Source organism: Chelon labrosus (assembly GCF_963514085.1).
Source record: "Chelon labrosus genome assembly, chromosome: 15".
Lineage (NCBI taxonomy): Eukaryota > Metazoa > Chordata > Actinopteri > Mugiliformes > Mugilidae > Chelon > Chelon labrosus.
In genome coordinates this window covers 9,866,066-10,010,244 of record NC_140348.1, presented here as the reverse complement: position 1 = coordinate 10,010,244, position 144,179 = coordinate 9,866,066, and the positions used below count along the sequence as shown (strand labels likewise).

At 41.0% G+C, this 144,179-nt stretch overlaps 4 protein-coding genes across 7 annotated transcripts; 2 read left to right on the top strand and 2 right to left on the bottom strand.

Annotated features, from left to right (window-relative positions):
* Positions 1-51,352: 51,352 nt before the first annotated feature.
* On the top strand, positions 51,353-67,161 carry atl2 (atlastin GTPase 2; the record flags this gene model as incomplete). 4 transcript variants are annotated; one of them, XM_084561553.1, is made up of 15 exons in its annotated part: positions 51,353-51,452; positions 56,077-56,243; positions 57,570-57,782; positions 60,722-60,856; positions 60,944-61,048; positions 61,139-61,189; positions 61,281-61,337; positions 61,726-61,818; positions 61,967-62,105; positions 62,208-62,335; positions 62,537-62,593; positions 62,701-62,772; positions 62,924-63,355; positions 64,302-64,316; positions 64,535-65,059. In XM_084561553.1, the coding sequence occupies 15 exons, from the start codon at positions 51,380-51,382 to the stop codon at positions 64,670-64,672; spliced, it is 1,875 nt and encodes a 624-aa protein (XP_084417679.1). In that variant the 3' UTR covers positions 64,673-65,059. The 4 variants fall into 4 exon arrangements, with proteins under 4 accessions (XP_084417679.1, XP_084417677.1, XP_084417676.1 ...); XM_084561551.1 differs by lacking the exons at positions 64,302-64,316; positions 64,535-65,059 and adding an exon at positions 65,090-67,161 and having other exon boundaries at positions 60,719-60,856; XM_084561550.1 differs by lacking the exons at positions 64,302-64,316; positions 64,535-65,059 and adding an exon at positions 65,090-67,161 and having other exon boundaries at positions 51,380-51,452.
* Positions 67,162-69,292: 2,131 nt separating this feature from the next.
* LOC311499967 (equilibrative nucleoside transporter 1-like) lies at positions 69,293-91,474 on the bottom strand. Its single transcript, XM_084561119.1, has 13 exons — positions 91,433-91,474; positions 82,385-82,473; positions 82,102-82,183; positions 81,120-81,301; positions 79,903-80,042; positions 78,889-79,023; positions 76,794-76,891; positions 76,485-76,566; positions 75,548-75,633; positions 75,208-75,313; positions 74,475-74,560; positions 72,366-72,565; positions 69,293-71,027 (listed from the first exon to the last, which is right to left on the bottom strand). The coding sequence occupies exons 2-13, from the start codon at positions 82,411-82,413 to the stop codon at positions 70,916-70,918; spliced, it is 1,338 nt and encodes a 445-aa protein (XP_084417245.1). The 5' UTR covers positions 82,414-82,473; positions 91,433-91,474; the 3' UTR covers positions 69,293-70,915.
* Positions 91,475-109,949: 18,475 nt separating this feature from the next.
* LOC311500237 (uncharacterized protein) lies at positions 109,950-113,083 on the bottom strand. Its single transcript, XM_084561501.1, has 2 exons — positions 112,722-113,083; positions 109,950-112,441 (listed from the first exon to the last, which is right to left on the bottom strand). Exons 1-2 carry the CDS (start codon positions 112,900-112,902, stop codon positions 111,480-111,482), a joined length of 1,143 nt encoding a protein of 380 aa, XP_084417627.1. The 5' UTR covers positions 112,903-113,083; the 3' UTR covers positions 109,950-111,479.
* Positions 113,084-114,400: 1,317 nt separating this feature from the next.
* On the top strand, positions 114,401-135,911 carry adss2 (adenylosuccinate synthase 2). Its single transcript, XM_084562317.1, has 13 exons — positions 114,401-114,630; positions 121,974-122,076; positions 125,302-125,370; positions 125,478-125,528; positions 125,706-125,772; positions 129,107-129,214; positions 129,636-129,717; positions 129,805-129,931; positions 131,137-131,291; positions 131,730-131,854; positions 132,516-132,613; positions 132,867-133,016; positions 134,342-135,911. Exons 1-13 carry the CDS (start codon positions 114,442-114,444, stop codon positions 134,392-134,394), a joined length of 1,377 nt encoding a protein of 458 aa, XP_084418443.1. The 5' UTR covers positions 114,401-114,441; the 3' UTR covers positions 134,395-135,911.
* Positions 135,912-144,179: the final 8,268 nt, after the last annotated feature.

Here is a 144,179-nt window from a genome sequence, read left to right as displayed (position 1 = left end):
CGCCGGGTCCCTTGGGTGTTTCCTCGTCTCATCTCTGCAGCGACAGAATGTATGTTTGTGGAGATTACAAGTTAATTGTTCATGTGGGACCGAGAGGAGAAAATCACATCACAGAAAAGCGTCGGGATTACAGGCTACTAAACGTAGAAGATTATACATTCAGACTCCCCCCTTACCCGGACACATGCAAATGAGTGTGTGGATTAAAAAAGAAAAAGAAAGAAAGACAGAAAAAGAAAAGGAGAAGAAGCCCTTTTGTAACTTATTCGGATGGATGAAAACACAAGTTCTGTGGTTAAGTTGAGAAAGAGTGAAAGAGTTCATTTTACACTTTTTTTTTTTGTCTTTAGGAATGAGTACAGCCTGTCTGTCTCCTCGCAGGCTGCCAGATGGGATGTAAATAGCTGGGTAGCTGCAATGGCCTTTTAACCACACAACACTGAGGAGGATGTTGTCAAGGGAAGCTGGCGGTTTGTGAGTTAATAGTCATGAGTTGGGGTAATTACTTAAGGTTTATTATGCTCTGGTTTCAAAGGAAATGGACTCTTCAATGGGCCGAGAAATACTTCTTAATTCTGGCTAATTAGGAGCTGAGGCTGCTGCTGCTGCTGCTGCTATCAGGCACTGGTTCATTCAGACAGGGAGATCATTTGTAAGTAAGCCACAAAACAATCATGCACATGCAAATAGCATGCACAAGACAAATGCAAATCACTGTATGTTCCCCTTTGTCTTTGTGAATCTTGGTCTGATACGAGGATCATATGATAACAGGAGTATTTAATTGCACTCTGGAATGTGGGATTTTTCTCTTAATTCTTTTAAAAGCTTAAATGGAAAAAGTAGCTGCGAACTTGCAAGCTATGAGGAAATGATATGCTTTCTGTGTTTTCAGGCTTATCTTGTTGGCAGGGTTCACAAAAATAATCCTCATTAGGATTTATTTTCTTTTTAATCATGCAAATCCCACAGAGATGGAACGTTGGAGACAACTGTGTGTAGAAAGAAATCTATGTGCTGTTTATTCACAGGTATTTCAGCAACTTTTTATAATCTGCCGAAGCTCTTGTCGCTTTTCTTTTCACTTGTTCTGCATTAATCATGAGCAAAACACACACATATGTACCAAGATGTTAAAATAACTAAAGCAACATGAATACAATATATGTCAAAGTGTGCAATCGAGATGTGAAAATGTGCAAAATGATTACAAGACAACTATAAAAAATGTTTATTTGACACGTGTGAATACAACTGACAGACAGATAAAAGCTCTGATTTCCACAGAAGTCATCTGTGTTTTTGTTTGCCGGCCGGTCAGTGACGCCTGAATGGACTTGTGGCCATCGGCTCCTCTTTTCACGTTGCTTGACAAACGACTGGTCCTTTACAGAGCGCACACCTGTTACTGCGAGCCACTCGAGGTTTATCACTTAAAGCAACGCTGCTTTGTTCACCCCGTCCTCACACACACTAACAGGACCTTTTTTTTAACACTCTGGGACACAGATGCTAACAAGACAGCGAACCCTGTCAGCCTCACTCGGTCGGTGGCCCTGTGACCGAACTACCTTCCACAAAACACAGCCTCTGAATCCAAAATCTGCAAAGTTCTTTTAATTAAAACACAACGACAGCCCCCTGCCAGCTCTGTGAGTTTTACAAAGCTGCAAATGTAAGGCTTTTTAGTCTGACATGCACAAACAGGAGGGGCATTTAAGGCTATTATATCTCCAGAGTTTGTACAAACATCTCATTTGGCAATCACAGACTGTAGCTGCATTTGCTCTGAAGGGTCCTGCCCGTGTGTTAGCGTGTGAATGTGAAGTGGTCTGCTGGTTTGTTTGCTTGCTCGGTCAGTGAGCTTGCCGCGGGGCCGGAGCCTGAGGGCAGCAATTGAAAATAAATTTCAGTTGAATAAGGGGCAGCGGCCGCATCAGCCGAGCTGCTGCTAGAACAAAAGCAGTTGAGGGGATAAGTTATTGACCGGGCTGACAGCCTGAACGAGGTTGATTATAACCGCCTGGTCGCTGTGTGTCTGTGTGTGTGTGTGTGTGTGTGTGTGTGTCATAGTCATAGTGAAGCAGGTGCAAAGGCCATTCCCTCTCTGAGTCCACCTCTCTTTCTCTCTCTCTCTCTCTCTCTGCCCTCGGGGAAGCCTCGGGGCCCTCTGCCCTCCTGTCCTCAGCTGATTCCATAGACTAATGTTTAACCCGTACTGCCAAAACAGAAAGCATATTTCCATCATAAGAGCACTTTGCCATCGCCATTAGCGACTGAGCTCATTTGCATGTTAATTGTGCAGTTAGAGAAGTGGTGTTGACACTTCCCTTTGTCCACGGCAGGGTCGAGGGAAGTGAGAGGACGGGGCTGCGGAATGACGTCCATGTGCTTTATTGTTTCAGGCTGGTCGTATCATCTGTTATCACGAGACGCTCCAACACAATGGAAGATAGATCAAGTTAATTTAATAAGGAGTTATTTATTAAGCAGCACTGAAATAAAGCTCTCATCTGTAGCATTTGTTATATGAATTACAAGGCCAGTTAAAATCAAGTCATTTCCCAGATGTAAATTGGTTACCGTGTTAAAAAAATACCACACATTTATTTAAGTACTATACTTAAGTACGATTCTGATGTACTTTTGCTGCTGTATAATTTGCTGCTGTATAGACCATTTTATGACAGCTTTAATATCCTCGATAATTACTCTTTTAAACATAAAACATGTGAAGTATTGATGCAAATTAAATGATCTAACAGCAGCTATGGAGGAAGTGTTCAGGTAAGTAAAAAAGACAAAGTATCAAAATGCTTTATTGGTCTAATAATAGTATTATTAACAAAACAGTGCTTTAAGAAATTCTGTTTTGCTCCTAAAACGTGTCTCACTTCAAACTAGTGGAAGAAAACATTCATAATGCACATTTTGATTTATTTTACTGCACAATGTCTATCGGATACTTGTGCAAATCAGCACATATTTAATTGGATAATAGCTCATTCACACTGATATCATTTTCTCCGTGATGTTATTTATTAGATTAAAAAAATAGGACATTTAATTCTGAAATGTGGTAGCATAAGTATAAAGTAGGAAATGCATTCAAAATGTTGTACAGTAATTTAGGAAAATTAGCTAAAATGACCTCTGATTGTCTAGTTGCAACATTTAAATGCAGCATTTCAACAATAATAATCATCAGTTAATACGATTAATTACGAGTTTCAGTCATTTTCATCCTGGTATTGGTGAAATATTCCACCACTGATCAACCACGTGAGCAGGATCGTCGTCGATATTATTAATTACAGGCTGTAACATAAAGAAACTACAACCTTCCTGACAAAACGGACATGCTGTGTTTACACAAACACACACTCTTTCACTTTTCTGCATACAAGCCAGTTTTGGTGTGAATTTTGTGGGATAAATACGGATTCAGCCAGACAGAAAGAATTTGTGTGTGTGTGTGTGTCAGCAGTAATATTCTCCTACAGTGACTGACAGATGGCGTTCAGTGTTTGGCCATAAATGTGCTCTCTGAGTGTTTGTCGCTGTGCCAGTCGCCTGTAGTTTGGAGACTCCCCGTGAGAGTCTAACTGTCCTGACACTGCTCAAAACCAACTGTCCTTGATTGTCAACCGCGGACGAACGGCTGCGTACGTGTGTGCACGCGAACGTGTGTGGTGGCCTTCTGGAAAGAAGAGCGGGAGCAGGCCAGGGGAGCAGATGTTAATGGGAGAGATATATCTATCTAAATCTCTGGCCACCACATGCTTCAAATCTGCCCAGAGGGACGAGGCTCACAGCACGGTGACATGGGGAAAAACTGAGCAGGAGGTGTTTTCTGCCTGAAATACGGGAGACGGGGAGAGGATTGCACGTGGTTGTGTGTGTCTTCCAGCTCCGGGCCTGGCACAGTGCTGTATGACAGTCCCCTCTCAGCGGGGGGGAGTCGGGCGACAAAGTGAAACATGGTCGTGAAGAGCGCGAGCCACGACTGAAGCCAAGAACAGACAACACAAATAGAGAGATCAGACCACCTCTTTGTGCGGTCCAGTCCAAAATGAAATAAAAATGTGTTTGATGATGTTTCTCAGCTGAACTAAATGAAAAGTTTTAAAATAAAGGGAGCTGGAATGTGGACCAAGTTTGAAGCCAGCGTGACGTCCGTCTGTAATTGATGCAGTCAATGTTTTTAGTTGTTTACGGTCATTAAAGCTGACAGAGCTCACTTTGGCTTTGCCAGCTGTGAAATTTTTTCATTGTGGATACATTCAAATTGACTGTGACTGAAAAGGAGAGTTAATCTAACAGATAAAGTGAAGAAGACAAGCTCAAAACCAGCTACAAAAGCTCCACTCAAATCACGCTTACATTTCAGAGATTCAGGGGAATGAGATGATAACTGTCGTGATCGCCCTGCAGCTTTCCAAAATAACTTTTAAATAGCTTTAAAAAACAGTCCCGTCCTGGAGAAGGTGTTTCACCCGCCCAAAATTAAATGGAAGAAAAACCGAACGATCATCTCTTTTGAATAATACCACTTTCAGTATTAATTGCTAAAGATCTGGAAAAGGAGTCTAGAGACATGACTGGTTGGGGCTCAGGTGGTACAGCAAGATGTCCACTAATGGCAGGACTGGCACTTCAGAGTAAGGCTGGGCAAGGCACTGAACCCAAGGTTGCTCCCGATGGCAATCTGATCTCCTCAGTGACTGAATGGGTCAATGAGAAACACTCAAAAAGTTTTTTCAGTACCACTAAGTTAAAAAACGATGATAAAGTACTCCTGGGCAAGCCATGTTACATTAATTGGAGGTAAATCTTAAGTAATGCCTGTAATGTTTAGCATCTGCAACTAAGGCAGACTCTTCCTGGTCAATGTTGAACCAGACTGTCAGTCTAACAAGTTTGTGATTTCTCTGGTTAGGTTGACATGAAACAAATGTGACAGTCTGGAAAATGCCCTAGTTTGATTTCTTTCTGTGACTTAAAGAATAAATTCCACGGTATTTCTGAAGTTACGGCCACAGGACTTTTAGTTTGTAGTATAAAAACAGAAGCATTTAATTGATGTACGGACAACATGTGATGTTTACAGGAGAGGAATTCTTAAAGCGAGATGAAATCAGACGTATTTCCAGGGAATTCTGTCTCATAAAGGTTTAAATGAGTTAAAGTCCCGTCTTAGTCAGAGAAATCTAGTCTCCTCCACCTCAGTCTGTATCTTCTTCTGCACAGGTTTCAAGACAACATACATGGATTTAATTGCACATTAAAATCATTATTGGAGCCGTACAGTAAGTATTGTTTTAACCACTTTTGTCACTTAGATAAGAAGACAGATTAGTTTGACATATCTGCACAATAAATATGTAGCTATAGAGAGGTAATGGTTAGCTTAGCATAGAGCCTGGACGCAGGGGAAACGGCCACCTCCCTCTGGCTATTCTTCATGCTAAACTCAGTTTATTGCTTACTGGCTCTGAAATCTTAAGATTTCTATAAATAAATCAGTTTTCGTTCACAGCTAGTGAAATCCTGTATCCTCTAAACTATAATAAAACTGTAAATATATAGCAAATGTTTTATTTGAAGGTGTGTGATGTCTTAGACTGAAGTGACCTTTGTTTCAGCTTTTCATTTCCTCTAAACCAAACTCAAAGAACAAGGATTCAAACAGGCCTTTGGGGATTGCTCTAACATCTCTGTTGGCAGCATTGTAAAGACAGACATTACACCCCTCCAACTGGAGGTACGTGGCTTGGCATCATCCCATGTTTACACCCTTCAGCCAGTCCAGCCTTCGTGTCTATCACCTATCAGTTGGCAGCAGAAGTAAACTATATATTACACCTCTTGCCTCTACCCTCTTTCTCTCTGACCAGGTGTTTATTAAATCTGAGAAGGTCTTCGGCAAAGAAGCTTAATCACCTTTAAGCTTTCTGTGAAGATTTCATTACATTTCTTCAGGTCTGTCTCTGACCATGAGATCTGGCAGTGCTCTCAACCCAGGCGTTAGCCCGCTACCTAACCCTCCATGTGAGCTGGCGGTGATGTTAAAGCAGACATTAGCCTCCTCCCTCTGGCCTGGATTCAGCTGGCACTTTCGGACCTCATTGATGGCGCTGCCAGGCGGACTCCGTCACAGTTGGTGATTTTGATCAATATCAACGTTAACAACACCCAGACAGCTTGTCGGAGAACAAACAAACATGTAAATAATGCGTCAACACGCTCTGACGTTCTGGGCGAGGTGGTTACTGGTGGACAGAGACACATGAAGATCAGTGTGTGCTTTGCTTATTTAGCGTATTTGTTTCCAGTGTCACCTCATTTTATTGACTTGACAAAAGAAACTCACATTTTAAAAGCTGTTGCACAGTTAATTCTGTATGTAAATGCATAAAATATATATAACAGGAAACCCTTTCATTTGACTCAAATGCATTGATTTTACGATCATTCTTGCATTTTCTCAGCCTTTTGATTTACTTAAATCTGGAGCCTCTCTCTGCTGGACATCATGTAAGGGTAAAATACAATATAACCGTGCTGCGGGTAATTGTGCTAATTAATCCGATGGCATTTGCGCTACTCAGAAGCAGAAATTTATTGATCACTGATTAAAAATCATCTCACCATGAGGATGTGAACAGAGCAAGTCTGGTGCGAGGAAACGTACATGGAAGGCACAACTCTAATTATAAACAGACATTATCATGGGTGTGAAACCAGAAGTGACAGCAGCAGTGGACACACACACACTTGAGCACACACACACAAACAACGGCTGTATGGGCCAGAGTCATCATATGGACAAATCACAACTGCTCTGGCTCAGTAATGTTTGGCAGATGTTAACGCTTTGTACTTAATGACTCCCCCGAGACCTCACCCAATCAGACAGGACACAGTGATACGCCGGGGGACGTGTGCGCATGTGTGTGTGTGTGTGTGTGTGTGTACTGCAGCAGTGAGTGGTGTGGTGAAAACAATGATCTTGAAATTCATACATGTCATTAAACCTCGTTGAACGTCTGAAATATTTGAGTCCTGTGTGTCTCAGTTTAATCTGAGGTTTCAGGCAAAGCGTTTAAAATGTCTCACTGTGTGTGTGTGTGTGTGTGTGTGTGTGTGTGTGTGTGTGTGTGTGTGTGTGTGTGTGAGAGAGAGAGAGAGAGAGGGCGAGAGAGGAACCCTTCTGTTACCAGAGAGTCATTTCATGCTTGACTACTGCATATTTTAAAGAATAACTAGATTTATGTTGTACATCGCAGTAAAGTTCTGCAAAATAAAATGAAGCAAGGCTTTCTTTAACAAAATGTTATTTTCTTTTAACACATCTACTCAACTACACTAAAGTTTCATTCATTCATTCATCTTCTGTAGCCGCTTATTCCTGTTAAGGGTCGCGGGGGTGTGCTGGAGCCTATCCCAGGTGTCATCAGGCGAGAAGCGGGGGTACACCCTGGACAGGTCGCCAGTCTATCACAGCGCACACTAAAGTTTCATTACTACTATTTTTATGTTGTTTGCTACTTTTGAACAGGTGAAGAAAGATTCTCACATTATAGCATATGTCGCTTTTTTATCTTATAGTTAATGGTACATTTTTTCCTCTCAGTGATGATAATAAGACTAGTAATGGAAATAATTAGGATTTTTGTTATTATTTTGGTGTAAAGTTGTTATTTTAAGTGATAGGTTTTGGGGTTTGACTATTGACATTAATCATAATTAGGTTCTGTATTGTTCCTTTGATGCAGTCCTTGGCACATTTTTAATTCGGTTTTTAATGGAAAGATAATAATAAATAATATGGCAATCTCTTTTTCATTATTAAGAGAGATAAGCTTACTTTACTTTTATAGATAAACATTAGACACCTTTATTGAATTTACCTCACAACATCATCTCATCTCAAGTTCAGTCTCTAAGAGCGCACACAATCATTTACAAACTAACAAATATACGGTGACACTGTGGAAAGAAGTTGATGTAGCTTTGTGCTGCTGTCTTTCTCTCTTGCACGTAGTGTCATAAGAGCAGCAGTGCTCTGATTTGCTATATTGAAAATGTCAGCAGCAGCAGATGTTGTGCTAATAGCCACTGGATGCAGCGCTGGAATCTAGCAGCTGGTAACCATGACACTAACTACCACCAGGGAGAAACACGAAGCCATCCACAACCCTGTTGCGGTCGGGCCGCAGCACGCAACGCTTCATCAGAGTTTTTCGGGCAGTGCAATAAATTAGCAGCAGTTCATACTTGCTGAGTATAGAGAAGTGTTTTTACACAATCCAGCAGAGCCAGATATAACACATTCATCTTCTTTGAGCATCAACGTTACCCATAATGCAGTTTGATCATGACGGTTTATTTGGAGTTTTGGGTATATTAGAGTAGATCTTTATATCCTTTACACTCAGATTACTTTCAGTTTCAAATTTGATGCCCTAAACCCAGCCTCTGACGCAGAAAGATGAAGCCGACAACAAAAGTGTCAAAAGCTGTAGTTCCTCAAATGGCCACTTGAGCCTGGCACAAAAAGACAATCTCCGTAGACCTCAGTGTCCAAACTTCACAGATGATATAGACTTGTTTACAGGCCTGATACACAGATATGTTGGGTCTCTCCAAATAATTTATGAATTTTTATGTAACTCACCTGTTTATGTCAAATTATGTCAAAGCTTTAGGACATGGCTGCTTTGGATGACTTTGTGGCTTTGTGAGTTGGCCGCCTTCACAACTTCACCACCTCAGCCCCGTTCACGTTCGACCTCTTTGCCCATTTTTAAATTGATTTGTTAGAAGGAGTCAGGTACTGACAAGATGGCAACAGTCAGAGCCACCACGCTGAGCTCTGAGTGACATCACACAGGGTCTGTTCATCTTTATATGTAATCAGACCTCGCAGGCCGGTTGCAATAACCCAGATATGTTATAGATGACCAGAATCAGCTCAGGTACACTGGCAAGAGTCTTGGTGCTGAAAGTGAACCAGGTCTGTTCCCTGCTAAATTCAGATCACCACACATTCCAGGTAGTTGGTCCAAATGCAGCTAAATGACCAATTCTCTTCCTAAACCAGTCCAAATTATAGACTGTTTATAAATACCAACACTAAAAACTAGGGATGTCTCGACTGGTCGACACTCAACACTGCTTTTGAAAGTTTCCTAGAGACAGCATCATGGTGAAAATGAGAGGTTTCCAGAGTTTATGGCATTGGACGACAAGTCCAATTCTGTAGTAGAGAACAGTCTGTTGGAGCTTCTGGAGCCAAGGTACGAGCTACCGTCTCCACACTACATTAACTTTGACAGCCCCATTTGTTGTAGTTAATGCAGTCACACGGCGCACACATGATCTAGAAGACTACAAGCGGATGAAAGCCTTTATGAATCTCCAGGAGAGACAATTAAGTTTATTTTAGAGAATATTAAATGATCAGGATCTTGTCAGGGCCAAAATTTGATCAGAACATCCCTGCTCAAAACCTACCTCAAAAGGGAGTTGGCTCTGGCCCTATTAACAGGAGATGAAACACAGTTAGTCTCAATCAATGCAATTCAGCCTGGAGCCACAAAAGTTTTCACCGCATACAACTTCTTGTACTCAGTAGACCGTAAAGGAACCAGAGAGAGAACATGAACACAAACAGTATGACAAAGTTTGGATGTTTCTAGTTTGGACAAGAACCACTTCAGCTATGAACTAATGCTGCAAAGTGGAAACCATTCCCTCAACAACACCAATACATGAGCACTGTCGCTTTCCGGTGCCTCACCAAGAGCTGTCACTCAACCCCTCTCCGCCTCCTGCTCATCCCCACCTTTCTCCGTCTGTCTGTCAAGCAGGAAGAGCGCCTATTCCCCCCTCCATCTGTTATCATCTCCCCTTCTCCACAAGTGCTGGGGGGTCGGTGGGGGCCGTCCGCGGGCTGGTCATCCCGTTAGAGGCCTATTAACAGTCCCTGGGCTCTCTGCTGGGGCCTACTGGAGAGAAATCCATATCAATACCTGTCTGTTTTGCCTCCAGCCGCTAGACACAGCCAGGCTGCCTGCCTGGCACAGACAGCCCTGCATGGGCCTCCTGTCAGGACACAGAGAGAATGGGGTTTCAATGCGAGCGCGGCGCTTGAGTGCGGACCTCCTGTCAGTCCTCCTGTTGCACTGATGGACCATAGTAGACAATGCAGAGCTTGAAAAGGCACACTTCCTACTGCTGTTGGTGACTTTAATTCCATCAGTTGTCTCTTTGGATCACATCTGGCCTGCAGAGCTTACAGCATGCCGCTTCCTCCAACAAGCTGAGAGAAAGGAGGCTGGAGGTGAGGAGAAAGTGGTGGAGTTGCAGTATTATTACATTTAGTCACAGGACAACAGGTAAACAAAGACACAGCATGTGTCACATTTGGCCACTTTTACTATTTTCTATCCAAATCTCTTGATTCACTGAGCCCTTTTTGATGTTTTTAATCTATAACATCTGGATTGTACGGTCACATGATAGGTCATGGTCAGGAACATGGGAGCTATCCTGAAGCATCATAGATCACTGATGCCTGAACTGACAGATTTCTATTTGTCTGCATACTCAAGGTAATGTTGTGTTCGCTTTCAGTTTACTAGCTTTTGTGGAGCTTTTTGTCAGGTGACAGGTCATTTTTTTTACCAACATATTATGAATTTACCTTCGATTTCTATTTATTTTTCAGGAATAAATTTAATAATCTTCAACTCCTTGAGAACCGAGCATAGTAAAGGTGCTACCAATGATATTGTCATATGATTAAAAGGCCCAACAACTGCTTCTAAATGGACCGTTTGTTAACAGTTGCATGTGTGATTAGAGCGCTGAGTTTTAACAAAGCAAACTGTTGCACTCAGAAAAATCTAATCTAACATTTTAGTCTGTTTACATTTGTAATTTTCTGCACAAGCATACACACTAATATATTATATATATTATAAAGTAAAGAAAACATGTGCTCATAAACGTTTTCTCCTAGTTTCTCCTGAAAGAACGGGTTCTATTTTGCAGTGAAAATAAATAAACAAAAGAGTTGTTTCATTTTTAAAAGGACAGTGTTATGAAGGACATTTTAATAATATCTAATAAACTTTGGTATGACATAGAAATCACTTTCTAATGACTTCAAATGGAGCCACCAGGACCAATCAGAGCCTTTCTCCTTCTAATCCATCATATCAGTAGGAAGTTTAAAACAAACATGTCGTGTGCGTCCATCTGTCTTGATGTTAGCAGAGAATAGAGGTCTGTTTCCTCATTAGCAGCTTATTAAGAACCTCAGCTCAGCAGAGAGCACTCTCCCTGGAGGACAGGGGCCAGGGGGGAGAGCATTCGAATGGCAGAGATGGCTTTGTTTCTGGGTCTGGCCTCCCAGACCAGCCCCCTGTCTAGGCCTGCCCAGGGGAGGTTGTGTTATGCATGGAGGGAATAAGGAGAGCCAGAGGAGAGGGATGGAGAGAGGTGGAGAAGGAAGGACTGAGAGGGGAGGAGATGGAGAAGGAGAGTTGACCGGAGGTCATCCATCAAACCTGCTGTCAATTTTCTCACCTCCTGCAGAGTCACAGTGAGAAGGAAAGAGAGGGAGAGATAAATACTGTTGGGATAAAACTATAGAGCTGTTTTTGCTTTAACTTGAGATTTAAACAAAGATCATCAAGTATTTATTTGAAACCACAGTAAAAACTTTGAGAACCTTATTAAAAAATACATAGAGTTGTGAAAGCCTATCTCAAATAGTGTATTTGTGCGTGTGTGAAAGATTCATCTCCCTCGTCCAGACACACCAAAGCGTGTCTGGGACAAAATATTTGTGTATCTGAATATTCAAATTGGATAAATATGTAAAATTAGAAGAGCCTTCTAGAGTACGGCCTCCTGACTTGGTTGTTTTTTTCTCTTTGGTCACTTCCGTTTCTCTTCTCCTGCCCTGGTTCTCTAAGCTGAACAGCCAGTCAGAATGATCTCTCTGTCACTGATGCGCTCTGCTGGCAATTCAACATGCTGACTCAGCTTAAAAACCACAGACTGGTGGGAACCGTGCAGGAAGCACCGCAATAGATAGCCTCACCGAAGACTGGACACCAACAAACGGACGTTAACTTGGTGTCACTGCCCTTAAATAAGGACAAGGAAGGTAAGAGTTAAGTTGCACATCAAATACATTAGATGCTCTGCTAACTACATGCAGATGTATACAGGACTTAGGACATGTAATACTAAAAATAGACAATTAACACAAGGACAGACAATTAGAGCTTTAAATTAGCTTATAGCTTAGCTTATAGCTCTGAGTGAGGACAATTTAAAATTTTAAACAATACATTTAACATATTCCTTCTCATCTAATTTTACCTGTTGGAAGCAGCGACGCCACTTTCACATCAGAACGAAGCACATCTCCGAGCAGATATTTGTCTCGGGGTTTGAATAACACATCTGTTCATTGTGTGTGTTTGTGCCAGAACAGACATGTGCTGACCCCAGACCAGAGCTGGACCGTGCGGGTCTCAAGGTATTTGCTGGGTTGGCGCAGGCAATCAGGACCACCGGGTTCAGGTCTCTGTTGATCACACCCAGGCATCGACCATCTGTCCAGCGAGCGACATATACATGCACACGTAAGGACACTGACGAATGCATAAAGCGCGACAACAGACAAGCACGCAGGAGCGCATATGTTCGTACACACAAACAGATTTGAGTTTAGAGACACACGCGGGCAGCTTCCCAAGGCACACACGTTTTAACAAGGAAAACACCATATTCCACTAGTTAACCATCTAATTATACAGTCGTCCTCGTATTTACAGTATTGTAGAAGTGAAAGGCAGATGACACAAGCTGGCAGTTCCTCACCATGCTTTACTGAGCTCTGCGAGGCAGCTGGTTAGCAGAGGGCCTGAGTAGGAGGAGGGAACTGGCAACAGCTGTTGGAATGAATGTGAGTAGTTAAACACGAGTCCTCCAGAGGCTCCATGTTTGGAATGATCACCTGAAGCTTTATGTTGCTGCACGATGAAGAAAAGGGGAGATGTGGTGAAAGATTCTGCGAGGTAGTTTCAAAAACAACAAGTCATCCAAATTAAAAGACAAAAAGAACTTCACTTTCAGGAAACAGACAGAACTCTTTCTGTACTGATGGAAACAGAACGATGCTTGTGCCTCTGAAAGCCACTGCAGACAAAAACAACTCACTGTGGTTTAGTTTAATCAAAACAGTACTTAGTGTGAAAGTCATTTTATAAAAGATAGAGATTATTTTATACTTTATGTTGTTTTTCCTGCTTGATACAGATGTCCTACTCCTCTCTGTAACCACTCTCCCTTTTCTCCTCCTCCTCCTCCTCCTCCACCACGCTCCTGCAGGCCGCCCTTTCCTTCCCAGCCTGCTTTGCGGTCCCGGAGGCGCCAGCCGCACCCTGTCCCGTGCAGTCCCCCGCCGTCCCGCTGAAGACCGTGAAATCGGCATGATTAATAATTATAATTATTGGCAAACGTGCCAGCTGCTCTGTGGCAATGGGCACCTCTGATTTATGGTTCTGTAAACGCAAACAGTCATTGTCCATATTCAGAGAAGAAAGGAGGGAAGGCAGGAGGGGAGAAGGAGGCAGACGGGGAGTTTTGGACGCCTGCCCTCAAAATATGATTTTATCTTCGGAAGTCAGCGGCCCTGTCCTGCAGGCTTTGTCCTGCGTCCCTCCCTCCTTGCTTCCAACCATTCGTCTCTTGTTCTGCCCGTATTCCTCACCTAGTCTGTGCTCCATGGAGCAATGCTTTTTGATCTCAGTGGGCTTCAAAGGAGTCTGGGGCCACAGGGTTTCAAGCATTGTGCATGCAGACTGTGGCTTTATGGACAGCCTAACGTTAGCATTGTACTACCACGGTCTTAACCCACAGTGTTGAGGTGTATGTCTACTAAACTGTGCACACTGATTAGAGACACTTACTGACTTAGAAGAAAAGTAAACCAAGCTGGCTAAGGTGAGTCATCAATTGTCTGTGCATAATTAGATTTTTCTGAACCGATAACAAACTGGAAAACGACCAAGAGTCTGTCACAAAGTAAACAACAGTTTTTCCACTTTCTTTGTGTTACCTGCGTGTGTGTATGCGCTCTGACTGACGGAGCTGCACAGTCTGTTCATCAGGCTCTGGGGGTCTGCTGATGTGTCTATCATTGACAGAACGAGACTATGGATTACCTCGCTCATTAATCACCATCAACGTGGCAGCTTGCACACACTCGCTCACTCACTCACATAGATTTGTGTAGGACATGCAGTAATGCAAGTATGCCTTGACGCAAACGCACACACACAAATCTCTCCGCACTCAGACAGAGTAGTTGTGACAGGTACTGGCCACCAACCTGTCCACAGCCTAATCTCATTAGGGTCCTTCTGGCATCTGGGCCTGTTCTGGTGAGGGATGGCCCATGATGGAGTGAAGAAGACAAGGCGTTCAAGCGTATAATAGATGTCTAAATCATCTGGACTCAGCCAACGAGTCCTTTTGCTCTTTAGTGTGATGCTTTTGAAGCTATCTAGAACACGTAAGATAAAGCAAAAACGAACCGGTAACAGATAAATGAGTTTAAATTCAAGTGGGTAAAACAAAGCGGTCTTGGCAACACTTGGCAGCAGTAATACACTACACGTATCAGTGGTTGGTAGTGGTACAGTGACACTCATCACACCTGTCTGCCACTCTCCAGTCTGCTGCAGGCCTGTCCTGTCCTGTCTGGTCCTGGAGTGCAGTGTTGTACCTGTCAGTGTTGTGCAGATGGGCTCCAGCTCCCCCAGGTACCTGGGCTAAATACCCGTCATTAATCACCACATAAAGCCTCCCCAGCGGGAGATGCCCCAGGTTAGACCACATCAAGAAATAAATTGGCTGAAAAATGGCTCTGGATGAAGGCTCGGTCCCTGGAGAGGTAGAGGAGGAAAGGAGAGGAGAAGAGAGGGGTCTGAAGCTAGCCTTGTGAAGCCCACTAAGTGATCTGTCAGCGAACTAAGCGACATTATCATTCACTTGGCCCCTATCGTGTTCCCGCGGTGCTGACAATCTCGGCTGTTTGCTTTCAGATTTGTACACATTCATCTTCTTTATTTGCCAAAGTGGCTTTATGCGTAGAAGGTTGAGCTTCAACACTTCGCTCCATCAGATTTTGAATAAACACTCGACGGACTGAACGAAGAATGGAGAAGAAACAGCAGCCTCTCTTCAGCTTTCTTCATTTTCCTCTGACATGGGTGCCTTTTGACAAATTAAAAACTGTTCTATACAATAGTTTCTGATACCCCCCCTCCAAAAATAAATCCATATTAATCTTGCTGTGACCCACCTTGAGGTTATGACCTAATCTTGGAACAACATTGCTTTAGGGCTGACACTGATTTGGGGGTCAATAACAACTCAAAAGCTAAATTGGGACACTGCCCTCTGCTATACAGGGTCCTATCAGCGGGAGAACGAACTGTCCTCTATAAGCAGTTAATCAATCAATCAATCAATCAATCAGTCAAAATGTATCCATGAAAAACGTTTCATCAAAGGAAACGCAACCAAATGCAAGAGATACCTACCGTAATTAATGTTAAAAGCAGGTGAATAAAATCTCTGAGATAAGGTTGATAAAAGCGCAGATAAGGTCAAGGACATGTTGTAGTCCAGTGGCCCAGACCTGTCCACCTCAGAGTAGCATGTCTGTGGTTGTCCGGTCCTATGATTAATGACCGAAGGGATTCTCCTGGCCAGCCAACAAACCTCTGCTCCATTGACACTTGTCCACCTTTCACTATATTCTGCAGCACCTCAGGGCCTCGCTGAGCCTTCAGATATCATCAGACATCCCAATTAAGTATGTGATGATAGACATTAGACCTGTGCTATAATAACTAAAAAAAAACTGATTTCCTAAGGTTTTCAGTACAGTGGAAGGATGTCAAATGTCCACCCGTTTTGTCCCATTAAGCATAGTACTCCAAAGAATCCAAATCTAATCCAGTGACTTCTGGGTCTATCCCTGTGTCTTCTCTCAGCTGACCATGTCATGCCTGGTAAACCTCTAAGGGGACCAAAAAAAGATGAAAACTAGCCAGCTGGATTTGCAAAGTTTCTTGAAAATGTTTAATCCGAGTACCTTCTTCCATTCTAAGGGGTCCAGGAGACTTCCTCACCAGATGCCCAGATGACCTCACCAGGCTTGTTTCAATACAAAGCAGCAGCATTGGAACATCAGAGCTCCTTACACCATCTCTAAGGCTGAGCTCAGCTACCCGGAGGAAACTGATTTCTGACGCCTGTATCTGTGATGCCATTCCTTTGCTCGCTGCCCAGACTTCATGATCATAGGTGAGAGCTGGAACGTAGATGTACTGGTAAATCAGAAGCTTTGCCTCTTCATTACAATGCATCTGCATTTCTGCTGCCGCCGCGCCATGCTGCCTCTGCATGTCTGGCTCCATTGAACTTCATCTATCTATCTATCTATCCATCTATCTATCTATCTATCTATCTATCTCTTCCCTCTTTTTGCTTATTCCATGATACATGCGACTTTAAGGTGACCCACTCTTGTGACATTCACAACCTCGTACTTTACAAAGAAAAAAAAATCTTCGTGAGTTGATGATGTTTTATTTCAGAGATAGTGGAGGTGGATGGTATTTGAATATTGTATAATGTACTAGTATAGAGTTTGCTTAGTAATTTTCGAATGTGTCTGAGGAAAACACTGAAGTTTCCAAAAGGCACATCCTTTCCTTTCACTGTACCTTTGCATTTCCAACATTAAGTTAACTGTTCGCCATCTTACTAAACTGTTCTAGATACCAAATGTTGCGTAACTGTCTAAAACACTTGTTTAACAATTTAAATTAAGCTGAAGAGGGTCAGTTCTGCAGAATGAGCACTTATATTTTAAGTTCAAATATGGAAAAGACTTTAATGTAATAAGAAGATATGTGTATATTTATATGTGTTTATATGTGCTTACTCTAATATTTGTGCAGGCGTACTTAAACTGAACATTGCACAGAGGAACAGGCAAAATTACTGCACAAATAGATTTAATGTAATGAGCCTAAACTGCTGGGATATCTGAATAGTTAACTTAACATATGTCAGAGCCGACTTTGAGTCGAAACACGGCCTTTACCTCAGCATCTTAACACAACACACACTTAAAAGGCATAGCAGAGGACTACGGGCCATTATGTATTTTAAAAAGAGGGGCATGGTGAGCGGCCAGGTTATGCTCCTCTATTCTTCTTATTCTTCGCTCCGCAGAGCGGTCGGTGTCAGTAGGAGATGGCAGGACAATGGAGGTGATCTCTCTGATCTCAGTGCTTCTATTGTGGCTCGTCATATTATTAATGTTCATCTCTGAGAAAAGCCACGGCCTCTGGCTCGCCGCTTCTGCATCGCTCTGTCATTTTCTCTCTGCTGGACTTCCTCTCTTCTCTCTGTTTTACTTTAACTCCATGCCGCTCTGCCAACTCCGTGCTGTGTTCTCTCTTTTAAACATACACATGTGCAAAGAAAATTTTATTTGTTGCATTTATTTCAATTTCATTATCAGCATCGGTTCTCTTTGGCTCTTTCTTTCAAGCCACATAAATGGCTATAATAACACAAGATCTACTGATTATTTTAAGAACTGTGATTCTTCAGAAGTGAAATTATATTAAATTACTTCCCAGCATGCCTTCACATCAAAATTAAATGTTCCAACTCTTTTCTAAAGTCTTTATATGCCTTCAATTGTGCTAAAAACAAACAGAAAAAAAGCCTTTGAAAGTATGTTGCCCACTCCCCTTTCAAAATAAGAGAAGTTGTCACTCATTTATCAGTGATGCCACGGGTTGCCCGTGCCTTGCTGTGCTGTGCTTGGGGTCAGGCTACTTTCAATGTGGACTCGGAGTAATTATTAACCTACTGGGATTGTCCAGCATATCTCTGGTCATCTGGGACTGCTGAGTGTCATTTGGCAAAGGTCATGACAAGGCAACACTGAGAGTAAAAACAGACAAGATGAGATTGACGGATGAATTGAATCCAAAGTGGAAAATAACTAGATGCCATTTCTTCTTGCATTTAAAAGATGATCTTAGTTAAATTCTATTTATTTTCTTCTTCAGAGTTGTATTATTGATATGTGGCCAGCGCTGGCCACTGATACACCTGCACAAAGCAGAACTGACTGAGACTATAGTTGGCAGATATTCAGACAGAATAACACACATTCAGAGAGGACAGGGACCTGGTGTCGTTGAAGGTACCAGTGACACATACAATCCAGGAATGTGACACCCCAAGCTGATGGTCGGCCATTGGTCAGTGCCACTGCGTAGATGAGTGTCTAGTTTAGTTTCCCACACTGTTGCCCCTGCTGGCAGCTTTTCAGCCGGTGCAGCATTTTGAATCTGTGAAGGAGCCTGTCAGTGAGAGGGAACGATCTGATTGGCTGATCATCTTAGCACACCATTAGCAAAAGATTAAGAGGGCACAGAGAGAGTTCGCCTTGATCTCACTTGAATACAAATATTTTTATTGATTTTCACATTATACACTCACAGTAGAACTCAATACCCCAGACAAAAGGGAAAGCAAAAATAAGTAAATACATGAAATAAAGTATATAAATGACAATAATGCAATATTCATAGTAATACTGATAGTCGAAAATAAATGAAAAAACAGGAGAATAAACATCCGTTACTCAGTATCAACAAAGTAGTCAAATAAACACGCATATATATTTATTTTCTTTTAACATAAAAAAAAAAAAAAAAAAAAAAAAAAAGGGGGGGGGGGGGGGGGGTTGCTACACTATGTTAAGGGGAATTCATCTTCAAAGTACGATAGGAATGGTTGCCAGACTTTATAATATCTTTGTGTAGTGCCCCGGGCAGTGTATTTAAGTTGTTCAAGTTTGAGGTGGGACATCACGTCCTCCACCCAACGCCTATGAGAGGGGGGCATGACCTTCTTCCAACTAAGGAGTATCAGACGTCGAGCTAGCAGAGTGGAGAACGCTATAGCCTCAGCCTGGTGCCTAGATATTGGTGTCTCCTGAGGAACGACCCCAAATAATGCAGTCAATGGGTTGGGACTGATAACTTTATTACACATGTATGAAAATGTATCAAATATATTTGTCCAAAATATCTCTAGTTTCGGGCAAAACCAAAACATATGACTGAGGCTAGCTGGGTCTTGCCTGCATCTGATGCAAGTTGGGTCTAAGCCAGGGTAGAGTTTGGCTAGTTTACTCGCAGATAAATGCAGCCTGTGTAGAACCTTAAATTGCAGCAGCCCATGCCGGATACAAATTGAGGAAGAGTGTATCAATGAAATTGCTGTCTGCCAATTTACGTCTGAAATGGTGGTTCTTAATTCCACCTCCCACTGCCTTGCTAAACGGTTAAGTGATACGACTGCAACCCTCTGGATATTATCGTACAACCCAGACACCAGACCTCTGTCAACTGGATCTATGGTCAAACATTCATCTATCCATGTCCTCTGAGGGGTTGTCAAAGAGAAGTGTTTTTTAACATAACTCCGCACCTGTAGATATCTAAAGAAATGTGACTGAGGGATGCTGAAGTCTTTCTTTAACTGTTCAAAGGAAATGAAGTGCCCTTCCTTAAAAAGGTCCATCACACATTTAATCCCTCTCCTATGCCACAATTGAAAAGATGGATCTGTGAGAGATGGGGCAAAATTGATGTTCGCTAGAATAGGGGAAGTGACAAGAGCTTGTTTATGCTTAAAATGAATCCTAAACTGCGACCATATCTTCAGGCAGCCAGAAATTATTGGGTTGTTCGTCCAACAACGTTTACTTAAAGGTAGTGGGGAACAAATTAAAGAGCGGAGCGAAACTGGACTGCTCGAATGCTGTTCCATCTGACACCATACTGGAGACTCATCCTCTGATGCATCAGAGACCCAGAATATAAGTTTGTGGATATTGGCTGCCCAGTAATAATACAGAAAACTGGGTAGGGACAGCCCACCATCTCCCTTCTGTCTTTCCAAATATTCCTTCCGTATTCTGGGTACTTTTTTATTCCAAATAAAAGTTGATATGAGCTTATTTAAGTCCTTAAAAAAGGATTTAGGTATAAAGACTGGTATTGCTTGGAACAGAAATAAAAATCTGGGCATGATAGTCATTTTAACTGAGTTAATCCTTCCGGCAAGTGACAAAGGGAGGGTTGACCATCTCTCCATGTCCTGTTTAGCTTTGTTAAACGCTGTTTTAAAATTGCTGTCAAATAGATCCCTATACTTTTGAGTGACACAAACCCCCAGGTAAGTAAAACTATCGTTATTGACAGAGAAAGGGAAGTCCTGGAATGACATCTGGCGTGCTTTGTCATTTATGGGAAATAAAACGCTTTTAGTTAAATTTAATTTATAACCTGAAATTTGACCAAATATTGTGATAAGCTCCAGAGCAATAGGGATAGTAGTACATGGGTCCGAGAGAAAGAGGATAAGGTCATCTGCATAAAGAGATACTTTATGTGAATACCCTGACCTTTGTATTCCAACCAGGTTAGTGGTCTTCCTTAACATTATTGCCAGGGGCTCGATGGCAATATCAAATATCTGGGGGCTCAAGGGACACCCTTGTCTTGTCCCTCGGAAGAGAGGGAAATAGTCGGATATTATCTTGTTCGTTCTCACGGAGGCGTGAGGTGCCATATAGAGAATTTTAATCCATGTACAGAAAATAGGACCAAAGCCAAATCTATCTAGCGCGGTGAACAGGTAGTTATATTCCATCCTGTCAAACGCTTTCTGCGCATCTAAGGAGAGTATTATCTCTGGCTCAACATTATTAGGTTGGTATATAATGTTGAATACTCGGCGAAGGTTGCTTGATAGTTGTCTGCCTGCGATAAAACCCGTCTGATCAGGGTGGATCAGTTTAGGCATAATTTTCTCAAGTCTACCAGCCAATACCTTGGTTAGAATTTTATAATCGCAACACAATAAGCTGACTGGACGGTAGGATTCACATAATAGTGGGTCTTTATTCTTTTTTAATAATAAAGAGATAGAAGCTTGGGTCATAGTTGGGGGAAGAGTTTTTTTAACCAGGACCTCTTTAAATACATTTGATAGCAATGGTATTAATTTAGGGCCAAATGTTTTAAAAAATTCTATTGGAAACCCGTCGGGTCCGGGTGCTTTTCCGGGTTTCATTTTTTAATTGCACTATTGATCTCCATTTGGGTTATACTTCTTTCCAATTCTGATTTGTCTGATTCATCCAAGGAGGGCATTTCCAGTTTACTGAAGAAATTCTCTACTAACTCCCCGTCCCCTGCCTCTGAGGCATACAGCCTTGATCTCACTTGAACGTTCAAATACACAAACATTCTTTCATAACTTCTGCAGTGATAAAACTGAAATCCACCTGATATGCATTATTCAGGAGAGAGCAGCTCTGCACTCAACAACATACAGACTACTGTCACCTGCTGGTGTGATGTGCTATGTAGCCGTTGGCTGCCGTCTTGGTGTGTGTGTGTTCATCTCCAGCTTTTTGGTTCAAAGGCAGGAGAAGTCACAGCTCTCGTTCGATGTTGATTTGTTTTTTTCTGGACCCTTATCAGATTTCACAACAATCTGTAATACTCACAAACCTGATGTTACGCTGGAAAGTTACTAAAAATCAAGTAATTCTATCAAATCCAGCTATAGAACTGTATTTAACATGAAATGGACTGTCTGATGATGAAGCTCAAATGAATGAGATTGGTCTGAATGTGGCTTTAAGCTCCTGATAAACAGGGTCCCATTTGTTTTGGACATTATTTAGGTATTTTACATGAACTATTTTTAGTTTGACACATTTATTTTAAGGAATGTTCTTAGGGCTGAGGGCCACAGATGAATAAAAGGTTTTTAAATAGATTAAAATATTAATTTAATTAGTTATGAACTTTTTAATCTTAAAAGCCAGTCCAGCACGAATGAACAGATCTCAAATCTCATACTAAATTAAACCACCTTTCAAATCAAACACTGAATATCTCTGCAATAAAGACAATGTAGAAACATTATGAAATTACAATAATGTTTCCAATATTTTCTGACACACAGTAATTGATAGAAACCACAAATTTTTATATTGCATACATTCTAGATGATATTAATTATTTTTCTTAAAAGCTGTGAGCGTCATTTTTAGATTTTAAATATTATCTCTCAGACTACCAAGATGGACCAAACATGACAAAATCCCCCCCTAATCCCAGACACTGCTTCTTCTACAAACTCACTCTACCAGACCCCCTGTGTGAGATATAACCTGGGAAAAAAGTACTTTTTTAATCATGGGAAGAGCAGGGTGTGGATGTTCTCTGAAGGTAATTTATGCCGCTGCCGTGGTATTGTGGCCTACCGAGCCTTTGTGATGCAGCAAACAACACATCTTCTAAAGATGGTGGGTTTTGTAGGGAGTAAATCGCACGGTTCCTCTGCGGTCCAGCTCTATATCATATTCGGCGAGCTTGTCGGTGCCACTGTGGTGGTGAATTGGTCGCCAGAGGCCCAGCCACTAGCGGGTGGTCTGACACCGAAAGGTTAAATATGGTTCAGCCATGGACTCTCTCAAAGGGCCTCGCTGTTAAAAAAATAAGTTATGTGGGTTGTACGTCTTCACGCAGTCAGGAAATTGACAATACTGGCGCAGTGAGGCACAAGGCTGTCCTAGAGCTGAACTTCATGGTTGAAAAAAGAGTCACAACATCACTTGTTTCCGGTGAATTTATTGGCGGTTCATCAAAGGCCTGGCTAGACGTGAGGTGTAAAATCAACACAATGACCATGCTAATATAATGGTTATATTCACTGATCCTCTTTGCACTTAAAACTATGACAATAAACTTGAACTCAGTGACAGAAAAAAAATTTATAATAATATATATTTCAACTATCTTTGGTAAGAAGTTGTTTCTCAAAATAGTGATCCCTACATCACGGTCTGTCTATTTCAACATATGCTGCTTTTGATTCAGTGATCTGAGCAACACAATTTAAATTGCAGTCATCTCCATTTTAAAGAGTTGTGAACTTTTGAAGTTTCATTATTAATTCCATATATTAATATAATATAACAGCGAGCATGAAGCAATTCTACACCTCGAAATGCTGTGATGCTTTCCCAGCTGAATCATCAGCACAAAAGGTAAAGAGTCTTTGATAAAAAAAAAAAGTTGAATTCCTGAGGTGCATGTCGTTTAAAAATATCAAATCGTAAAGCTATAAATTCTGTTTCGCTGACACTAAGGCACGTACTGTGTAGGGATGTCGGCGCCGATCTAAGCATTTTTTTAAATGATAGAATCAGACTTGATCTTTTGTAGTTACTTGTTTTAGGTCTGCCACAAACCAAAACCACATCCCTGTGGTGTCAAAACTTCTTCTTCCTCCTCTGTAACGTTAAAGCTGCCAAGAAGAAAAACGAAAAGAAGAAAAAGCCAACTACCATCTGTTCTTCTTCTATTTTAATGGCACTTGTTAAGGTTTATACACAGTATTAAATGATTGGGATAAAAATAAAAATATAAAATAACTTGATCGGGACATCCCTAGTATATTGTGACATTTCATTTTATTTCTCTTTGTAGTGTTGACAGGTCTCTCAAATTTAATCATTGTCCTTAAAAAGGAATATTTGTTCTTGTCAACTGTATAGGAATACATGGAAATCTGTTTTATGGTGTGACAGAACTGGTTCAAGTCTGAAGAGGGTGAGGCAAACTAAAGGGATTATTTCTGTGTTCTATTAGTAATATTGAAGATATTGTTACAGAGGAGCCTGTCCCAGATGCCGGTGAGAGAAAAGTCACTTATCCTCACTTTGAACACTCATTCTGGGCCACTGTGAAGAAATTCTTCCAGTCACCTGCAGTACCTGTTTAGACACAGAAAACCTCTTTTCTTGTTCTGAAATAAAACCTAAACTCTTCACCAGTCAGAACTAAAGAAGCTGCTTAAAATAGGGATGAAACCTTTTCAAGAGACCTTAAATGATCCGGTTGCCTTGTTTTAGCCTTGCTTTAACTATACAATGACCAAGAATCTTGGAGACATCGGTGTGAACACAAACCTTTGTGCATGGTGGTCCCCATGTATCAGTGTGTTAAGTCCTTGTAGTTTGCTTTGGGACTGCTCTTCATGTTTTTGAAGGTGGACATCTGCACCACCTGCTCATCAAGTGAATAACTCTGGTTATCTCGTTATCATGGCTCCTGTTAGCGGGTGGTGTATATGAGGCAGCATGTGAACATTTTGTCCCCAAAGTTGATGTGTTTGGGAAAGTGGAAGGATTTGAGCTACTTTTAAATGGGCCAGCTTACATTGCAACTTTTGTGGTTTTCCCAATGTGCAGTGGTCAGTGTCTATCAAGGCCAAGGCTCACTGATGCACGTGTGGAACGACGCCTGGACCGTGTGCTCTGACCCAACAGATGAGCTACTGTAGCTCAAACTGCTGAAAAATCAAATGCTGGTTATGATGGAAACATAGAAGCAGACCAGTCATGGCGCCCATGTTGACACCTGTCCACTGGACCACAGAGCTGGACCACAGAGCAGTGGAAAAGGTGGTCTGGTCTGATGGTTTTTAATATCTCACCCATCTCATAAATCTCATAAATTATTATATTATATTTTTTCTACCATCTCCGTACTTATACCTTCCAGATTCACCAGTTTCACTACGCACCCACATTAATTACATTAGTCACTCACTGAAAGTGTTCAATGCATTCATTAATGGATGAGAAATAATATATTAAGCTTTTTGTAAACACTGGAAGTTAAATTGTTGTTCTCTGTTCAGTCATTTTAAATCTGGTTGCTACCCTCACCTGGAAAACAATTTCTTTTTTTTCTACTTACATCTGCAGGTGGATGTGTCAACAGAAGGACTGGAATAAATCTACTGCTCCACCGTCAGAAACCTTTCCTAGAGTTTGCTATGTATACCTGTGCTGGGTGGTATGTACACTGTCATGTGCATTTTTAGTTCATTATGTAACTTCACGGTTTGACTTGGCAGGGTGAGCTGATGTTACATACGTAAATAGCTATGCAGTTCAATCTAAATCAACCAACACAAAATGTTCATGCTAAATGCAGTATGAAACCAGATATGGAGGTGCCATTTTGGAACTTTTAAAATGTCCTTAACCTCAGTGTATTGTCTTACACCGGAAATATGAACCAATGTTCATTTAACTGTGATCACTGGAAAAAACTACAGAGGTCATTTCTGGGATGTCTCTGGGCACTGTCAGACCAAACAGATCAGGAAACTGAGAACTGTGCATCTTTAAGGGGGTCGCTGAACTGATGTGTTTGCCAGGTAGTGGGGGAGATATATGCAACAGCAGTGCATACAATACCTGTACTAGATAGACATACACTGTAAAACAGCATACAAGTAAAATCAGTGAAGTCATTTATAATTAACAGCAGGATCACTGAAATGATGTGTTCACATTCAGGCTCGATAAAGATTGGACGACACAGCTAGACCATTTAATGTGTTACCGATGCTTGCATGTGTTTTTGTTCTTTCAGACTGAGGTTGCTGCATTCATATGTTTGACCAATTAACTTCAACTAAACGTTCCTCGTGGGAAGAGAAAGCACTTAACCATAAAGTAAAAGCTCCAAACATACGCTTAAAAATAATTTCTGCAAACTGTAATTTCTCTCAGTTTTGAAAGTTCCTACTAGAGTTCCTTCTAACAGTTACGGACACTATAAAAAAAAGATCGTCCTGTCCAAAAGCACCTTTTAATGTGAACTCACATACAGTCAATTGCTCTTTTTCTAGGTACATATTAGTTACTGCAACAAAACAGAAAGTACTGTTGCGACTGTTAATAGATCAGTAAAAAGGTTTCTGTGGTCCAAAAGCACCCTTTCTTTGGTCGTGCACAAGCTTGATGTTTTGGACAGCTTTGTATCGAAACCAATGGAATCCAGTGTCACACTGAAACATCTTCATCCGTTATCCTCTGTGGTCCTTATCATTGACTGTATATACCTTATAGAAGGAACAGAAACATTTGATGATTTCTGCAAACTCACAGTAGATGGTGAGCATGGAGAAAAACTGTCTGACGATGTTTTTGGCAGTGTGTCCTGCTTCATTGCCACATTTTTTTCAGTGGATTTTCATTCATTTCAGGATGTTAGTCAGTAGAGCGGTTTATAGGTACCTAACTTCTGCGCTAGTCTGAGCTCTTCCGGTCTTCCCTTTTAAATTACAAATGCAGACTTCTGCCACCTGCTGGTATGAAGACTTATTTCCCGTCATGCAGGCACAGAGCATACGTTTTTTTCGCGAGCTGGCCATTGCGGTGTGTTCAACTAGACACAGGCGATGTGAGGCAACGTCACAGTCTGGCTTCCTTGCCAGTTGTTCTTTGTGGTTTGGTGTGTCCAGGCCTTTACACACTATTATTACACTTTTGTTAGTATAGAAAAGTGAACAAAAATGGAATGTAGCACTTTCTGATTAAGGCTTGTGAGATATTCTGATATTCTGACATGATCAGCACACAACGCAACTCATTTGTGTCTTTTACCAGAGTTTGTGACACACGGCCTCTTGTCCGTCAGCTCTCTGCCATGTACACAAATTAACCACTTTCCAAACGTTTGCAAGGTTGAGGTGGACATGTATGCCTAAAGGAAATGCCCACATTTCTGATTTGGAAAGACCAGAAAGATTTGGATATCAGCGGGTTTTCGGACATCTACAAATATCATAACCACAACCTTTTCTAGAAGGAGTTTGAATGAATGAAAGAAGGAAGCTGTGCACAATCACTTGCATTAAACAGCACACTGTAACAGAACTATACAACAGAACATTATGTGCATGTAAACGTAGTTGATCAGTAGACAGACAGATTGAAACATCAGCTTGGGATGATCAACTTGGAGTCAGACGAGGACCAAATCACTTCCCATCTTAATCGTGCTGAAGCATTTCTCTCAAAGCGTGCTGTACCAACATACAGCCTCTCAGACCTTTACTATTTTATGCAGATTATTTCACCTGGAAAGAGTTTATAAATGTATAAATGTGCCTCCTGATGATGGGCGAGTATCAGAAATTTGTGACTTGTTACAGGCATTCGAACGCCTTGTTTTCCTATGACAAGACGAAATAAAAGCCAGTGTGTTTTCTTCCACAGGGTACGTGGATGGTGTTGGGGTGGAGGGGGTCCGAGAAGCAGTGAACGGGATGGGAAGGAGCTTCAAAGCGCGGGGAAGAGGTCCCTGGCCCCCCACTGCAGCCTTGTTCACATGAGAATCAATCTGGTGCCAGTGTTTGATGTGAACCGCAGATAAAAGAAAGCAAACAAAGAATGACAGCGGGGAGATATGGAAAGATGGGGTACAAACAGACAGGGAGATTAATGGGACAGGCAGATAAAAAATGTCGAGGTATGAAGAAGTGTCAGAGGGCAACGTTCACCAAAGACAGACGGGGATGTTGCATGTGAACAAGCGAGCATATGGATGCTTACAGGCACAGAAAGAGGAGGTTTAGAAATGATGATTTTAGGGAAACACTACAGGGAAAAAGGCCAAAGGCAGATCAAAATAATCAAAACGACTGACAGAAACATGCAAGTAGGTGGACAAAGACAAACTGTCTTTCACTCAGACAGACACCATCCATCAGTCAGTCAGACATCAGAGGGCAAAGGAAGGTTCAAAGCCAGCGTGGTGGACACCAGTGTAGTGTCTCCTCGCACAGTCTCCCTGTGACGCCAGGAACTCAAATTATCATCACAATGCAAACTGCATTATCATCATCACCATCACCATTATCATGAAAAATGAAAATCATATTGAGTTCGGAGCAAAGCCTTCGGGCCGGACAGCTTTCAATAAAGGATTCACTCCAGAGGAATGCTGAGGCTACGTCTCTCTGTGTCTCCGCTTATCAGGGGTTTTCTGAAAGACACTCAAACATGCTGTGTCAAAGGCAAAAGTTGTAACATAGCATAAAAGTGTAATGATAAATCAGAAACCGCCCTTTTAAACCTGAGGCCAGCATGAACAGAGCAGAGAAATCACCCCCTTCCTTGTCCATGGACGGTCGTCATGCTCCTCATGGAACAGTGTAGGAATGTTGTTTTATTTGTACTTAGCTGAACAGAAAAGTCAGAGCTCTGTTATCATGGGCCGTATGGGGACAATGAGAGGTGGAGACAGCAGCTTTTGGGTCTTTTCTTGTTTTTATTTCAGTTGAAACAGGCTCGGACATTGTTGTTCTTTCTGCTAATTAAGCTGTTAGAGAGAGGGGCTGGTCTGACAGGGCCCTGCTTGGCAGGGAGGCGAAGAGTCAATGGGCCGAAGCTGAACAGGAGACATTTATGGGCTGCCTTAAGCCATTGTTTCCCCCCACCGAGGATCTTTTCAGGCCGGCCGCCTCTGTCTCGGTGACCTGTACAATGAGAAGAATGCCACGCCGAGAACCCAGAGACGACCACAAAGAGCAGCCCTGCAGAATGAGGATTTCACGGCACTGGGCCGAATCCGGACGCTGCCAAGATTCCACGGATAGTTCTCACTTCTTCTGACCATTGCAGACTCTAAGATACTCCCTCCCTGTGAGTGTGTGCAAAGGCAAACGAACATTTTGGAAATGGATATTGCATGCAAATATTCAGTGACACAGGTAAGTATGGCAGCTGCAGAAATAATTTCAAAGTCCGGTTTGCAAATGCATTCAACAGTAACAAGCAATTTACAAGAATGCTGTTTGGTCCACTGAATTTTAATTTTTTACCTCAGTTTTAAACATTTCCAATTAATATCCTAAAGAACCAAATTGGACTTAAATCAACTTTTTCTCTAAGTTTGTCCAGCAGCAGTTGTTTAAGCCACCTGTTCCCGCTACAGAAGCTGTCACCCAACCTTGCAGATTAAACAGGTGAGATTAAGGCAAAGCTCTGGGCAGCTTGCAGAACATCCCCTAACACAGGCTACAAACACCCCTTCTGTGAGCGTGTGCATGCGTGTGTTGGTGTGTGTGTGCATCCTCTGGTCCATTTGATGGTCATCCAAGCATCTCTGTGTGTTTACTTGGACTTTGAGGCAGATCCTTCCTCTCTCTCCGAGTCGCGCAGCTCTGTCGCTGGCTTGAAGATTAATTTTGGGTCTGCTTAGTTGTCACAGAAAAGTTTGCTTTTTAGATTGTGGTTTTCTAGTGACTTAAAACAAACCATTTCTGTGTCAACACCACCTGCTTATGTCTTATCAGGGTGCCAGTTTCTGCTCCTTTAGCTACTGCCATGTGTTGTCTTAATGTAACTCCATTTACCACAAAGTGTTGAACGGCACTTTCAGACGAGGCCGCGCCTCACACAACAAAGCGTCCCAATTATAGAGCCATTTATGTGTTTGTCAGGGGCTTCAAATGGGCACTGGTTTCTCGGGGTAGCCATATTGGCGAGGTCAGGCGCAGCATCTAAAAAGGCAGCTTTATTACAGAACAACCCATCCCTCTCTTAGATGAATGCCCAAGAAGAAGAAAAAAATGACAAAAAAAGGAAGAAATAAAAAATGACAACTTTGTTCTTTACAACAGTTTGGCTCAGCCTGCCTGTCTGGCTGCTCTGCGGAGCGCAGCAGCATGTGTTTCAGGGATTGTTCTGGAAGGGGGAGTGCAGAAACAGCAGGGAGCAGAAGACAAACAGGCAATTCGTGACTCATTAAACACGGCGACGGTGGCCAGCACAGTGGAGGGGTGTGAGGACCCGCGTTCCAACCGGGCGATAAACCCCCCCTGTACCAGCTGGAGCAGGCATCTGTCAGCCGCACGCCGCACCACGCCACACCGCCGATTATCAGCAACAAGCCATATCTCAGTGACCGGCCACCGCCATTTTCAAACACCTTGCACTTACATAACCTCCCTGATTGGCTCACATGGGACGTCCGCTGGCGGGCTTCGAGGTGGAAAGTTGCTGCAGGACGAGCCTTGGAGGGACGCAGAGCATGTCTCTCTTTCTACTATATCAGAGGTCACAGACACAACGCAGATTGGCCGTTTGGTTTGGAAGCCCGTCTGGTAACAGTGGCTGATAACACAAGCAAAGACAGAACCGAATAAACCTGCTTCCAGGGCAAAAGTTGAAATCCAGGTATTTTAATAGCAAACTGATCTCACACACAACTGAGAGGTACGTATAAAAAGCCACAGTGAAGTGAAAAAAAATAAGGATATTGCACTGGGTTTGGTTTGTTTAGGGCCTGAGGACTGTGGGTTGTAAAAACGTAGGTTATAACTACCATACAGTATTAGTACTATAATACTATAATCACTTTTTAGATCATAACGACAGGTCAGGTCATGTGGAAATGGTCAATTGTTGCATTTTAGCTTTACAACCAACCATCTTACAGTTTTGATTGTCCTCAACTGAACCCATTGTACACGACCTGCCCAGCAGTAAAGTTAGAGGCTAGTTGGTGAACATACGAGGCGTTTAGCTCTAAAGAGACCTTCTCTTTGGAGCCAGTGGAGAAAAGGCGGGAGAAGAAATACTGCACCTATATTTACTAAGAGGTGCTAATGGTTTAACACTAAAATAAAATAAAAATTACAGAGCTGTGACCATATTCCATGTGAATGCAAATTTTTGCATAAACTTGCATATTCCCATAGCAATGATGCAAAATTCGTCATATCTGTAAACTTTGGTCTTTCATGTCTTTAATAACAATTAATCCCTCCATCTGTCTCAATAAGGAAAGAGAAATGTCAGAAAAGAAAGAAATTAGCTACTAAACTGCAAAGACAACACAATCCAATAATAACTTATGACACAGTGGATGCAAGGTAATCAAAAGCCTCCATCGCCGGGAAAAGCTCGACATCAGCACAACTTTGCAATGAGGTAAAAGTTTGCTCCCAATAGAATTTAACGAGCCGCTAACTGCCTAATTAAACACTGAGAGCAGATAAAAGCATGAAATATAGATAAGCTGGAAACGCTGCCTGTAGCTCCGCGGCCCATGCAGAGGAAGACAGTGATGTCTCCTAAAGCCACAATCAGCAGAGCGACTAAACCACGCATCCTCCTCCTCCTCCTCCCAGCTGTGAATGTTTAATAAGAAAGCGAAGCTAAACATACTGCCTCGCAAGCCATGAATAAGACTGTCAGTGGAGCGATGCAAAAAATCTCTAACTTTGAATGAAAAACCCGACGTTAATGTGGTGCTTCAGAAGCCCATAGCACTTTCTAGGACTGAGGGATTGGGGCTTTAACAGCGCTCATGGTGTGACAGAAGGGGCCTCTCCCTCTTCTCGGCAGTGGTAGCCAGGGTTGTAATTCTGATTTTAGCGGTCTTTACGACTCCCTCTCCTCATTTCTCTGGAATATGAAAACATCAGCATATGGCTGCTGACAGCACCGAGGCTAAGGAGTCAATTTCCCCTAAGTAACATTGGGACAGAGGTGACATTCACTTCAGTACTGCACCCCTGGCTCGAAAAGAGAACAGAAAAGCGACAGAAAGAAAGACGGGGACAGAGCTGCAGTGCGAGAGGAGACAGATGGCGAGCTGCACAAGGACAGGGAAAATTCAGAAAGACAGAAACACTAAGTTGGTTTGTCTCTCGTTTTCCGGCACCAGCAGGTCTTCATTGCCGTTCTGTCTCAGTGTGTTCAGAGTGCAGTTCACAGACTTTCATGTGGGTACCAGGAACAGAAAATCTGTCCGTCAGCTGCCAAAGGTTCCAGCTCCGCTCCGTTCCTCTGAGCGCTCTTAAAAACCCGCTGTTTCACACCCATGAATTACACTATTTATGGGCCTGGTTAAAATGGGCAGTTTCTGGGCACGCTGCATGTGTGCGCCTCTGTTTCTGTGCGAATGTGAGTGTGCCATGTGGCAGATGGGAAGCAATATGGCACACCTCTGCCCAGACAGATGTGGCACAGCACATCACAGTGAGCCGGGAGAGGAATCAGAAACCTCAGGAACATCTGGACCTGTGGCAACCTTCACCCTCAGCCAACAAGCTAACTTTACCTAGCTGCTAAGGACCTGGGAGGAGCGGCGCGAGGAGGAAACCCTGGCTCGCAACATGTCACTAATGCCTGCGATCCCATGCGTCGCATCTTTATCTCCAGCAGCATTTTGACTGACATATGAGGAATCTCACCTCCCTCAGTGAGGGCTGTCAATCAATTGCTCTGTGGAGTGGATCGCTGAGGCCTGTCCCAACATGGGCCTGTCATGGCCTGCTGCACAGGAGTACATTCCCACCACTCAGGGGTCAGCCGGGCTGGGACAGAGTGGGACATCTAGGAGGGCATGCGAAGGGAGAGAGTGACGAGGACAGGAGAGAGGGTTGTAAAAAGGAAGACACTAGTAGAAGGGAGTAACGCTTATACTGTAAAAAGCATTTCTGGTTCAACACCGGTCATACTAGTTTCTTCTGGCTCCGGCAATTTGACTTTGACATATCTATACACCACATATCCTCACTGTATACTTAAAATAAGACAAGGCCTAATATCACAAACAACACTGTTGGAGTCTGTTTTTATTTATATGTACATCTTATAACAATATGGTTTGTCAAAACTGAAAAATGTCAGCGGTTTCTGGATGGATTGCCGTGATAATCATATAACTTTTCCACTGGCACCACAAGAATGTATTTTTTTTTTCACAGTAAAAGAACTCAAAATGGTTAATAGTTAATATTAGTAGTTATTTAGTCAGTATTGTATACTTTTTTTATACTAAGTTGCTGTATTGTGAATCACTTGTTAGCATTGTTATGTTAGCATTTAGCGTTAGGTTTTAGTTCAAGGCTAACAAGACTGACTTCCACAAAGGTACAACCACGTAGACCATAAAATAAATTTTATTTCTGTTTCAGCCCTCTACCCAGATTATAACTGTGCTTTTTTAAAACAGACTCTGGCATGTTAGGGTTAGGGTTACCATCTAATAACTCCTTTGGTAGCGAGTTGGGTAGCCTACTGACAAAAGATGGTGGCAGTAGTACAGCATTACACTGTTTTTTAAGTGTTCACAATGGAAGTAAACTGCACTGAAAACAGCAAAAGAATACTATTTCTTCTTTGCTGGTTTTCTATGGCTGTCATGCTCATGTGTCTTCTGCACATGCCCAGAAGGAAGAAAGTTAATACCAGAAAGGCTTGCTGAAGTAAACTTCAATCACCTAAAAGGACCCACATCCTGGGTTTAGTGACATCTAGTGGTGAGGTTGCAGGTTTCAACCCAAAAGAAGAACCTTCACTCACTCCCCCTCAAGATAATACAAGACAGTTGTATACAACACAATACAATATAAAAATATGACAACAAGCCTTCTTAAGTGTGTGGTGTGTCCATTTTGGGCTGCTGTAGAACTATGATGGTGCAACATGGTTGACTCCATGGTAAGAGGACCGACTCGCTATGTAGATAAGAAGGGCTTAACCTTAGATAATTTGTAGTTACATGAAAACATAACTATGAATGTTATACTTCATTTTCTGCTGCACGAGTCCTTTAATCTAGAGGTAATCTAAAAACATTCTGTAAAGGGCTATTTATCTTTCTCTGAAACTGCAGTTTAACAACCCCCAAAATATTGAAAGTTTGTAAAAATCTACTGGATCTGAAACTAATTCCAAGATTTGAAAACAACAATATGTGGTTAAGTCTTTTCTGAAAACAACTTTCCCTCCCGCCAAGGCTTTGATGGAAAATCTTAAAAAAAAATAAAAATTCAGTGCAGTTTCTCAGATAATATTCAACACGAGGTAAACCATAATAACACACTGGAACAGCAACTGAAGCTCAATTAAACAATCGGAGAACAATTTCACAGTAGAGCGGACAACGGGTAATTAGCTAACTTTCCAGGGTGAGGCTGAAGCAAGCAGTTACATTTTGTTTTAGTTTATGCAAACATATAGGACATAGACATGACATGGTGGTGTGAGATGGTCAGAACGTTGAAGATATTTGCTTTTTATGCCTTTCTTGGTAGAATATACGACTATATCTACCACACGGCAAAATTATATTGGAAATTCATATCATTAAATGGTGCTGTATGTTTTCCCGGGCCCATGAGGAAGCTTCTGTGGGAGTACAAAGAGACATATGTTAGGCAGAGGTGTCCTGGATGCCTATAGACTGTAGCACAGATGTCCGCCTGCTCGCACAGAACAGTCAATATGTGTCACATCCTCCCGCTCTCACTGCACAACAAAACAGGCTTTCTCGTTTCTCAAAATCAGCAAATTAAAGAGTTTTGAGATGCCACCTTGAAAAATATTTTCCAGCTTTTCATTCCTATATTAGCATATTTCGGATGAGAAAATTGTCGAGTCTTGTCTCTAAATAACAAAAACATTGGTAGAAAGAAATGTTTTAGGCTGTAAATTATTCATTTACAGCTGCATCATTATAGGGATTTTTGCATTAGTGCATCATTAGTTAAATTATACCAACAGAAGGCTTTTCATGTATTTGATTTTCTTTGTCAGCTTTATACTTTGTTAAATTGACAAAATAAGAAATCAGATTTGCAGCTGAGTTTGTGTTAAATAAAATGATACGATGTATATGGTTTTAAAAGGAGCCAGAAAAATACAAAAATTAGTGCAACTTACTGTTTGTATACACACACAACCGACCAGTAGAAGCCGTCGTCATTCCCCTTCTCCCCTCACTCTCTCGGCTCTTTGAATAATTAGTGATGTGTGTCAATATTGTGGTCCATAGTAACCATATGGTGGGTGCAGGCAGACAGGCCATTGTTGGGAGCTGTGAAATATTGTGTATCCCTGCGAGGGCTGGAGCCAGCAGAGGCAGGAAGTGTTGTCGGGACTGACAGGGACATTGTGCGCTTGAATGGGCGAGTCCTCGGTGGCAGGGAGCACCGCGGACCCAGACAGAAAGTCTTGACCCTGGCGAGAAAGGCTGATTAGGCATGGTGCTGCAGGCCTCTCCTTCATCTACCCCCACCTCCGCCCCCCTCTCGTCCACACCCCCCACTGGAAGCCGTTAGGGCCCAGGCAAAACACAACAAGGCCACTTAACTCGGCGACGCCTTTTCACTGCACACATAAAAACACTCATATATTCATGTCAGGGGTGGAGAGCAGGACGAGGAGGACGGGGGACTCTGGGATGCACAATCAGTGTGTGAACTCAGGAACGATGAGAGTGTGTGTGACTTGTGGGAATGACAGCATCACATGTGATGTTTCTTTAGTAGAATAGTACTGAAAATAGTTTTTAGACCTTTTCCTAACTTGCTTCTCAACGTGCATCGTAACTAAATAATGTAATCGATGCGTTGAGTAGAGGACAGATTGAGAATGATGCTAAGCTTTTGTTTTGCATTCCATGTATCGCCACAATATAATCACACAAACACATTAGTTCAGATGCAGTAGAAGGAGGCTGACATTATCCTGTCACATTAACAAGCTGTGGAGTGCAGGAGAGCTGAGCGGCTCCTGACACAGCCTTTAAACGGCATGCAAACGTCCAACTCTCAACTCTGCAAACATTTCAATTTAGGAAATCCCTCAATATGTCGAGGACAGACATTTAATAGCTTTACTGCAGACACATGACCATTGCAGGGAACATTTTATTTGCTAATGAACCATTTATGGAATTAAATATTTTTAATTTTATGTTGCAGAGAAAATCGTAGACGATATCCTTGAATAAATCTACGATGCATTTAAAACAATCACAAGCAGTAAAAACTAAAAAGTTGTTTGATTATTTTCAGTTGTGAATTGTTGAGTCATTTTTGTTTCCTACGAAACGAGCTTGATACCTTCAACAGGAGGAGCGCCTTCACTGAGTTTCATTTCACCCTCGTCTGAGTCTTCTTCTGCCCCTCTCTGCTGATCAAATGCGCCTCTATCCACGTCTCCTCTCCTCCTCATCTCTCCATCCTTCTCCTCTTTCATCTCATCCTTTTCCCCTCTCTGCCAATTATCTCTTCGTCAGTCTGTCACTCTTTGTAGTCTAATAAAGGCGTCCTAAATTGCTGCCCATCCCGCCTTTATCCCCCTGATAAAGCACAACAATTAAGGCTCATGTCTCTTTGCTCAGGGCCTTTGATGGCACACAAAGCTGCTCCCGAAAAGAGGGAGAGGTGGTGGAGTTGCGCTCATGCAAGCAGACGTCTCTCTCTCTCTCTCTCTCGCTCTCTTTCTCTCTAAGCCAGTGTATGCACACATAGTGCAGGTATGAACGCTTGTACTCAGAAAACAAATCTGATTGAAGTCAACCTGACAAAATCATCACAGATTTTACTGCCTTTGACTTTATATTGAAATATAACTATATAGCTTTAAAAGTGCACTCAATGGCCAACGGGTAGGACAAGACTATGGTAATGTCTTTTTTTTTTTTCGTCTAAATGTTGAGGATTAATATCTGTTACTGGTTAAATCACCGGTGTGACAGCAGCCGGAGTAGGAAGCCAGCAGCAGTCTGATGATGTGGTTAACTCAAAGCCTCTTTCTCACAGTTTGGTACACTGACTTTTTAAAGTCTGTCTTTAATACATGAAACCATCCTTCTACAATTAAAGAACCTAAAAAAAAACCCTTAAAGTATGTTACTGTAGAAATACTCACCAGCGTGTCTGACAGGAACAGCTGAAAAAAAGTACAGTAAGACACCCCAGAGTGAATCTCTTGGTTTTGCTAAAGACAAAGGTCACAGGAAGAATCAAATCCTTAAAGAATCAGTCTTGAAGATTTTCACTGAAATAAATGGTAAATGACTGCCTATTGGAAATAATAATAGTTTGAGGAGGCAAGTGGTCCCGATGCTGCTTCTCTAACCGCTACTTCACTGTCCACCACTACCAGAAATTATGCAGTTAAGATTCTCACATTTGGGACATTCGCAGGGGTCAACACATCCTAGAGTGCAATGGTGGACTCTCGCTCTGGCTGAACCACCTTCTTGATGAATGTATTCCCCCTGCTAGGTAAGTAAGCAGAGTACTTCATAGTGTCGCAATGTCACATTTACACCAAGAAGTAAGAGCAATGCAAGAGTCAAGTGTCTTGCTCAAGGACACTTTGGCATGTGGTCCATGTGCTTGGGATCAAACAGTTAATCAGAATCAGAAACAGAATACTTTATTAATCCTTCAAGGAAATTGTTTTGTTGCTGTTGCTCCCATAAAGTGACAGCTGCAAGGTGACAGAGCAAATACATACAGATTAAAAAGTAATACAAAAATATATAAAAAAAATAAAAGTAAGATGCATGCAAGATGCAGTCTGTTACTAAAGGAGAGTCCAGCTCCACCCCTACAACATCACTGGCCTTGCGGATCAGTTTGTTGAGTCTGTTAGCGTCTGCCACAGTAATCCTCAGTAATCCACTACTTTGGGGACAATTGACTCTACCTACTGAGCCAAAGTCGCCCGAATGTATGAATAAGGTAACATGAGTCGGCAACTGATTCACTGACGAAAACATTGTAAAATATATATAGGCTACTGTATATTTCCATTGTTATGTGAGTGTCTGTGGCGACATTAAGTTACTTCAAATGTAATCTGGATATGAATGAAGAACACTAAATCTTCACCATTGTTCAATAGCCGATGGCTTCAAAGATTGCTGCTACAGCTTCACGTTTAAACTAGCAACACATGAGCAGACAGTTACCATGAAATAGTCACAGTCAGTGAACTTACCGCTTTTGTTCATTAAAAAATTCATCTACGAAGCAAGACGATGGTCATTTTTGTGACAGTGGATTAGTCTGAAATATTGTAGAGAGTAAAGGAACGAGAAGGAGCAGCCACAATGAGCTGCTATATGAAGAGCTGCACACGTCCAAATTGTCACTGAGGTAAAACACCTTCCTGCGATGGACTGGCGACCTGTCCAGGGTGTACCCCGCCTCTCGCCCAATGACAGCTGGGATAGGCTCCAGCAGACCCCGCGACCCTTAACAGGAATAAGTGGTTACAGAAGATGAATGAATGAATGAATGTAAAACACCTTTTAACTGTGCGCTGCTGTTCGCAGACTGAGGCTGTGTGCAGCATTAAATCAAATTATGGTTGTTCCCAAGAGGATGGAAAAGGGCCAGTTATTGACTTGTTTATTCTGTGACCTGTAGTTTTAATCTGTTTTAATCGTTCGAGACGGCCACTTTAACATCTCCAATCTATCAGACAGGACGTTGAAAAAAAAAGATTCAGTACCTTTCAGGCATGATGATCTAGATCAATTAACTTCAGAAATACTGAAGCCTCTTGGCTAAACCGTGTTTTTATATAAAGTGAGATAATTTAGAAGACAAACTAAATTTAAAAACATTTAAAGCATGTTTCATTAAAAAAATAATAATAATCTTCTTTATGCCAATCAGGTCATGCGATACTGTGCTATAAACTATGTGAATATTGTAAATAATTTATGTGACCTGTATCGAGGCTGCCATTTGGGCCAGGTCACTCTTGTAAAAGAAATAATGACTCTATAAACACTTTGTGGTTAAATAAAGGTTAAATAAAACCTCCCCACATGTCAAAGAAGAGAAAAAAAATGTGTGTAACAAAATACACTGATGTACTGACTGATACAAGAAATTGTGTTGAGTTGTGAAAGAAGAATGAAAACTGTACTTTTGAGGGAAAGAGAAAATTGTTTGGAAATGATTGACAAGAGTCTTGAAATAACAAAACGTGGTAAACAATCACATTTACTGAGAGCATTTCAAATTTGATAGATGAGAATTAAAGCATAGATAATTACTGAGTAAATGCAGAAACATTTACAACAAAAAAAAAAACAACATTTAAAAAACACAGCGTGACTCCCGCAAAAAACGTTCCACATGCTACCTTTTTGTTTATTGAGGTGTTTTTCCCCCCTATACGCCATAACACCAGGGGGTAAGCTGTAAATTTGAATCGTCGGTGGACGTGAAGGGAAACGGGTGAAGGAAAGCAGAAGACACAGCGTTGTTAAAATCCATCTACGGTCTGTGGAGGATCCGGGTGAACGAGAGCGGTTCTGTCGTCGGCTCAGATCTGCACCCTGTTATTATACCGCATCTTTTCACCAGAGACGGATCAGGAGGAAACGTTTCTACTCAAAGAAGCACAAAATGAGGCACATTATTTCTCAGAATGACTCAAGTGTTGGTTAAGCACAGGAAGCAAGTTTAACCTACCTGTTACATATTCTCTCGTTGCCTGCAGCTTTAATATATTACAAAACTATTCATTGTCTTTATACAAGGAAATACATTCTGAGTGTAATAATCGAAGGAAAGTAATCGTTTTTGTGGGTGATATATGTAGATTTTTGCAGTAGAACTAAAATTTACACCATAATGTTGTCTTCTAAATGAAATTAGTAAAGAAGACAGAAGCATGATACGATGATCCTTTATTTATCCCACTTCTGCTCAACCAACGTAACAAACGGCCTTTATAGAACAATGCTAACTAATACTTTACTAGATCTAATAAGGCAGCAAAAGCCCTGAGGAATTTCAAAATTCATGCACTCGGTGTTCCATGAAAATGAGGAAAACTGCATCATCTCCTCTGTCAGTTTTTCTTTAACAATCTCAAACGTTGATGAGGGCCACAAGCTGAAACGTGTCGGCCTAAAAAAGCTTTTATACTCCATGTTGGAAGAAGCCTTGACCACTTCATGTTTATTTTCTTCCTCCATGCACCTTTGACGTAGGTGAAGCTGTGTCAGGAATGCGAAAATACAAATCCTCCTCTACAGTCTCGAACATTGTCACAAAGATTTACTGTATTAGTTTGTTTGGTTTTAGCATCTACAGAAACAGAGGCGGAAGACATTTCAGATGAATAAGAATGAGAAGTTTTATTGTCGTTGTCCGGTGAAAAACAACGAAATACAGTTTGACACCTGATGCAGTAAAAATAGAGACTACAGCAGCATAAAGATAAAAAAACTATAGCAGCTATACACAATATATACAATAAAAGCACACAGCAACACAGAAATGAATGTACAGTGAGGAATATCAGGATTTTAAAACAGTCAACATTTAACAATAGTGCAAATGTGCCTATTGGCACCAAGTATGGGGGTTATTGCACAACGGTCTTATAAAGGAGAGGTTGAAGGTGTGAGGGATTTGACGGCTTGAGGGTAGAAGCTGTTTTTTTATCTATTAGTTCTGGATTTGAGGACATCACCGATTTGATGTTAGCTGCAGATCTAAGTAGGATGTTCAGGAAGACACCAATATGGTTGTCATATACTGTAGATACATTAATGTAATCAACTAGTAGACAACATACAATGTACATATCATTTTAAGTATGTGTACAATAAGTGCTGTAATAGTTATTAAATTGATGTAAGATATCTAGTGTTGCTTCATATATGATAAAACAGGTGGTTTGCGTGCAGCCTTGCGTTCACATTTGCCAGTGATGTTATTGCACATCATCTGTAAATAAAACTGTAATGAACATGACTCTTTTCTTACTTGTCTCTTCTCCTAAGTAATGGTACAAAGGTGAAAACTCCTCAGTTCACACACAGTGAGTGATGAGTTTGTGCTTTTGTCCAGCGGTTAATGTACTTTTCTTTTTCTCTGTGTCTCATTTGGTCTGCTCCACATTTTTGTGAGCACTGTGCCGAGCACTGTGCCGAGACTGTGCCGCACCGTCTCTCCCACTCCGGCAGCACCAGCTCAGCAGTATAGTTACCTGGGAGGCAGGGGCTTGTGAGTGAGTAATGTTGCTGAAACAAAAGCTCTGACAGCAGAAGTGTGGAGAGAGTGATGAGACCCCCTCCCGGCCTCAGAGTCTCCTCTCTGGCTTTCCCTTTCAGACTCATGCCCCTGAGGGCTCAGAGCCATGGAGACATCGGGCTCCGGGTTTACCAGTGGTCACCTCTCATGCAAATGTTGCAGCTCACTTGTATTAGACCTCTCTGAACAAAAACAAAACTGATGTGGATTTTAAAATTGTGAACTTTTGACTTTATTAGGAATCTGACTTTTGTACTTTTCTTTTTCTGATTCAGCACATCTTAAGTCTAAAATCTTTAAGTTTATTACAATTAATTTTACAGCTATCATTTACTTACCACAAATTAAGATGTTAAAAAACATTGCATAGCCTTGTTATAAATTAATTATATAAAATACTTACTACTATGTTATGGCATCATCAGTAATAATCAAATAGCACAGAATGAATAATAAGTCTAGTCTCGAAAAGAGGACATATTGCAGAACAAGTTATTTGTTGCAATTCAAATTAATTTTCAGTGAATCCTTTTACGAAAATAAAATTCGGTGACTGACTCGTTTTTTGTTTGTTTGCTTTTTAGAAATACACAGATAAATTAGTAACGGTATTACAATTAAAAATCTTCAAAACACGCCATGGTAACTGATTTATCTGCATGTTTAATATTAGTCTGCTCGTAAAGAAACGAAGATTATCAACTCTAAATCCAGAGCCCTGTTCACACGGGAGGGCCGGCCTCCAACCCTCCAACCCTCATGTGTTCAACGCGGTGGTGACACAACACCGCCGACTTCTGGCTTCCCCGTCTTTGCCAGCCTCTTGTGGTTGCCAGGGTAAACGTCTTGGCGACCATGGGATCGGCTGCAGGACTTGGAGGGGACGTCCGGCTGTGATGGGACGCGTGACATGATACTCAACAATCAGACGCCATGACAACCTGGCAGCAATGCTGTTGATTCAGCAGCCTGAAACCAAAACTGTATGAGGAGCTGGAGAGAGGGGACAATAAACCTGTTGCAGCGGGGAGGAAACACAGTTTGGTGGAGTGGGATCAAAGTCTTGTAGTGGATACCGGCTGTGTTTTTATACCTGCAGAAGAAGAACAGATTGAAGATTTGTTCTTCAATAATATTTTAGATTTTCTATTATTTTAGTCTATTTTACTCTCTTTGTGTTTATTATGCATGATTATCAAAAATCTTTGCATATTTTAAAATCATACTACAGTACGGAGTCCTCTGCTCTGTCCTGGGGTCAACAATAAAAACCCCCTGTTTAAGAAACAAATGAGGAAATCTCTTGCGTGTGATTTCTGGGACTGTTTTAAAGACATGCAACTTTATCTATTTGAAACACAGGTAATTTAAAGTGCTTTAAATACAGTGAGGCAGAAAAAATACAGATTTAGAAAGACCATAAAATGAAACGATGAAATCAATTAAAATACTGTGTGTGTTGATTTTTTTGTTATTTTAATAAAATCCAGATTTGCTAAGTGATTAATCAACAGGAAGCATCCCCATTACAACCAGTTAAATAACAAAGTGAAGTCCAGTGTAAATGAAACTGTGGAGGTCGTTTATTGGTGTATTTGAAGGAGACTGTTTGAGATGCAATAGTTCACGCTGCTGTAGACAAAGGTATGGATGACTTTGAGTCTGAAAGTGTCTGACTGAAAAGAAAACACATAATCACTTAGTGAGGAAACAGTACAACAGGTCTACACTGCCACCTTGTGGTAATAATAGAGGAAAACTTTTGACTGCTGCAAAGGAATTGTTTTATTTTTATTTAGCTATGTAAAAAGTTGATGGAGGGACGTGACTGTTCTCAACTTCACTTGAACATTAACTATCTCCGTTTTGCCAAGATTGCAAAAAACACAAATGAAAATCTGTTGCGTATCATTCTTCTTGTTCCAATCACATACAAACTCTCCCTGGAGGCTCTGCTCGTCTACAGAAGGATGTCTTGTCCAGTTCCACAGTTTCCAGGGAGGCGAGAATAGAGGTATCTGCAACCAAAGGTCCCATAGTCTCCATATGGGTCAAGACAGCTGGAGCTGAAAGCGAGCTGATCGAGAGTCCTTGTTTGTAGCGTCCGTCACTGCTTTGACTCATGCAAGAAGAGTCAAAGCAGTGACACCACCGAGTGACAAAAGCCTTGACTGGCTCATACATTTGTAGACCTCCATGACCTTGTTTTTCAGGGTCCAGATTTAGAAAAAGCAAACTGTGATAGGAGAGATACAGTCCAGCTCAGAGGTGTTACTGGTTGCACACTAAAAGTATTGCCTTTGACCAAGGACTCATCGTTACGTTTTAAGGAGCTGACACAGTCTGAATCCAAGCTGAAAGACAGAGACAGATATACTGTTTTGGGAGAGGGCTTTGTCCTCGGTGGAGTCTTTGTCATCAGACATTCTTCAGGATTGTTCTGGAGCACAGAGAGGGATTTAGTTTGGAGACAGAGTCAACAATGAAGACGTCATTCGAGCTGCCAGAATAATATCACAGGAACTTCTGTCTTTAGAAAAGAAGTAATGCTCTACATAAAATCACTTTCATCAACAACTTGACACCTTTCAGCGCACAGCAATCTGCAGTCCAGAGAAAAGTGTAAAGCTGCAGCTTGTAAAAGTTTAAAGTATAAAAATCTCCATTTCCCAGAAGGTCCTCCCAGATCACAATGGCCGAGTATCATTTTATTGTTTAAGTGAAATGTGATTCTGTGGGTGTGGATTACGACATCGACACCTGAATTAACTAACTTTGTTATTTGAATTGAGAAGACATTATTTACCATTGTGGCCTGTAGAATACACACGAAAAAAACCATACAGAATATTGTTTTTAGATGCTTTATTTTAAAATAAAGACCCTTGTAGTGGTAGTGCAAGTGTCTTTGGGTGGTACATGGGCGTGGTTGTCTTTAACGGCCACACCTGTGAAGGTGTGAATAAAATACATGCCTGGGGAGGCATGCAGAAGTCCCCACTCCCTCACTCAGGTCTGTTCTTTATGGTAGACTTGAGAGTTTTCTTCACTTCAGGATGTTGTGAAAGGGGGTTTTCTTTACCATGGACTGGATCCTGCACAGTTATCCTCTGGCCACTAGAGGGAGGAGTTCTGCCCACGCATAATGTTCTTGCTATAGAACTTTGTTTTAATGGGCACACCATGTGGCCAATTACATGTGAGGATTTAGGATTATACCATTATATGACAGCAGAGAGGCAGACAGATGCTGTGGCTGACTGAGTAAGACAGTAGACAGCAGTGAAAGAGAGTACAAGCGCACATAGTTATGTGTGACACCCTTAAACAGCAGCATCTGGCTGAAATTTAAAGACCACAAACCTGCACAAGGACATTGTGAGGAAGTGCCAACTCCCTCACTGTTTACCGTTTATAATTTTAATTTATCTGATTTGCTATGTTGGATGATACGGATAGAGCATGGACATCTTAGTTAAATGTTTTCTTAAAATAACTGAAATAAAGAATAGTTAGCAAGACAGACAATGTGGTTTGTCACCTGGTTCCAGTCCTTTGTGCTTCTGGGCATGGGCATAAAGAGGAAGCACGCCTCTATAGCTACCCTTTTATGGAAAGTAAAAGGAGGCGGGTATCGTTTTGATTGGAAGATAAAATGGGTGGAAATTTTTCAATTAATTAAGTCAAATTGTTCATATTGTACCTTTCGTTGATTAGAGCTGAATGTACTGTATTTTTTTTGTTTATATTGCAGAGTTTAATATGTATTTGTTGGGACAAACAAGTCAAGGAAGTTATGGTTTTATTGTTAATCATGTCCGTCCTCCCTTCACAGATCTACTCTGATAGGCTGATTTGAACTGGAGAGAAGACCTATCAGAGTATATATAGGCTGAGAATGGTTTTTAGTTGGGTTAGTTTTTTTTGTATGCTATGAGAAGAGCAGCACCCCATTTGTCTTTGTTAAACGACTGCCTTTGTTTGAAATATGGAGAATAAAAGTCATCCTGTTTTTCTGCACACCTCCTGGCGAGCGTGATGTGTTTGTGGTCCTGCATCTCTCTTTACAACAGACATTTATACTTTACTGAGTTTGGTTCTGTTTGTGCTTATGTGGATTTGATTGCAGCATTTTGCTCATTTGTTTGCACAATTAAAGTTTTAAACAAAAGTAAGAATGCTTTTGTAAGAGAATAACTGCACAAAATGAGACAATTATTAAGCTTCTCATAAAAACATTGAATCCAAAAGGCCTTATCAACACACAAACCGTATGTATTTGCTGTGTTGAGCTAAAGTATGAGGCTATAAACGATACTAAATAAAGAGCCGTTTGGGAGCCAAAAGAACCGGTTCTTCTTTGGGAGCCGTGGCAAAAGAGTTGTCTCTCAGAGAAGAACCCTGGATTTGTTTTGAATCTGCAGCCTATAGGAAAGACCTGTTTGACTTGTATTAAAAACTCCTTGCATCAAAGATTTCTAGAAAGCCTACAAGTCCAGATGGCCTTGATTGAGCATGTTTTTTGGATATACATCTGCTAGTAATGCGGGAATTCCAACCTTTTTTGGACACCCAGGCGTTTATTTAGATGGAAGACCCAACACTAAGCTGAGCTGTGAACGTTCAAATGTCAAAACAATACTGTTCATTGCTATTGCTGGCTTTACTGCTCTGGGGCTTTAACACATGTAAAGTTAAATATACGTGGGATTAATAAACATGTCCTATGTCTTATGTCATAAATGCAGTCTGTGCACAGTCTCAACAAAATACTCTTAACGTCAGTTAATATACCTGAACCTATGAATGAAAGAATGAATCATGAACTTTAAACTGTTTAAGTTGTTTTAATGTCAGCTTGGAAGCCACTTGTTGCTCTGCGCCGCTTCTTCTTCTTCTTCTTCTTCTTCTTCTTCTTCTTCTTCAAGGTAATGTATCTTCCGGTTCGGCCACTAGATGGAGCCCTCCACTCAGACGCCACACACTATTTCAGTTCAGTTAATAGTACAGTAGTTGTGAAACACATCTAAACTGACAGTGACAGAAGTCCAAGCGTCTGGTGATTGAATATCACCTGAAAAGGGAAAGAGGAAAGGCTTTAAACCATACAATTGGAATCAATCAATGTCCCTGGTAGAAGACATCCAGACGCACACATCTGGAGTTCAGAAGTGATCTGGGGGTTCTGTCCTCGTTCACTGACCCTCTCTCTAAAATTATCAGCCATGACGTGTGTGTCTCTCATATTTCTGCCGGCCGATGGGACTAGCTAAGAATAGCACAGACGCAGATTAACACTGCTGCTATCTCTCTCTCTCTCTCTCTCCCTCTCACTCTTTTGAAAAACCAATTATTTTCCATCTGTCACTTCGACAACCTTGACTTACCATGTATGTCTTGACCTTTTCCTATGTTTAACCTCTGATCTCATCCATTTTAATGTAAGGATGCAGAGCTACCTGAGGTACCTGTAGACCATGTACAGCAAAGCTCATAATAATCCTAACAAGAAATCATATACAATGACTGCAGCATATTTACTGAGCACTGTGGTGCAGGTAAAAAGTTGTTCTTTCTTTTCTTCTTGCCTGAAAAAGACCCAACTTTACAACTGGAGAACTCTGTTGACACAAAGTTTTGTCTGTGACTTTGAACTTATAGTTGCAGCCACCCACATGAACGATAAGAGATGTGCTAAATGTCACATCTAATCCTTGGATGGAGCAGGATCTCCTGAGTATGTGGGGGTGGCCCTCAGAGAGCATCTGTCAAACACCCAACCACACTGTACGGCTGGTTGAACGGCTCATTGTTTTAGGGTGAATTTTGAACCCACATACAATCTACTTCCTGTGTGTGTGTGTTGATTGTTTGCGTTTATGCGTGTGCTTGTCTGTTCAGGTTCATAGTATCACTTAGAGCTGGAAAGTTACAACAGTCCCTTTGATCACTTTCTCCAAACCGCAGCTTTGTTTGGTCGCACAACTTAAATAAGCACATAGATCAGCTTAATGCAAGTGCAAATACACCAGACTGCTGCAGCTAACGCAAACAGACCAAACCAAGGATACTGACTAAAGCACACCGGCTGAAGACTTGGACGGATTTACAAGCTGCAGGGTTACTTCTAGGTGGATTTGTTAAAATAACTTTGCAGAGCAAGGCACAAGTCCACTTAAAGTCTTATGTTAAGTAAAACAAAAGTGTAATGAATGACCAAACTGTGTCAAATATGCGCTAAAGTCTGGGGTGGATATAATGAAAACCTCTAAAAATAACACATACTAAGTGGGGTTGTTTAAATTATGCTTGTTCATTACATTATTATCCAATCCAGTATACTTTAATGACCACACTGGTAGAAATGAGTCATCAGTCACATCAGAAATGTTGCCACATAGCTAAACGTAACAAATAAATATGTCCAGTTCTTCACACAAGTCACAACACCTTATATTCTACATTCTATTGGGTGTATGAATAAATAGGTTTATTATTTTTAGGCCACTGGGACACAGGATGAATGGGTTAAGGTCTGGACTCTGTGGTGGCTAATCCATGTGTGAAAATGATGTCTCATGCTCCCTGAACCACTCTTTCACAGTTTGAGCTCCATGAATCCTGGCATTGTCATCTTGGAATATGCCCGTGCCATCAGGGAAGAAAAAATCCATTGATGGAATAACCTGGTCATTCAGTATATTCAGGTAGTCAGCTGACCTCATTCTTTGGGCACATAATGTTGCTGAACCTAGACCTGACCAACTGCAGCAACCCCAGATCATAGCACTGCCCCCACAGGCTTGTACAGTAGGCACTAGGCATGATGGGTGCATCACTGCCTCTCTTCTTACCCTGATGCGGTGGTTCCCCACAATCCTTCCAGTTTTTAATCATGCGTTGGACAGTTCTTAACCCAATTTTAGTAGTTTCCATTATCTCCGTAGATGTTTTCTCTGCTTGATGCATGCCAATGATCTGACCCTTCTCAAACAGACTAACATCTTTCCCACGACCACGGGATGTGTCTTTCAACATGGTTGTTTAAGAAATGAGAAGCTACTCATTGCATCAGTTGGGGTTAAATAACTTGTTGCCAGCTGAAAGATAATCACCCATGCAGTAATTATCCAGTAGGAGGCTCGTACCTATTTACTTTTTTTTTGGCCAGGCGGTGTATTTATTTATACCTGTGCTGTAACTTGGGCTCAGTACAGTACTGTACAGAAAAACTATTTGAAAAGTTCTGTTAAAAAACATTAAAGAAGCATTTACGCTTGCATGTGTCCCCATGCTGATAACTGTATTTACTTTATTTAACCATATTTATTTATTAGCTAACTGAATACCGACCTAGGCCTCCCCAGTCAAGTGGGACCTGACATACTGCAGGATTACAAGGCCTGAAGGAAAGCCGTCCACCTATTTATGTGTCTGTGTGAGCAGATAGTGTTTCCACAGTGTCAGTCGGTAATGCTGAACAGCTGAGCAAACATGTGAAGTGAGTTTATCCACCGAGGAGAAGAGTTTTTATGACTTTCTGTTTAGCAGTCATCATGACTGAGAGCAGTTAAAACACCATAAAGTTAGTAAGTAGATCGCAGCATTTTCTCTACTGTACCACTGGTATCTGGCTAAACACTGCAGATAGACCTTATCTTTTTACAGAGTGAGGTCAACCTGTGAAAACAAAGCTAACCTCTGTCAAGGTTGTGTGTATCACGCCAGCTAATGGCTACAAGAAGTGCATAGACATGATAACAGTGATAACAAACAAATATTACGTGTGTGTCACAATTAACCAATGCTAAAGTCATTTAGTGGCTTAGTGAGCGGAGATAAATGCTGATGTCAACATTCTAACTTGTTGATGTAACAGATTTAATGTTTGCCACATGAACTATTGCAGTTTTAGTATGTTAGCTAATCAGTGTGTATTGTTGCTGGAAAAGAGACAAATGATTTGTTTTTTTTATAAACAAAAATGTCAGGAATGTGTGTGTACCTAATGTGATGGCAATCATCCAAGAGTTAAGATATGTCATTAAAACTAAAATGTCCAAAATTTAAAGTCAGTGCATCCCCACAGACACCATAAGATTCATCTTCTGGGGACCATGACCATTCATTAAACCACAGTTAAAATATTGTGGAAACATGTTAATACAAAGTACTGCTTATTTAATTTTTAGTCAATCCCTACATAACAGTTCCTTCTATTCTGACACTATAATGGGATTTACTGCTTCATACAGTATGTTGACACCGAAGATCTATACCGACCATGCATAACATTATGACCACCTTCCTAATATTGTGTAGGTCTCCCTTGTGCCTCCAAAACAGCTGTGACTCATCAGAGAATAGACATGGACCTTCTGAGGGTGTCCTGTGGTGTCTGGTAACAGAATGTTGTTAGTGGGGGCCTTTGGATCCTGTGGATTGAGGGGAGGGGCCTCTGTGGATCATCCCACAGATACTTGATCAGTTTGGGATCTAGTGAATTTGGAGGCCAGGTCAACACCTTGTGCTGTTCTTCATGTTTTTTAGTTGCTCCTAAACCGTTTTTGTGCGTGTGTCTGTGTCAGGCTGCATCCTGCAAAATGGCAATGGAGTTGGTGTAGGCAGGATCTCAAGACATATTGAGGAAATGCACTCAATTTCCTCCAAGGTTCCTATCTCACATTCCTGGAATGGAAAACTGTGTTGTTGATGACAATGGCAGCAGTGGATGGAGAAAATGAAAGTTATTATATTCTAATGATGCTCTGAAGTTTGATAAAATTAGGTTTTGGATGGAGAATTACTAAATTTGAACATGTGGAATATTAAGTACTTGAAGATGACATTACAGTTGATCAAAGAATGACTGAGCTTTGTCCTGGACTAGCTGACGTATGTTAAGATTTTTCTTTTGAGTAGAATTACATCGGGTTGCTTTTCTTTCACAGTCTCTTGTGTTAAATCAGTGAGATTCTGCTTTAAAATATTGATATCCATTCGCAGTCAGATTAGACAACATAATAATCATGATCGGCATGAGATGATAGCCATATTGTTTGTTGTTTGTGTTGTCAGGGAGACAAAGCCGTGAAACTGGATCAACTGATGCAGCCTTACCCACTTGAAATTTTTATAATGTATGTGTGCTTCTCTAATATAATTCTGCCAGATTTGCATGTACTATTGTTATGCATGTGGCGGAGAGTGAAATCACACATATCTGTACAAAATGCCTCCTTTTTGGAGATGAAACGCAGGTTCCCACAACCTAAATAATTAAACATCTTACGTTTTTCCTTAGGGAAGGACAAGAGAGTTTTTTTCTGTGCTTTGTTGCTGGTAGAATTGCACAAATATCAAGATATTTATGTGATTATTCACTCTCTTGCCAGTTCATTAGGAACACAAGTGAAAACAAATGTAGTCTAATAAAACTGTCCGTGCCAAATCTAGATTCATGATGGTTATGTTATTCAGCATTTATGAAAAATAAGTGAGCTGTTGATTGTACTGTGTTTTTATTCCAGAGGGTGTGGTTTGTATTATTTAATTGTATTGTGTTGAACTGGCACATGTTTCTGTTATTTTGACAACCCCATTTTAGTCAACCAGGCTAAATAAAAGAAAAACTGTTTTATTTAGTTCAATACAGCACCACTAACTATATCCTCCAAAATGTTCATACAGTTAAATTACCACTACCTTTCTTACACTGCTTCATAATTAAGTGAACATCATACTGAACAGAATTTAGTGCACGATTGTTATGTTAGAATACATTTTCACTAGCATGAAAAATTAACTGGATAGTGACCATATAATAATAATAATAATAATAATAATACATTTTATTTAAAAGCGCTTTTCAAGATACTCAAAGACACTTTACATAAAAAGGACATCAAATTAGCAAAACAATGTGAAATATAACATCAAAAACACAATAAACTGAGCTAAACATTAAAAGCAATTTTAAAAAGGTGTGTTTTTGTCAGAGATTTGAAGGTAGGAAGGTCGGTACAGTCGCGGATGTGTTTGGGGAGAGAGTTCCAGAGGGAGGGGGCAGCTGCAGAGAAGGCTCTGTCGCCCCAGGTTCAAATATGTGCGTAATTGATTTATTTAAACTAAAAACTGTAACTCAAACCTATAAAGTACTGTGTAGTTCGTGTGTGTTTTTGTAGACTGTAAATTCACTCCTCACCTACAGTATAAACATTTCCTAAAACAATAGTGAGCACATGACCTATTTCCTGCCAATAATTGTTATTCTTTCGGGGGTTTATTCACAATAATGTCACAAAATGTTCTCATATTTCATGATAGTATATTAAAAAGAATATGTGTTTTAAAAGAAATGCTAATTTAAAAAAAAAAACAGCTGCCCTGGTGGCGCGGTGCTCTTGACCCAGCTGCGGCTTGAACTTCAGCAGAGAAGAAAAAAAAGCTTGACGTCAGCCACGCTAGATTTCAGTTGTCCAAGATGGCGGAGGTGAGCGGGCTGAGGAGCAGAAATCACTTCGAGCCCAACTGCAAAAACCGAGTCGTTGACGAAGGTAAACTGTTTTTGAGTTTATGTGGTAAACGCGCAACAGTGAGCCGACCGAGGAGTCTGAATTTAAGTGAGAATTAAAATAGACGATTTGTCTTTCGCCGGTCTTTGTCGCTTTTCCGTTAGCCTTCTGTTTTCAGTTGGGGACCCGCGGTGTTCTGCCAAATGTGGTACCCCTGCCAGAACATGTCTCCTCTAGCTGTCAAACACAGTGTCAACACAGTTCAAACTGTGTGAAAATGAGCTATAGTGAGATAAATTTTATCAGGTTGTGTTTTCTCTCTCACGCATTGCGTTTTATCTTCGGTAAAGCAGGAAAGCTTGTTGTCTGAAACTGTTTGTGACCCGGATACAAATTTATACGCGACACCTGCCGGCTCGTTTGTCCGGGCCGTCACTTTCACCTGGCCCGGGGAGCAGGCGACTGTTCGTCCGCGGTTTCTTATCTTTAAACCGGCTTCCATAGCTGCACGGTCACCGGGAACTGAAGCAGCATGATGTTTCTGAACTTTGAAACCAGTTCCCTGTGCCGGAGTTTCACAAACCACTTAACATTACGCTAATCTCATCACACTAATGACTGGGATATTTTTAAAGACCCTATTATTAGTGCGTTCAGTTCAGCCAGCAGACTTGTACAAGGAAAACATTACCCTTTAAATAACCAGATAATTTACACGAGTGTTTGTGTATTTGATGGAGAACTACAAATGAAGAGGAGTAAAGGCTGGACATAAACATACTGTTGTTTTAAACTCAGTTTAAGCTTGAAAATCTAGTTTAAAACGTGGGTGTGATTCATTTATGTTCTACGGAGACTATTTTCTTTAATCACGGTTCACACGATTCATTGTTGAGGTTGTTCTATGATCAAACTTATTCATTTACAAACTATTAAATGCACAAATTACTTTTAAATTGGCCTTATACTGGCTAGTTGGCCCAAAAGAACAGCGCTGTTCTTGAGTATGACTTAAAGCAGAGTGATGTGGAGCTGAAACAATCGGTAAACATAACATTTTTAACTGCAAAATATTCTGCAACTACTTTCAAAATGTATTCGTCATTTGAGTAATTTTTCGCCCTGAAATTTGTGCAGCTTTTCTTTGCATTTTGGACTTTTATTTTGCAGTTTTAAGACATTTCATAAACTAAACCACATTGCTTGATATTATATTGTGCAGGTTAATTGACAATAAAAAGAGGTGGTATTGATGCAAATTCTAGCGCCGTGTGTTTAACCTTGTGAAGGCTGGTAAGCAAATATTGAAGAGTCAGTCCCCTTGGCTCATCGCTGTGATATGATCTATAGTATTTTATTGAGATAACCCTTGTGTCTACTTTAATACATGCCAGCTCGACTCTGTGGCAATTCCTAAACTGTGGCTGCTCTCAGTCTGCACTTTGCCCTCACGGACAACCAGCTGGTGTGCTTGCTGCAACTGAACATGTGTCCTCCTTGACTCGTTTACACTTGACTCGTTTACATAGAAACAGAGTCGGGTTGTTTATTGATGTGTGGGAAAGTCAGTGTACCTGTATCTTAATAGACTACACTCTCCTCCATCAACTCAGTTGTGCTTGCATGTCTCTGGATATCAGAAGAAGGTGTTGTAACCCTGCTTGCAAATCCCTGGCATTAATAATCAGGAGTTGCAACAGTAGAAAGGCGATTTTCGCTGCTTTCCCAACAGTTAAAGCCCCAACTTTCCCTCCTATGAGGAATTTAAAATGTCATTTGACTAATACATGATGCAAGTTACTCCCCAAGGTTTGTTCGTGTCTTAATTCCTGCTCTAAAACTTTTGAAAGTGTCAGAAAGTATGAAACCTTCAATATTTAGACAGCTGCTTAAGTGGACCACAGTGTTATCAAAGCCTCAGATATAGTGCAGGAGTCGAGGGAAGGCCGAGCCGATTTCGGATATAGCTCTGAGATGTAGGCTAGCTTGCATATGCAGGCTATTCCTGATATGCCTAGTTAAAGATAGACTAGAGAGAAGGGGACGGGATGCAAGACTGTGTTTATGCGTGATGCTTCTTTCTCAGTGTGTGTCATGTTCATGTGGAAACTCATCCATTGGTAAATTTGTGTCTGAGTGTATGAGATGGGAAACATGCAGGCTAGTTAACATCTGCTCAGTGACTCCATAAGATAAGAAGTAGTAAGGTGGCTAATTATAGTTCTGCCCTCATTTTCTGCAAGCTGAGGAGTGGGACAGTGCATTAAGCACTTTATCAGGAAGTGTGAGTGTTGTGGTTGTGTTGAGTGCACACATCAGCAGAGATGATGGTTTCGACTGGCTCCGTTATGCTTCCTTGCATGCTTACTGTGTTTTGTCTCTATCTCGCATTCTGCTGCGATACAGACTCCTCGCAGTCCCAGCAGAATAGTGTCTTTGTGTGGGTCCCCTCTATGGCTGCAGTTTGTGCCACTTCATTCTGCTGAGTGCTGCTCTGGACTTGATGGGAGCCTGCAATGCCACAGACTGAGAAAATGTTCAGGGCTAATTTGTGTGCGGGGCAGATTACTGTAACTGCCTTGAGCTTGCAGCATTGCAACTTCTCTCTTTGCAGCACCTTCAGATTGGATGTCCCATTCACACTTGATCCTATTGAGCATCTTTGAAATTGTTTAAACTACCATTACTGCTTAATATGTAGATTGTTTGTACAGTCAACCATAAAGGTATTGACACACCAAGCCAACAAAAATAAACTACCAGCAATGACGGCTGAATGTGACATCGTCTGTGTCTGGACGGAAAAGTTGCATTTTAACACGCCACAAAAACTAAAGTCAAAGTCAGATCAGATGAAAAATGAGAAGCGCCTTCCGTGTACCCTTTGGCCTCCTCACAAGCCAATCAGAGAGATCTTTCTCACCTACGTGTTCTGCAGCTAATTCACCATGTTGATGTTGATGTTACTGGATACTTGAGTTAGACCAGTGCTCAGGCTAATAAACTCTGTATTATTGATTCATCTATTTGATCTATTAGTCACAGAGCACATTTTAGTTTTTCCAATTCGCTTCAAGTTGTGTTCTGGTTATGTGAGAACATCTGATCTTTTTTTTTTGTTTGTTTTTTTTACTTATCTGATGTGAAATCTATAATCTGTATTACCTGCAGGCATAGAACAAGGTTGTAAAAAACGTGTTTGTACTTTGAGTTCCTTCTTTCTGTTTAATCACAGAGTCTGGGAGACATTTGATTTGGAAGTCTAACCAGTAAAGCTGCATTAAAAACACATCGTCTTTCAGTAGTTATCAACCTACAGTTACAGTACTTCATTTAGTATTCAAAGTAACGCTCCCTACTTCTAGCTTCCTAATTGTGAGGATTTGCTGCTGAACTTTGTCATGTGATGCTGAATTTAATATTTTTGTGAGGTTTAGTTGAGTTTCTTTACATGTCAGACATATCTAATGGGTGTCTCTGAAGCAATAACAGGAGCTCGTAGTGATCTTTTACTCTTCTGTCCCAGCGTTTTGTTTTCTCTCCGACAGACAGTGACTTTTACGTAGGGCTAATCGAGGATGGTAGCCAAATTAGAAGGGATGTGTCATGCTGGTTTGCCAAACCCTAATTTGAATCTTGTCTGAGACACAACTGAGACAGAAGTACAGCTCAGTGGGTAATCGCTTACATATTTCGGTGAGTAACATTTAATACATGTGGTCCAACCTGTTTGGTGGACGGAGATAATCACTTACTCGAGGTGTTGCCTCAATCCTCCGCCTGTGATTTCTGTGTAAAGGAGGTGAAAGAGTTTCCTTCTTCCATAAGACAAAGGGAACTGGATATTTAGTTTGTATAACTGTATAACAAGTTGTGTGAAGTTATTTTATTGGATTATTTTTAGTCAATTGACAGAAAAGAAACTTTTGATTATCAAATAATTGTTTTTAGGCTACCCCAGCTCCTCCAGTGGGAGTATTTTAAGATTTCTGTGCTCTTGATATGACGTTAAACTGGGCGTGTTTGTGTTCTGGCTTATTGTTCGGAGTAAACAAGATATTTGAAACCATCTTCTGTGAGCTGTTGGATTGAAATTAAAAGGAAGTAGTTGCAGGCCTTGAAATAATGCTACAAAGACGAGCAGTTATTCAGCGTATTTAACACTTGTTCTGCTGGATATGAAGGAGGAAGTCTTTAAGTTTTAGAGGAAACATGCTTTAGATTTGCAGGAAAAAAATCTTTTGTGGAAACACAAAAGCTGGTGAGAAGAAAAATGCATCAACACCGTCCTGGTAACTTACTTTACTTGTGTCCTTTTTTCTGGCCCTTTGTGATTTTCAGTGCTAAGCTATTTTGGAGCTTGACCTAGATGGGAGGACCAGAGTGGATAACAGTATTTAGCCCAGCAAAAAATGTTGGAAAGATTCCCGTCTTCAGTTTGATCCATATACTAGGGCTTTCCACTTTGTCATTAATCTCTCGGAATAATAGTTTCTCTCATGTAAACGATACTATGTCAGAAAAATACTGTTGTACAGAAAAGTGATGTCTTACCACATAAACCTGCCTCCACATTCTTTTCCTTCTCACCCTTGACATGCAGCATTATGTTATGCAACTGCTGTAATTTCATCTTGCTGTCTACATTTTGTCATTTTGTCTAAAGGCCTGAGCGGTGTGGAAGATGTTCCCGTTTTCCGACATAAGCAGAGGCCTCCTTTAGCCAGACCCGAAGACCTGGAGGATGAACTGCTTCCCACTAACAGGGCCTCAAGCTCGGGCAAAAATGCCAGCCTCACCCCGTCAACAGATGAAGAATTTCTGGAGGAAGAGGTGAGGTTTTAATGCGTTTCCTTCCATGTTAGGACCTACTGACTACTAGGGCTTTGACTCCGAACTTCGTTATTCGAATATAATTCGATTATTTTAAAAATTGAACGAATTTTAGGGATCTCTTAATATTCGAACCTGTATGGGAATTATTTTTTGTAAATGTGTTTGCTTGTAAACGTTGTTTTCAATTCAGATTCCGAGTTTTTTTTTTTTTCACGCCTGGTGAAGTAAAATCGCGAGCTCATTAGCAAGGCTATTGTTGGTCATCTGGGCTCCTGTAGGTAACGTTAGCATGCTAGGTTCCTGTAAGCTGTGTATTTCCGATGGAGCGTTAACTGTGTCGTAACAGCATCTTCTGTTATATTCTGCTCGTTACATCTTCATTCCGACACTGAATATCTTGTTTGCTTAATAATAAAAATTTTAACACGCATATATACTCAGCCTTTCGTGCACGTAGTCTATTAACATTGACTGATACACTGCCCTCTGGTGGACAGAACATATAGAACTTAAGTTTGATACCAATATCAGTCTTACTGAAGACATTTAATGGTCAAAATATAATTAATAAATATTCGAATATATTCGAATTTTAATATTAATAAACAAACGAACTTCGAATATGATTTTTGGGCAAAAGTCAAAGCCCTACTGACTACCATGTATACCAAATCAAACTAATATTTGAATGAGGTGTTTTATAACTTTTTCACTAGTCTGAACGTTTTAACCCAGGTTTGGACTTCAAGTTTTACTCATGACAAATCTATATGAAAGAAAACAAAGGAGATTAATACAAGAAAAATACGTACTATACATATTAAGGAAAGGAACAGATGAGGATTAAGATATCATCTTCCGATATCAATGTCAATTAGAGCTACAACTATTGTTTTTTATTTCTCATTCAGTTTATTAATATGATGATACTTTTCTGAATTAATTGAGAAGTGGTTTGGTCTACCAGAAAACAGAGATAAGTCCTGGTGGGATCGTCAAACAGCTTTTGTGCAGCCCAAGAAAAGGATATTCATCGGTTGAATATTTATCTGCTCACTTGAATGGATCAACTTTCCAAAAAACTCAAAATGCAAAAACAAAGCTTTTTTGTTATTTTGATTATTTAACGTGTGAAAACTTCTGGCTGTATTTGCTTTAGGCCAGACTCCTCAAGTGTTCATGTGACGCATTGTCGGCTCATCTCCGCTTTGTAATTTTCAGTTCTGTCTCCTTCCTGCCTCATCAGCAGTAAAATCACTTCTCTCAGTGTCAGGGGAAAAAAAAACAAAAAAAAAACGACTGATTGCAACGTCTTGTCTTCAGGCTGCGGTAGAGGAAGAAAAGGCCAGGCCCATCCAGATCGTTCTAGCCAATGAGGATGAACACAGCTTTGAACTGGACGCCGCCGCACTGGAGAAAATCCTGCTGCAGGATCACGTGAAGGACCTGAACGTTGTGGTTGTGTCTGTGGCCGGGGCTTTTCGCAAGGGCAAGTCCTTCCTGCTGGACTTCATGCTGCGCTACATGCACAACCAGGTGAGATGAAATTATGTTGTGTTATTTTCATACCTGCTGTTAAATACCAAACACATAATTTTGTTGTAGATGCTGACAACTTGAAAAGTAATGAAATGTTTTCATTAAATCTGTTTCTAAGGAGATCAATAAGCTGTCGATGTACACTTAGCCTGAATCATTTTATATCGCTGGTGAATCCTTTATTAATATCAAAAATAAATGATCTCATCTCACATGTGTTTACAAATGCAGATTTAAGAAGTTTAGTTTGTCAATGGCCTTGTTTAAACTTTGTAATAACACACGTCCTGAGTGATCCAACCACTAGTGGCTAGCTTTAACTGTGTTTATATTCATTTATTATTCTATGTAATTTATTGTTAAAGATATTTTAGGTGTTCACCATGTTAACACCTGTAGGACTGCTTTTTTTTTACACAGAAAACTAATTAAGAATTGATTAAAAGAAGAAATGGATTGATAAGTGGAATTGACAATGACATTGATATTGGTAAAGTTTAATCAATCCATTCCTTGTATGAACACACGTGTAATGGCCACATTGACGGACAGGTTAGAGATTCCTAAATAAATAAGAACTCAATATGACACAACTCACAACTCAAATGGCACTTTTCATGGTTCTGTAACAGTGGTGGAAAGAGATCCGTCACTGTTGCATAATATTCTACCACATCCCAGATGGAGCCTGTGTGTGACCACAGGTATGTACTTGGAGTTAGTTGCTTGTGATTGGATAACTCATGAAGTGTATTGTAGACCAATACAACAAACCAGCCATAAAAAAACTAATTCTAAAACATGACTGTGTTAACAACTGAATATTATCTTCATCATCGTAAAGGTAAACCTAATGGTAAAAGAATCATCCATAAATTGGTGCCATACCCTGCACACATTTTTCATGTACAAGTCTAGATACTTTTCTTGTCAGACTTCAGGCGCGGAGCCTTAGCCTGGTGCTCAGTTTCAGTTCGGAGCTAAAGAAACATACACCATATTGTTCTTCCTCTGGGTCTTACTACTGAGTAGCACTGTCCACAAGGACAGCAGACACCTTGTGTGTAGGAGACAAGCAAAGACAAGTGCCTCGAAGATGGCTCTCATCAGGAGATAACATGCCCGACCAGGAAAATAAGATGTTGAGCAACCTGCTGAATAATTAGACTGGGTGGTTTAACTGGTCTTGGCTTTCTGGGAAGTTTGTCATGATGTAATTTCAGAGTAAGAGTTGCAGACTTGAAAATGGCACACCACACACAACATTCCTGTTCATTTCCATCTAACAACTGTGTCTGACACATGTAGACCTTCTGACAGCAGCTGGACACATAGAAGCACTCAGGATCACATTACACTCACAAGCACTCTTTATAAGCCAACAGACAACACACGCTCTAGGAGGCTACGTATGACCTGTTCTCACAGCTGTTGGGCAACCATGCTGCTCATGTTCACACTGATGCCAATTGTTCAGCTATTGACAGCAGGTGATGTTACATTAAGTGTACATACGTGTGGACAACTTTTACAGCAGGCATTTATTACCAAATGACAAATGATCCTGTTAAGTGCTTTCATCAGATCGTAGTTAGACTTTGAGCAGAGATAAAAATGTACAGTGTCTATAAAAAGTAGTCACCCCTCTTAGATGTGTTTCCCTTTTATTGGTTTTAATAAATTGAGTCAAAGTCAATATGATGTGGCTTTATACTTCAGCCACTTGAGACACATTCCCAGTATTCAGGTGATCTCCATTTCACTAATTGTGAGACTACTAATACCAGTTGACCCTCTGTTGGCCTTCTGATTGGTCTGCTGACCACCAACCAGAGGGCTCTAACCCTTTGTCAAGTCCCGACTCCCAACAGTTCACAAGTGTTGGTACAGCAGATGAAATAACCAAACATGAGAACTGGTGAAAAGACGTATTATAATAATAATAATACAATTCCCATGTCTGCCAGAGCGTCAGCACAGTTACTAACATTAGTTGAATGGACCCCTGCATGGCCATTGTTTGTCATTGTTGTTTTAGTTTAGTAAAACTAAACTAAAACGTCTAAATTGTAAAATAAAAACTTAATTATAATGACCATAATTCCAATTATAAAAGCAATAAAAGGGGTTCAGTCCTTCCCTGGTTACATCCAAGGGTTTGAATGCTCTTTATAGGCGCTCTATTGTTGTTCAACCAGGAATCGCAGCTCTCACTTGCAAATCAGGTGTTTGCTTTTGAAGCTATATTTCCTCCTTGTGGTTAGCGGCTCTCATCTGTTTCTGAGATAAACAGACATGGTCAAAATGTGTTGAAGCTTGTTCCACAACCACAACAAATGTTTGGGGAGAAGCGTAAAAAGCATAAAATGAGCACTAAGGTAATAAACGGATCACTGAGAGTATTTTTATTTTTTTTCCCCCATTTAGTTTTAATCTGATCTCCTGTTGCAGAGTGATCTGTTCAAACATGTCACTGTTCTCACAATAAAACTGTAAATCACAGGAACACTAAAACATCAGTAACTGACTTTCTCAGTTAGCATTGCAGTGTTGGATGACTGGTTATTTGAGGCACATAAATATCAACAAGTAGCTGGAGTTTGGGGTGACTGACAGCAGTACTTTGTTCTAATGGAAGTGTGAACATGCTGATTAAATCTGACACCAATATGGACACAAGGTTGTAATATAGTGTTGTCACAAAAGTAAAGTTATATAAATCCACCAGGTGCTAAACGGCCAAATGCTGATGGACTTCAGTTTGTTGACCCATTTCTTTTTACTCCTCCTTTCTCTCATACCGTTATCTCTCCACCTCCTCTACAATCTCCCCCCTCCTGCCCTTCGTTCTTTACTTTCTCATCTGCCCTTTTACTCCATGTGAACTTCAATCTCTTTTTTTTTTTTTTTGTCTCTTCCCTCTTTCTCTCTAGAAGCAGAGCAACTCGTGGATAGGAGGCGATGACGAGCCCCTGACAGGGTTCACCTGGAGAGGAGGCTGCGAGAGGGAGACCACAGGAATTCAGATCTGGAGCGAGGTCTTTGTGGTGGACAAGCCTGATGGCAGCAAGGTAGACTGTCTCCGGATGTGCTCCTCTTAAATACTTCATTTATGTTTTGTTAAACACACAAACTCATACTGTATCTTGTTCAAACAGGTCGCTGTGCTGCTTGTTGACACTCAAGGAGCATTTGACAGCCAGTCCACCATAAAGGACTGCGCCACTGTGTTTGCCCTCAGCACAATGACCAGCTCTGTACAGGTGACGCTTAAAGCATTTTTATAGAAACTGTTCTTTTGTCCTTTTCTTCACAAAACATTAACTGTGGTGTTGTTTCTTTTCATTTTTTAGGTTTACAATCTCTCCCAGAACATACAGGAGGACGACCTGCAGCATCTGCAGGTTTGTGTCTTACGTCTCCTCCCAGGAAAATATAGCATCAGTCTGTCACACGTTCTATTTCTTAAACATAATTTGTTTTTCTCATGTTCAGCTCTTCACAGAATATGGCCGGCTGGCAATGGAAGAGATCTACCTGAAACCTTTCCAGGTACTGGAAACTTCCACTGACTGTGTGTACATGAATATGTCATTTAGGTGTGAGCATGCACCATGTACACACGTCATTATGCACAGATACTGATGAATAATATGAGTGATTTTTCATGACTTGTTTTGTCTTTTATTTTATAATATGCAAATCAGTAGCATCACAAACAATACAGAATGCATTCTGTTAATATGAGTGATTGTTAAATAAAACAGGAAAGGTATGGACACTAATAAAAATAAAAATAAATCTTAAATTGTTTCCTTAAATGGTAGAAATAATAAAAAGATAAAGAAAATATTATTATCTCAGCTATGTTTTTGTTTTTTTGGGGGGTTTTTTCCCCCCAAAATCCAGCATAACGTATAATTGTGTCTCTGTGTTTCAGTCCCTGATGTTCCTGATTCGGGACTGGAGTTATCCTTATGAACACTACTATGGACTGGAAGGAGGAAACGCCTTCTTGGAGAGAAGACTGCAGGTGGGATTTACTTTTCAAGCACATTTGTGTCTGGAGAATTCAGACTGCTGGACATTTTCTACCCTGATATTTGAACACATGTTGGGGTCCATGTTAGAGTGACAGTGACTAGCAAACGCTTTCACTGTGCTGCTTTTTGCTGACGCAGGTTAAACAGAACCAACATGAAGAGCTGCAGAATGTGAGGAAGCACATCCACTCCTGCTTCTCCAACATTGGCTGCTTCCTGCTGCCACATCCTGGCCTCAAGGTGGCTACTAACCCGTACTTTGACGGCAGGCTGAGAGGTGAGAAAGTAACACGCATGCATTAGTAATGCAGAGAGCATGCTGATCTGAAAGGGCATGCACCAGAAATACAATCGGTGAGTGAGTGTGTTTTTGTTTCAGACATCGATGATGACTTTAAAAGGGAGCTGACCAAGCTGGTGCCTCTCCTCTTGGCTCCTGAACAACTGGTGGAGAAGGAGATCGGAGGCAACAAAGTCACCTGCAGAGATCTTCTGGAGTACTTCAAGGTATGCATGCTTTCATACTGATTGGCCAGGGGTTGATAAACTTAAACTAAAAGCTTTAGGTCAAATAAACATTAACAACATTAAAACCTGATGTTAAAAGGACATGCCTGCTTTGTGCTGTTAATTCCCTGTGTGAGCTGCCAGACCTTTAACATTGTACAGGAAACACTTCATCATCTGCACTGTTTTTCATTCCTGCAGGCTTACATAAAGATCTACCAAGGGGAGGAACTGCCTCATCCCAAGTCCATGCTGCAGGTTAGTTTAAAAACAAGAGGATCTTTAAGAGTATGGGTCCGAGTTGTAGGTTTTAATCATCATCTCATACATTATATTATGTATCTCATTGTCTGTCTGTTTGTCAGGCAACGGCAGAAGCTAACAACCTGACCGCTGTAGCAGGAGCCAAAGACATGTACAGCAAGAGCATGGAGCAGGTGAGAATATGTTTATCTTTACCATCATGGTAAGACATTATCACATTATTCAACCAAACTCCAGAGAGAAGGAAGTTCTAATGTTCGTGTTATTAACCAAACCTTTTTTGCCGTGCCTTTGGTGCTCATCATTTCTCATTCATCTCAACAGATTTGCGGTGGGGACAAGCCCTATATTGCCCCGGCTGACCTGGAGCGCTGCCACGAGGAGTTTCGCGAGCACTCGGTGCATTTTTTCCGCTCCGTGAAGAAAATGGGCGGCGAAGAGTTCTGCCAGCGCTACCAGAACCAGCTGGAGTCAGAGCTGGACGAGGCCTACACCAACTTCTCCAAACACAACGACGGCAAAAACATCTTCTACGCAGCACGGACGCCCGCCACACTCTTCGCAGTCATGTTCGCTACCTACTTGGTCTCTGGGGTGACGGGCTTCATTGGCCTCAGCACCTTAGCCGCGCTCGCTAACCTGGTCATGGGAGTTGCACTGATGACGCTCTGCGCATGGGCGTACGTGAAGTATTCTGGAGAGTTTAGGGAGGTGGGGACGATGATAGACCTGGTGGCCGACACAATCTGGGAACAGGTGAGGAGTTGGTGTAAAAGGAGTGTTTGCTTGTGTGTTTGTTCAGATAACAACAGCCTGTATGACAAGACATTGTAAAGGTTACTTTAAAATCTTTAGCTTGACTTGAATATTAAAAAAAGTAATGATTATTATAGTTAAAGGCTGATGTACAGTCTGTGTCTCTTGCACAATTACATTTGCCCTGAAACTAAGGATTATTTATCTGTATTTAAACCACAAAATGTCAGAAAACAATGATAAATAGCCTGTCACTATTTCCCAGACACCATAGAGATGCCTTTAAGCTCCATTTTTTAATACTGTTTTGTAAATGTTAAATTATTTTGCCAGAAAAACAACATTTTCACATTTTTGAAGCTAGTGAAGCAGCCCGTTTTTCTGTTTGATTATTTAAGTGCATCAGACAGTTACGTTAACCTTTAATGTTTTTACTTCATTTTGGTTTAGATCAGTTAGATTAATTAATAGTTTTTTGTCATATTATTGCCACTTATTATTTATTGTGCTGTGAAAGTTTTTGGACAGTGTCTTATACAAACACTAGGTATTTTAAGTTTTTAAAGTGAGTAATGTTTATTAACTGCTGTTTTTCCTACAATATATATAATACACAATGTGTGTTCATCTATATTATTTTTCCTCATCAGTTTTTTTTCTGTCAACTCAAGCGTTTCATTTCGTCTGTCACATCTTTGATCGTCCATCTCATCAAGTCTTTCAGAGCTCCTCCACACTGAAACCAAGGCAGCGCCTGCTTCACTTTTATTTGTTTCTTCTTTAGTAGTTGTTGTGACGCGCTGACGTTGCTCAGGAGGACAAATATGATTTTTATCTGTTTCATAAATGTTTGCTATTCACTACAAATGCAGCCCTCATGTCTCCTGTTACTTCTCCCGTCTCCTGTCTTTCTCTCTCTCTCTTCCTGCCTCCCCTGCTTTAACAGAGGTCGGTCAGAAAGGTGAGAGGTGTCTCCTCCTGTTTCTCTGATCTCCTTACCTGATTTCCTTTCTCCTCTATTTTCATTTGTCTGCATGCATTGGTGCGTTTTTTTTATTTCTCTTTAACCTCCCACCAGACCTCCCTGTCGATCTCTCCTGTCATTTATTTTCCCACCCTGTCATCTGGTGTTGGTCTTGTTCCTTGTTTAACTCTTGTTCCTCCCTGCTGTCCTCTCAGGTGTTTTCCAAACTTTTGGAGCCAGTCAGGAGCCGCCTGGCGTGGCCCATCTCTCTCCTCCCTTCCCTCCCTTCAGGAGCCACACTGGGACTCCAAGCTCTGTCTCCTCTCAACAACAACTACAAGAAGGCTAACTAGCTACTGGCTGGCTGATTTAGACTGTTAAACTTACTCCTCATATAGAAACTTCTGCTGGCTTCTTTAATTTTTAACTTTCAGTCCGATGGTGCTGGATTCTTATTCTTTATATGCGGACACGATCAGGGATCATCTTTGGATCCGAGGACCTGGATCATCCTGCCTCAACGGTTTTTCAATCATCTTATTCTGATGAATGTGGAAAGATTTTCTTTTAACTTTTCAGTTAAAGAGGTTTTGTTCATAAGTTTTGTTGAGTGGGTGTGTTTCTGTGGTCGCCACGTTGGAGACTACATCCTGTTTTTGTTCCATTCTTCCCTAACCTGCTTTCTTTCAGTTTCTCTGTCTACGTTTCTGGCGAATCTAAAGTTTGTTCTCACACAAACCCTTCTCTGTCTCCTCTCTTCTCTGCTGCAGGTTTTGAAGCCGCTAAGTGAACATTATATGGAGGACAGCGTCAGACAGACGGTGGTAAACTCTATCAAAGCCAGTTTGACTGAACAGGCCTCACAGCACGCCAAGTTAAAGACTCACTGACGCTCCTCCTCCTCCTCTTCGTCGTCGTGTTCTTCACCCTCCCACCCACTCGCTCATCGCGTTCAGCCGTAGGACTGTGGAACTAGTTCAACACCAAAGCTGTTTTTATTTGCCCCCCCCCACATCTCTTTGCTGCCCTGTCTTTTATTTGTCTGCTGTGGACCTGTAGGCTCGCGGGCTGCCCTGCTATTCATCGCCCCCCAGTGCCTCAAATCAGATACTGCATGAGAGGACAGAGCAGAGAAGCTGGCTGCGTTGCCTCTTGCCAAAACCTGAAGGATGTTCTCCAGTGTGCCATGCTGTGATAGATGAGTTTGTAATTTAGGCTGACACACACACACACACGCACACACACACACACAGGCTGCACTCGCTGCAGGACAGAGCTGTAATTCAGGGAAAACTGACACCGCTGTGGGCAGCTGTTGTCAACATTGGATGCAAACTGAAACCCTTTTTAATGTAATCATTTTGTCTTAAAGGCCAGGTACTTCCGAGCTCTTCCTTTTCAGCCTGATGACAACATTTTACACAAGCACAATGACTAATCGACTCAGAAAACTGTTTGATAAATGATTGTTCTTTTCTTTGACCCTTGACAAGCTGGAGAGGCAAATTAAACGGTCAAGTTTGTCTAAAACAAAAAGGAGCGCCGAAAATTCAGCTAAGCTGTAGTTCTTGTCTTCTGTTTTCTGTCTGCCTCCGTTAGTTAATGTGTCACACTACATTTATATAACTGAACTCTGGGCTCAGGTTGCTTCTAGATAACATCTGTACATCACGTTGTGATCGTTAAGCTGAAGAGCAGTGTGAAGCCTCGATCCTCTCGGCTCATTTTCTTTTTGTTTGTTTTGTTATTTTAGGAACGGACGTGTTTTACTTGGCCTTCTCTTTCTCGTAGCGGACCTCTGCATGGTGTTCAGAGCGACTGTGTTGTGTTGTGAGGAGCTTTTAGAGCCCAGATATAGTGACGTAGTTCATTTTAAACCCTCTCCTCCTTTGCTGCGGGTGGTTGAAGCGTAAGAACCACAGGCTGTACGTTTCATTCTTACTTAGGGAGTTCCAGCTGAGTTGTTTTCTAAATCATTCATGGTTTAAAACATCTGTTGTTGCAGGTTTTAACTTAAAGGAGGTTAAATATATTATTCGACTTTGTTGTTGATGGAAAGACTCCGCTCGCTGTCTGTTGTGTAAAATAAAGCTACTTGAAGAAGCTTTTAGCTTAGCATAAACCAGTGAGGTAATACTAGCTTGTTTTCCTCTTTTTTGCTGATTTTAACTTTCAGCAGAATCATGCCAGCTGTTCTCTGTATGTCCTGTCGTTATGCTAAGCTAAGCAGCTGTAGCTTTATATTTAACTGAAAGGCTTGTGAGTGGTATCGGTCTTCTCTGTCTCCCCGTATTCCTTTAACCGACGAGATAATACAAGCTGGATCTACCCAAAGCAACTTATAATAAAAATGTGATTTTTTTCCACTAGAGTAACCTCTCTGAATAAATCAGCTCTTTTATTTTAGCTCATCACACTAACAGCTGCACCACATCTGTCTGAGCTCTGTATTGATTCCATCCACATACTTTCTCACCTCAAGCGCCAGTCTGTACAGTCTTTGTGTTCATATTACAGATCGGGCATGTATGTCGGATTAATTATTTAAATACACTTTGTATACGTTTTATAGTGAATCAGTTGACAACGACTTTTTTTTCTTTCTTTTCTTTTCTCTTTCTCCTCCTGATCAACTTACCAGTCGGTGGTTTGTTAAAGAACGCTGCTGTAGGTTTACATAAGTTTTTCATTTAGAGGAGAACCAACAGAAACGTGTGAATATTCAGATAGAAAGATCTTGTTGATTGTGACGAGTGGGTCGGAGACATTGTCTGTCTGCCTTTTAAAGATATCTCTGGTAATTTATTTTTGAATAAAATGTTTACCTTTAAGAATAAATCATCAATACAACTCCTTTGGCTCATTTTTTTTGTGTCTGTTGTAACACCAAAAAGCAGTTTGTTTTACTTTTTTTCTTCTTCATGACTTATACACATATTTTTTTTTTTACACTTTATACTTTCACTGATCAACCACAACATTAAAACCACTGACAGGAGAAGTGAATAACATTGACCATCTTGTGACAATACAATGTTCTGCTGGGAAACTTTTGGACCTTGACATTCATGTGGATGCTACTTAGACATGTACCACCCACCTAGACCAGACCAGACACCCCGACCCCATAGCAATGACACTACTTGATGTCAGTAGCAATCCCCAGCAGGATGCAGCCTGACACAGACACACACACCCGCAAGAACGCTTTAGGAACAACTAAAAAAAAACATGAAGAACAGCTCAAGGTGTTGACCTGGCCTCCAAATTCACTAGATCCCAAACTGATCAAGTATCTGCGGGATGATCCACAGAGGCCCCTCCCCTCAACTCATAGGACTCAAAGGTCCCCACTAACACAATTATGTAGCCAGACACCACAGGACACCCTCAGAAGGCCCATGTCCATTCTCTGATGAGTCACAACTGTTTTGGAGGCGCAAGGAAGACCTACACAATATTAGGAAGGTGGTCATAATGTTATGCCTGATTGGTGTATTTGACATGGCTATGACTTTGGGGAAAAGTCCTTCAGAAAATCAGGTTTTTCCTTATAATATGGGCGTTCCTTGAAATAAGACAAAAAAAACTAATGAAAAAAATGGAAATTTAGGAAATACTGTTACTGAAGTGTTTGGTGTGATGTGACCACTAGATGGTGCCAGAGTGTGCCGATCAAAGACAAGTAGAAGTTCACTCAGTAGTAGTTTACATGTGCACTGTAATCATTTTAAAGATGCACATTTATTAATATGTTTGTTAACACCTACAACTCTCCAGTAGGCCCTCAGCAATCTATAAACATTATAGTGTTATGAACAGTTATCAAATGTGTATTTCGTGCTTATAAATGCTTAAAAGTGTTACCCTTTCCTTTCAGATCGCCAGTAGAGCTTCATCTGAGAAGAGAATCGGTAGCTTTGTTTCTTAAAAAAAATTTGAAAGAAAGAAAGGCGACTTTTTTTTTCTTCCAGCCTACCTACATTGAGGCTTTTTCGTGTGTCTTTCTGCACAGTTAATTTCATTATTCAGTCACATGCAGCTCATGGAAAAGATCAGCAGTTTAAAGGATACAGAAGGTTAAAGGGAATTACACAGCAGTTGAATTTGTTCCACGAGTTACTTTATACTCTGATGTATACACATAAAACTGTTTTTTTTTTTAAATGTTAGAGCTAATAGTTAATTGATTTATGTACTGACTGAAAATAAATTGTCTGCTGTATTTTTCCTTTGCAGTGATTCACTACGGTCACTATGGGATGGTTTATGAGCCAAAAACAGCTACAGCAGTAAAACATGTATTGATATTAATAATCAAATGATAGTAGTCATACAGGCTTTCTACACCAATCAGGCATAACATTATGACCACCTTACTACTAATATGGTGTAGGTCTCCCTTGTGCCTCCAAAACAGTTGTGACTCATCGGAGAATGAACATGGGCCTTCTGAGGGTGTCCTGTGGTGTCTGGGACCAGGATGATGTTAGTGGGGGCCTTTGGGTCCTATGAGTTGAGGGGAGGGGCCTCTGTGGATCATCCCACAGATACTTGATCAGTTTGGGATCTAGTGAATTTGGAGGCCAGATCAACACCTTGTGCTGTTCTTCATGTTTTTTTAGTTTTTGTATGTGTGCCTGTGTCAGGCTACATCCTGCTGGGGATGGCTGCTGCCATCAAGGAGTGTCATTGCTATGGGGTGGGGGTGCCTGGTCTGTTCTAGGTGGGTGGTACATGTCCAAGTAACATCCACATGAATGCCAGGTCCAGAAGTTTCCCAGCAGAACATTGTATGATGGTCAATGTTATTTACTTTGTGTGGTACTTCAGTGGTCATAATGTTATGCCTGACAGGCAATGTAATACAAAAGTTAAACTTTCAGGGCAGTACGTTTACTCATTATGAAGTATGTTTGCAGTGACTATTGGTATTTCTACTTGATTAAAAAAAAGAAGTTTACGTCTCAGCAACTCATGAATTAAGCACCTTGCACTTCCAATAATGAGCCAAAGTCTTAAAAATACACATTTATTTTATCGCACAACTATTTTAGACTGAGATATACATAACATTTAATGGTCGGTGTCACACTTCCAACGCAAAACACAAGGTACGAGGAACAGACCAACGCTGTGCTTTTAAAAAGACTGCAAGGATGTTTAACAGCTGCTGTTTTGAATGTGTACAATTAAAGCATTTTTTTTTTTTTAAGAAAAAAGCATCAAAAGGCCACAAATATGCAAATAAACAAAGACACAACACCAACAGGCCCTTTATCAGGTTGAGAAACGTACTAAATCTAGTTCTGGTATAAAACTCATCTCCCAAGTGAACATGAATAATGACAAATAACACAAGAAGAGTGAGATTTAAGAGTCTCACTCACAATGGCACATTTCGTGTCACAGCTGCATTTCTCTTGCATATTTATGTTGCGTTCAAAATACATGGTTACAAAATCTCTTATTTGCTTAGACAGGAAGACACAGCGACAGTAAAAAAAAAAAATAATAACTTTACATAGATAATACTGTATGACTGTATGAACCCAAAGTTTGTCAAAGTGAAGGAAGAGAGAATGTTTTCAGATGAAACAAACAGACCAAGAACTTCATCTAAAACTACAAACAATCACTAACACAATGAAGCTTCAGCAGGAAGGTTTCTAGACAGTCAGCGGCCCAGATTGCCAATTTAAACCTCGTCTTTAGGATTTTGTCCGTCTTTACATTCTTTTAAAGAGCCGTTATGAAAATGCTGAAGCAGAGAGAAGAAGTGAAGATGTTCATTAGCTGTTCCACGGGTCAAAACTTCCCTTCAGAGTTAATAGTTTTCCCAGATTGTTTTTGAGTATTTGGCTTGATCAGAGATAAAAGCTGCAACAGTTCAGAGTGATGTACATCGTAAAAAGAAACCCAAAAAACCTTAATCACAATTTACAAATTAAATCTTCTAAAAGTGTAGCTGAGCCAAACGACAGCACCCAAAAACCTTATCTATAAAAAAAAAGTTGTGGGAACACTTTCACACGCCCTCCTGTGATTCTACAAAGTTGACTGTTTCAAGGGAAATGAAAAATTCTACAGATAAAAATATTTTTTTTAATAATTTTGTGCAAAAGAACATTTTGTGAGTGAGGCTGCAATGATGCTGTGTGTTCAGGCATGATGCTGCGTGTGCATTGCTGGGCTCAAGATGTGGGTCAACTTTAAAGACGTTTTAAAGAATTTCTTCTCTCTCTACTTCGACGAGTCCACTACAACTCATTTTTTTAACACTTTTGGTTTTGATTTGTACTTAAACAGTTTGTGTGAACAGTGGTACGATTAGAAAATGTCCCCAGGAGCAGCACAAAGGTTAGTGTTGCGGAGTTTGGAGAAAAAAATTAAAAAAAAGATTTCAGTAACATAGTAACATATATCAGCTTCTGTAGCTGGATGAGTCTCTGCTGTACACGTATGGAGGACTGAGGTTCTCTAGTCTTCTAGTCTGCTGTGTTGCCTCCTCTCGGCTCTTGGACCTATTTAGACTCGTGGTGTGTTGGAGGGTGGAGTGGTCTAATCTACATCTACTAAACGTCCTGCTGAAAGCATTAGATTATGGCCCGGAAAGCGAAGGAGAATGCAGCACCCAGCGCCAAGCCAAGGGACAAGAAGAAGGCCATGATGGCCCCCGCTGTCTCTGCCTCATGCTGCGACACCTTCCTGTAAAGAGAGAAAAGAGGAGCAAACGCTATCAAGAACGAGTTCCTTGTTAAAACATAACAGGAATCAGGACAGGGCGTGTGTGTAGGGCATTATCATGTTTAATGTTCCAGTCTTCATGTGTTCTGTGTTATAAAGTTTTACTTGAGACAACGTAGTTAAAACACAAGTATGAAGCTACAAGTCATTGCTGATTAGCTTAGCTGAACTTAATGAGAGAAAACAACTAGCCTGCCACAGCTTAATGCAAGCAGCACCACTGAAGTCAGATCATTTACATATTTATCACACATATTACACATGTGTGATAAACTACTACACAAATCAAATGCTGCCTTCAAATGGAACTCGTGAGTTTTTATGACATGTGAAGTCGTGTCGAACTGCTAACTTGATGTTGGAAATGTAACAGTATAAAGGCCCTATTCAGACCTTGAATTAACATCTGTCCTGAGTAATCTGGTCACAAGTGACCAGCATTGAGGTCACATTAGAAAGATCCAATCTAACCACATTTGGAGGTGGTCTGGGTCACATTTGTCTGCATTCCTTTGGTAGTGTGAACACACATCGAGTCCTGGGTCACATTAAAGACCTCCTACTCAACAGGAGCGTTCTTGTGAGTGGAGTGTGGCCTTTTATTCATTCAGACAGCAGCAGAGATCCATTAGAGACAGTAGCTGTTAAAATATTCTACTGCGTCCCAGATGATGTTGGAGCGTGAAACTGAGATCAGATCTGAAGGTGTGGAGACACATTTTAATGCCAGAGAACAAAAGTACTAAAAGCTGGCCACTTGTGATCAGAAAGCCCAGGTCTGATGGTCTGAACAGGGCCAATGAAAGGATGAGGCTGTTGGGAGTCTCAACATATTTCTCATTTAAACATAAAATTACAAACCATGTAGGACTAAATGACCATATATTAACTTAACATCCACCTCTGCATTTTCTGAAAATGTCAGCAAAGAAATCACAACTTGTGAACTTGGACCTCAAAAAATAAATAGTTCCATCACATGACTGATGTCTCTGTGTATGAATTTAACCAGCTACGCATTTTGAGTTAAGATTGAGTTAGTGGTTGGAGTCTTTCTGAACCTTGTAGAGATCCATGCTAGTTTTTCAACCTTGACTTGGCTAATCTCCTGCTAAGGCTCCATAGACTTTAAAGGTCACTCCTGTAAAACCGTTCATGATGGACAGTTTTACGAAAGCATCTAAAATCGCTCCATGTTGATACACCGACATGGGAGTGGTCTCAAATCTTCTCATCCAGTTCTTGGAAAGAAAAATGTGAAACGTCAGTTAGCAGTCTGTGTGTGTGTGCAGCACTCACTTGGGTCCGAAGCACATGCAGAGGCTGGCCAGGTATCCGTTGGAGAAGGAGAAGAAGATCATGAAGACGATGTACCAGGCGTCGTGGTGAAACAGCACGGGGAGGTAGTGACGAGGCTGGACGTTACACAGCATGAAGAGAGGAATGAAGACGACCCGCAGGCCCACCAGGACAGGAAGCCAGATGCTGTCTTTACCCGGCTGCAGAGAGAGAGAGAGAGACACAGAGTTACCACAGGGACGGACAAGAAACTCAGAGCTTTAATAACACAGGAAATCACTACAAATACAGAATATGAATAATAAACGTACAGTGTTTTGGTGCATGTATGCAACTTTTTCAATCACAAATTGTTATGTTTATAATTAAAATGTTTTAGAAGGCAAACTTGTAACATCAGCTTCTCAGAGTTGTCCGTCTCTTTTCATGCGACGTTTTTTGTATTTTATCTGTTTATCATCTTGATCTCCAGGAACCTGTAAAGAGCATTTTTACTATCTTTTGACAAGTAGTTAAAGAAATAATCTCTGGATTAATCAGAAATTCAAATAATTATTTGTATTTGTTATGTATTAATCCTACATATACATCTGGCTGTGGCTACAGTCTAAATAGAAATAATATCACAAAAATGTTCCTCTGGACAGATTTTTGTGCTGTTAAATGTTTATTTCCGCTTGTGAGCGTTTAACATGGTAAAACATAGTTCATAAACTAATTTCTTGACGACCTCTCAAGTCATTTAAAAACACGATTGACCGAAGAACCCCGAGTCAGTTCACAGGAAGTCGAGAGGATCCAGATCAGCGTCGTCTAATAATGATAAATATACTCACATGGTCCTGCAGCAGCTGACTACTGTTATCTAAACCAAGATGCTGCATTCCTACGTAGGTCAGACTGTGTCAGATAACTGTTCCCAGTGTGTGCATAACAGACCTGAATAAATTAGATTACTTCCTCTGGGTCGCAGGAAATGAGTTCTTTATCAATTTGTTTTTTAGTAGAAAAAGGTTTCAACAGAACTAAATTTATGTTGTGCCAGGAAATAAGAGAAAGAAAACATTAGCATTATGTTTAATGTATTTTTATAAAGAAAACTGTTTTTTTTTGTTGTTTTTATTTTTAATATAAAATAAAAACCAGGATAATTAAATCAGAAGAAGGACGTGCTACCTTACTAAAGCAAGTATCAGTATCAGACGTGTGACTAAGGTGCTCGGCATCCTCATCCTGGAGGAGTCACACTGGGACCAACTGACAACTAAACACACTGTGAACCAAACAGAGTCTCTATTAAAGGACACAGGAGAATAGAAGAATAGTTAGCCAGATAAGATTTCATGTTTTAAACAGACACTGCGCTCAGATGCAAAAGAGCACTGAGTGTTTCTAAGCTGATCAATAACCTCCCAGCTGTCCTCTGTTAATCCAGATGTGAAGGAAGATTTCCAGTCACCTTCCCCTGACATCTAAAGAAACTCCCTTTACACAGAACACAAAACAAACGTATGATCTCAGCAACACAACGCGTTTCCTTGACTTTCAAACTATAAATTACTTTTTGTTTTCCTACCATTCCTCTCATGACTATATGATTTACTCGTGGGTAAACAGCGGATGCAGCTGAAGGCTTGCATTTAACTGCCAAGGCACTGTATTTTTTGCTGATCACACTAAATATTTTGATGCGGCCATTTTAAATGGAGTCTATAAGGTTGAAGTGTTTATAAACTAGAGTGCTGAAGCATTGGTCACTGTCATTACAACATACAGTTTGTGTAAATTTTGAAGTACCCTGTGAGAGGATATTATTGATGCCGTTCTATGCAAACACATTGGCTGTTGCTGCAAGTAAAACCTGCCAGTATCCACAAAGACTCTCTAAACTGAACTTTGACAACCAGGAAGGTAAAACCAGCTTCTGACCAGCTTTTAGTGGAATACAAACACTAAACATTACAGTCAGCTGTCTGTAAATTTATTAACCGACTAACTAAGCCTGACTAATGAGCAGCTAACTGGGGTTTAAACCCACTGACTTCACCTGGAAAAAGGAAGATTTCTATTGGCAAAATGTTTTATTTGTGTTTTAGTGTTGTTACTGACCCACATACAGACAGCCGTCAGACTCCTGCCAGCCCAGTCCATCACGTTGAAGAGGAGGAAACAGGCCACAGGGATGAAGTAAGTATCTGAAAGGGGAAAACAAACAGTGTGTAGTCAAAGCAATGAGACTGAGGATGAGACTTGGCTTGAAATAAAACACTCTACATTTCCATTGGCTCAAAAGGTGGAGGTGAAAAGAGCTTGCTGGTTTTTCATTCATGGACGATCACAACAGTTATTATGAATAGCAAGCCAAGTCTAGAGAGAGAGCGCATTAAAACACCTGGAGAAAATGTCTGCTCTGGCTTCTATGCACCACAAATAAGCAGCCAGCAGACATTTTAGAGCTCCATTAGTAGCTGAGAAGGAGAGAGATTATTGAATGATTTTTTCATGATTGAAACTAATCTGACTGAAAACTTATGTTGATGAAGGAACATTTGCTCACAGCATTTTCACTTTAAACCATGCAATGGAAGCAATGGTTACGTCTACCTGAGGAACTCAGTACCAGAGAATAAGAGAAAAAGTAATTTCATACAGTTTTTTTTAATGTTAAATAGTATATTTTTATGAATATTATTATTGTTGTTTGTCTCTACACTCTTGTTCTAGAGCTCCGAATATTACTGTCTGTGTTGAGTCTTCATCTTCTTCCTGCCTGGTCAGACATACTGGTCCACTCACTACTTAAGAATGTAGCTTTGTGCAGAAAGAAAAATCGCAGACTCACTCCAGGCGCCTTCAGTTGCTATCGACTTGACCTCAACGGTCACGGCTGGGAAGGTTCCAATGGTGACGGTGAAGATGAAGCACACAGACAGAGCCATCAACCAGATCTGAGCAGAGGAAGAGCATTATCAATATTGTGCAACCGGCTGGAAAAGGCCTCGTCTGCATGGAGCTAAATTCTGATTAGAAGATCAGATGTGTGATCTCAGATATATCAATCTTCCGTAACTGTAAAGTGTTTAAATTAATAAAATATTCGGGAGTAACACAATCAGAAGAGCCATGCATATTTCTTTTAGTATTCCTCCATTTGTTAAATTGTGAGTAAGTGGTCATGTCACCTGTTTGAAGATGTTTAACACAGACACGCTGGGTTTGGTCTCATCTTCCATCAGATTCACCACCGGCCGCTTCTCTGCTGGACTTTCTGGGAAACAAACAAACAAACAGCTCTCTGTCATTATATTGGTCGAGTCATACCTGGAGTTAGGACCATCATTACCACATTTAGGTAGGTGTCTGCACAAGGTTTCAATCTTGCATACCACAGGGTTCCCATTATGTACGAGCACATGCACACACAAGTAAATTGCAGCACAGACTCACATTGCTCAGTCTGGCTGTTGACTAAACACAAACTGAAGCAAACACTTTGCTGGGTTTAAAGCAGACACTGTTGACCAAAAAAATAACAGCACTTTGCGACTTGTCATGGTCTTGTAGCCTTTTGATCCTATTAAGTTTCTGCAAGTCTTCAAAGCACAATAAACTCCCCTGGTTCAACCACCAGTACTACAAATGAGCAACTGTGTTGAATAATATTTGTCTAAAGTTAGAAGTCTGTCACGAGCACAAAATAGGCATTAAAAGCAATACTGGCAGGAGAAACATAAATGCTTAGACAAAAAGCTTAAAACAATTAAATGATGGCCAGAAAATTAACTTTTAGTATTAAACTAATCAAAGAAACCAAATACATTTTTGTTTAGGATGCTATTAATGAAAATATGTGAGCATATTTCTGCAACTTCTCACACTTCGTAAATCTATATGATCTTGAGGTTCTGTGCAGTTTTAACTAGTCACCTTGATAAAATAAAAAATAAAAAGATTAGCAGCAGCTCATTGATTTATGGAAGAAATGTGCCTTTTCTGCTTTTTCTAACCAATATCTTCTCTAAATATTAATGCTGAGGTCAACCTACGAAAAAAAGACATCAGCTTCAGCTTTCTTAGTGATTGCCCAGCTGGCCTGTGAGGATTCCTTCATTTATGTACCTTTCCTGAGTAAATCCATCTTGTTCTCCTCATCAGCAGAAGGCCTGGCTCCACTGGACTCTGTGTAGTACTGGAAGAACTCCTGTGGACAAAAACAAGAACCATAATGAGCCAATTCCACTGAGCCCAGATGAGAGGAACATGTCCTCCTGAGATGCTGTAAAACCACATGTGTTTTCTATCACCTCACAGACCTTTGAATACAATTTCTGACTTATCTAAAAGCATTTGAAGTGCTTTTCAAAAAGGTACATAAAACAGCAAATCTAGAAATTTCTAAATCCTAGTTTGGAGACTATGAGGTCTTACCATCTTGGGAAGAGTGAGGTAAGATATTATAGCCAGAAGAATAACAACACAGGCTGTGATGAAGTAACCAAAAGCACTGTCCTGCAGCTCTGATCCACCTGAAGACAAAAGACGCAGAATCATCAATGGTTTGTGATCTGATATAATGCTCTGTGAAGTTTGTTTCAACCGCTACAGCCCTTTTCAAATTGCACTTAAAATTCTAGTTGCAAATAAATGTTAACTGTGGTAGGACAGCATAATGAGCATACAGTAGCATTTATTTATTCAAAAAACATCCTCTATAGGCATAAACATGTTTTAGCATACAGTGACGCTTAAAATAGTTTGTGTGAAGGAAAGATGCAGAGGGTCTTTCCTTCCTGCTGCTGTTAGGCTCCACAACGAGCACTCCTAATATGTGCAATATTATTACACCTTATGGTGTAATAACACCAGTCTGTGCAATATGTCTATTATCTGTTCTATCTCTGTCATTTCTGCATGCTGTTGCAAACTGCAATTTCCCCATTGTGGGACAAATAAAGGTTTTCTTATTCTTATCAACAATGAATCATTTGTACAAATCGGTGAGATGCATAAGTAAGTGAACCCTTGTTTTCAGCATCTGATGTGACCCACTTGTACAGCAACAACAGCAACTAAATGTTTTCAGTAACTTCTGATCAGTCGTCTACATTGTCTGGGAGGGATTTTAGCCCATTCCTCAGTGCTGAGATGTTGGTGGATTTCCTCACATGAACTGTTTGCTTCATTAAAAGGTCAGGACTTTGACTTGGCAATTCCAAAACATTATTTTTGTTCTTCTTTGGACATTCTTTTGCAGAACGACTTGTGTGCTTGAGATCTTTGTTTTTGCTGCATGACCCACTTTCTCTTAAGATTAAGCTCACGGACAGAAGGCCTTTCCCTTTTTCTTTGGAAGTTGCTAAAATAATTCCGAGTTTAATGGTCCATCAGTTCTGGCAAGCTGTCCTGGCATAGATGCAGCAACACTGGCCTAAACAAGGACATTACTACCCCAATGTTTTATGGTTCGGATGCTGATATGCAGTGTTCTTTTCATCTCCAAACATGACACCTCTCGTTTAAATCAAACAATTTTGGTCTTTGGTCTCATCTGTCCACAACATATTTTCACAGTAATCTAATCTTAGCAAACTGCACATGTGCAGAAAATCGTCTTAAACCTTTTCCATTTGTTCACAATCTGCTTGACTTTGGATTTGTGGATTCCAAACTATTTAGGGATTGTTCTGTAACCTTTTCCAGCCTGATGATCATCAACAACTCTTTTTCTGAGGTCCTCAGGTACCTCTGTTATCCGTGCCATCCAAACATTTGTTGTGAGGATCAGAATGTGACAAATCCCTGATTTCTTAAACAAAGCCGGCACTGACAGAGTCTTACTGCATTGATTGGAAAAACTTCTAAACAGATGGGCTCTAATTTTGACCTTGAAATTAACTCTTTATCCTAGAGGTGCACTTACATTTGCAAGTTACAGATATGCAACACTGGTTAATTTTCTTGAAAAAACTAATACACAGATACGTTTCATTTGTTTGTTTGGGTTCTCTTTCTCTACTTTGAGCATTTGTGTGAAAAGCTGCTGATGTTTTGAGTCATTTTTAAACGGAAACGAAGCAAACTTAGAAGGGTGCATAACCTGGGGCGGCACTCTATATAGTCAAGTCCTACTAATAAGATGACGCTATAGTTCATTCTCAGTACTATGAAAGTACAAAAATTAACTCCAATAATGATAATAGCATTATTGATTCTTTATGAAATGTCATGCGATGCTCTGGGAACAAGTGGAGCCCAATAATGCTTCATTCATCATAATTCTGACAAAGAGGTCAAATTCAAAGAGTGGCCCGCTGAATTTAATCAGAGTTAATCAGCGAACATGCAGCTGACCTTTTACCAAAACAAAATTCATCATTGGATGTGTGTCTCAAAAGTCCTACTTATTAGCTTATAGTCATGGTAGGTTTATATTTAGTGCAGTTTGCTGTTTCTGTTATTTTGTCCACCACCTGTGACTTTTATGATAAAAGAGGTGTACTTGTGGTTAGTGTGTGACACATACTGGCTAGAGCGCATATCATGGAGAAAGCAGCGAAGGTGCCTGCCAGCCCCTGCCCGCTCATGATGGGAGTGGTGTAGGAAGCAGGTAGAATCCCAGCCAGCCCAAACAGACTGCCCTGAAGAATTGCTCCGAACGCTGGGGAGGGAAAGAGAGAACAAGACAAAGGAGATTTAAGAGTTAGAATATTTTATAGAGTCACTGTGACCCAGAAAACACAGAGATGCAGCCCCACAACATATCTGAGTGAAATGATATATAAATATTTGACATAATTAATTTCTTTCTCGCTTATACAAAGTTGTATCCGGCAAGGCTTCTTGTAACATGTGGCTGTGGAATGTGCCAATATCAAAGCTTTAAAGGTTACCACATCCTCCACTTTAACTCAAACATGATGGGCTGTTCCACATGAAGACCTGGGGTCAGGACTGGTCCACTGGGATGCCAGGAGGGGGGTGAGCTTATCCCTGCTGCTTAGTGAGTCAGTGTCAATAAACAAACACTGTGAGACTACAGACTGTGTTCTGAAGCTCAGTGTGGTATCAGGAAATGTATGAGTGAATTTTCAGAAGACAGTGGGTGCTGGTGATTTTGATCAAAGAGACACGGGAGTTCACATGGACATGAGGGGAAGATGATCCTTAGTTTTATGTAGTCCATTATAGCAATGAGTGTGCAGAAAGTGCTCCCCGTGTGTTGACTTAACATCAGTCTATTTGTATGTTGCCAAAGAAAAAAAAAAAAAAGCAAAACAAAGAAAATTACCCCACCCAACTGTAAATCTTTTGAATTGCTGCTTTAAATATGTTTTGTGTTACGCCCTCTGACTGTGTTATCACTTGTTAGAAAACACAAATGACCAGTAGGAAGCAGGAAGAATGAGGATGTCATTTTGTTGTTGAGCTACAGTCTTGGAAAATATTGACAATGTGACTGTTGGTCCCTTATAAGTTTAAGCTTTAAGCGATTACTAAAGAATCATTCTCATGCTCTTGATATACATCAGAAACTCACAGTTGATGCAGACAATTTTGATCATAGTGAGGGTGAAAAAGGGCAGAGGGGCCACGTCCACTTTGACAAGCACTGCTGTCAGCAGGAAAACCACGAAGATGACCATCAAGCTGCCCGAGATCCGCAGCTTCTGAGGAATCCTGAATTAAATGGTGTGAAAAGAACAGAGAGGAAGTTTAGCAATTACCTCATATCATGTCATTTTCTGCAAATCTAAAACGATCAGCAAAGAACATAACATTTAAAGGCATTTAAAAGAAAAGAGAAGGGCGACAGGGGAGCAGTCTAAAAGCGTTATGAGAACAAAAATGAAAGTGAATCATCACTGAAACTTTTCTGAATATGACTGTTAGACGGTCACTGCCCTTTCCAAGGAAATGTGGGTTCTTTAAATAGTAACTGTTGATTCAGTTTGATTAAGCAAGCCTTAGTTCAGCAAAAAGGAGAAAACGTTTTGTGTGAGAAAACCAGGAGGTCATAAAACTGAAATATAATAGTAAAGAAATACAGAGTAAAAGAGAAACGACAGGAGGAACAAGAATAGAGATGAAGTTTGGAAGAGAATCAGGGAGAGGTAAAGAAGGAATTGGGGGAAGCTGAGAACATAAATAGCATTCCTGGGTGTGTTTGTGCAAGGGAAGAGTCGGCCGTGGTTGGGGTCCACCCCAGATCTCCCTCAATCCCACTCTAATTAAAGCAAACATACTGGAGACATACATTCACATAACAAGATCATATTACCTATAGTGACATGGGCTTACCAAGGTTTGGGCAGAAAGAGCGGGAAAAGTGAAGATGCAGCAAAAAATTGTTTGCATATAGTCTTGTTACACAAACATCTTTCTATTAAATAAACTTGCAACAAATCCACAGTAGAGTACAGTAAAGTGCATATTAGCCATACTTAAGTTATTATAACAGGGATTTTCATTACATACCTAACTGATTTTACTCCTTGTATTATTTACAGTATAATATTATTAAGTAATGGAAGGAATATGAGATCTTTGTGTGAGCTGTATAACTTGACACTGTCTCAGCAAGAAGTAAATTACTTTCAAACTTAAAAGTATAGACACATAGCTTTTGCCTCCACTCCTCCCAGAAAACAGTTTATATGCCGTAACGCAACCCTGTTATAATAAACTAATGCTCCGTTATTCATGGATTCATGTTTTTAAATGAATATTTTGGTCTGAGTAGGTCAGTATAGATACCTCTGGTGTATGAAGGAGTTGAGGCAGGTGAAGATGAGCAGAGGCACCATGGCACACAGCGTCATCACATTGTTAAACTTTGACTCCAGCACATTGCGGGTATCTCCCGCCTCCGAAGTCATGTTAGTTGTCCGATTGGTGGAGATGTCAGTGAGTGGATCTTTCAGTCTACTGGTGAAGTACTGAAAAAGAAGAAAGGATGGAAGAATGCCCATTTTCAGAAATGTATCTTTTGCAGCTCAGCAGCAACATGGAGTCACGTGGTTGTGTCATATGGATATAATTTATTTAACCGCAAAAATCCCAGCGAGGTTAGCAATTTCTTGACATCTGGATGTTGAGTATGTGTATAAGTGTAGCATTTAAAGTAGGAATGTTGCGTCAGAATACATTCAGTTAAAAAAATGACTCAAACTATTTGCTATTAAGTAGCAACTAATTCATCTCAGGGTGAGTGTACATTAGCGCTCTAATGATAACAAAAGTGAAATTCCACATTTTAAGAAGTTAACTCCTTAAAGCTCAAAAAGAATGGCTAGGATTAGGGAGACTCTACCACTGCCGCATAAATCCACCAGGCTGGAGTTATTTCAGCCATCCTGAAGTGAAGCCAGGGTGTTAGAAGGAAATGTAAATAAACAGTCTTTGTTTCCTCTAACTTAGGTGACCTTCATCTAAGGCAGTGGTTCCCAAAGTGGGGGGCGTGCAGAGCCATTGCAGGGGGGGGCGCAGGACGCGGATGGAATTAGAGGGTGACAATTTTTTGGGACTTCCGCGGGTCACGGCATTCCTGCGGGAGTTTTCTTGTGTACCAAAGGGGGTCCCAGCAGAAAAAGTTTGGGAACCACTGATCTAAGGTAAGGTCAACCACCTAATTAACAAAAACTCTTCCTTCCACTTCCACATGTCTCTTATTCCAAAGAATAGACATTTGATGCAGACATTTCCAAATAAAAAGAAAACAATTGTCCTAAAAACTTACCATGGTTGCTGTCATAAAGAAATTCCATGGCAAGAGGGTCCCCAAGCCCAAGATGAAGAAAATTATCCATACTGCATGGTATCTGGGGAAAAAAGATAAACAAATGGAAATTCACAAGAAAGTACTTCAACGAAGGCATTCATCTTAATATCAACAAACAATTTCCAACTACTTGCTCCATGGATCTCATCCAAATCTCACTTTGAACATGTTGAAACTTAAACAGGACTACTAGACCTGAACAAAGCAACTGTGTGGTTTCTTTTTAAAGAATTTCACTTACTTGTCCCGAGGTGCGTTGATGGCCGTCATGGTTCCTGTTAGAGTCAGTCAGAGGTTCGTGTTGAGAATTTGATTAGGGAGGCAACAGGTCTGCAATATATACATAAGACATATGAGTTTTGCAGTCATGCATTTCAAACTTCTGCATTTAGACATGTTAATGTTAACGTATTGGCCCAGCGCAACAGTTTAACAATGACCTGAGTTGCTAAGCAGTCCTGTTGTAATGTGCTTTGGAAGAGTTAGGATAACATTTACTCTTTTAATGCGTTTTCCACTGTTGACATATCATATTTATCTATTCGGTTACAAACTATTGCTGTAGGTCAGTAGCTTTATAAATTGTTATTTCCCGGAGTAGGAAGGGCTTCTGCCAGGAGTTCAGAACAAGCTGGCACAACATCTTTCCATTGTCAAGTGTCCAAACTGAAAGAGGTATAGAGATGCTTTTCTCATTTTTTTTTTTCATGTTAGATTTTTGGGGAGTCTTCAGTTTTCATAATATATTTATTATTTTTCACAAAACTGATATAAACCCTGCATCTATTTCACTTTCCCCCAAACAACCTAACAGACTTAATTTGAAAGAAAAAAAAACATCAAGTTGCATGCCAACACTATCAGTACAACATCTCAAACTTTATCACACAGATGAGGTAACAACTCAGCTTCCATATTTTTGTTGCGCAAACTTGTCTCAGTCCTCACAGAGAGAGACAACCAACAAGAACAATCAGTAGTTAAAACAGTCAAACAAACAACAACACAGCTGCAAGAATTTTGAAGCCTTTTTGGGAAACGTGTAGCAGTTGTGAAATTCAGAAGACAACACTCAAATAAGCCAGAAACGCATGTATCATCTCATAGTATCCCTCTGAACTATGGCAACACAAAATAAATAGGAATAAACATTACAGTTATCTCTCTCTTTTAACCTTTAGAGAACACTTACGTAGAGAAGACTTGTAGCACAGACAGAAGATTCCTCTTTTCACTGGTCAGATGCTCAACAAGCTCTGCATTGCTTCACTTTATACCATAAGGAGGTTTAAATGGTTGACTCCCAGCTGTCTTCTGCCCAATGGACTTGCCCCTTAGTGTCCATCCCTCCCCCTTTCCTTCACCTCAAAAAACTCTTTTCAACCACCCCTTAATATATATTTTCAAATATCAAGCAGTGGATAAGATGATAAAGATGTCAGCTCGTGCAACATGTTCGTGAGTGTCTTGCATTCACATTCTCATCTGTTCTGCTCTCAGTATGATCCCATTTTTCAATGTACACACCCACATCCCCTTAATTTACCCCCCGTTTCCTACTGCTTTGTAATTTTTCACCTCATTTCTTCCACTGTTCCTCCTCAGTACCTCCATTATTACTATGTTTATGTCTGTTGTGCCCCTGGCCTTTTTTGTGCACTTCATATTCTCTCATATGCTCGGTCACCCATATCCCTGCCTTTTCTACTTTATTTTGTTCTCGGCGCCACACTTGATGCAGCCGAGACTATTTGTACTGTCCTCCTCTCTTTCCCTGCATCTTTTCCAGTGCATCTGACGGAAGACATGTGCTCAGATAGCTGAGTGACACCTTCTCCAAACAGAAAATCCTCACTTGAAGATGCTTCCTCTTTACAAAACACAAAGCATTTTGGCATCAAATCAAACTAAACAACACAAGTTTAGTTTTGAGCAGTAAGTACACTGCTCGTGACAGCTTGAATGCACTGGTTGATCGGCCACTGGTAGTGCCATTAATCAATGTTCATAAGGTGTGCACACTATTCTCCTGATCAATAGGTGGGAGTGATGTGCCAAGTAGTGCGACGTGGCAGGACAAAGGCAGCGTAGAAGGAGACCGTCAACAAGTACACATGGGTGTAAAGAGATAACAACGTGATTTACAAAACTCATACGAAGAAGAAAATACGTTCAGTGCCTTTGTTCAATGTGTGTGATTTAGTTACTGTAAACATAAAAGAAACCGTAGGCTCAAATGATTCAACAGCTACGAACTTCAACAACTGCAAAGCATTTTTATTCTTAAATGCATCGTTCTAGTAGCCAATCACAATATACAGTGATTGATTGTAGCAACAGAAAACCTCATCCATTTATTAATCCAGCTGAGTAAACATAAGACTGCCATGTGCAATTAGATTTAGTCCAAGTTCAACAGATTGCCACTGGCAGCTCCTCGCTAAGTTCTTGACATCATGCATCCCATGGTTGGTCTGGTCATGAGTGTGCTGCGAGTGAGGACAGAGAGACCTCTATATGAAGGGAACCACGCAGGCTATAGCCTATTAAGCATTATGCCTTGAATCTACAGGAGACTTTCTGAGCAGTCCAACTCTGAGAAACCACAGTGGTCTATATGTGACAAAAGTCCTCATCTTAGGGACAACTGTGTGGTACAGAAACATCTCAGAACAAGACAGGAAACATCCGGACAAAATGGTAGGCCAAAAGCAACCACCGCTTCCTGAAAGACCTGTCTCAGGACAAAAAACAAACTTGACAGGACCACACCTCAAAGGTTTAATCTTTAGACATTAATTTGGTGGTTTGACATACAAGAGACAAAACTGAAGCTTTGTTAACTGCCACACATTTCCACTGTCAGAACTTGTAGGCCAACTTCATCACAGCCACAGGCATTACAGACACAGTTTAAAACGTATCGACTCAGCCATGTCCCAGATTCCCGTAAAGTATGCCTCTCTCAACCTAACGTGTCATCAAAACAAGCCAGCTGGCATGAGCTGCCTCGTGCTGAACCAGTGCCCACCACACACACACACACACATTCACATGAGCAATTTGCAGTCTGTGGAGCAGTACACTTTAACACTCTCACTTGGGCTCTGAGCGACATCCAACTCCAACAACCAGCACTCCAATGGACAAAGATTTAACTGCAGTGACTGTAATTTATTGTTTCCTCCTTTAATGTTGAGGTTCAAATCATCCCAAACTAGGGCAGTTCAGACTAGTCTGCTTGAAACTGGTACCCCACAAGGTGTTAGAAGTACTCCTAACTACATTTCCTGCTTCCAGATGGCGTTATATTTAGATAACATTTTACTACCGGTGTCTTACCACTTCACAAATCACATAAAATAAGATTTCTGATCGGTCACATGAAGTTAAATTTAATATACAACCTTTTTGTTTGATACAAATAATACGCAATATATACTGTATAGTTAAAACTCCTAGGGTTTAAAGACGGTGTAGAAGTTGGAGAGGGCACTAGGGCTTGTAGGATCAATGTAGTTCCAATGGTTCATTTATGCTGGAACATAAGTATGTGAATCTGCTGAGCAAACTTGGATGAAGCTTAATTTCAGAGAACATGACACCTGAAAACCGACTTGAAACTATGTTTTGCCAGAAGGATAAATATTCAGAAGTTGACTCTGGACGTAAAGTTGAAAAGACTTATGATGAAGTGCCTCAAAATCAAGTTGACATAATTTTATTAAACTTTATGTTCTCTGCAGTCCCATTGTTGTGCCACAGTGTACTCTATGTGCTACAATCAGCTGCAGTGTTCAGGACCTCAATCTGAACTCAGATGTTTTTTTTTGTATAAAGAGAAGTCATTACAATCAGCAGATTAGAGTAAAAAGTAACCTGGAAGAACGGGTGGCATTAACCCCCTGACTGGTTGGTCACACTACACGCATTGGGGGTGAAGGGCATAAAACTCCCAACACAGTGGGTCCTCTGAATGAAGATTATTGCTGGGATGTGAAAAGATGTAAGTGGTGCAACACCCTGTACAAACTTTCAAAACTGTAGTGAAAATGTCATATTTGCGCTGATGTCACTCTTGTTTTACTTTTAGGCAGCGTAGGGTGTTTGTACAGCTGTTACACATCGTATACCTGGTTGTTAGAAAGAACCATTTTCACGCACTTAAACACAGCTGAAGTTTTGTTAATCAGCTTCAGACAAGGTCAGACGGGATCCTGGACATGATGTCTGCAAGGTTACTTTTCGGAAAACTAGTTACAGAAATTTGGCAGTGAAAGAGCAATGGATTAACAAATTATTTTTGATTTTCTGGAGGTTGAGAAGACTTGTCTTGTGTCTGCATAGGCAAAAAAAGTCCATATGCAGATGCTTATACAGCAATAAATAACAGAAACAAAGGGAAAGCACTCCTTAAATCGTCCCCAGTATCAGGGCTACATTTTACATTTAGGTAAAGGACATCAGTTCATTCATTTCCCACACCAGTACACCTCTCAAACAGGGTTGCCTTTATTCTCAGGACGAGACACAGAATAGTTTGATGATGGTCATATGACAAGCGAAGAATAACCTCTTTCCTTGAGGTCATTTCCCCAGTGCTTATGGAAGCCAAACACATTCATAAAGTCATGAAACTTTTCTCTGGGCAGTATTGGGCTGAAATATCATACTAGGAATTACCTGAGAAAACACAGAGAAAAGGGAGGCATGTGTTTTTACGCAATCAGTGGCGATAAAGTCAGTATTTATGTGAAAATCTCCAACAGACAAGCCAAATATGTGCAAAGAGTTCTTGTACCTGGTATCGGGGAGTCTCCTAAAGCCAATGTAAATAACACCGTAAATGTGCAAAAATGTTCCGCATCTACTCACTTACAAGATGCATAAACTTAAGATTCTTAACCCCAGTGTTCAGAAGGTAAAGGACTCCTGGTTTTCCTTCTAGTAACCTAATTAGAAATCACAGATGAGACACATCCCAAATTCAATTAGCTGCAATTAACTAGCAGCAGGAAAAGAAAAAAAATAAATAAATAAAATAAACTGGAACACAAGGTTTAATTTCTCTTACCCAGTGATTGCAACATAAACACACACACCAAAAATCCAGCACACCCGTACAAATGCAAAAAAAATCCCTTTTAGTGTTCAAGTCATGGAGAGAACAAAAAGAGGCCGGAAGCCCTGCTAGTGTAAACAACAACAAACACCAGACTGATAAGAAGGGGATTAAATAATGAGTCTCCAGGAGGTGAGTATTAACAACCCTTTAGGATGTGTATTTAGTAAGTTCAACATGGGCGTCACACCATTTCAGAAGTTTCCCTGTGTACAAGTCATTATACAGTGATGATTCATGTTTCCACCTGTACCTGACGACTCCGTTTCCAATTTCACTCGGTCCCTAGAACAACCAATACAGGGACACACATCCAGTAAGCTTGTTCAACAGCCCAGGTCATGAACATCCAGCAATGCATTATAGTTAGATTAGCAGTACATCAACTTTTACAACCCTGATTCCAATTTCACGCCACATTTCCTCCCGTCCGTCTTTCAAGAGCAGTATTACGAAACATGGAGGCCTTCAGCAGAACGTGAAGAGGAGGAATGTGTGGGTAGTGGTTACCCAATCTTTAAAACTATTACAGCACTGAGAAAAACATCATGGCTGTTGTTGAATACTTAAGAGAGAATAATGAGGATCATAATTTAGCTTCTCTGTTGAGGTGCATATGAATATGTCGTACTCTGCATTATCAAGCAGTGTTACTATATGACTCCTTCCAGCAACTGGGTAGCTGAGCAATGTAATCTTTACATATAACCAAAACAATCATGTTGAATGCGTCAACGTTATCAGTCTGATTCAAGACTTATGTACTCACACTCATAAATGCACCTAGTGTAAATTTATTGCACAACATTATTTTAGACACTTTTTAGTTGAGCTGGTACGGCCAGGAGGAGACATTTCCGCAATCAGAAGATATTTTAAGATAAACAAAGCTCGAACCAGAAAACAAAGTTGTCCGTAAGAAAATAATGACAGAGCTTCCTTCTCCATCAGTTTACAATGTGACAACGCGAAAACTACCTCCAGAATCACTGATCACACTTCTTTAAAGATAGCAGTAATATTAAATAAACTTGCTGCCAAGAATCAGTATTTTATAAAAAACTCCGGCTGCTTGGTGACTCCTTGTGGTGGTCCTTCCAAATGATTGAGGGTAAATTAAATGAGGTAGCTAACATGCAATAAAGAAGAACATGAAATTCACAAGAGGAAAAGGCAAATACGAGTGGAACACCTTGGTAGTAAATACAACAGTGCATACAAATTACATAATCTTCCTTTGCATGCACACTGTGGTTTGTTGAAAAGCCAAGCTCACAGTGAGTAGTTGTCTTTTCAGACGGCTTATCTGACACAGGCCTTTCATGACGGCAAATAAAGCCTGGAAAAAAATAATAAAGCTCACTCTCTGAAACACAGCTAATTTCAGAGAACACGGGCTGTGAATAGGAAAACTCTGACAGGTGGCGGCCAAATACCAAGTCACCTCACCACTGCCACATGAGTGTTCAGGGGAAAACCAAACAGACACAGCAGGTCTAGGTAACACCGTAAGGGTCCTCTGATAGACAATAGAGAAAATGAATTCAAACAAAGCTCTAACAACACTAACTGCACTGTAGCTGGGAAAATAAAAACCAATCATTCAGGGTGTAGCAAGCCTGTCTCAACAAGAGGTGACAGTTGATAAAATTTCCAGCTGAAACGTTTGCATTTTGACTTGGGAAAAAAAAATTATACATTGCAGCTTCATTGTCAGTGAAATATAAATGCAATAACCTATGTAAATAAAGATGGCCAGCTGGAGCAGGCTTACAACTTTTATCATTAATCAGTGAAATGAATAGTTATCTATATCTGAATGGGAGAGTGGCGGTATGAACACAAAACATCACATTTTTATGAGGGAAGGGCTCATTTTCAAAACAATACAGTTTTCCATTTTCTTTCTTTTGTAAATGTATCTGACCACATATCCTCACCCGCTCGACTAAAGGTTTGTCTTATTTTAATTTATCTGAATCTGAAATACAGCTGTTGATATGTTATGCCAGATTTCTGGTTCTGCTTCACATCTAAGGCGTAGCTCTGTATCCTACGTCATAGGCTGATGCCATCCCAGGGGCCAGTTGTACCAGCTGGACTTAACCCGGTCGTGAGAATATGCTGGGCGTAAAATGCTGCTTTAAGCCCTGTGAAGAATTAACAACTGTGGCAGCAATCTGGTGTAACGTCATGTCTGTGACTAAATCTTTCACCTAACTGTGGCACGTGTATACCTGTGAGTAATATACCAACTTAGTTTTCAGTGGGGATTTTCTCTGCCACATCAATGAGACAAGATCATAAAGTTCACCCTCTTCCTACCGCCTACGCACTCATCCACTCAGAGGTCTTCTCTCTTTGATTGTTGCAGTGATATCAGTATGGGTAACTCAACATTTAATAACTCCAACTCCATGAGCTGCTCAGTTCAAGTCACCATTGTTTGAAGCACACAGAAACTCAACGCAACATACTAGTGTTTTGGCTGCATAATTATAGAACGACGCAGGCTGTGCACAAATTAAAATTCTTACGAAGCCTACTACTGCATAGATTCCTTGCAGGAGAATAAACTAAACTTAATGCGCACCATTTTTATTGACAGCTGCATTTCTAACATCTGTATGAGGGAGCAAACCACAACGACTGTCACGCTTTGTAAAAAAAAAAGAAAAGAAAGAAGACACAAACAAGATGAGGCAATAGCAGCTTGAACAGGAAAAGCATACTTTCGTGAGACACAATAAGAGCACAACGAACGCAAACCCTCTGGGAGAACTCTGGAAAGTAAAAATGTAAAATAGATTAACCAAGGAGGGAGGATAAAAGGCTCTCCAAATCTATTGTCTTCACCGTGACCTGCCCCCCTTCTCAAGCTGTAACGTTTCCCGCCACTGACGGAGAAAGAACAAAGCCCAGCTCCAGTTGCCTGTCTTTTAAGTTGGTTCAAGTGGTTGGAAGAAATGGCAGACTCATGAACTGGCGAGCAGCAGCTCCAATTATCAGCATGACTACGCTACAGTCAGAGCCGGTGGGCTTGAATGAGCGCTCCTTTTGATGAGGGGGTCCTTCCGTCACACCACAAGATAGTGGTTCACTTATTCTGTCAGACAACAACAACTGACATCTGCTTGTTGCTTTGAGTGTAGCTCTGGTCCGCTCAGGCAACAGGTGGAGATACTTAACTCCCCGCTCTTCTCGAGCAGATGCACCCAGGGGTGGGTCGATGAGCTGCTGTTACCCTATCAGCTGTTCAATGGAAAACAAAGCCACCATTCTGGGTCTTCTCCTTGCTCCAGGGTCAGCAGAGTCGCAAATAGCACAGACACGTGTGGAATGGAGCAAAGCAGAGAAATCATTCAGGCAGAGGACTGAGTAATCCATTATAGGACACAGTCATCTCATCATATCACTCAACCATGACAGGATAATAAAAGTGACTAAAATAGTATTACTGACACGGATCTGTCGCACATTCACAGTTCTATTCTTTAACTGTGCAAGCAGCTCAGTCAGTGCCCACCCACGTGTATGCAAAATAGGAGATTCCCATTTAACATGTGGCCAACATGTGCCCTACCATAAAAAAAAAAAAAAAACATTTATAGCAATGATACACATCTCAAACTTAGACTCTAAACTCGCATAATATTTCTCGTAAGGGTGGTGTAAGAAAAAAAAAAAAAACGTTAAAACTGAACAAAAGGTGACAGATAAGACTTATGTTATTAAAACGTGCACAGCTCCATAAGTGCCACGGTGAAGAAGCTTGCGTTGACCATCTCCTAAATCTGGACGGATTCATTGGACGAACAACGGCGCTAAATTTAATTCATCAACAACAAAAGGACACACAGCCGGGCAAAAAAACGAGTACTACGTTTTTGTCCTCGTTTTCGCTTCTCGCACCGAAATGAAAGACACCAAAAACGGAGTAAATGAGTCTTAAAACGAACACAGAAAAAAACCAGCAGAAGAAGAGCATCTAAAACAAGTAACGGTTAACGCTATTTTAACGGAAAATTCGCCTTTAACGGTTAGTCTGGAGCCGAATACAAACTCGTGCAACGGCCGTTCTTCTGAAATGACAATTAAAACCCGTCTTAACAGCAGCTTTTAGTCATTTTATACTGTTTTTAAGTAAACTTTAGTGAGGAGTCCTACCTTGATCGCATCAGAGCTTGGTTCTCGTCTCTGTGTTCAGTCGGCTGAAGGGTGCCGCCTTCATGAGCCCCCGTTACAAAAAAATGTTTTAATCCCATCCCACTCATGACTCTATTCCAACACAATTCTAGTTATGTATAATGTGACAAGCATTAACATGTTTTTGCAATGTATTTTTGCATAAAAATAACCGAGCCTTGTATTGCTGCCTGCCAGAGTATAATAGGCCTATAAAATTTCTTCACAAAATACAAGTTGATTAGTCATCAAAGCTATTATAAACATTTAAACAATGATGTAGCCTATTAAATATAACGAAAACGTTAAATTTAACCCAGACTTAACTAAGTTTATTACTGACAGTTCTACTAATTTTATTTTTATACATTTTTATGCTATGAGACTTCAAGTATGAGTCTCTACACATAGGTAATGCTGTCTTTTTCAAAATAATGCGTCTTCCACAACAAACTATGATTTCAGCTGCACTGATTTCGTAATTGTACGTTTTCCAATCGTCCCTGAAGCCATCACCACCCGTCACTGAGGATGAGGAGGAGGAGAAGGAGAAACAGGAGGAGGACAAGTTATAGTGGATGTAACTAAAGCATAATTATTTTTTTTCTGTCTTTTTTTTAGTAACATTGTGGAACTCTTTGAGAGTTTCTGAACCATCTTTTGTAGATGAATAATATAATTACTGACACTTCAACAGATATACCCACTGTTTATGTATAATTTGAAGGTGAAAACTGGAACATACAAACTCAGTTATTAACACTATACCTATTGTTCAGTGCTCTGGGTTTCTTAGAGCACATTTTAGCTGTTCACATGGTCGAGTTTTTCTTCAGTCTTGAACAAGTGCCCGCACTTGTTGGCTGATTCTCCTTTACTCTTCAGTCCAGCTCATTCCAAGTCATCCCAGCTGAGTTTATGTGTGTGTGATTGTGGAGTTTGGGTCATCTGAATTTTACTCTATCACTCTGCTTCTTGGTCAAACAGCCCCTCCAGACCCTGAAGGTGTGTTTTGGCTCACTGTCCCGCTGAAATACAAGTAAGGTGTGCCACTGAGCACAAACAAATGTTACCGTAAATTTGGAATAAATTGCCGTCGTTGAACCATAAAGTCCTTCTCCACACAGTCTCCTCCCGACAGTTAAAGTTGAAAGGTGTCTGCAGCTTGAACTGCTGATGTGGGCTCAAATTAAACTGAGGTGTCGTTACTCAGTGATTTCTGATGCTGGTATCTTTAAATCCCCTGCAGCAGAAAGTCTTGCTTTGTTGGAGAGATCCTCATGAGAGTCAGTTTTGTCAGGGTATCTGAAAGATTTTGCAACTGCATTTGAAGAAACTTTCCAAACGGACTTACCTTTGTGTCTTAAACTAATGATGATGTTGTGATTTTCTTTGTTTTGTACAGCATGGACTACCATAAAATCCAAATGGGGCTATCTGCTTCTATCAGTACCACAGAACAACACGATGCACCTGACTGTTTCAGGCTCATTAAGATGGCAAGAAATCCCACCAATTAACTTTCTCAGAGACTCACCTGTTAACTGAAAACTAGAAATCGATAATCTACCGGGATTTTCAGAAAATATCCAGTGAGCAGCAGTTCCCTGGGTAAAAATGCCATGTTGATGCCAGAGGGCAGAGGAGAATGGCCAGACTGGTTGATCTGATAAAAGGCCAAAGTAACTCAATAAGACAAACCTTAAAGAAGATGGGCCACAGCAGCAGAAGACTACATTAGGTGCGCCTACTATCAGCTAGGAACAGGAAATTGAGGGCTCGCCAAAGCTGGATACCAGAAGATTGTAAAAACATTGTCTGGCCTCATGAGTTTCAATTACTGCTGCAGCATTCAGATGGTATGGTCAGCATGTGTTGTGAGGAACAAGAAAGCATGGATCCATCCTGCCTTGCGTCAATGGTTCAAGAGGGTGGTAATGTTGCAAACATGTTTTCTTGGCACATTCAAATGTTTTCCACAGTCACCAGATCTCAATCCAACACAGTACCTTAGGAAAGTGGCGAAACAGGAGATTTGCTTCACCGGTGTGACGTCTACTTCAACTGTTTGACGCTACATTGACAACATGGACCAAATTCTCCCAGGAATATTTTCAGCACTTTGTTGAAGCTATGCCATAAAGAATCAAAACAGTTCAGAAGACTAAGGCTGCGTTCAGACTGCAGACGGATCTGATTCAAATCTGATTCCTTCTCATATCCGATTTTTAGGGCTGACTGTTCACACTGCCTTTAGCAAGTGTCCAAATCGGATATGGTTCTGTTCAGACTGGGCCACATTCTTCACCGGTCTGATAGGTCGCTGTAGCAACGAGCGGAAGCGTCATTCAGCACGTGTATTTGTCAGACGTCATATAATTGCGACAGCGACAAGCAAAACAACAACAAACAACACGATGGATGTGCGTCACGTCAGTGTAAAGATTTATAAGGCATGCAGTTTCTTCCTCTGTCCAAGGCGAATTGTTTTCAAAGTCCTCCTCCATTGTGATAGCTGTAATATCACTGTCCGTGGCCGTAACGTGGCTCCTCCACAACAGAAATAGGCACGCGGTCTGGCGCATTGGTTCTGGCCTGGCGTCGCGTAAGTGACGTCACGGACAGTCAAAACCCATCTGAGTGTTGGGAGCTGTTCAGACTGAGACGCATCTGTCCATATCCGATACGAATGCGATATGAAACTACCTCTGGATGTGGTTTGCAACCGTTTGGCAAAAATTGGATTTCATGTGATTTGTCACTGTTCAGACTTCAAAATCGAAATCCGATTCAAATCTGAATGGGCTAAAAATCGGATTTTGGCTGGCAGTCTGAACGCAGCCAAAAGGGTGTTCAACATGGTATTAACTAGGTACACTTAATACAGTGGCCAGGGAGCTTAGGGTTAATTAAATCTGGCAAATACTAGCAAATATATCAAGATATTTTGTCACACTGATGGGAAAAAAAATAAAGAGCCATTGTGACTGATCACCTAAAACAACAAATGTAGTCAGTTGCTCACTAAAGAAAACCGTTTCTTGGCTGCTCAACCTGCTTTCTCTGCAGGACTGCTGGAATTGATTAACTGTCTGCACCGAGCTGAACTGCACAGGGAAAAAAAAAAAGTCACTTCCTGGAACAGCATTGTTCTGGGACAAGATAGAGTTTAAAGGCATTGATTGAAACCAGCACTGAGTATTGGCTGAAAACATTAAAGTGACCAAAATAAAGTGCTAGAAAATCATAGGTTGCTCAATATTTCCAAAACTGCACGACACAATAGTCGACAGGTGTAGAAAACTACAAAGTTTGACCATGGAGAAAGAAAATTCAGACTGGCAGGAAGGGAGATGTTTTTCAACGTACTATGAATCATGCAATCACTATTCACACTTTTTTCCAAATACAAAGACAGCTCATAAAACCAGGCTGACGGTTAATGCTGAGCTTGTTTTTAGCAGTCTGAAGCATGAAGTGAAAGTCAAAACAACCCAGCAGAAGATAAGAAAGACAGAGTTTGTGTATGATAGTGTGCTTGGATTCGTGTGTATGAAACAGATATTAGAAAATGGCCAGTTCTTTTAAAAACATGGAACAAAATGACTTACTCCAGAAGAAATGTTCACGCTATTATGCAACATGCTGATAAAGAAAATACAAATGAAACATGCTACAGTTCTCTCCATTGTTCCAGGGAACAACTTGTTTTCTCAAGGGGATGCAACAAATGACACGTATGTATAAGTTTCATCATAACCTGTCTGCACCAACATTCAGAGACGCTGTTGTTTGCCTCTTGGACACACGAAGTCTGTTTACTCGTACAGTTGTGGTAGGTACACAGTCATCCACACCCTGTCTCACCCCCAGTTTATAAAAAGCTCGCCATGGGTTTGGACAGAAACCACGTGCGAGGGAGAGCTGGTCTGGTTTCTTCCTCGCTAACCAACAAGGAGGAGCAGCTGAACCACAGCAGACTGAGGCTCTACTGTCTCTGCTCTCTGCTGGGGTGATACTACACTTCGTTTCCAACCATTTCCATTCAAATGCACGTATTTTATTCAGCCAAGTATGTCTCTCTCCTCTGTCCTTTGAGGCCTTGATTTACTGGCTTGTGCAGCCAGAAGGGACGATCAGTGTGTGCAGTAGGGCACAGCCTTGACTGGGTTTTTCCACAGAAAGTAGAGAAGGAAAATAGAGACAAGAAAAAAACAGTGTGTGGCGTCGTCGAGGCCTTTCTTTCACTGTGCAGAAATGAGAAATATGAACAGCAAGATGCCTCAGCTGTAGCTCAACAGGCGTTTGAGGTCTTTGCCACTAACAGATTTCTTTAAGGCACCTGTGCTACGTGACATCTTCAAGCAACCAGAGAAGCCAGTAGTCAGATCCCCTCAATAATAACCCGGTATGTATCTCACATTGTCAAGAACCTGAAAAAATAAACACTGGCCCCCTTTTTCTTGCATGGTTGTAGGAGTTTCTATTGTCAGACTGAATTCTTAACTCCTTCCCTTCCTGCTGACCCCAGACAGTTCCCCCTTTTTTTCCATTTTTAGAACCCAAGTTTTATGAACAAATAAACATCACATATGTCTAATTTGAGAATATCTTGTGATGTTTGTGGCATAAGAGGTGCGCTCGGGGAAACATGAATGGGCTGGAAGTGGCTTTCTGACCACATACTGAGATTTAAAGAGGAGTGTGTCAGAAAAGGGAATTCCAATGGATGGCCTCCTCAACCCCTAAATGACTTAGGAGACACAGAAAGAGGTGATGTAAATCCCATTTGGGATTAAGAATTTCGAGGCCTAGGTCTGTTTGGGGGGATTAAAGCTGGGAGTGAAGCGATGAAGACAGGCAAACAAAGACACAACTCCTCAGGGAGGTCTGTGAGGGAGAAATGCCTCCTCGTCTTTACCTTAGTAGCCCCTTCACATTCCCAACTGAGTGTGAGTGGTTTTGAAAGGGTCACGCTCTAGTACGAAATCCCTGTCACGATGGACCGTCCACAAATCTCCTCCTGCACAGACAATGAATTCCTCTCAATCCAGAGGTGCGTTCAGGGACGAGAACTATTCTCTAGACAGCCCATTATAGGATTCACCCCTTTGGTTGAAATCCAGCAACCTCAATCTTGGCATCAGCACTAAAACTCTGCACTTGTGAGGAGTTGTTTCTCACATTCCTCTGTGCAACCACGGAAATCCCCCAAAATCCTCAGAAAACATCAGACTTTAATTAGTTTACTCCTCATACATTTACAGTGTTCATTTATCAGTAATTTGGTATGAGATAAATACTGACCAAGACTTTGGGGATAAGCTAATCTAAAAAAAAATGAAGAGTTCCTCCCAATAATAATATATTCCAGGTTTAACCCATAATTCATAGCTGAGATGTTTATGGGTGTATTGCTCATGATATCCACCACTTTCTGTTGGTCTTTGTCTGGTAAATCCAGCTCTTTAACATTGATTGTCGTTTCTGCCTGTCAGTCCATCACCTCACTACCTATTTCAACAAATAAAAAATATCACATGACAGAAGTAAGACAAACCAAAACAGGCCTTGAAGTTCACATCAGTTATTTTGGACAGTCCTGAACCTTCCTCCTCCAAGTGCTCATAAAATTTAGGAATTATTTGACGTCAGCAGTCCAGATTCTGTTCTGCATTTGAGGAGGAGGACTGTGTTAGTGTGAATTCCTGCCGTTTCTGCATTCCCATGCCCTTATGTTTGAATTTTGTATCTGTAGAAACAGGATTGAACCCAGATCTAGAGAAAGGACTGCATTCATGCCAGTGGCCAGACGGCAGGATTTTGACACGAACGTAGCCTGACCAGAAAGATCAAATGCGGTCATTGTTCAAAATGGCAAGGCCTTTCACACGCAAACGGTCAACATTTCATGAGTGAAAGGTCAGCATTAAGGGAGGAAGGAAAGTAGCACAGCGATAATTAGGATGTGATGTCAGGAGCCAAATCAGCATGTCAGTCTTGTTTTGTCACCAATGAAAAAAGCTAAAAAAACAAACAGACCTTTAGGAAGAGATGAATAGAAAACAATAAAAAAAGATACAATCATCACCTTAGCGCCCAATCAACACAAAAAATAAACAGGGGAACGAAAATGGAAGCTTTTCTCAACATTTCCTGGAGAGAGGTCAAGGGTTATCTCAAAAGGGGATACTGCAACAAAACCTCTGATAACTTCAAGTTAACAACTCTCACTTATAGACATACTGATTATCTCTAATAACTCTAAATTCTTAAGCAAAAGACACCTTCAATTTTATCTACAGTGAAAAAAAATCATTAAACATATCTATGAGCTGTGATTAGTCATAATTCTGTCTTTTCACTTTTCAGTTATTAGAATCTGGTTGTTAATGGTCAAAGGTTACTGTGACTATGGTTTATTGTGACAAGATTAAGTCAAAAAGGATGACATTTAACATCCAAGTATTTAAATACTTAGACAGAATTTATTCTTTTACTCTTCACTCTTCATGGGTCTTACATTACCCATTATTAGTTATGGCTGCTGGGTTCAGTTGGCCAGACATGTCAGTTTTAGCTTAGCCTCAAAGCCAGCTCAAACTTCCTTCACTAACAGTTTTTTTGAAGTTGGTCTTTTGGGAACTGAATATGCCCCAGCAAAGATCTAATTTTGCATGCACGTTATCCGCAGTTTGTTTATTCATAAAAAAGTTAGATCAGTATTTGACTGTGAAAATTAACCCCTGGTCTTTTACAACCTCATGAGTGTGTTGGTCTAAATTACAGCATATTTGATTTTTAACTTATAAATTATAACGTTTTTCTCTTTAGTAGTTAAATATTCAACAGCAAAGTTACATCATACTGTTTGTCAATTTCCCTGCGGGAACCTCCCGAAGGGATCAATAAAGTTATCTATCTATCTATCTATCTATCTATCTATCTGTTATTGCAGCACAGTCTGTATCAACATGCATCTGTGGGGTTTAGGGGTTTCCTGTTTTTCAGCTTATTCTTTTTCTTCACACATAAAGTATGTACTAGATGTCAAATTCCCCATGCAGCTAAAGTGAGTGGATGCAGATGTGTGTTGATATATTTGCATGAATGAATGCGTGTTTACATGCTGTCAAATATGTTTGTGTTATTTTCTCACCTGTTAAATCAATTCAGGAAATATGACTTCCCCTCTGTCCGTCTCAGCTGTTAAAAGACTTTCAGTCAAGCGTAAATTTCATTAGATCTCGAGAGTCCATAGATTGCCTCTTCTTCACAGTGATGTTTATCTTTTAGTCAGTCCTTTTAAAATGTCACCCTTATCTTTCCTTATCCTCTCCCACCCTCTTATCTTATCAGAAGCTGACAGCCATCCTGTTTGCTTATCCTGATGTGGAGAATGATCAAACCGAGGCTACAGAGGCCGAGGTCTCATGGACTGCTGCCATCAACTATGGTGTGGTCACTCATGAACATTTAACGTCTTGTTTGCCCATTTGAAACCCATTACCCAATTGTTCTTTCTCTGTTGCTGCGTGTGATGGCACCAGTCATATTTTCCAGTCAGGCTGATACGAACCCATTAGACCTTCACTCTGCTCCACTTAACACCATCTGTTGAAGCAATCACATCCACAAAGACGCGCTGGAGGCTTATATTGTTGAATAAAATGGATTGAGAACATTTTAGGGATTCATAGAAGGATATTTTCACAATAACACGTTTGCAAGCTAACACGATGGTATGATTACCACAGCACATTTGTTGAAATTGAAATTTTCCAGTTAGGATCCAAGGATAGGGTTAGGGTTAGGGTTAGGGTAAGGATCCTAACCTGGAGGCAGTGTGATTAATCTGCTCAAAGAACTGTACTGACCAATTTCATTTTAATAGAGACAGTTTGGTTCAAAGCTTCAAGAGCACGCCTGAGTTGATTTTATTGACTTTTTTTGTTTGGCATCATATCATCTCTCACCTACTTCTGTTGTGTGATCAGTTCACTGATCTACACTGTGGGAACAACTGCATTTCCCCTGAGGCTTGAATGAATACCTTCCCACCTGATCCTTCATGTCATAACATGCAGTTAGTCAGTTGATGTTGTCTAAAGGAAAGTCTTGAACATGTTTTCTTAATTCACTAGTCAAACACTTTTCTTTATATATGATATATATATGGTATTATTTACAGAATTTCATCATAACGTTAAAGGCCCTCCACACCCACAAGTGTTACTGCTCAAGTAATTTTGAGCTAGCTTAAAAAAAAAAAAAAAAAGAAGGCTTCCTTCAAATGGAACTTGTGGGCTTGTGGTTTTAGCATGAACAAGTAACGTACACAAAATGTTTAGGGTTCAAATGTTAACATAAGCCGTAACTCATGAGAAGGCCGCTGCTAGGCAACTGTTGCTGTGTCAACAAAGTCAACAAAGCTAACAGTTAGCAAGCTAACAATGAGGTTAGCTTATTAATGTCGGAAATCTAAGAGAATGCGACCATACTGCAGTATAACTTACCATCACTGTTAAAACATGCCACACCTGGTGAACTCTGAGATTTTAAAAAATGTCTTAAGAGGTTGTAAATACCACAACAGACAGCTGTTCTAATGGACTCCTGGTGACGAGTTTGATGTAAAGTTATATCATACTGTTGTTCCACAAACTAGAGAGTTAGTGCTTGAACCCTGCAGACCACACGATGAAGTGTGTGCAAGAGGCTCGTGCCCGAGTTCAGTGTGTCAATAAATGGGTAGACGTGCTATTGACTGGAACGTGCTTTGAGAACCAGTAGGTAGAAAGAAGCTATGTACAGAAATTTTTTAGTGTTTGTTGAAGTTTTAAGAAATGGCATATGCTTATACTTACTGAAGAGGATTAGGGCCACTGTAAAAATAATTAAAAAACATATTTGGTTGTGACATTATTCTCAGAATTGTGATTTGTTTCTTAGAATTTTGACTTAACAGTGGCCCTAATCCTCTTCCATACAGTAGATACAAATCCATCAGTTAATACATTTATTTTGGTTGTACAAAGTTTACTTTATAATTTTATAATATGTCTGTGGAATATGTGGATATTCATTATGCTGTTAACTTGCTAAACTGTTAGCCTCTGGCTCTGTGGCTTCTAGACACCAACAGCTGTCTGATGTCAAATGAACTCAAAGCATGTTTGTATACACAGCTTTTTATGTCCTAACCACGAGCTCATGGGTTTGAAGGGGGCACAAAGCGCCAAAGTTTATGTGTTGGTAAAAACTGTAAAGTAGTAATCAGTAAGCTGTACACAGGTGCTACACAAGAAGAGCGAGACAGATGTCAGTTCTCCTTAGTCTTGGCTGCCTGTGAAGAACTACATGTAGGCAGTCTGCTGTACAGTTCTGAACGATGAGCCCCTCTTAGAAATTATTTACGTTCCTCAAGTGCCCTCCGTTTTTACAGGCTGAGATTCAGTAATTTCAGAGGCTGACACAAGACCCCTCAGCTGTATGCGAACCACATGGTAGTGTGACACTCATGTGATTAACTGAGGTACATCTGCCACATGCACGAACCAGTCATGTGCCATAAACCGTGGTGAGCGTCACCACACTGAAATGCAAGACACGGATCAGGGAAGTGTTCAGCTCTACGTCTCTCCACTGACAAACGTTTACTCTTAAATATTTATATAATACAGTCAACAAAAGTCCGAGGACTGCATTTATTTGTTTATTGGTCAAGTGCTGTTTTTAGTCTCGGCATAGCTCCGGGGTCATTATACGACACAATGAAAAGTAAAACCTGAGTTTACACATTGGCAATATTTCTAGCCAACAAAGAAAAGCCAAACAGGCCGATATGGACTAATAAATAATCTATTTATTGTTTCAACCATGGTTTTGTAAATGAATTATAGATACAAAACTTCTCTCCATACAACATGAAGAAACATTTACAGAGTCATTTAGATTGTGAAACAAAGACTAAACCATGGAGGCTATTTTTAACAGTGTATGTGAAGCACACATGTGTAACTGCACCACTTTGTGGATTTGTGGCCATTGAGAAAAAATGAGCTGTCTAGCCAGGTTGAGTAATGCCAGTTTACCACAATGAATGTGTATGTATTTCTTTACATTACACCCAAAGATTGTCTGAAGATTTGAAGTTAATTTCCTCTCACAGATGAGTCATATTTAACCACACAAATGGATACGAGCCTCCTAATTATTGCATGGGCGATTATCTTTCAGCTGACAACAAGTTATTTAACCCCAACTGATGCAATGAGTAGCTTCTCACTTCTTATACAACCATGTTGAAAGACACATCCTGTGGTTGTGGGAAAGATGTTAGTCTGTTTGAGAAGGGTCAAATCATTGGCATGCATCAAGCAGAGAAAACATCTAAGGAGATTGTAGAAACTACTAAAATTGGGTTAAGAACTGTCTAACGCATTATTAAAAACTGGAAGGATAGTGAGGAACCATCGTCTTCGAGAAAGAAATGTGGTCGGAAAATCCTGATTGATAGTGATCGGCGATCACTTAAATGTCTGATGAAATCAAATGGAAGAGAAACAACAGTAGAACTCAGGGCTATGTTTAATAGTGAAAGTAAGAGCATTTCCACACTTACAATGAAGGGAACTCAAGGGATTGGGACTGAACAGCTGAGTATCCTTAAGAAAACCACTAATCAGTGAGGCTAACCAGAAAAAAAGGCTTCAGTTTTCTAGAGAGCATAAAGATTGGACTCTGGAGCAATGGAAGAAGGTCATGTGGTCTGATGAGTCCAGATTTACCCTGCTCCGGAGTGATGGGGGCATCAGGGTAAGAAGAGAGGCAGATGAAGTGATGCACCCATCATGTCTAGTGCCTACTGTACAAGCCTGTGGGGACAGTGCTATGATCTGGGATTGCTGCAGTTGCTCAGGTCTAGGTTCAGCAACATTATGTGCCCAAAGATTGAGGTCAGCTGACTACCTGAATATACTGAATGACCAGGTTATCAATGGATTTTTTCTTCCCTGATGGCACGGGCATATTCCAAGATAACAATGCCAGGATTCATGGGGCTCAAACTGTGAAAGAGTGGTTCAGGGAGCATGAGACATAATTTTCACACATGGATTGGCCACCACAGAGTTCAGACCTTAATCCATTGAGAATCTTTGGGATGTGCTGGAGAAGGCTTTGCACAGTGGTCAGACTCTCCCATCATCAATACAAGATCTTGGTGAAAAACTAATGCAGCGCTGATGGAAATAAATCTTGTGACACTGCAGAAGCTTATCAAAACAATACCACAGCGTATGCGTGCTGTAATCAAAGCTAAAGGTGGTTCAACAAAATATTAGAGTGTGTGAGCTTTTTCGTTGGTGGCAACTTTTTTTTTGGCCAGGTAGTGTATATACTGTGTAAACCTGAATCAGGGAGTGCATGTGTGGGTAAAAAACACACATTATTTACCTTACCATACTTAGTTTACAAGTTTACCACCATTTTTAGTTGCTATCAGCAGATACATTAAAAAAAATAAATAAATAAATTGTGATAGAAAGGAGTCGTGTGTTACTCACATATGGTGAATCCCTCAAGGTATGAAGCATCTAGGAATCAGATTTAGCCGAGAATTAGAAGAGATGCAAATTACGAACTACTAAACCTGTGACTATATTGTCTGTCATTTGAAATTGCTAAATATTGGGAACTTGAAGGAAACGAAATAGACGGACAGCCTAATCCAAAAAAGAGGTTAACTCAGAAAGTAAACACAACAAATCTGATTCTTATTCACACCAGAGAGTTTTGGGTGAAGATGCACCCAACTCTGAGACTGCCACACTGTGTACAGTTGTGTGCATCAACCCCAACACTTATCTGTCTTGGGAAAACACCTGTATACTGGAAGCTGTCCCTAACCCTAGGGGCATACATACTGTAGGAGACATGTATAAAGATGGAATGTCCTTTGCTGCCTTGGTCGGTGACCTTAGTTTGGAAGACAATGATAACTTTTGGAAATACCTTCAAATAAGAAGCAAGTGGTGACCGTCTAATTTGATATTGTTATGGCAGAGGGAATTGGAATATGTGATGGTTGAATATTGTGTCAGATAGTGCAAAATATATAACGGAAGCAAAGGGGACGATTACACAGTATAAAATCACACATCAGTATTACTACACCCCTTCAAGACTTCATAGAATGAAAGGTGGAAACTTTCCTCCATTATATCTGGGAATGTCCTCTAGCTGCATCTTTCTGGGGTAAAGTTGTCCTAAGTTGTTGGCACGGCTCCACGATTCCTCTGACCACAGACTTGTGTCGTTTTGGCTAATAAAACTCAATTACCAAATATTTCAAAATGTGCATTTTCTGTTATTACGGTCGGACTGATCACTGCATCCGGAATTATTTTGTGAAACTGGAAAAATGACAAAAGCCAGAGTCTAAAGGTTGGGTTAATGCAATGGTTGAGGCAGCATCTTATGAGTCTATGCTGCAAAGATTAGAAAGGAAAGTGGAAGACGGGATCATCTCCTGGGACCACTTCTGGACTTATATAAACTGACAAAGATCTGATGCCCACGCCAGCAGTGCATGGGTTTCCTGTATAAGTTTGACACACTGTGATTCCAGTCATGAAAATATATGGAAGCGCGATTAGCCTCCCCTTAGTCTGTAAAATGTAAAATTAGTCCTCGTGAATGTAAGGTTCATCTCTCAATTAGACACTCTGTAGAAGTGTGAAAAATTCAGATTATTTCGTGAGTGCTAAAGTGCTTTTACAGAGTCATTAAAAAACCTCAGATTCTACTAGGTTTGGGCTTTTCTCTTTGAGGACATTCTCCACGACAGAGACACATGCAGCATAACAATGCTGCTTTGTTATTTGAAAGTTTGAAATGGCAACCATATGTCTCCGATTACTCCTGGTAGTGTCCCTGAACCAACAGTGTGGAAGTTATGTAATCATAGCATTCATCCCATGAGGAAAAATGTCTTACTCACCCTTTCGCGCTTCATGCATGCATGTTATGAGATTACTTCATTTTTTTTTTTTTATCGTGAAGTATATGGTTTTAATTTCTGAGGAATACAAATCTTTAACTATTTGTTGATAAAACTCAAACTGACCCCTGTTCACCTCCTCTAAACTCAACACACTCCTGTCCCTGTGTGTGTATAAGATGCTTTATTCAAGATGTGAAAACAAACCTGAGCTTATTTAGCCATAAAAGTTAATGAGACCACATTCCGGCATGTTTAAACTAAACTGACCCATTAAATAACTACAAAATATTTTCTAAACAAATATGCTGAAGTATTTTACCATTTCTTTTTTTAATCTGTATTTTCTTCCAGGCGACTATAGGAGCTCTGTCAATTCAACCATCCCCTTTTCCTTTCTACCCTCTGTCTTTTAGGCCTCAGGTCAGACTGCAAACAAAGTAAACATCCGAACAGACCACACACACATTTGCAAGCATAGATGCAAAAATACTGGCGCTCAAATAAGTAGCTAGTCAAGCAACAAATAATCAGTCCCAGTCTGTTTCTGTGGTTGTTCTCTATGTTTTCTCTGTTGAGCGAACAACAAACTGCAGCCGAGGATGATAGAAGAGTTGTTACTATTACAGAACAAGTGCTGGGCAGTGATACTTCTGGGGTTGGTTGAAAAGTCAGGCATGACAAAGTTACTCCAACTCATCCTACAAGAAATATAAATGCACCAACATTTATGGCAACCCATTAAAGAGAGGTCATGGAATCAACAAAATCGTTATGATACATCATCTGGAAACCTTGAAAGTCTGTACCAGTGTTTGTGCTAAGATGTTGAGACATACAGCATTAAATAAATGAACGCTTGAGCTACGGTAGTAAAGAAATTAGAACCCAGTTTGTACAGGATTTCACGTCAGTCCACCCAATACTTGCTGGGAAAATTACACCTGGTATGCCAACAGCTGATTCCGTAAGAATACGGCTGATTCTGAAAGAAGGCAAACATACGCTTGTTCAGACCTCTCAGCTGTGAGGATTTTCTGGTTTTGTCTGCGTCACATTGGTTGGTTTCACAAAAACAAACAAGACATCATCTCAGCCTCTGGGCAAATAAAGTCTGCTCTTAATTAAGTCCCTTTTCTTGCCTCTTCAAAGCATTTATAGGCCTAGTCTTTGCCTCGTTTAACTCCACCGCATCATATTACCATGCTGCATATTTACAGTGTGTGCTGTTACCCCTGCCTGGCTTTTAGACTGAACATTCTAAATATAGTTGTGTAATTGTTTCATGACGCAAGGTCCCGGTACTGGATCAAGTGTTTGAAGAAAGGGACAGTGCAACTGGGTTAAGGTTGAGACAGCACTGAAGGCTAATTACAAAACTAGTAGGGGGTTTGGAGTCACACCCCAAGACAAACACATGACATGCTCAACTTGTAATCTCAGCAAGTGCGTATGTTCTACTTAAGACAAGTAAGACCAAACACAATCAGGGATGTCATGTGAGGTTCATTTCTCCAGATTTTGAATGTAAAGGCTGGTTTACTAGTAAACCAATGTCATAGTGACAACATTGGGATTATTTGGAGTTTGGAGATAAGGTTTGCTGAAGGTAAATTCACAGGAATAAAAGATTTGGACTGTTCCTCTTTCAGCCTTGTGAGTCCCACAACATTATGCATGTGCAAACCAAACTGCTGACGATCCTCTTTAATTGCAAAGAAAATGTTCAACTCATGAATCATGAGTCCTTACAATCCTTAATGGGCACAATCAGCCGATTAATGTTTCAGCATTAGCAACATCAGTTTGTTTAACTTGAACCTGAGACTAAAACCCTCTTTACTCCATGTGCATAGCAGGTGAAAACAGACATCAACAGAACCCCTTATCACTGTGAGAAAGGCAGCTTTCTCAAAGCTCTTTGACCCCTGATATTCAAAATTTATCAAACACACTCCACCAACATTGCATAAGGAACACAAGAGGAGAGGGGATTTTCAAATGGCGTGCGCACTGAAAACATAGCAAGTGTTTACATTGTACAGTAGTGTTTTTAGCTCAGTGGGATTTATTCTCAGAGCTCTTTCATGTCCTGCTGTGGTGTGTGTGTGTGAGGAGGCTCTATATTCTCACACTGTCACCTGCTGTGATGCCTCAACTCAAGCTGTGTACAAGTCTCGACCTCTGGCCCCAAACCCTGTCATCTTACAACTTCCTCTGCAGCTATCACAACATGGATGCAGGGTTATTGACAGAGAGTGATATTCCAAGTGTTAATGCGGATTGTTAGAGCAGCAGCATTGCATTCATGTAGACTGTTTGATATTGCAAACCCAGCGTAGCTTACAGCAAATGCCCTTGGTCACACATCATCTGGCACATTTTTAGCACAGTGCGCCAGTCACATCCATTTGACCTTGTAACAGTTCCTGCTGGAGATTGGCCAGCTCTACAGAGCAAACTCAGTATTATAATCTGCAGTATTTGAACAGCCTAGCAGAGCATAATAGCACGTACTTAGTGTGCATCCCAAACACCTCCATGCACCTCCCCCTGGGTGCTGTTTGATAGTCTGTGTCAGCAGTCCGACCACCGTCCTTTACTTTATACATTGCAGATGAATGAGAAACAGACTTACCCTCGTACAATTGGCCTGCGACGCCCTCACATGTGAGCAGCACGGCGGTATCTGAGCAACAAGATTGATGCATGCATTCGCCTGTTTTTCTCTCGTCTCATTCAGCTGTAAAACTCAACGCCACGCATGCAGCTGGCACACAGAGTCGGGCTCCAGGGGGAAGGCAGGGGGGAGACTAGGAGGGGGACTGTGGTCCAGAATCCAACAAATAGCAGGCCAGCTGGTTACTTGGGATTTTTACAAATAAGCCAAGAGATTAAAATCCCTTTAAAACATGCGTCAGAGTCCAGAGCCAGATAGTGGGTCAGAGAAAGGGAGAAGTCACATGGTGTTTATTCATTTTAACAACCAGCCACTGTTTCATTTATTGATCAATCAGAAGTATAAAGCAGTCAGTGGAAGTCTGGCTCCAATAGTGATTATACTATTAATTTGACTGGTTATGTTTTTATTTAATTGAAAAAATTTGCATTTACTGGAACATGCAAGCCAATTTGGGAGGAGAACAGGGTAGATGGAGGACACACAAAGCCCAGTACTAAGTAAGTCAAAATGTTTGCTTAAAATTAGAAATAAAGCCTGTAAACTATTAATAAAGAAACTCTGTCTGAACATTAAAAAAAATTATGAAGACATACTAGCAACTGAATTAAACGGTGAATTGAACGTTTTTTGCTGCTAAAATCCTGGGACAGAAAGAATGTGACGATTGCTGAAGCTAATGACGGAGGAAGCCAGCTGTGCATAGCTCATTATCTTGTAAAGGCCGTGACGCACCAAGCGTTGGTGAGCGTCGGAAGTGACTAAAGTAGACAAAACAACAAAGTTTAAAGGGCACACAGAAGGTTCCTCTCATTTTTCCATCTTCATCTTATCTGCACATTCAAGCACATAAACACGACAACATGATCATCTAGAATGAATTAACTATAGACCAACTGATCCTCGTGACTCGGAAGAGGCCAGCTCTGTACAATGATTTGTAGCTTGTCCTAGCTTCCCAGCAGTTTATCCTTTTGAATAACAATTACAGACTACTGCCACATGCTGGTATGAAGAGTTATTTCCTTCCATGCAGGTGAACAATGTGTGTGTGTTGGGCTGTAGTCTTTGAAGTGTGTTCAAGTGCAACTTTCTGGTCCAGACCTTCATTGCCAAGAGTCCTCTGACGTTGGTTTGGTATGTCCAGGGCTTAAGCATGAAATGGAAAGGAGGAGATGCACGAAGAAATCAGCTACAAGTAGTGATGATGTGCTTTGATATCTCATCAGTGAATTAGAAATAATTGTTATTAATTATTTACTTCTCTTAAAGTCCTTTAACTGAATCACTGCCCTTCTTCAGAAATGCTAAACTGCGAGGTTGCGTCCTCATGTTTGTGGATATATAACCATTAAGTGTAGATAAGGTGACAGATGACAAGAGAGGCTTTGCTTGATCCACTCATCAGATTTGTTAAGGACAGTTGGGCAGTGCGGGGGGTACAGGGCGGGGGGTGGTCATGCAAGGAAACAACTTCTTCCCACAGCAACAACTGGCATTCATTCGCTCTGCTTTTAATAGCTGAGCTACGTGCTGCACGAAAGGTCCAGCATGTGATTAATATACAACGGGATTAGTAATACAAAGTAAACAATAAGGCAAATGTATCATCTGGCCTTCCTCAGGGTTTTTTTTTCCACAAAACAAATTGACTGTGAGTTTATGCCATGAATCTGAAACATCTGCAGGCGGAATGTGATTAGACGAACAGTAAAATGAAAACTGAAAGGCCTCCTCCCACTCACTCCCCCACGATAACTTGTATCCATTGCCCAACACCCTTATTTGTTGGTGTGTGTGTGTTCAATTTTGCCAGATGTTTGCTCTCCTCCTCCTCCAGACCAGACCCATGAGGATAATCCTGATGCGAGGGAGAGCCAATCTTCCTTCCATCCACACCTGGACTCCCCCCAAATACTTTGGCCTGGATTCGTCCAGCTCAGAGACTTCACTCAGTAACTCTGTGACCCAGTTGTGCAACTGAGGACACGTGGAATTCCCGATGACGGCCGAGCTGCAGATGAATTCTTTGTGGGTGCAAAATGTCACTTTTCACAAATCCTGCACACACACACACGAAAGCCGCCAACGTAACCCCCTCATCTCTTGTGTTAAACTACGCCTGACCCACATAAAGAAAATCCTTCCAGTTCCCTTGAGTAAGTTTTACATAATTTAAATCACAGGAGATTAACCTCTTGACCTGTTTTTTTTTTTTCTTTTTTCAGAAAGGTATGGTACGAATTTTTCAAATAGTCCATATAGAAAAAGTACATATAGAAAACTATACAGTACAGCTGACCCCACGTTGACGTTCAGTGTCTTATACTTCAGATGAGATTTGAGCACATCAGGCCAGTTGAGTATCTTCTGATTAGATTTGAGTCATTGAATCTCTGTCTCTGGGCCAGACATGGGCTGACATGTGGGAAACTGTTCCCAAGGATCCAGGGGTGTCTGCTGGTGATCCTGTCCTTAGGGGTGGTTGCATAACCAGATTAGGGCAGTTAGTTTTAGGCTCCAGGATCGCTGAGGCCTGATTAGCTCTTTAGCTTTCAAATCTAAAATCTGGATCGCCTGAAGCCGCTGCCCAAACACAGAGATTCCTGAATGAGCTCCTGTTCTGGGAGAGATTTTGAGGCCACCTGGGAGAGGTCCAAGTTGGCCTTCATGATCCTTTAATGGATGACCAGCTCAAAACCTGACACAATTTTGGATTTACTATAGAATGTGAGGGAGCTCTTATGGGCAGCTGAAATCAAACCACATGGCCTCAAGTGTGGTTAAACAGTTTTCCTTGCCAGTACCTACATCGTGCAAGCTGTGCCAATGGTCATGATAATAATATTGTACTAGAGATGGCAGTCGTCTCACTAAAAGTTTTTAATGTTTAAGTGATTAAAAACATCATCTAATGGTACAAACCATGTCTTTTAAATAAGAATTCAACTTGAATTATAAAAGCCATAGTTTAACTGGACTCTAAACTAGTAGATGGATAAAGGCTCCTGCAGTGCCACCTACTGGTGAGTTGGATTCCTCACAGGCAGTAAACCAGCACCGGAAATAATATCTATGTGTAACCATGAGAACTGAAGAGGAAAATTGTCTACCATGCAAAACATAATATTTTAATAATTGTTTAGGTACAATTTTAGGGACTGAAACAGGTTCGCAGTCAGTTTGATGAGAGTCGTAAACCTCTGGTCCTGGCATTCGTTTGGATTTTATTTGAACACATACCACCCATGTCAATGTTGTTACTGACCAGGCACCACCACTTTGTAGCAGAGATACTCCCTGACAACAGCAGCTAAAACTTCTTAGAAACATAAAATGGCTGATGATGTTGACCCGGCCTCCAAACTCCCCAGATAATCCTAATTGACTGTGATCAGCAGGAACGAGACAGGTCCACAGAAGCCCCTCCTCTAAAACCATAGGAACCAAAGGCCCCTACTAACAACACTCTAACACCACAGAAGGCCTGTGTCTATTCCCAGATGAGTCAGAACTGTTTTGGCAGACCTACACAATAATGTTGTGACTGATTGGTGTTCAGGATTAAGATCAAAATGTTTGGGGATGTCATCACCTTCAGCATGAAGAAAGGGGCCTCTGATTGCACAGAAATGCTGTAAAATTAAATAAAACGTGCCTGAAAAACCATGATAATGCTGATTCCAAACAACCCTATTCCCTTGTATGAGATAAAGAAAACAACATATAACTGAAAAGTCACTACCGGTGGTGAATATCAGAGCAGTCATAAGTAATAATTATTTTTTTGTAATAAAATCAGACAACACGAAATTAATTACCCAAATTATTATTATTATTCCTGACCTGTCCAGGGTGTACCAAGCCTCTCACCCGATGACAGCTGGGATAGGCTCCAACCCCTCCTGCGAGCCTTCACAGGTCAAGCGGTTACAGAAGATGAATAAATACATGATTATTCCTCATTAGTCCACCTTAATTCACACTATTAACTTGGCGTAGTCAAAACTGCGACCAGAGCACAGGTCATGTCAACGATGAAGAGGGACTAAATATATTTCAGAACCTGTAACCTGTGCAAATTTAACAATAAGTGTTTATGTATTATTTATGTATTGCTACCGAAAAATAGTCTTTCAGATTAAATAAAAAATATTCCTGCTCAGAACAAATGATTAATCTGAGACAGGCTCTAAAATATTATTTAAATGTTACTTTTAAATATTTATTTTTCACTCCTTTTTCTATCACTGCTAAAAAGTTACACTGTGAGGAACTCTTTTCCTCTGAGTTCCGTCTTTTTGTTTAATAAATAAGGTCTCAGATGGATAAAGAAGTCAGTATTTCTAATTGTGAGTCCTTAAGTGGTATTTCAGGTGTGCACTCTGTAGAAACCCTCTGCCACAGACATCACAGCGGTGCGGTCTCTCTCCTGTGTGGCTTCTCATGTGCTTCTTCAGATGTCCACTATGGGTGAAACCTTTGCAGCAAATGGTGCAGCAGAAAGGCTTCTCGCCCGTGTGTATCCTCATATGTATCTTGAAATCTCCTTTCCGGCTGCACTCTCTCCCACAAATGTGGCAACGATGCAGTTTCACCCCGCTGTGGCTGGTCATGTGTTCAGTCAGAGAGGTCCTGCTCTGAAAATGTTTACCACAAACACGACATTTAGAGCCCTTGTGTGCTTTGAGGTGCAGGCTGAGACTCTCAGCGGACTCCAAGGCTGTTCCACACACGGCACACAGAACGCCCGCATTTTTTGAATGCACTCGGAAAGCATGATTTATCAAGCGCTGATTGGAGGAAAAGGCTCTACTGCACAAATAGCAACGACAATCATCTGAGTTAAAAAAAGATAAATCTGTGGATTCTCTGGTAGTTACAAAGGAGGGACTTTGTTCTGTCTGTGTTTCCTCTGGTGTAAAACTTGCAGCATATCTGTCACTTTCCCTTCCATCTGGGATATTATGAACCTGTGAAGTCTGTGGAGATGCAGCCGAGTTGGAAATTAATTCAAACTTTACAGTTTTAGTGTCATGCAGCTGCTCCTCACGCTCACAGTTTTGAATCTGAGGTTGCAAAGACAGTTTTGTGATATCTTGCTCATTTTGAAGAGGGAATAAGACATTGGCATCCTTAAGTACTGCTTGCTGTTCCTCTTGTTGCAGACCAGCCCAGAGTTCATGATCTTCCTCTTTAATGTGTTGAAGCTCTGGATCCTGTTGGTGGATGCAGATGCTCGGCTCCTTCTCACAGTGATTCTGCTCCGGTGGACTTTCCTCTTTACAGATGGGTAACTGCGACACCTCTGATAAAATAAATGAGTAAATGTGTCAGTTTTCTTCGCCAAAATAATACAAACATAAAACAGGACTGTTAACATATGTGTCATTTTAATTTGTTGTAACAGGTCCTTTAAAAGAATGTTTTTTATCAGTTATTTAAATGATAAAACTAAAAGACAACTGGAGCATAAAAGAAACATACATACACACACAACAGATCTGACATAGAAACTAAACACATGTAATGCAGATTATATTTAGGATAATAGTTTAAGTCTAGTCTGACACCGACAGATGGAGTACCTGCTTTCTGTTTTGACATAACCTCCTGCAGCAGACCTCTGAGCCTCTCATTCTCCTGCTTTGAGCTGGAAGCTTCTTCTTCATATTTTGCTATCGCGCTTTCAAAAACCTGAATGATTTCCTCGGCGGCAGCTGACAGCCGCTCGTTAACGAAAGTCCTGAGAAGTATAGGACGAGACATTTTAAATTAACTGCTAAAAATGTGAATAAAACCAAAGGGGAGGATTCCAGGCATTACAGAAAGCAACTTCCGTGGTGTTAGCTGATTTGCTACGGAAGTAGCAGTAAACAAAAAGTCAGATTAGGTTGACACCACCAGCGCAACAAGCATGTGCTGCCTCCTGCAGGACAGCAGCTCACCTACAACTCACCTGAGAAACCCTGAAATTTAACATCATCTTAGTCTTTATTTGTATTCAGAATAATATATGCATAGCCCAAACACTGTTATTAAATTAACCCAATTTCACAGATGGTGTGAATATGTGTCTGTACAAGTCCAAAAGCTTTATTAAGGTCCTACAATGACATAAAAAAACTTCAGAAGCAATGGAATTAGAAAATGAATTTGTTTTAATTGTAGACAAAATTAAATTTAAATGCAGAACCAAAAAAGTGTGAAACTTTTATTAGTTTTGCCAGTGACTGGATACAATTTCAGATGTTTTATTTTAGTAGGACATTCAAATAATCAAGAATCGTGCTCTGCTACTAAGGTATGTATTCAGTAAGACACATCTCCATCAAAAAAAAAACACTCACATGAATGTGTTTCTTTTGTAATGAGATGAATTTGATGGGAAACATATGACCTTCCTGCAGCCATTGACTCAGCGTGCAGCGATGTCTGACTATTTTCATAAAACAAGGTCACTGTATGATCTTTAATTTGTTATTAAACGGCCTTCATAGTCTGAGTCGTGACCTGCACTCACTGTACCCACTGATTTCTCACGTCCACCCACCTGGCCATCTGTCCCACTCTGAGCACTAAGGGGAAGGACAGTCGTGATGTTAGCTGTACCTGGCACTGCTGATCTCCATATGCAGCAGGTACAGAAAAATAAGTCTGCGCACACACATAAGAAGACAATTTATATATTACTTTTAACTTTGTAGACAACATTTTATGTTTCACATTTACTGTTTCAATTAAGTTTTGTAAATCCTGTCATTATAAGTTGTTTCTTGTTTTATATTTCATGTCGACTGAAGCCAATTACAGAGGAATAATTGTAACCAAGTCTAGATGCAGCACCACATGGACATTTGCTCCATAATGTGAGGAAATGCTTTCCTACTCACCACCAGATGATAAACTCACAGTTTAGTATTGATATTATTTTAATGAAATGCTTGATGCTTAGTAAGAGAAAACATATCAGGGTTTATAGGATCAGTAATCCATATTGTTTGTGTGCGCAGAGAAGAGCAGGATGCAGCTGTTTGACTTACAATCTCATTTCTTTTTAAATATTGGCAAAAAAATGTAACATATATCATTGTTTAAGTTGTGACAATGTTTAATTACGGTTTTAAATGAAACTGTGACAGCCTTTAAAATGAGAATTTTAAAGATGTGAGAGACGATATTTTATTTTAGTTTAGAGTACGGTATTTTAGTTTCGCTCTAAAACTCGAAACGCTAGTGCGCATGTGCGAGTCGTCTCCCTCCTTGAGTCCTCACTGCTGTCTTTGGTGCAGCACAGTACACACAGAAATGTCGGAAAGCGGGAGCCAGGAAGCCGCCGTGGCCCCGAACGGCAGCGACAGCCCGACGAAACGGACACCGAGACCGTCCGTTGGCAACAAAGTGACCGTGGTGCTCGGGGCTCAATGGGGCGACGAGGGGAAAGGAAAAGTTGTGGATCTACTGGCACAAGACGCGGATATGGTGTGCAGATGTCAGGTAGGTTAGCCCCTCTTGTCAGGCGTCCGTTCCCGGTTAAGCTAGTTAACCGGAAACCCAGCAGGTAACCGGTTAGGATAGCTAAAAAAAACGCTTCACCAACGTTGACAGTTATCAGGTGTCACGGCGCGTTCATATCATATCGTTTAAATCGTAATTACGAGCATCCAAGTAGGAAAAAAATGAAGCATTCACGTCTTCCTAATGTGACAGTTTATGATATGTCTCACCTGTTGCAAAACTACAAACATGTCAATAAACTGTTGGTTGCAAATACAACACTGCCAGTAATTCGTTTACATCAAATACAATCTTAAATTCACTCTAATTGTGTATAGTGTATATATTATTTCTGGTTTAACTTTGTAAAGAAACGTTACAAATGAATAACACAACAAGAATAGGCTGTTAACAGGTTAGATGATACAGTTAGCACCGAGGCTAACCACATTGACAGTTAGAATGAATGGCGCTAATTTCTTTTTCCCGATTATGTTAACATTACGTGAATGCATCATTATTTTTCATTAAGCTAACGGCTATGTGCTAGCTAACGAACATCTCAGCCAGTGAGTGGTCCTGTCACTGTTTTCGCTAATGTCACCTTGAATTCCTGCTAGCTGCTAGGCTCCACAGACCACAGACCTTTACTGTTGTGATAAATTGTACCCTGTCGCGTGCACATGACAAGATATCCTGGGGTACCTGGAGTGACCAGGTGCATCACTTCACGGTGGGATGTTGTCAAAGCTAGCCAGTTCTGGAGCCTCAGAGCTCTGCAGCTGTTGGCTTTGATTACAAAGATGGAAGTTAGCTTCATGCTAATATTATAACAGGCTTTATTTTAATGGCAGTATCCTGATTGTGGTTGTTTAAATGTTGTCTTTTCTGGGTTTTGAAGGCAGCATTAGCTACATTAACCTTGGTGAACCAGTTAAACTATTATAAATGAATGAAATAAAGGTTTTACCTGTTCATTACATTCACAATACTACGTATTAGAGTCCACCACCAGATAAGTTTTAAAACAGCAGGGAAACACGAACATGTAACCACGTTTTGTGTGATATTTTGTCAAATCTGAGTTTGCGTTTGACCTGTATTCTTAAATAAATGCCAGAATTATCCACCTGATATCCTTCAGGATGAACTTGGGACATATCTACACAAACCATATTTACACCACCTTTCGACTAGGTGGGAGGGGCTGCGGCGCAAAACAACACAACTAAGTACATGCTCCATGTGTGTTCAATGGCTCCTCTCCAACAGATTATGACCGGTGCTGTACACATGCAGCACCTATAGGTGAAAAGATGTTATTTTGTGTTGGTCAGCACATTATCTCACTGTTTCTACTCCCGACATGTTGGGAATATTATTGCCCTTGATCTCCACGAATAATGGTAGTTATGATAGTGAGTGGATGCAGTAGAGGGAGCAGTGAGTCCCTGACTAAAATGTTTAAAAAGCTTCTGGTATAGAGCCAGTAGGAGACAGGTCATATTTGGTATGTGGTGTGTAAACATACAATACAGTTTAGTCAATGTGTCTGGACTTAAAATGGTAATAACTTTATGTTTTGGACTGCTGTAGTTATTGTCCAGGCAACAAAACAATTGCAAAGCACACAGCTAGGTTCAGTTTGAGTCTGCGTTACAACAACAACAACATGGAGTACTTCCTATTTTTTTGAGTCGGCATCAAGTTGTCACAGTTTTCTGTTGACACACTGTCTCTGTTAATGTAGTGCAGTGAAAGACACTTAAGATAAGATAGTCCTTTATCTCACAATGAACGACAATGATGTTTCTGTATGTTTCAGTCTTTTAACAAAATGTGATTAGGTTGAAAGTTGAGTGAAATCTGATATTTAAAGGTTCACACAACGTTCAGCGTTTTTGCTTTTACTTTCATAACTTAAGAGGAATCTGTTTCAGAGACGAAACACATTCTTAAAGAATTAAAAGCAGAATATGAGCTGTTGTGGATATTTTTCATCACTTCTCTTTTCGTGGACACACTATGTAATAAAGGCAGTTCCTAAAATGTATTTAGCTTGCCTGTACTTCAGTTTAATTACTGGCTAAAACCCTACACCACATGCAGATAACCTCACTACATTTTAAGTCTCCTCACCTAAAACAGAGTAGAGTATTGTTTGACATATTTTACTAATAAAGATTTATCTAAAACTTTTTTTCCATACCTTAAGTTGAGGAATTTAAATATGTTTGTCTTCAAATCTGTCGTTTAAGCCAGACTTGCAGCGTGGCAGCAGGGGTGGCAGTTTTAACTTTTTTAATGGCTAATCTGCAGATTTACTGAGATTACCAATTTTCTTAAATCTAGGTCTAAACACAGCCTCTGCAAAGTTATGTTTTCAGAGTTTTAGTCTTGTGTACTTCTGGAAAAACTTCAATCATTAAGAAACGTGACTAAGAATTTTGATTTAGAACAGTTTTAATGAAAGTGATTTCTCTGTTCTGCTATTAAATGTTGGTCGATATCAAAAAGGCTTAACAACACCATGCTCCTTCGCAGCCAGTCATGTTAATCCTACAACTGCTCTGAATAACTGTGGAGTTCAGAGATCTATTAATTGTCTCTGTTGATACCAAGTTGACATAACATGGATTCTCCTGATCGTTGAAGCTTCCTTGTTCCAGCCGTCCGGGCCAAGAGCTGGAAATGTGTAAAAATAAACTATTTTCTAGTTGGGGGGGAGGGGGGTATCCAGAGCGTCCTCCTCATATATATGATCTGTTGGTGGCACTTGCTGATGTGTGAGTGAGCAGAGAAGTACTGGAGCAGATAGCGTTGATCTTTTTTTAAAATAGGCTTTGCCAGCAGTCCTGCTCGGTGTTCCTTACAGCCCACACCTCTAAGAACCTAGAAGTCACAGTTTGGTTTACAGGGGATAGAGGGGTGTGTCGCTGAGTCTCAGCTAAACAAGTCTCATGAGACTGATGGCAGGTTTGCCGGTAATTATTGTGGAATATCATATATCCACATCTTGCTTTACCAAGTAAATACTGCACATACCTGAGCAGCTCACACCTTCTTTCTGCTCATTATGGATTAAACAGTTACATAGTGCTTGGGGCGGCCAGATCAAAGGGCCGACAAACAAGCTCAGCATGCTTAAAGAGTTTCCAAAAAGAGCAGTTGTTTTTATAATGTAAGGTTTTATACACTGCCAATGTTGCATGTGTATTGTGTGGTGTCACTGTATTTTGCCCATGGAAAATACAGTGACACCACACAATACACATGTAACATGCGCTGGACTTGGTTGCTACAGAACAGAAATGTTTGCTTAAAGTCGTTGACTAACTAAAGAGTGTTGCCCTTGTTACTTGTTAGCCCTTTCAGTAGATGTTCAGTTTGTATGGGTGGGATCTTTTGAGACCTAACTCGGTGCATTAAAAGGATTAGCTATAAATCAAATGACATGAAGTCAAACACCCGTATACAGGCCTACAAAGGCAAAGCACAGGCTTTGTTCATGAATCAGTCTGGTTAATAATGTGTCTTACCTTTCAAAATCTATAATTAATCTGATGTGTATTTAATAAAAAAAGAAACCACAGTGCTCCAACATTTGTTGTGCCCAAGAATAAAGCCGTGAATAAATCTGATCTCAGTGGAGGAAGCTATCACAATGCAGCTAAAGCCACCCAGTCTTACATATCCTTTACATTGTGCAGATGTGGAGTACTGTAGCAGATATTATCTAATCATTCATTTTAATTTAGCTTGTTTGCCTGTGACGGCTATCAGTGAGTGTCTGTGACTGTTTTGGCGGTCGTAGTTGGCACTAGTCGGTGCCCCCTGTTGGCAGTTTGTCAACTGATTCAGCATGTTGAATCTGCAGTGGCTGATCAGCATACCCAACTGGTGCACGAGGGGAAAAACAGAAGCGAGGAAAGCAAAGAAAACACCGAAGCCTAAGGCATTTTACGTCCACCACTGCACTGCTACTAGCCTTGCAGTGGTGGTGCAGGTGTCTTTGGGTGGTTCGTGGCTTTTATTGCTCTGATCTGCCATGCCTGAGGAGGTGTGCATGAAGACGTGCCTGAAGAGGACTAAAGAGACAACACCCTTATTAGCCACAGGGAACACCACATTTCAGCTGCAGATGCTAAGCATGTCTCAGTTGTCGTGTTCTTATCTTACTTTTGTAATGAAATAAACTTTATGGGAGGACACACAAAGAATACTCCTCTCGTTTTACGTCTTATTCTCATCTAAATATTTAAATTCGTAAATATTTTCACAACAACGTGATCATCTGGAAAGAACAAACTGTAGACCAACAGGAGAGACCAGCTCTGTACAGTTTGTGGCACGTCCTAGCCTCCCAGCTAATAGTTGCTCTTTGTCTTTGCTCTTTTGAATGACATGGACTACTGCCACATTCTGGTATTGAAGGGTTATTCCCTTTCATGCAGAACGTATGTGCAAGCTGCTTGCAGTACTTGTGGACTTTTGGTTGAGACATGGGTGACGTCACAGTCGGTCTTGTGTCGGTTTACATGTCCAACTATTTTTCTAAAGCGCATGTGGTTTCCACAACCACAGCTTGAACACGAGACGTTGAATCTATTCAAGAGGCGGTTCCTGGACTCACCTTGACGCTGTGCTGCTTAGAGACAAATGTTAAACACTACTCTTGTGTCAGTGTCTGATATTAGCTAGAGACCTAGTTATCACACTTACAGCTATTTTACGTCACTACAGAAAAAGACCAGTACATGAAAGATCATGTATAAAAACTTAGTTGAAACATTTAAGTTAGGTTAGTTCATTCATTGTGCTTCTTTAGAGTTAAAGCCAGAACTGAAACTTTTTTCCACGAATTTTACCAAAGTTATTGGCGGCTGATGATTGAAAAGTAATATCCAGTATCTAAGGGCAGGTTATATTGGTAACCATAAAATATATTGTTTTATCGCATACTAAAGATGTATTAAATAAAAGAAGTAGCTCTCAAAGCCCAAACTCGACAGATTGAATTTTAAATCATCTGATGGTCAACCACTGGAAGAGATTGTCAGGTTTCTCTCTGTTGTAGTTTTTAAGGTTCGACCCATAATGAACTGTGCAAATCTTGTTTGTTAGCAACAACCAACTTACACAAAACCAGCAACAGCTGTGTTGCCACTGAGTTGTTGTCCAAGTGCATGTTGAGGTTGTCACGTCGTCCTCCCTGGTAAATGTACTAGAGTCGCAAACTTGTACGGTGATCACACTCTCATTGGAGGGCTAAAAAAAAGTTGAAGCCAGGTCCAGTTTGATTGTCCTGACCATCAAACAATGAGAAGGACTGAGCATCAGTTTGTAGCTTCATTTGAAAACGATTTGTGGCCAGTTCTCCTTAAGTTTAGACACAGCATTAGACATTTGCAGCAGGAATAATACGCCGTGGATGCCTTTACATACCAAAGTAGAAGTGTAAGGCGTAAGGGCTTATATATGTTTATCCATTTATACAAACAATAAGATAAAGTTTTTTCCCGACTCCTTTCTCTTTTCCAAAAGAGTTATTAGAGCGACAATTCCATAGCAAATGACTAGATAAATCGGCGCTACCCCACCAGTGCACCAGCCACAGCACAGTAGCAGGTGACCAAAGTTCAGTTTCTCGTGATGGAAATGAGAGGACGATCACGGGACAGCAGGAATCCCCAGAGTTCTTCGGTTCTGTGGGGGATGGGGCGGGTGGTGCATCGTAAAAGTAGCATCTAAAAAGGAGAGGCATCTGCCCCCCCATCTGATCCCCCCTCTCCACCTTCAGGGTCCTGCTGTGGCCAGGAATAACTCCACGTGGTCAAAGCACATGCCCTGCTTGATTTATATCCACGGGCTACAGCGTCGGGAACACATCCAGGGCAGGGCTGACTAAGTTGAATTGGCATCTCAGGTAGTGAGCCGTGACGCAACTGCAGAGGCAAAAATGGATCTGCAGCTGCCTTATTATCGCAGCAAAAAGCAACAAAAAGCAACAAAAACACCCTTCCTCCATTTATTTTTTTACGTTTAGTTAGCGCTCTCAAAGCAGAGAGGAGTAAAGCAGGTCAGATTGTGACGTTTTGATCCAAGGACTCTCTGTTCAGTTTTGCATTTGGATCTTTGCAGTCAGCTGTGTTCGGTCATGTGAAAGCCCGAACGCTGCATCCAGATTAATATTTGGCCAGCACATTTAAATATAGCAAGATTAAATACAGTCTTTATTGTCTGCCAGTCTGAAAACTTTAACCAAATCATGTGTTCTCCTGTTGCAACCAAATCAGTGTAAGGCCAAGGCTTAGTACTGAAAGGTTCAATGACTGGTTTCTACACAGGACTGCTACTATTCTCACTTGTCAGTCCTTGTAATTCTCCATAGGTATAAATGAAGGTATTAACGCTCATTATTTTGTATTAAATTTTGCGTATGAAGGATTGATTACAGGTGTTGGGAAGTACTACACGTAAATACATTTGTTTAAATTCTTTTGTGGCTACAGAGAGAGCTGCACAAATCCTAGCAAGTTGCCTCAGGTGATGTTCCCTTGCATTGGCCGAAGTTTAAAGGTTTAAGAAGTTTAAAAATCTGGTGGCGTGGCGTCAGAAAGAAATTATTTTACCAGAGCTCTGTTGCTTGTTCCTCATTGCTGCTCGGGGGTTAGGAGTTTGTTGCCCTATTGGCTGCAAATCACATGAAACACTGAGGTTGTGGGTTGTGCAGTTTCGAATTCTTTGACTAAACAGACGATGCGGGTCTGGTAGCATTCAAGGCCAGTACTGGTGCAGAACGTTTGTTAGATTCAGCTGCATGTTTACCACGTAAGCGTGAATGACTGCCAAGTTGTTTAGTGTTATCTGACTTTTATCACCACATTTTATAGTAGTTGTTGTATAGACGGTTGTAAAAGAACACATTATTCTTTCAGCTACAGGACTCTTATAGGAGCTTAAAGGAGTTTATTGCTTGAGTCAGGAGTTTGAGGACATGAACTGCAGTGAGTTGTATATTTAATGTAGGATGTTTTTTCTCCATGTGTTGTATATGTACATGTCCCAGCATTCCTTGTTACTTTTCCTATCCTGCATTTGTCCGTAAGTTTACACTAGAGCGAGACCTTTATTGAGGTCTGAGTGCACGGCGAGCAGAAGTCTCTAAGCAACAGCACACACATACTAACAGACAGCGACTAGTGGTTTGTGTATGATGCTTGTTGCTACTCGCCAAACTATTCATCCCGCCTTACCGCTCATCAAAACAAAGTTGCAGAGCCTCCATTAGGCTTCGTGTTTGTGTTCGCCTCTCCTCTACAGTTTCCGTTTCTTCTCCGCAGGGCGGCAACAACGCAGGACACACGGTGGTGGTCGACTCGGTGGAGTACGACTTTCACCTCCTACCCAGCGGCATCATCAACCCCAAGGTCACCGCCTTCATTGGTGTGTACTACGCAGTGAAAATACACCCACACACACACACACAGACACACACAGTTACACTCATTCTCAAGGCCATCGTCGCTCCTCGACGTTTTCTCAGTGAATTGATCGAGATCCCTTTTAGCCGGGAGCTCGTTATTGCCGTTACAGCCTCCATTTTGACGACTGCTACAGTGAGTGTGATCAGCTTGACTCAGAGCCAGACTGCAGGATACATCACATCCACTCATCTGCAGTAACTTCATTAGCTAATGGAGGCTTACTCTTTTTTTTTCTTCTTCTTCTTTTTGAAGGCTCCTAACCCTCCAAGCATCTTTTACGTGTGCAACTGTATGATCTGTCAATATTTAATTCAGTATTTTTCCTCTTTGATACATAACACATTTTTGCCTCCCTGCAGGCTTTAACGCTCAGAGAGGCTTACAGCATGGTGTGTTAACTGTGACACTCATCTCATCCTTGTTAGATTTTCATAATTAAAACAGACAGATATTACAGTTAACCTCATGAAATGCAGAAATTTATATATAATTTTATTCCACATTTGTTTCAAAACTATTTTGTGGACTGTTTCCTTCTCAAGACAAGATTTATAAGACACAAGGCATTTATAATTATACACTCAATTTGATGGAAGCTTTTACCGAAATTGTCCAGCGGTACTAAAACATTCACGGTCATCTATCTACTGTTAGATAGAAGTATTATTCTGTGTTGTCGTGGTTGGCATTTTCTCTATCACTACTGTTCAATAAAAGCTGTGAAATTATTATTTCAGAAAAATGTAAATATAAAGCATATCTTCCTTTTTTGGTATCTGTATCTGTCAGTCAGCTTTAGTCCAGACACACACCAGTACACACATTCATGACCACTAGACAATGAATCCTCCCACTTTTCCTCTGGTGCCATCAGCGGGTCAGAGTTTCCACTTATCAACGGAAATATCTCAACATGTGCCGTTTACGTTGTCAGCAGTTTCCTCTTGCGCCACCATTTGTGGTTGTGAGTTTGGCATGAAATTTGGCACAGACGTTCGTGCCCCTTCCGGGATGAACTGCACTCATTTTGACGATCCCCCGGCTTTCCATCGAGCAACAGCACAAGGCGGAAAGTTTGTTGTTTGCGATACGTTGGTTTGTGGCCAAACACTTTCAAAACCCTGAGCTCCCTGATCATTAGACCCTGCAGAGTGGCATTAATGAGTCATGTATCAAACAGGAAAAGGCAGAACCATGATAAAATATTGATGGATCACACAGCTGTACATGTTAAAGGTGTGCGGGCGGTTCTGTGTTTTGTGCGAGTTAGCATGCCAACATGCTACGGTGGTAAACATTGCGTGCTTGAGTTGTTAAGTTCTGATCATGACAATAAATATGCTGCCTTCAAATGTAACTTGAGAACTTGTGGGTGTGACATGGGAAGGTGAGATAACTGCTGCATCTAGAAGCCACTGAGGCTAACAGCTAGCAACCTAACAAACTGTGTGTTACTCAGTGTAGAAAATGTAAAAGCAGTATTTTACTGGGACATATAAAATTACAAAGACACCTCGACACAACTAGATTACAACATATTCACTTCCAACATATCTGCAGACACATCACAACTTATGGGACCACACCAAAACAATTTCCACTTACAAAGTTGTGAATACCACAAGCACTGTTCATATGGCGTGTTTGCTGACATTTACAGAAATAATGGTTAGTTAATGGTGAGTTAATATATTACAGTTTAGTGGTTCTTATTATAACATAATGATATCTCCAATGGCCCCCTCTTTCCGCTATACCTTTGCATTTGCATTAGCCACTCGTTAGCTTGCTAGCTTCTGTTGCTTCTAGACGCCAACAGTTGTCTATCAGTAGTCTTCTCACGACTTACAGCTGAAGCGACCATTTGACTGCCAAGGACTTTGTGTACCTGACTTCTAATGTCCTAACCACAACTTGACGAGCTTCATATGAAGGCAGCGTTAGTAACATTTCAGCCATACGTTGACGTCCTCTAGTGTCAGATAGAGCCTTGTAAACATACATTGCACACCTGTTGGTGCATATTCTTGTACCATGTCCTTGCACCAAATGTGCTGCTAATATTGACCACAAGGACTCTAAAAGAATAGAAAACTACTTGTACAGCTGTCATACTTTGAGCTCTAGGTCCTTTGACACCTACTCAAAATTTTTGCAAAGAAATTTTGATTTATTTTGCAGCAGCAGATAAGCATTTAACACTATTAATCTTATTTGATGGCGCTTGTAGATAAACATATTGTTCACTGAGACGCTGATGGTTTGTTCTCATGGTTAGTTTAGTTGTTTCATACGACTGACTACTATCACAGACAGGATACTTGTTTCTGTTTATTACACTATCAATGTCCCTTCAGTGTGAGAAAATCAGTGTTCAGGTCTTTACAGCTTCTTGAGCTACAAGTGGTTTATATCTGCGTTAGTTCCCATGGTGTCACTGAAAGAGAATTTGTAGATCTATAGCCCTGGTCCACATTTCTTACATTTAATTTGGTCAAAGTAATTACCTTACCTCCTCTTCTTAATGCAGTCCAGTTACAAGATCATTTGAGCAATCTGTTTGAATACCCTTGAGATCGAGTAGACATACTTCCCTTAACATCACAGTTAGGCTGGTTGCATGACCAAGTTTATCAGTTGTACAAAGGCTTTGAGTAGACAGTTCTGATCACATTTTTTTATACTACTCCAGTTTCTTACATTTTAAACTAAATACTAAAGCCAAGGTTTGTCCTCAAAAACAGAAATGAAATGTGAAATTTTGTTGAATTTGTTCAATTTTGCTGCTGTTTTGTAATGTTAACGTATTTAAAAGACATAAGGCTAACAAAGGCTAACAAAGGCAGTTAAAAGCTCTTTGAAGTTTTTCTTCAAACCACCAAAAAAATAACTTACTATTGTAACAACAAAGTGAGTAACGGTTAAATGCTACATAGTAAGTTTGTGTTTATGGGTGATTTACTTAAGCACGAATATAGAATGTACTTCCTCCAACGACAATGAAATTCGGAAAGGAAATATGTGATAAAGGATCTTAGATGATTTTCCAGTTAGACTTGTTGTAGTTTTTGTTTTCCTAAGCGGTCAGCTGGAACTGCTGATGTAAATCATATTGACACAGCCATCAAACTCAGCGTGGTTCTGTTTAATCAGAAACTGTAAACTAACTTCCTTTTTTCTTCAGGGAATGGTGTTGTGATCCATCTTCCAGGCCTGTTTGAAGAGGCAGCGAAAAATGAACTCAAAGGAAAAAGTAAGTGGTGTTTTTTTTTTTAAATATATATTTCTAACTGGCAGGAGGAGAACAAGGATGTGCTTTTATGTTAATTGTGGAGACTTAAAGTGTTTTTGTGCGTGCAGGCCTAAAAGACTGGGAGAAGAGGTTGATCATCTCAGACAGAGCACACATTGGTGAGTCCTCCCAGGTTGACCCCTGGCCTCCCTTATTTTAATGTGTGCCTGAAAGTCAGAGTGTGCGCACGTAGAAGTGTGTGTGTGTTTGTGTGTATGTATGGGTGTGTGGATGTGGGAGCCCTGCTTTCTCTGAGGTGCGTGAGAGTGTGTGTTCCCTCTCTCCCTCCTCCGCAGTGTTTGACTTCCACCAAGCGGTTGATGGCGTTCAGGAACAACAGAGGCAAGAGCAAGCAGGCAAGAAGTAAGAAACCTGTTGTTTAAAAATGGCTGCTGCACGCGCGCACACACATCCACACACACACAAACTAGCCCCTTACCCAGAAAAAAAATGCCCCAAACAACAAACAAGACCACACACGCACACACATCGTTTGGGTCACAAACCAGGAAGGAGAAATCAGATCGTTCTGCGAAAGGAGTTTTCATGAACTTATCTTGAATCTTATCAGTCCAGTTTTGTCTCATTATCCACTGTTGGGTAAAGAAAACTGCAAAAACTAAAGTACGTCATGCATTAAAAAAACATTACTTCTTCCGTCCTGTAGCTTGGATTGCTTACAGTTTAAGTTATTCTTGTTCCCAAGAGATATTTATCTCTGTTGTGACTGAGCCAGCATTGTTCTACCCATACCACTCAGTTAACATACATTAATGCATGATTTGCTAAATGTTTGCCTCTTTTGGTTCACTCCTTTCAAAGCGTTATTTTCAGTAAAGAAGCTCTAAAAACTGACTGTACACTACCTACTCATCACCAAAGTGCAGACTCTGACTTAATCTTGAACATGGCGGACGATTTTAGCAGAAGAATAGCAAGACACTTTATTTCCCTCATGAAATACATATTATGGTCTGCATGGACACACCAAACCAAAATCAAAAATACTACTGGCCACGAAGGCCAACCGCGATGTCACCTCATGTCCCACGTGTCTTGACCAAAAACAGTAGCTTGACACATTTCAGCCACCTAAAAACAATCGTGTACGCTATGTTTGGAGTGTTATCACCTTGCCCTCTGTTTGCCTTTTACGAGAGGGAACAGAAGTCAGTAATATTACTCTCTTCAAAACCACCAGACTCCACAGACAAAGACTAAATTTACCTTGCAAAATATGGAAGTTGCTGGTCTCCTGCTGCCCAGATCTGTTAGTTTGCATGTGTTGTTGTGTGACTTCATTCATTCATTCATCTTCTGGAACCGCTTGTTCCTGTGAAGGGTCGCGGAGGCGCTGGAGCCTATCCCAGCTGCCATCGGGCGAGAGGCGGGGTACACCCTGGACAGGTTGCTAGTCTATCACAGGGCTAACGCAGAGAGACAGACAACCATTTACACTCAAATGCTTGCTGTGTGACTTTTTTGTCATAATCCTAATTAACATGTTAAAACACCAAAGTTACGCTGTGGGAAATGAGCTCCACATATTCTGCAAAGTAAACTTGCTGATTTTCCTTTTCAAGTCAGAAAAAGCTGAAGGTAAATATTCTCAATATAGTCTACAGTCTACACTTTAAATCTTAGATGGCTAAAATGTATAGTACTGATGACCTCGTCCAAAGCAGTCTGTTGCTCTGCTCTGCAACTATAGATAAGTAACGCCAACAGTCTCACTTCAAAGAAACCAATTTATTGCTTTAAGATGGGTTATCACTGCAATAAATCCTCCTGTAGTAATAAACTAAAGCAGGCGTCTGAGGATAACTAGTGTGTACCTGAGTTGAGAATGAGTCATCTGTTGGTTCATATCACATCAGGAGGAATTCATTTTAAGGTAAGGCAGCCCTGGAGCTGTTTTTCCACAGGCAGAGAGTAGCAGAACATCATCTCCAAGTAACTGAGTAAACCAGCAGGGTCAGATTTTTACTTTTTCCAAAGACAAGCATTTGAGGTAGTAAATGCACATTAGCCTGATCTATTCTGTGATAAGTTCACACATTTCACTCAGGCAGTGAACCATAGGGGCGTATGTGAGGAATGTTAAGCCGAGCCTGAGGAGCATTCAGAATACTAAGCTGAAGGGAGACCCAGTGTATTTCTGTTCAGAGCAGGGCTGCCTTTACCAGCTAGCCAGCTCATGTGTGTGCAACAGATAGAGAGAGCATGTTCACTAGGGTGCCTTAATGGCACAGTCATTATAGGCTTTCAGCAGATTGCTATGTCAGGCTCTGTGGATTTCCAGCATCCTCAGGCACGCTGCAGTACGAGCTCTACTGGAAGTCACGCTGTCACAGTCACACACTTCGGATTTATAAATCATCACCGCAGCCAAATAAGGTGTTTTGTAAATGTGGTGTTAATTTTCTGAATCTGTATTTAGCTAAATGTTGAAAGCTCGCATATGTATTGAATGATGTACATTTAGTTTCCTCCCTGTTCCTTCCGGTATCATAGAACCAGGTCATTTACCAAAGAACAAGTTAATACAGTATGTATTATCTGTCAAGTTTCTCAGTCATCCAGGTAATCTACAGTATATCCATAAAACTGACTGGTGTCCTGTTTTTACACAATGAGATTCTACAAATCAGTTTCAACTGATTGCGTTAAAGCTTTCAAACATTTTATCATTACTCATGTAATTTGATTCATCACTCATTCACAGCGCCTGTTCTCATGACACAGGAGTTTAGTTACACATGTGCTAACACAACAGCTTTTATTAACTTTAGTGTGATCTGAATAACTGTTCTGAACTGTTCTTATTATAAAACCCGGTCACATCTTCCAGGAAAACATATGGGGTACTAGTTTCTTTAATTCCTCCACATTTGTCTGACATAGTTACATAGATGTAGTTACTACTTATTTAAACCTGTGATTTTACATTAGAAACTGTAAATATACATAAAAGGTGCAAAAACGGTATCTAAACATAGGTTGCAGATGTTGATGAGTTTGTTGGTAGTTCTGCTAAATAGTGATTGGGATGGTATCAATTAAATAATTGCTTTCAAGAGGTCTGATTGATCAATATTTCACTGTGAAACTTAAGATTACTTATTGCTTTGTACCGTCCAACTTTCCTCCACTGCTGGCTTAAACATGTTGCCTATCACTTTTGCACACTCGGTGACTGGATAAGGATACCACATGTTTTACACGCTCAGTAACCACAGATGACGTTTTTCTGTTTCTAGTTTGCATATAAGCAAATTTTGCTGTAACAAGCTTTCCTTTTAAATAGAGTTGAGAAGCACGCGTTGACATGAATTGTCCATGTCCGAGTTTCTGTCTCAAATAAAGGGAGTAGTCTGTGCCAGTAAACGCTGAATTTTAGGTGATACATTGGTGTTAGAAGATACCTTACATCTGGACATTCTTTGTCTTTCATGTTTTACGATTAGAAGTTTCAAAGAAATTTTCCACATCATACTTTCACACACACTTCCCAATCTACAGTTTGCCTCCATTAAGACTTTTCCTGGGTAGCTACTTGATCTGGAGGTGTTTAAAGTTTCACTGGAGCTGTATGAATGACATGATGAAGTCTGGAACTGTTATAAGACGGTAGACTAAGCATACATATCAATACTATATTTTGTTTTTCCTTCCCTACCCTCTTGGCCCTGCCCAGCCTCGGGACGACCAAGAAGGGGATCGGTCCAGTGTACTCGGCCAAGGCAGCACGTAGCGGTCTCAGGATATGTGACTTGCTGGCGGACTTCACTCAGTTCTCTGAAAGGTTTGTTCCAACAGTATTACAAGGTTATATCATTTCTGGTAAAGGCTCAGTGCTATACGATGAGTCTGTGAGTAATGTTTGATAAAGCCTAGTCCTAGAGTTCCTGTTGTTCAACCACGCATACTTATATTTGGTTTTATTGCCCCTCGAGCACAGGAACATTTCCAGTAACACAGTTAGGTACTCAGGAACTTTATCTTACTTTGATGAAAAGAATGCAGATTAATCTAGGCACTCGGGCGGAAAACAGATGACGTTTTTGCAAAATGCCTGAGGCAAGTTGCCTCAGGCATTTTGCAGAAAGGCATTTTTCTGCCTTATTCAAGGGATGATGGCTGAATAACGGTCAAATGTTGAACCCAGTGTGTAGACTGACTGACAGAAGAAATCATTTTGAATTACTCACTGTTGACTGTTACAGATATAAAGTATTGGCCCAGCAGTACAAGGCTATGTACCCCACCCTTGAGATTGACATAGAAGGAGAGCTGGTCAAGTTAAAGGTAATAAAAGCTAAACAGGAAAAATATTTCTACAAACATTAGTTTGTAATTTTTTACATCACCATTTTGTAAAAATTTTCTTTTCAGGACTACGTGGAGCACATCAAGCCCATGGTGAGGGACGGTGTGCACTACATGTACGAGGCTCTTCATGGTCCTCCTAAGAAAATCCTGGTGGAAGGAGCCAACGCAGCACTGCTGGACATAGACTTTGGTCAGTAAATCACAGTGTCCACCACAGTTAATGTGTTTGTTTCTGTAGATTTAAATGTTATTTCTGCTAACCTGTGCTCGGAATAAATGTCATTTCTGATTGCAAAGCGCTCATCGGTGCATCTGCAGCACCCGAGTGGCGTTGCACAGAAACACTTAAGCTTTATGATGCTCTTTACAAAAGCCTCCTTGGAGCTCAGACTAGGGACACAACGGTAAGTTTGAACTGTTACTGACATGCTGCGGCATCCGGGCTTGACGTGCACGCTCACAAGTTAAAACCACTTAATGCCACCTGCCTGTGCATGAGCACGAAGGCCCCTTGTGTTAGCCTGTCTGTCAGTCAGAATTACAACAAATCTTCAATCCAGAAATATTCTCTTGAGGGTGATCCTTTTAAAGCATGACGATCGTATTTTCTTTTCAGACTAAACAGAACAGACTTGTCAACGACTCTGGAGCTATCAGGGCACCGTGTCCAGCACACTGATAACCAGGCAGCCTCCGGTTCTGACTGACTGTATCTACACTTGATTAGAAAATGTCACCATATCATCTAAGCGTCACAAAACCTATTTGAAAGTTTGGAGCATCTCTTTTCATCATCGCTTAGTAGAGGACATGACTGCTGATGGATACACTTGACTTCAAACCTGTGATTACACAGCGCTCGCTCTATGCACTGTTATCGTCTCCACTTGGTCAACTTCCTGCATCTAGGTTTGGTTCCTTGTTTGCTTTTGTTACAGTAGTTGAAAGTATCTGCTGAATGTGCCTTTTTTATAAATTTACTGCCATGTTCACATCAGTCTGCCAGTGACTATCACCTCAGGGACATCCTCGGTTCTGGTTACGCAGAAGACACACCAGTAAAAATGCCTCTCTGAGCCTGAATAACAAGAAGCCAGTTGGCCTCAAGTCAAACTCAACCACAGCTAGGTAGACAGGTTGAACACATCCAATGGCGGTTATCTTGGAAGGGGGAGTGTCCCGTGATAAATCGACGAGTGGAAGAGTTCTCAACTAATCAGGAGAGAGTCCAAGACAGACATATTCTTAACATATTCTTCAAACATGTTATTAGACTCACAGTCTCTAGAATTTACAAAGATTTCCATTTCCATTTTGTGTCCAGTGACGTAGTTCGTTCAACCTTTTTCTCTCATATGAAGGAAACTAACATGAGCTCTCCTGGTGTCTTTGCAGGGACGTACCCGTTTGTGACGTCGTCCAACTGCACGGTGGGGGGGGTGTGCACAGGCCTCGGCATGCCACCTCAGAACGTCGGCGAGGTTTACGGAGTCGTCAAGGCGTACACCACCAGGGTGGGCATCGGCGCTTTCCCCTCAGAGCAGAGCAACGTAAGAGGACACACAACATGACAAAAAAAAAAACAGAAGATATGGATTTAAATATATTTTTCCTGTGTCACACATTCAGCAGTATATACAGTACAGTGGGCCTGTAGTACACATCCAGTCAAAACCCAGTGGAATGATTTGATGTGACTGAAACTTGTACTTCAAAATGTGTCAGAGGAGCTTTGTTGTCAAGCAGCACCCCCCAGAGGACGTTTTGCGTCATTGCACCAATAATTAGCTATACTTATTTATTAAAGTCAATAAATCAGCCTGATGCACCTGCTTATGACTGACACTGAAGCCTGAAGCTTTAATGGTTGAATATTTTTAGCTTCTGTGACTGCTGGGTGACATGAAGCTCATTAAACATTTGCAACCAAAAAAAGAACAGAAGAATGGAGACGGAGGGCTTTCTGCGCTCACCTTGTCCTTTTTCAGGATATCGGAGATCTGCTTCAGACCCGAGGGAAGGAGGTGGGCGTCACCACGGGCAGGAAGAGGCGATGTGGCTGGCTGGATCTGGTGCTTATCAAATACGCGCACATGATCAATGGCTTTACCGCGTGAGTTCGGATATTTTTATGCTTTTTTTAAAATGCTTTTTTTTTTGTCTAAAATTATATTTTTAAAGAACTAGAAAGAAAGAAATACTTATTATTAGTATTCTTATTATATGCTCTATTCAAAAACTGTCTGAACACTCTTAATGCATCTTGATTCTGCTACCTCTTGGTTATTTGTCTAAAATAATAATATCTGCAGTTATTGTTAATTGTTAATACTTTTAAATGTGCCCAGGAGGACTAGCATCCATTGGGTTGATAGATAATTCATATAAACAAAGAATAAATTTTACTTTAGCTCAAAACTCCAAGCCTGGAAGTTTCCATACGTACCTTAATCTCCAGTAATAAAGGAAAATAAAGACACTGGTGATTGAGGAAATATGTAACTTCTCATGACTAATGAACAAACATCACTTACGGTGTTTTTTCCTTTATGGGCCAGACCACTTCCAAATGTTGTCAGAGATTGGATCTTTCAAATGCGATCTCATTGCATCCCTGTTTTTTTACGTGATCGGATCCCCCAGATCGGATCTGACTGCAAGGTCTGAACAGGCCCTAAAGGGACATAACTCTTCTGTGATTGTTAATTTTCTATAAAAATATATAAACTATTGTATTGTGTTGTTGCTGTAACGACGTTCGTCTTCTCTTTCAGTTTAGCACTCACCAAACTCGACATACTTGACGTGTTCAAAGAGATCAAGGTGGGCGTAGCGTACAAAGTTGACGACCAGACTATACCTCACTTTCCAGGTGAGTCCATGTGTGAATGTGTCAGCAGTGTCTGTCTAACAAAAATGTACCTTTAGTCCTCACAAAACCAAGAGCGTATCGAGAAGTGGAGGAGGTGCTTTTCCTCTTCTTCCAATCTATGTGACTATTTGCAGAGCGCTCCGCTTCAAGGCAGGAACATATCGATCTTTTGTCACAAGAGGTTTGATCGCTGACTCCTGTAAATGGTGTGATAATAGCCTCCTCCGTATCTCCTCTCATTGATTTGTGCCAGCCAATCAGGAGGTGTTGCAGCGTGTGGAGGTTCAATACGAGACGCTGCCCGGCTGGAACAGCGACACGTCGGCCACGAGGAGCTTCGAGGAGCTGCCTGAGAACGCCCAGAAATACGTCCACTTCATTGAGGAGCAAGTGGGAGTGCCTGGTACGATTAAATCCACTGACTGATAGATTGATGAACCTTTTAATTATACCTTAGATTTTCTGACATGTTTTTGTTATCCGTACCATCCATGTCCAGGTGCTATCGCTTTTAACCCCAAGGCAGATTCAAATCTAGGGTTCTGGATAATTTTGTCTAACCAGGTGTCAGAAAAGTGTGATTATCAAATGATCAGACTTGTTCCAGTGCGTCCCACGGATACTTGATCAGTTTGGGATCTAGGAATCCTTGTGCTGTTTTTCATGTTTTTTGAGTTGTTCCTTTGTTTTTGTGCATGTGCCTGTGTCAGGTGTAAGGTAGTAACTTTAAGAGCGCCATCTGCTGGACAACATTGTTATCTACAGCCATCTCTTTGCCATGCTTTTTCTTGTTTTGTATTACAGTTTAAATCTCAAATAAAAAGTAACAGAACAAACATTTGGACATACACCAATCAGCCAACATTAAGACCGCTGCCATGAGAACTAAACAAATTCTCATTATCACTGCTAATGTCAGCTGGTGGAACGTATAAAGCGAACATTTTGTCCTCAAAGTTAATTCAGAAGCAGGAAAAATGGTCAAGTGGAAGGATTTGACTAGGACCAAATGTGATGGCTAGACCTCTGGGTCAGATCATCTCCTAATACTGCAGCTCTTGTGTGCTGTTCCCAGTCTGCAGTGGTCAGTATCTATCAAACATGGTCCAAGGAAGGACCAGTGGTGAACAACCAAGGGTCACTGATGCATGTGGGGAGTGAAGCATGGTCTGTGTGGTCTGATGAAACAGACAAGCTGCTGTTGTTACAAAAGAAAAGTGGAAAAAGTTAATGCTGGTCCTGACAGAAATGTGTCAGATCACACAGTGAATCACAGTTTGTTTTATATAGGGCTCAGTAGCTGCAAACCAAATGATTCAGAAAAGGTTTAAGGATCACAGCAACAAGTTCAAGGCGTTGACTTGGCGTCTAATTTCCCCTGATCTCTTTGGGATTTGCTAGACAAACAAGTCAGGTTGATGGAGGCCCCGCCTTGTAACTTGCAGGACTTAAAGGATCTGCTATTAACGTGTTGATACCACAGCACACCTTCAGAGGGCTAGAGGAGTCCATGCCTCTACAAGTCGAGGCTGTTTTGGGTGTTACACAATATTGTTATGGCTGATCAGTGTCAGTAATGTCACAAGGAGTACTTAATGTGGCAGGAGTCATTTTAGGGAAAAGGTTTCTGCTGGACCCAGCCACCAGGGGGCGATGAAGATACTTAAGGGATCTGTCATTTTCAGTCTGTGAGAAATAAACACCTTCATCTGCTTGTCGTTTCCTCAGTGAAATGGATCGGAGTGGGAAAGTCCAGGGAGTCCATGATCCAGCTGTTCTAGACGGGACAAGGAGAAACTCCAGCAAAGACGATGCAGAGCAGTGAATCAACTGTACCCTTCTTCCCTCCCCCCCCACACACAGCCTACCTACCTGTCTCAACTCTCCGACAGAGACCATCATGTCTGTTCTTAACGCTTTATTACTGTACCATCAGATCAGATGAGGTCTGGTCCAGACCTCTCTGGATCAGACTCACATCAGACTGGTTCCCAACGTCTGGATTTTTAACAGTTTCAAACCCTGACAGCATTACAGGTCCCTCGTTTAGTTGTTGATATAAGTGTCTCAGACTAAACAACACGCCCAGCGACACCAGCCGCCATCAGGTCTGAGAGAGGGAACGGACTCAACAAACGCAAACGGCTGATGCAGGATGGCTGCCTTGAGGAGCTACCAGCAGACGTCTGGTTATCAAAGTCTGATCAAGTGTATTTTCTGTTAATCCATGCTGTGATTTTAATGCGCTGTGCCAGATAGGTGTAAACCAGTTTAAAAGTTTTAACCTCAGCACTTTAGATGCTTTGGACTTCATCTGCTTTATGTTTTATTCTGCCAGGTGTTCGGCACATCTTGACACGATAAAGGGATCCTTTAAGATTTTGTCTTTTTTTTGTGTGTGTGTGTGTGTTTGTGATCTCGTCGTCAGACAGATGTTTTATTGCCTTGTCGCTTAACCAACACATCAGCTTTTAATCTTCTTGTTGCCTGCGGTTGCTTCCACTGAATGCTGATGATGGAAAAAAAAAATAAGTTCTTTCTGTACTGTTTTAAGATTTAATGTTTGCAGACGAGTTTTCCGTTAAACCAGTGCAGAGACTTAACGTTGGTGAACATCTATTCACTCACATTCTGTTGATTGATTTGCACTTTGAGCACATATTCTGTTCAGATTCTCCAACAACTCAAGAGAAGAGATCCAGAACTTGAGTTGGTGAGTTAAAAGGGAAAAACAATCAAAAATGTGTGTGTGGATTGGAAATACTTTAAACACCGGTCGTCTTGCAGGAACTGAATAAAGTAACTTTGACTTGAATGTAGCATTAGAGCAGACTTTGGTCTCCTCCAGAGCTAAAGAGGAAACATGTAAAATTAGCAGAGCTTCCATTTAATAATCTGCAGACAGCCTGATTAATCAGGACTTTGTCACTAAAATAAAGTTGACCGTTTTAAGGTATTTAATTGTCCATTAAATGCGCTGTAGATTCTTATTATTTCACAGTGTTTTATTTTTTGTTGTTCTCTTTTGCAGCCAGTTGCACTCTGAATGTATTTTCTTTGTCAGAATCAGAGGATGTTAGGGCGCTTTATTCAGAAACACAATCAATAAACACGATGGGTGACGGGTGTGATGGGAAGCATTCAACTAAATTATAAACATGTCATTTTTGAAATAAAAAATCTTGTTTGTCAGTATCGGTTATGTAGTATGGTATGTGATCCATCTGTTCTGGTGAACTAAACGTGACTCACAGTCTAAACCTCAGGACATTCATTAAAAAGGGGATTTTTAACAACATGTTTCTGGTCCTGTTTCTTTACACTGAAACTGCTCAAATAATCCAAGGAAAGCACTCGACAAAAGTCTACGTATGGTCGCAGATATTAACTTAAAAATGGTGTTGTTTGCTGAATTTTTTACCTACTGCTTTATAGGTGCAATATTTGGCTTTTGTACGTCGACGGCTGAAATAATGAGCTTTATTTATCACTATTTGCTTTGTTGGACCTTACATTTGACATTTGGGACCTGTATGTCCATATTCTTCCCAAGTTGTATTCATCCTGGTACATCCTGGGCTCTCCACTGAAACTTGAAATAAAGTTCATGCAGAGCATCTCCCTGTTCTCCCAAAGACATCCTCCTTAGGTTGAAAAAATAGAGACGGTAACAAAAAGACAGATAAATCCATACGTCAGCATATATACATGATTAAATGATACATGGGAGACTAGTAATGGATAATATTGATAGGTAGAGCCAATATTCAAAGTATGAACTGTAGAAACACTGAATGAGATGGAGTCTGGAGATGACTAGCTTTAGCTTAGCAAAGCTTAGCTTAGCTAGCTAGTTTTAGCAGCAGTGAGCAGATATGTTAGGACACACGCTCACCCCAGCATGTCATGACTTTATCTTTGTAACCTACTTCCTGCATGCTACTTAACTGAAACTAAAAGAAACTAAAGACTCTAACGGTGTTTTCCGTTCCCAGGTGTAAAGTAAAACTCCAACTAACTTGTCTAATCTCATGCTACGTTGTAGCCTCAAGGTGCAGCATCTTGGCAGCGATGTTAGAGCTCTTGATTTATGAATATATTTGCTTCATTAATGACATTTTGGGCCTTTTTTGGCAACAGACCGTCTTCACATCAGACATTGTGACTTGTCACAGCTAAAAAGTCACAGGTCAATGGCTGTAGTTTACCAGTAAGGCCTGAGAGTAAAAGCTCATTCACTCCAGCAAAAAATGCTTTAACTCATTTCATTATACCTCCAGCAAACTGAGAGTTTGTTCTTCACTTTTTATTTTACATATTTCACAGATGGATTAACTGAAAACATCCTTATCAACTGCACACATCTGTCTCGACATTTACATAATTTTCACCTTTCACAGGAACAACCAGTTCACGCACACACAAAATAATGAAATTCATTCATTTGATTGTCAAATACAAGGACAGATTATTTCGGTTACTGACGCACAAAATGTGTGGTTTATACAGAGTTTATATTCGGCCTTGTGTGACGAATAAATGAGGCCTGTGTGCTCTGCGGAGCCACGATTTGTTAATGAACTGGTGAAACCTGCTGAACTGTTGAACATTGTACTGTCTGCACACGAAGCAATAATGACTTTATTGCCAACATTTTGGCCGCACCTGATGTTTTTTTTAATTTATTTAAGAACACGCCTTAACAAATGTATAAATACAGCAGAGAAAATATATCTATATTTCTGGGTTTTAAAACTCATTTACTGCATTTACCCACAAACCAAAACAATATCTATGGTTTCACAGTAAAACAGTATTGCAGAGGAAATAATACAAATAATCTTTAAATTATTTTCTCCCTGTTTTGTTTTTATTTTTTTATTTTTATTAATCTTGCTTTTCAGGGACAATGTAAATGTAAAGAACAGTTTTGTTTACGAGCACTAGAGGGAGCTATTTAACAGCAAATGACTGCTAAACGCTTGTTAATGAACTGGGAGCTTAATTTTCTCTCCTCAGGAATTTCCATGCAGCCATAGAAGGTAGAAATTATTTTGTTTTATTTTTGTTTTACTCTTCTGAAGACCATTCAATCACACACACACTCTCTAAACTTGGATGAATGAGTGTTTCCGTCCCTGTTAAGTGTTTACTTTTAAGAACTTGTGACCACAGGTTGGCTTTAACCACGGCCTCACCTGCAGCTCATTTCCCTGCCTTTCCCAAGCTTCCGCTCCTTATTTGACTGAATCTGAATGCGCCGACGGCAACTAAACACCCGCAAACACTCGCTCAGATGTGCTTCTGAGCGGGACGAGTGCAAAAACACCTCGCCTGGATGTTCACGGCCGGGTGTATCGAGCGCCACAGCTGCCGGGAGAGAGGTCAAGCTGTTGAATAAAGTATGTCACCTTGAAGCACACACAGTGGCATCTGGCATGAATCCTGACTTCATTCTGCATTGTGTGTCCGTGCTGATGAGAGGCTGGACGGAGTCGCAGCGGGCCGCAATTTGGGTCGGGGTTGTGCTAATTTTGTGACCAGCCTCCCCTCTCTTTACCCCTCAGCATCTATCACCTCCCTCCTTCATGTACGACTCAGCCAGTCCTGTCTACCCTCCAAACTCGGTACCCCACCTCTGTACTCGCTCCTCCCCCTCCTCCCCCTCTTCATTTGAATCCCACAGTGAGGCCTCTTTGTCTAGTAGCTGCCGCTGCATTGTGCAGCAAAGGGAAGCAGAGTAAATGGACAAGCAAATGAGTTTGCTCCTCCAGCCAACACGCAAAAAAAAATCATACATGCAAAGATACACCCACCCAGAAAGCTTTAAACATTTCCTTGGACTGAATGTCTTTCTTTTCTGCCTCCCTGACCTTTGACCTGGAAACAAAGACGTCTGTATGAATGGGAGGACAGCGGAGATGGCACATGTCATCACAATCATCATCCCCTGCTTCAGAAAAGGCTGTCCTTGTCATAACAAGAAAGCAAATCTTGTTCATCGAAAGCTGTCTTATTTGGTTCTCCCTCTGTTTGCCCGCTGGATCTAGCCAGCAACTCGGACGTGTGGTTAAATCAAGCGAATGTGAGCTGTTTTCTTAAAAACAGATGCCTGCAACTGGAAGTGTAATGACAGCAGAGAGAGACTAAAACAAGGGAAGTTGTGGGCCTTTAAAACTGAAACAAAGAGCTGAAAGGTGGTAAAATCCTCCACAGGGCTGAGAGGAACTGATGATTCGACTTGTTTCATTATGTGTTTTTTTTTTTTTTATATAAATATATTGATTATTATCATCATCTGACATTAAAATGTTCTGGATAATTAAATGAGATAAGTGACTTCTTTCTAACGCATGGCCTGAAAAAACATCAGCAGCCGGAAAAGAGAGAACAAACTGTTTCTTCTGCAGCTTTAAACTCACAGAAACAGACTAAATTTGTCGTTTTATCTTTGCAGCTAATAGATCTCTCAGTAAATGATCAGCCGTTAAAGGAGCAGTTCAGCATTTTAGACAGTAAACATATTTAATTTTTGCAGTTTCGCTTCACCTAAAAGCTGAAACATGTGGGAAAGGTGGCTTTCATTTTTACAGTTCAGTTAAAAAAATGCTTCATCTAACACGTTATTTGGTCAGCCTCATGTGCTAATGGACAGATTTTGTTATATTTAAAGCAGCTGTTTGCAGAATTTATGCCATGCTAACAGTTTCTTGCCTCTCGGATCACATCCATTCATTTATTCATTCATCTTCTGTAACCGCTTGTTCCTGTGAAGGGTCGCGGAGGGGCTGGAGCCTATCCCAGCTGTCATCGGGCGAGAGGCGGGGTACACCCTGGACAGGTCTCCAGTCTATAGCAGGGCTAACACAGAGAGACAGACAACCATTCACACTCACACTCACACCTAAGGCCAATTTAGAATCACCAGTGAACCTAATGAGCATGTCTTTTACGGTGGGAGGAAGCCAGAGTACCCGGAGAGAACCCACGCAGACACAGGGAGAGCATCCACACAGAAAGGCCTCAAACCTGAAACCTTATTTCTGTGACACATCAGCATTAACCACCTACCTAAATGACCTAAAAAATGTCAAACTTTACTTTTAATTAGCAGTGATTTCCTATTTCTGAGGTGACAATGTGCATTTGCCTGACGAGTTTACCCGCAGCTCACGTTATCTTCTCTCTGTTAAGGTGTCTGACCTGAGTAAAGGTCAACAGCTAGAAGCATTTAGGCCGCACGTGGGATTTTGCCTGAGACATTTTCCTACAGTCTCACATTTAAAAGAGACATTCCACCCAAAAGCAAGTAGAGAAAATAAAAGTTTAGTGTCGGAATTTGTGTCTCTTTTACTGGGATATTTCACTCCTTTCCTGGAGGTGTTGAACTGAGAGTGTGATATTTGGCTCTTTTTTTTTTTTTTTCATTAGAACTGGTAGATATGAATTATTTCTACAAAACACTTCATAAATGCCACTAAAGTGTTTGACGGCACCACTGCTCTAGACCAATCTGATCTGCTCTGCCATTCACCTGGTACTATGACCTCTCTGTGGAATGCGCGGCCGTAAAAGCCTATAAAGTTGTTTTTACTCACTGTCTCGCTCTGCCCTGCTTCACCTGCTCCGGTTCTTCTCTCCTCCTTTTCTCCGGCCCTTCCCCCTCCTCCTCCTCCTCCTCCTCCTCCTCTGAACTGTGACCGCTCTGTAAAACAGCCCAAACGCAGCAGATGTGTGACGGCCGACGCCGTTAACAGCTGTCAGCTCCTATATCAGCTCCTGTTCCACGCTCCGGCCTACAGTATATAATCTCCAGACGACGGCCAGCAGTTGTAGCACAAACTTCAAGGGTGAAATGAAACCTGTCAATAGGGGAAGGCCCGACATGTTTTTTTTTTTTTCTTTTTCTTTTTTTTAAAGAAAATTAGTTTATGATGTTATATTTGAGAAAAAAAAATTTGCAAGTTTGTGAATAAGTGAGCAGCTTTTAAAGCCACAATTACAAATGGTCACTATCAAAAGGCAACTTCATTCATTCATCTTCTGTACCCGCTTGTTCCTGTTAAGGGTCTGCTGGAGCCTATCCCGGGACCTTCTCGCTGTGAGGCATCAGTGCTAACCACCTCGCCACTGTGCCGCCCAAGGCAACTTTATGTTTAGAAGAAGTCCCAGGAGAAAAGAGGTTTAGGAAATTAGATTAAATATCCTCCTGACTGGCCTATGACACTTCCTGTTTATTAAACATTTGATCTGAGTTTGAAACTGGTTTCATTAAACACTGGACTTGAGTGCAAAGTATTTTCTTTCTTTTTCTAGCACAGTGATCTTCATATATATACACTTCCCTTTTTATTTTTAAGCATACAGATGTTTGCTCCGTTGGTGTAATAACAGAGTTTTCACCGCACAGATCAATAAAGCAGTCAAAGTCATTAAAGTGCTTCCAATGAGTTACTTGTGGGCTTGTCAGACAGCATCCAAATCCCCAAATTGACTGGCCAGGTGTGTGGAGGTCTGTAGGATACCTGAGGAGGGACCTTCTAAAAAGTCTGCTTTTCAGCCTGTCTCTGAGTGTGGACACTTCATCTCTCCTCATTGTTTCTTTCAGACAGCTCCCTCACTATTCTACATCTGGCTCATGTCCAGGACCTCATCGTCCATCTCTGGCAGCTCTATTCCGGTCCTGTTGCCCCCTCTGCTCCCCTCCCCTCACCTGAAAGTTCACTCCTGTCTGGCCTTTACTGTGACCCGAGCCCCAGCTCCAACCCTGCTCCCATTCGCGGCCCGTAAGCTCCGACCCCACGGCCCATCTTCTGGCCCTGAGCTTCTACCTTCCTCTCCAGCCCAGCTGCTGTCGCCTTCCCAGCCGTCCGGCCCAGCATGAGAAGCCTAGCAGCTGTTGATCAATGGGCAGCCGGGGCCAACGCCTGCCTGTCCCCTCCCCTGACCTCCTACCCTTACACACACACACACACACACAGATGCATGCACGCACTCCCTAGGGAGGCAACAGATGGGGGTCAGCCAGAGGAAAGGGGTGTGGTGGGCTACAAAGGGCTGGGTTAGGTGTGTGTTTGTGTGTGTCCTGGTCTGCGTCTCTTTATGTGTGCGTTTGTCAAATAGCTTATTCCACGATTACAGATACACTTACACATGTTTTATGTGTGTTGGAGGGGCTGTGGCTGGACATTTGCTAGCCGCATGTCTCCAGTAAGGACAGGTGTTGGCGTCAGCAGTGTCCAGACTCGTTTCGGCAGCTGCTGCCACCCCTCTTCTCCCCTCAGTTCTCTCCTCTCATCTCTCCCCTCCTCCCCCCTGACAGATGTAGCCACACCACCACCACCTCTTCAGCTTTTTATGGTCCCACCCTGTTTTGACTTTAAATATTTGCCCAGAAGGCGCTTGTTCACTTTGGGCAAAGGGTGGGGGGAGTCAAGGAAGAGCGGGGTATGCTCTTGAAACGACGCACATACTCGCACAAACACACTTGCTGTGCGTGAATATGCACAATCGTGTTGCTCCTCCCCCCTCGTGTATGCACACACACCTGTATGGGCAGAGGTTGAGAGCTGGTTCGTCTTGTTTTTGACTCAGCAGAATAAAAGACTGTTAGCAGACAAAACACGGAGGATTAAAACAGTCAATGGTGGAGATCAGCTGGCAGCTTGGAAAAACACCAGAATTTGACACTTCATAGTAAACTGATCTTCAGAGTAATTGGGGTTTTTTGGCACCTCTAAGAAGTGTCGCCTGTAGAAAGCACAAATATCAAACGTGGACATGATTTCAGATTGTCAAGACCCTTTGCAGAACGCGGGGCCCGAAAACCCCAGAGCAAGCCCTACAGAAAAAGAGGAAGGAGAGAGGAGAGTAGGAAAAGAGAGTCTGTAATACAAGAGTACAAGATACAGCTGATGCATGATACAAGAGAAATTGATAATGGATAAAAAAAAAATGATGGATAGAGCTGGAATTTAAAATATAGTGTGTTTAGTGTGTATACAGAGTGGTTTTACTGTTATAGACATAAACAAGAGCACATGGGCATAAAATTGTCAGAGACAATAGTAGTTCTGTTGTAGGTGGGTTGGTTGATGAGACCAGGACCACAGATGAGTGCTACGCAGATCGGAAACACACAGCTCCAGGCCGGAGACACTCGTTATCCATCTTGTCACAGTACTAAAATCAGTCATCTCAGCGAAAAGAACTGACAGTTGGAGAACTTGCTATACCGGCCTGGAGACTTGGACAAGGAAATGCATTTCAGACCAATCACATCTGCCGGCACTGCTGTGACGTGTTGTCATATTTCTGAGCAGGTTCACGTCAGGTTATGCTGTTAATCTCATGCAGAAGCACAAATCTGGCTTCACATGGTTCACTTGAAACAGGAAGTGGAGCCAGTTGTTCGCCGATAGCGGGGTTTGTGGTTTGAGCTCCGGCTCCTCAAAGATGCTGAAGCACCACTGGGTAAGACCCGATATTGCTCCCAGTGCAGACCATTTAAATGAAGTTTAATGTTCAACAACATGGTTGTCATGTCAGTTTTAAAAAAATCATTATTTGTTTTTATTTCAGTGTTGCTTTAATTACTATTGTGTGCACTGCTTCACCTTTCCTGCAGCCAAAGTGAAGTCATGATTCCCTCTGATTCTGCACGGCAGCCCGGCTCTACAGTTCCTCTCACGTAGCGCAACATTTAACATCTAAAGCAGATATTTCCTTTAAGAGCTGGTGGACAGCCACACAGAGCCAAACCCCCAAAACACGGCCCTGTATGAGGTTTATGTTGCTTGTCATGTCAGTTATATAAAGTGATCTCTCGTCAGTGTTGCATTAACAAATATTTCACCTCACACGGTCAGATTTAAACTGACCTTATTACATGCAGATATCTAGTTTGTGATTCGACAAATCTATGTCCACACGCTGTTTTTGGAAACTTTAAACCAGTTGACTCAGTTTTAATCAAACACTAAACATCATAACACACTAAAGAGGAGAAATCATAGGTCAGCTTATGAGCCCTTTTTACCTTTTCTGCAGCCAAAGTGACTTTATTATTCCCTCTGATACTGCACGGCAGCCTGCTGCAAGATTTTTCCAAATGATTCCTCCTCCAACACGTTCAGAAAAGAAAAAAAACAAAAAACAGGAATGTAGTGAACATTGATTGCATTTTATGCAGAAACAGCACCACAAGAACTGACAGGGTACCAGCAAATGTGAATCTCAAGGTGACACATGGGTGGTGTTTTTCCAGAAATCTCCAGAGAGCGTCCAAAGCTTCCGCCATCAGCGTTAGCGAGAGGAAATGTGGATATAAAAGACCGATATACAGTTGGGGTTTGGAGTTGAAAGATAATTAGAACAGCAGTGAAGGATTCTGCTGCTGATCCCAGAAAAAACACCTCCGCCAGCTGGGTTCAAAGTCCAGGAGGGAGTAAAGGAGGAGAGAAGACAGAGAGGGAAGGAGAGAGGGCCACAGGAAGGGAGAGATTTGGGGATCTAGCAGAAGAGTGGTGGAGCGCACCTTGTCTCACCATCTGGGCCGACTCCCCCC

Excerpts from the sequence above, each read along its gene's own strand:
- LOC311499967 (XM_084561119.1), bottom strand. The coding sequence starts at position 82,413 with ATGACGGCCATCAACGCACCTCGGGACAA. Across the intron at positions 79,024-79,902 it reads CAAAATTGTCTGCATCAACT|CGTTCGGAGCAATTCTTCAG; the intron begins GTGAGTTTCTGA and ends TTCCCTCCCCAG. Across the intron at positions 74,561-75,207 it reads AGCAACTGAAGGCGCCTGGA|ATACTTACTTCATCCCTGTG; the intron begins GTGAGTCTGCGA and ends TTCCCCTTTCAG.
- LOC311500237 (XM_084561501.1), bottom strand. The coding sequence starts at position 112,902 with ATGTCTCGTCCTATACTTCTCAGGACTTTCGTTAACGAGCGGCTGTCA. Across the intron at positions 112,442-112,721 it reads TATGTCAAAACAGAAAGCAG|AGGTGTCGCAGTTACCCATC; the intron begins GTACTCCATCTG and ends TTATTTTATCAG.
- adss2 (XM_084562317.1), top strand. The coding sequence starts at position 114,442 with ATGTCGGAAAGCGGGAGCCAGGAAGCCGCCGTGGCCCCGAACGGCAGC. Across the intron at positions 129,215-129,635 it reads TTCACTCAGTTCTCTGAAAG|ATATAAAGTATTGGCCCAGC; the intron begins GTTTGTTCCAAC and ends TGACTGTTACAG. Across the intron at positions 131,292-131,729 it reads TCCCCTCAGAGCAGAGCAAC|GATATCGGAGATCTGCTTCA; the intron begins GTAAGAGGACAC and ends GTCCTTTTTCAG.